Here is a 142,600-nt window from a genome sequence, read left to right on the forward strand (position 1 = left end):
CTCTGGGCTGCAGCTTCCTCTGCAGGAAGATGGGGCTGATGATGTTCACCCAGAGAGTACCTGTGGGGATTAACTGAAGTCATGTGGATGAGGGTGTTCTGAGCCCATAAGGCCCTAGACAGATGGAAGTGTTGTTATTTTAACCGTATTGTTGCTTAACACTGTAGGGCCGTTTCCCTTTGCAGGGGGTATGTCCTGTCTCCTGAGCGATCACACCTGCTCCTGATCTCCACTGGGCTCAGCGAAGGACAAGTCACAGGGAGTCACGATGTGCCGGGTGAAGAACTGAGGGTAAAACATGCCTAAATGAGGCAGAAATTTCAGACTCTTCGAGGCCTTCCTATTTCTCTAGCCCCACACCACTTAGATAACTGGCCTCATCTTGCCATGGTCCCAGTGGAGGGGACGCCCAAGCCAGAGTATTGGGTGCAGAAGGAGGCACATTGGCATAGGTCTGAGTCCACACCCTGGAATAGTTTGGCCTAAAGTGTCCTAGACTCTCCCAATTAAGAAATGCAATTTGATTATTTGAAAATCAATATTACAAAAATTTAGAAAATGCTGTTAAATGTAAGTAATTGTCTAGCACCCCATCATCCCAGAAAACCTCTGTTAACATTCTGTGCTTCCTTTCAGTCTATTTAAATGAAACCTTAGATATAATAGTCAGTCATATTTAGGCTATGTTGGACATTTATGTGTGTGTGTGTATATATATATATATATATATATGTATATATATACATATATATATATATGCATGCTTAACACTATATATGGAGAGAGTGAGGGATTTTGCTTTTTTTCACTCAAACTTTTATGCTCTTTGTTTTTCTATGACATTAACTTTTGGGGAAAGAAACATCGTTTTTAATAGTTGCACCTGTACTATCAAAGCTTCTAATCAAAAAGAGTAATTTTTGCTTAGAGCAGAGAATGTGGGGGAAAAAAGCAACACAGATATGTATAGAGGGATAAAATAACCACTATCTATAAATCACATATTCAATGATAACACAGTTGACATTTTGGGGGAGGTCCTTCCCGTACACTCTCTTTCTAAACCTGTACATATTATTTTTGATGGTTTCAGACTGTCCGTAGTCTTTGAGCCATGCTGTTCTTCTTGGAGGTATGTAGTGAATATTCCCCAGTATTGGTGCACATTCTTCCACTTGTTGTCGTTCTTTTTTTTTTTTTTTTTTTTTAAGATTTTACTTATGCATTTGAGAGAGAGAGGGCATGAGCGGGAAGAAGGGCAGAGAGAGAGGGAGAAGCAGACTCTGCTGAGCAGGGAGCCTGATGTTGGGCTCAATCCCAAGTCCCTGGAATCATGACCTGAGCCAAAGGCAGATACTTAACCCACTGAGCCACCCAGGTGGCCCTGTCATTGTTCTTAATAGTTGCAGCCCAGTATCCACCCAACGCCTGATGGTTGGAGCTATAGGTTTCTTCCACTTCTTATCATTATAAACAACACTGTGGTGAACATCTTTGCATGAAAGCCTTTATGATTATTTCCTTGTCCCTTGCTGCTTTCACTCTCCTTCAAAATATTTAAGGGAGGGGTTGTTTACAAAGGTGTGGGCACAGTTGACCAAATCAGCAAGGATGTTGATGCCCCCAATGATAGGCTGTGCTGGGAAGCCATGAGCTACCTACTCCTGGCCCAAAGTGATCAGGCGAGGAAGCAGAAGGTAGTTACCAAAGCCAAAGGGAATATCCAATTTCACTGTCCTCCTGCCTTCTGACCTTCTGTGGGTACATCCCGATGGCTAAACCCAAGTGGAAGTGGGGAAGCAAGGGACTGGGAGATGCCATCTGCAGAGGCCAGGCTCCTGGAGCATGGAGTGGCGGGGAGTTGGAGGGGCAGGGGGAAGAGTCAGCACAGCCACATCCGCTAGTACCCTAGGCTGGGGACAGGCAGAGCAAGGGACCCTCATCCTCCATTCACCTCATAAACAGCTGGTGGCCACCTGTCTGGAGATAAGGGATGCAGAAAAGGATGGGAGGCTGACCAAAGCTAACATGCTCTGGGTATTTGTCAGAGTGCCCCCTGAGGGGGATCTATACACTAGTCTAGTACTGAAAACATAGACATATTTAATCCTTACAAAAGCCTGAGGGACATTCTATTTTCCCCCATTTTACAGATGAAGAAACTGAGGCATAGGGAGTTTGAAAGACTGTTGCTCCCACAGCTAGTAGGAGGCAGAGCTGGTATCTGAACCTGGACCACCACATCCCCCGTCCCCCCACCCCGCCGCCCCATGGGGTCAGCTGGTCACTGGGCTCGCACAGGGACAGGCTCACAGCCCAGCATTCTGATTTCTGCTCTGTCCACTCTCTGCTGCCACTCTCTCCAACAGGAGGAAAAAAGCAAAACCACAGGCAACCCGAAGAGGAGCCCCACAAAGCCCCTAAACCCACTCCAATTGTATTTTCTCTCTATCCCTTGGAAAATAAAAATTGCTGAGCGCCTGCTATTTTCCCCGAAACTATGTAGCAGAAATCTTCTCCTGGGCTCTGACCCTGGGAGTCAGCTTTCCGCCCAAAGCACATTTTTACAGCCAAGTTATTTCTGATTCTTTAAAAGCAAAAGGAAAAAAAAAAAAAGTGGAAGGAGCAGGCTCTGTTGTAATGTAATGTCTCAGCAAAAATCCCTGGCCACTGGGCGCACGCTTGGCTCCTGTCCTGACCACAGGAGGCTGGGAGGCATCTTAGGCAGCATGGGGCGAGTGCAAGGCCTCAGGCAGCCCTTGGCGCTTTAATTACTGCAAGGACACGGTAGCGAGGAGTAGAGATGGTGCGGTATTGAAAGGAGAGGAACGCACAGTCAGGGAAAGGAATGGACAGTTTACAGATCTGACTTTGAACTTGGAGGACCCCACTCCTCATTCCAAGTGAGCTGCTTCCTGGGGCATCATCAAAATGCTTTGACTTTGGGGTTGTATTTAAAAAAGCATCAAGAGCCCTGTGTGTGTGTGTGTGTGTGTGCGTGCGCGTGTGCGTGCCCGCGTGTGGCGTGAAGTTGTTTGGCCTGTTTGTGATTGTGCCTTTATGGATCATCATAAGGGCAGGGCCCATGTTGGTCTCACTTACTTGTATCTCTCCAGCACCAAGCATGCTTCCCAAAACGAAGCAGGTGCTCAATAAATGTTTGTTCAGAGTCTCTTTGAGCACCTGCACGTGTGTGAATGAGTCTGCATGCAGAGGCCGGAGGGGACTTGTCTGTGCGTTTCTGTGGATGTAGCAGCAGAAGGCCATCTCCCGAGGGCAGCGATCTTGGTGGGCTCCCTTCCCTGGTGGATCCCAGGGGCCGAATGCAGTGCTGGGGTGCAGCTACATGCCCATGGTGGGGGTGGGGGCTCTCAGAGCTGGCCTGGGCGTGAGCGTGAGCTTATGCAGTGTGCGAGAGATCACGTGTGAGAACCGGAGCCTTTGAAGAGCATGGTGCCTGGGAATATCTGGGCTGGAGGTACCTGCATTTGGGAGCAAGCCTACATGCTTGCTTGTTTAAAAATGGGGAAAGATGTATGTGTAGACAGCGACAGGGTTGGTGACTAGAAGCAGAAACAACAGAGAAATTTCTAGAAATATCTTCATAAATATGTGAGGATTCTCTCCTGCAGGCTCTGGCTTCTCTGCCCATGGCCCTGGCATGTTTGGATTTGGGTCTTAATTGTAGACCCTTCAACCATGAAGGCAGCTTAGATTCAATTATGAGGAAGGGCCCGAGGGCAGGAGACTTTTTGACAAACACACTTACTACTCACCTGTAGCTCTGGAAGAACCTTCGGCTGCCTCCCATCTCCCTTTTCCAGGCAATGCCATTTTTCCTTCCACTTAGTCTCTCCAGGCTTCCCTGCCAGGGACGGAGTGTTCAGCGTGGACACAAGTCTGTAGGCACACTGTTTTCCAATTTGCATCCCCTCCAGATGGTCTGGATCTCGTCCCCCTTGCCTTGCTCCCTCAGTCTCTACCCCACCCCCCATGGCTCTGGTTCCTCTGCACCCCAGCAGCCATCCCCAGAAGTGATTCTTTCCTTCCTCAAGGTCAGCTCTGTCTCAGGACTGCTTCCCAACAGTAAGGATGATAAATGGCTGTTGTGGTCCGAGACTGGGGAAGTGACATTTCTCTAGCCTTCCAAGAATCCCCTGTGTGACTGCTGTTGTTGTCCTGATCTGGATTTTTTGATCATCCTCGTTTCCTGGGGAGCTCAGGGCCCTCTCTGCAAAGGCCACGCATCAATCCTGGGGAAGACAGGAAGGCGGGGTGGAGGGAGGTGTTAAGGAAAATCTAGGGCATCTGCTCTGCAGAGCCTTCTCCATGCAGCTGTGGAAACTGAGGCACTGTCTGGCACTCAGCTTCCTCTCCTTGCCCCATCCTTGTTCTGTTGTAAGTGCCTACTTTCCTGTCTCCCGGAGACATAATCTCACCATGCGTTCTATGTGGCACAGGGACTTATTAGATGCTAATGAAAGGCGGGGGCTCCCAGAAAAGGAGGAAAGAGTGCTTAGCCGTCTTCCACTAGAAAACAAAGCCATAGGACAGGCTTGGAAGCAGGTGTCTGGGGTGGGAGGGCAAAGTGTTGGGGGAAGCTGGATAAAGGGTGGGGCAGAAAAGACAAGAAGCGTCCTTGGGACAAGCAGAGATTGACAGGGCAATGGGCCGGGCCTTGCAGGCTTGGAGGAGACACTGGAAGAGACGGGTGCTGGGGTGCTTAAGGGTGAGAGCCAGGGAGGGGTCTGTTGGTCAGGGTCAGGGTTAGGAACACCCGGAGGAATGGAAAGGGGGCTTTCTGAGGTTGGGACAGGGAACAAAGGCAAGGGTGTAAAAGAAGGGGAAGAGAATTTGGAGCTAAACAGGCAAGTGGGAATGGGACCAGAAGGGTCCCTTTGGGGTGCCATAAAGTCCTCTCCTTTTCTGCAGAGTCAGGTAGGGACCAGAGCTTTTGCACCCTGCTTTACATATAGCAAAGATCTATTGCATCCAATAACCTCGTACCAGTCCTGGAGGTCCATAGATATTAGAGCTCTTATGTTATAGATCCAGGAGCACAGAGGGATTAACTGGCTTTTCAGGGTCCATCAGCAAGGAACTGGAGGACTGGGACAATTAGTCAGGTCTATTTGATAAGCACCTACTATGTACCAGGAGCTTTTTAGGTGCTGGGCTTAGAGTCAGAACTCTGCCCTCAAAGATCTTGTATTCTTATGGGAGGAGGCAGAGAATGGCGCACAAATGCGTCAGTAAGACACTTTTCAGTACCAATGGAGAAGATAAAATAGATTATGGAAGGTGGTGGCAGATGGTGGGGTGCCTCTCAGGGGAGATGACCCATAAAGTGAGATCTGAATGATGAGGGTGGCATGTGAAAACAGGGCAGGGGGGAAGAAGGGTCTGGGCAGAAGGGATAATGAGTGCGAAGACCCCAGGGCTGGAAGGAGCTATGGCCACGGTGTTCAGAGCTTCCTGACTGAGGGCAGAGCTGGGGGAAGATGAGGCTGGAGGGGTAGCCAGGGGCCGAATCCCACAAAGCCTTGCAGGTTTTGATCCTCAGTGCCACAGGAGCCTTGGAAGGGTTTGAAAACAGTATGGGGACCTGATCTGATTGCGAGTTAGATAGGTCCCTCTGGCTGCTCTGTGGAGGACAGATTGGAGACCAGCCAGAAAATTCTGGGGAGGAGGTAGATGAGGGGATTCATGTCGTGGTCCAGGCGAGAGGTGATGAGGAGAAGGGGTTGGATCCCAGCTAGATTCTGGAGGTAGAGCAGAGAAAATTCAGGGATGGATGGGATATTTGGTGTGAGGGGAAGCAAGGAGGAGTCAAGAGCGGCTGGATGGGTGCCTAGTAGGGCGTTTCGGAGACAGGAGCTGCTCTCAGGGAGGCAGATGTGGAATGGGAAGAGGGAACTTACTGTTCTCTGTTGGTTCAAGTTGCCCAGCGGTCATCCAAGTAGAGACAGCAAGTTAGTAGCTGGCTGTGTAATTCTGACCAAGTCCAGGGGAAAGGTCTGGGATGGAGATGGAATTTTAAGAGTCTTCACCCAGTACAGGGATACCACTGGGTGTGATCAGCTGTGAACAGAATATAGACATGGGAGCAGAGGGCTGAAGGACAGAGTGAGGGACAATGTGGCGGTAGAGGTCTGGGAGCTGGCACGGGAGGCTGAGAAGGAGCAACATGTGAGGCCCGGGGCAAACCAAGGGATTGCGAGACCAAAACTTTCAGAAAGAAGATAGGGTCAACTCAGTCAGAAGCTGTGGGGAGATTGGATAAGGACAGGGCAGAGAATTGGCATTTGACTTTGAGATATCAGCAAGTCCTCGGTGATCTTGATCAACAGCTTTGTCATGGAGAGGTGGGGAGGAAGCCACAGAGGTGGGACGAACCACTAAATCTTTTGCTGGGGGTGAAGGGGGAGATGACCCATAAAGTGGCCAAGGGAATAGAGGGGCTGGAAGATAATATGGGATCAAGGGAAAGGTTTTTTGCTTTTATGATGTGAATCACCAAGACATGTCTGTCAAAGGGAATGACCCAAAGAGAAAGGGAAAATGGAGATGCGGGAGGACAGAGGGAATCATTGCAGGAGAAAAGTCTATGAGAAGATGAGACCGGACAGAATCCTATTTGCAAGTTCAGGGCTTGGTCTTAGAAAGCAACAGGGACCTCCCCCCTCCACCTCCATTTGAACAGAAAAAAAGGCAGAAAAGGTGAGAACAGATGCAGGTAGGTGGGTGAACTAGGGGTGGGAAGAAGAGATGGGCTTCTGATTTCATCGATTTCTCTATGAAGTGTGCATCAAAGCTGTCATCTGGTGAGGGGGGACAAGGAGAGAAAATGATGATTTGAGGAATGCAGGAGATTGTTGAAGTACTTTTTGTGGAGGGTTAGAAAACAAATTTACTGGGCAAGTACAGAAATATTACCTGGCAGTGAAAGTTATGCCTCGTCGTAAATATGACAAGTGCACAGGGCAGTGTGATACTCTGTACAGGGTCCTAGATAGTGGTGGGCTGATGGGGTGCAGGTGCGAGTAAGTGGAGGGCTGAGTCTTACCAGGGTTGTGGTTTTTCCAAGTGATTGCTAAAGGAAGCAGAGTGGGCCAAGGGCATCTAGGGTGCTAGGAAGAGGATGGTTGGGGGGGAGGTGGTGTTGGTCTGTGAAATCTGGGCTGAGTAATGAAGGAAAATAAGAACAGTGTTTGGTTGGTAGTAAGCAAGGTGATCGTGGATGAGGGGTCCCAACAGATGGCAGAATTGTTAGCATAGGAGCAGGAACACTATAGGAGATGGAAGAGTCAGACAACGGGATCCTTGAAGTCGAGGATTTAGAGGACAGGTAGTTATGGGTGATGACAAGGTCTAGGGTGTGGCCATATGTGGGGAAGGTTAAGGAAAGGAAAAGATCTTTGGCGCTGCAGGGAGAGGTCAGAGGTCTGAGGGGCCACGGCATGGAACAGATCATCTGTAGGGCACTAAAGATGTTGAGAATGATGGTCAGAATAGTGGTGGCGGAGAGAGAGAAAGAGAGAGAGTGTACATATCAAGGGCTGAGGTCATCAACTGGGGACTAATCTTTAATTCTCAGAATTTCGAAGTCACCTAGTAATGTGGTTTTAAAAGGATTTGGAAGACTCTCATGTCTTGTTTGTAGGAAGCCTTTTGAGGCAGTTGGGCAAACAGCTGGAGCACAACTATGGCTGCTGTTTGGAAATAGGGTGAGGGGAAACTGAACCCCTTACTCTCACCTCCACCCTGGGTGGGGGGTTGGGGCAGGGAGGCTTTGGAAAAGCTCCGTGGAACCTTCCGTGACACACAGAAGACCACTGATTGGATCCAGCGACTCTTGTTTTACATAAGAGGAACAAGAGTGCTGTTTACACAAGGTCACCCTGGTTGTGGGGAGCTGAGCCAAGAACAGAGCCGGGCATCCTGCTTTCCACTGCACCTGGGCTCCATCACCCCCACAAACCTGTTTTCCCACTCTGTGTTGCTTTTCCCTGAGTGTTCTAACACTGCTTGTAAACACAGGACTGACCACACAGTGTTAGCAGGAAGCTCTGCTCCAGCCCATCCCCAGACTGGTCCATTTCATTCTGGCTGGCCTTTCCCGAGCTGCAGGATAATGCTGTGCCATCATCATATGGGGCTAGGCTCAGCTGGAAGCTGTGCAGCGATGGCTGAGGGATACCCAGCTACAGGGTCTGCCCTTGGGGGACAAGATCTGGGGCCATAGATGAACCGCAACCAGGGACTTGGCCATGACTGGGCTCTTAGAGCTTGAGCTGGACATGGGTGAGGTGGGATGGACCCACAGACTGGAGGCCAGGGTCCAGGGGCAAGGCCGGCACCCAGCTAAGTGGACTCCCCAAGAAAGACATCATTGCGGCCGAGAGACAGAAGCCCCCTGCAAGGCGGTGGGACAGAAATCAGATTGCAGGAGAGTAGAGGGTCAGGAGGGGGTAGGGAGACAGAGTTGGAGGGTTTCCAGAGGTGCTGTAGAGCATGGGGGCTTTTTAATAGGTCCCAATGGGCCTCACCTATGGTAAGGAAGGTGCTAGACAGGACTCTGTATGGGGGAGCATAATCCAGACCAGCAGGTCAAGCCTAGTAACAGGTGACACAGAAGCAGAGGGTAGTACTCAAAGCCAGCAGGGTATTCCTTCTTGATTCTGAGCCATCTGCCCGTGGACCGTGGAACCCCACCCAACCTGGTAAGTGGGAGACAGTATCTGTACCCCTGGGAAGAGGCTGGTAAGTGTTAAACAGATCCCCCTTTCTCAGCCAAATGATCTGGAGTATAAATCAGGACCCACTCACTATAGCAACGTACTGGCAGGGAACTGCAGTTCCAGACAGGGAAACTGAGGCAGAAGGCCAGGATGGGTCAATAGGGGCAGGGGGCTCACTTCCCATCCCTGACCCCCACCTCTATTCTGGCCCCAGTGCACAGAGGACTCCAGGATGTCCCCTGTGCCCCGAAGCCCTTCGCCGCCACCGCCTCCGTGCCCCCGTGTCAGCAAAGCTATCGCTCCTAAGTCCCCTCTGTCCCCTCCTTGGAGAGACCTTTCCTGGCTGGTCTGTCTCAAGAGCTCCTGTGCCTCATCCTTCATTCCCCTCCAAGTCCTTAACCTGCTTTCTGTTACCTCCAGCGCATGTTGTTTTACTACCTGACATCTTAGGAAGTACACACTGACTCGGTACTGTCTACCTCCCACACTAGCTCTAGACTAGAAGCTTCCCCAAGGCAAGGAGTTTGGTTTCCCTATGCTTTCAGATCTGCTGGGTGGGGCCCCCAGCAGAGGAGGGGGCCCTGGCTGCTGTGGCTGCCTGCTGCCCGGCTAACCTCCTCCCCAAGAGCTGGGCTGCTGTGGGACCCAGGGCTGGGGAGCAGAGCTGGGCCCCTGGGTAACCCCAGGCCGCTCGTATCAAGGCCAATAAGCTTCAGTAAGTGGCTCTAAAGATAATCAATTGTTTTCATTCTGAGTGAAATAACCAGCTCCGAGGAACCTCTGTTTAAAAACCACACACATAGGCCAGATCTATCTTTTGTTAAATTGTTGCACATGCTGATCTGATTTGACCTGGCAGGTTTAATGCGCTTCCTGCTTGGTGCCAGAGAGGGGACTGGGAGGGGAGCTGCAGGGTGGGGGGGCAGCTGAGCAGGAAGGAGAGGATGATCTGGAGCTGACAAGGAGGCAGGGATCTCACCTTCTAGCTAGACCCCGCCTTAGCCTTCCCAACTCAGGGGAGGGCCCCCCTGCCCTGTGGGAAATCCTGCCCTCGTCCTGACCTCTTCTTCCTCCTCCTGCTCCACTGAGCCAAGAGAATGAGTGGCCTACCTGAAAAGGACCTTAGACCACAGGGTGCAAACCCTTGATGTTCCAGGGAGGAAAACAAACTCAGAGAGGGTAAGCTGCTTACCCAAAGTCACACAGCAACATAGTGGCAAGGGGGAGCTGGGGCCTGGGACACTAGAGGGCCCCCTGGTACTCCGTAGGAGCTGCTGAGGAGGGAATCTTATCTCTTCCGCAAGGTGGAGGCCTTGACAAGGGCAAGGGCACATCTTTCTCCTTCCCTGCCTGCCGGGCACACTCTGAGATGGGCACTCAGTGAACATTGTTCAGTGAATGGAGGGAGGGGTCCAAAGGGTCCCAGGGAGGGGAAGGAGATCTGGTGGAGCAGCTTGGGCAGATCAGGCTCCAGAGAACACGGGAACAGCAAGTTTTGAAAATATTGCCCTTTCTCTGCTCCAGACCCTGCACTGGCTGCTAGTTTGCTTGGAATAAATGCCAAAGTCTTAATGATGGCCCGCAAAGCCCTGTGGGACCCCTCCCTGCCCTCACTGTTATTCCTCTCCCTACTCATCTCCCTGCAGCCACACTGGTTCCCTTGTTGTCCCTCCTGCATGCCACGCAGGCTCCTGGATTTTACAGGTGGGCCCCACAGGCTATGAAGGAATTAAGGATGTGAGGCATCCCTGGAGGCTCAGCGAGGTGGCTGCCGGGGAGGCTGGGAGGCAGGGAGGATGGCAGGAGAGGCAGGTAATAGAGGCCGGGGAAGGCAAGAGACTGCTTCACCCCAGCACAGTGGGCAGCGGAGGGAGCCTGATGCCCACCGTCTGAGCCTAGGAGCAAGTGTCCGGGGGTGGGTTCTTGCTTGCTCCTGTCCTGGCAGGTCTAGGCACCATGGGTGGCTGCTCAGGGACCGCACGGCAGCAGCCCTGGTGTGCTCCAAGAAGAGGTCAGGGAGCAGGCAAATAGTGGAGAAGCTCAGGGCTGAGGAGGACCCTAATGACAATTCCTTCATGGGACAGGTGGGAGTGCCTTGAGACTCAGTTGCAGGGAGGAGCATGTCTGCAGAAGATCTGCAGGTGACCCGGAGGGCTGGGAGCCCTGAGGCCAGGGCTGCCAGTCAGGTGGCCCTTTCTTCTCTGCCAGGGGCCGCTCTCCCTGCTGCTCTGCCCCTCCTCTCTCTCTCTACACCTGTGCTGGCCTGAGGCATGGCCATGGCCATAAATAATAGTAGTAAGAGAGAGTCTGTGCCAAGTGAGATGATTTTATGAAATTACATTTTTGAAAAGGTTAATTCTTTCATCTCCCCACTTGGACTCCAATCTGGAGAGGCAAATGTGGATTAATTGGTCCCATTTCCTCCCTGGCCTCCATGGGACATGGACAAGGTGTTTGCCTCCACCGGGGTCTGCCTTGTCCCTGCAGGCTTGCAAGAAACAGCTGGCCTGAGCCCTCCTCCCCCCTGGAGTTGGTTGACCTTCCCCTGTCTTGACCCCTTTCGGGCTCGGGGCCAGTTGGGGCCCTCCCCGTGCTGCCCATGCTGTCCCAAGCCAGACAGTGGCATAGAGTCCCATGAGTGGCTTTGCAGCTTGCCTGGGGAATCTCTGGCAGACGGTGGGACAGACGGAAGGGAAGGGAGAAAGAGGCCCCCAGAGAGATATCAGGAAGTGGCCGTGGAGGGCAGCATACAGGAGGAGCAGATGTGGGTGAGGTGGTCCAAGTGGGGGAGCCTGAAGCTGGGGGCCCCCAGACACACACACAGAGTGGGCAGGATGGGTGAGTCAGAGAGGGGAAGGGAATGGAGACAGATGGACAGACAGATGTGAGGGAGGAGCAAGGCGCCAGTGGGTAGACCTTCTTCCTGGTCTCTACTGTCCACCTTTTCATTGTTATTTTTCCCCAAATCAGGCAAAGGAAGTTGTGGGAAGAGATCCCCTGAGGGAAAGCATTTATCCCAACAGGAGGCAAGGAGACTGGGAAAGGAGTGTTTCCTTGGGGCTCAGAGGTGACCCCTGTCCTGTCTTACTTCTCCTCTCCTTCCCCAGGTGGCACTCCCCTGTGTCCTCCTTGTGTCCCCAGCCCCAGCTCTCCTCCCCTCCCCTTCCTCCCTCTCCTGGATGCCTGGCCTCCTCCACCAGGCAAAGCTGGGGTGTTGTCGGCCGCTCTACCTAGTGTCCCCAGCTGCCACCCATGCTGCGCCGCCTCAGACAGGCACTGCCCTGCTCTGGGTCTCAGTTTCCTCATCTGTAAAACAAATGAGGTTGGACGAGCTTATTTGAAGTTCCTTAGGGCGCTGAGAGGTGGAGTGTTGAGTGCTTAGAGGAAAGGGGTGCTGTGGTGTTTAGCAGCGTGAGAATTTTATTTTGGTGGGAGATCATCACTGGTTTTCAAGTACAGTAAAGTGGGCCAGCAGGGACAGAGAGAAGGCAACGAGATGGAGGCACCCTGTGCCTGGGTGTCCATCTGTCTGTCTCTGGGGCGCTGTGAGGTGTGTGTGCCTCTCTGTGTTGCGAGGTGCAGAGAGGGATGTGCTGGTGGGTGCTCCTTGTGTGGGTGGGTCCGTCCTCTTCTTGGGTTTGCTCCTAGCATTCACACTTCCCAGGGTGAGCCTGCCTCCAAGTCATGACCTAGGCCCCCACTCTGAAGCTTCAGAGGATACAGAAGTGGACCTACTCTCAAGGAGACAGAGGAGGTGAGACTCCATCCTGGGAGTGTTTCACCTTCAGACCAGACCAGGGAGCTTGTGCCATAACTGAGATTACCCCTAATCCGCAATGGTATAAGAAGGAAGCATTTGGTCCACCAGAAGAGGGCTGAAGGGATCAAGGGGGATTTCCTGGAGGAGGAGACATTAACACATAGATTGATTACATGCTGTGAGCCACAGGAGGCTGGGCAAATGGCTCAGTCAAGGAACAGAGTGGCAGACAGGTGCTCAGGGGATGGGGGGGACAGGTAGAGAGTTGGTCTATCATAGGACTATGCCTCAGCCGGATTTGAGAAGAGAGAGGCACAGAAGGGCTTCTCACAGGAAGTGAGGCTGAGAAGAGGGGTGGCTTTATTTTGGTGGAATAGAGGCAGAGGGGTGGTGTCAGGATGGAGTAGGGCAGAAGGAATGGCAGATGGGGCATGGATGGGGAGGGGAAAGGCAGGTGGCTGGTGGGCGGGGCCCCTGCTGCCTGGTGGTCCTGACGAAGGAAGGGGTGGGCTGGAGAGAAGATTCAGCCTTCCTGGCACCCTTTCCTGGTGGCTCCTGATGGGGCCAAGTCACCTATTTCCTGGCATGGGTCTCCTCCTGACAGGCGTTCTCCCTGTTTATTCCTGTTCAAAGAGCGGGGAAGACCTATTTCCCTCCTGAGAGCCTATTTATTCTGCTTTCTCATTTTCCAATCCAGTGACTTTACAGCTTTTTTTCATCTGGCTTCATCTTCCCAACAAGAGGAACTATTCTCTCTCCTTTTCAAGCCCCAGCTGAGGAAGGACTGGGGCCGCTGCTCTGGCTGGGGGGCCTGGGGCCTGCTGTGTGTCAGCCAGGTGGGCCTGGGGGCCTCACACTCCATCCTGGGCTCTACGAGGCTGGGATTTGAGCTTCTACAGGAGCCACTTACCCACTCACTACGCTGCAGCCCCAGGGCCATCAAGACGCAGAGTTTGGATGAGATGGGGGAGAGAACCTGAGGTGGAGAGGAGTGGGGAGCCAAGGAGGGGGGTGGGACCCCCAGTATGGCAATAGCTGGTGGGCCTGGGGCCCCCTCTGCTTTACTCCTATCATCTATCTTCCCCCCCTAATCTTAGGGTGACCCCCTAATCTTCGCCATGCCCTGATCCCACCAGCCTTGGATTTGCTGATGAAACCCACTGATTGCCCTCCGCCTAGTCACAGTTCCTTTGACTTCTGACCATCCCTTCTCACCCTCATCTTTCCAAAAGTAGCCAGTCCCACACTTCACACCTCTCCGCCCACCTCTCCTCTCTTCCGTTGACCTTCTCAGGACACATTCGTCTTGCAGAGGTGGAAGGAGAGACTCTGTGGGGCTGTCATTTCCAGTTATAAGGAAGACTCCAGAAGCAGAGGCTCCTGGGGGACAGTAAGGGCTTGTTTATGGCCCTGTTAGGTCTGGAGATGTCCTGAGAGTCCAACTGTGAGTCTGGAGCTCAGGGTGGGGCTGCGGCCAGGGACATGGACTTGGCATTCATCCGCATCTGACGGCATTTCCCCGAGGGAAAGGGAATAGATAAAGAAGAAAAGAGAGGGCCCAGAAGGGCCTGGAACACAAAAATATTTGCTGAAAGAACCAACAAAAGAGACAGAGCAGGGCAGGCCAGAGAGGAAGGGGCAACTAGGAGCCAGTGTCCGCTGTTTCCAGTGTCTTCCCCAGGTGGCTGGTCCCTGGTGGTCTTCAGGTCACTTCACATTTGGGGCTCCTATCCTCAGGGAACAGACCAGACAGAACACAGACTGAATCAGAATCCCAGCGTCCCCTCGAGCAACGGGCTTTGCCCCCCTGAGCCACACTTCCTCATTGCGCATGCAGAAAATTCAACCAAACCCATGAAACACCTGGCACCTAGTAGCCCCTCCATAAATGTCAGTCCTCCTTCCCCTCCTTACTCTTCCTAAAATAAACCACCGTGGTATGCATCATCTCAGAAGGAAGTCCTGTAGAGTTTGAGATATTTGTCTTTAAATACACTATCTTACACTTGCCCACACCGAATCTCATCTGTCACTTTTCTGCCCACTCACACACACCCTTGTGGGATTCTGTAGTGTGTATCCCTATTGGCTTGACATTTCACTTCCCCCAAAAAACTTAGTGCCATTTGCAGATTTCCAGCTCTCGCTGTGTACTCCGTCTTCCAGATGATTTATTAAAATTTCAATCAAGATGCTCTGTCCTAACCACGGGACACCTCTGTTGGCTGTTCTCCACCCAGAGAAGTACCTGGCATGTCTCCAACATTCTGTTCATTTTAACCCAGGAACAGTTCCGCTGAGATACCCACCACCATCCTGGAGGCCCTCCATAAGCCTGAATGAATCTTCCCAGGAGGGCTTGCTACCTGCCAAGTTCCCCAAAAAGTCTTATCTTCAGGGCTTGGGGGTCCTACCCTTTCCAGAGACTCGGCCGTTCTTCTTGTTAGGGTCAGAAACTCAAACTCATTAGGCCATGGGTCTCAAGTCTCCTCTAAGATTACTCTTGTGGGGATTGTGGTCTTACTGGATCCTGCTTATTACCCCCTTGACCCTGCCCTTCCACTTCACACCTGTTCCCACCACCTCCCCCTGCATCTTTGGCTCAAGGGCCTTCTCTGGCCACAGGCGCATGCTCTGCCCAGGCAGGGATAGAGGCCAGAAGTGCTGAGGAATTTCACTGCAAGAACAGCTCTCCAATGCTGACTTTTGGGCCCTGCAATCCTAGCACCCTCACCCCTCTGCAGGGAGAGCACTGAGGAGGTCCCAGTGGGGCTGAGCTCCAGTTGCCCACCATTGTAACATGCTTGAGAACACACCTTTATGAGCTGCCTTCTCTGCCCCACCTCACTTCCCCTACACCCTTTCTGTGTCTTCAGGACCACCTCCCCAGTAAACGATGTGGCCTTGAATCCTTGTCTCAGGGTCTTCATCTGGGAGAACTTAATCCCAGGCACTCTGGTTGGGCCACGATAACCAAGGGTCCTTGAGCTGCAGCTCGCCTGATTCACCCCCTGTTCTTTCCAGGGCTTCAAGTCCAGCCCCTGGGTACACTCCACACCAAGAGTTCTCCCCAGTTCTGGTCTGCAGACTGCCCTTGCGGGGCCTGGACCAGACTTCCCCTCTAGGTCAGGGCATTTCCAAGCATTGCTGTTGATGTTGGAAGAGTTTATCTCGTCACTGGCTGCATTGTCTGCTGATTTATCTCTATCCAAGGGAGTGGGGCCCAGCTGTAGACAGCAAACATATTGAGTAAATTCCTAATGAACTGATTACTCAGCTTAGCATTTTAACTGTGGCATTAAGCACCCTCTCACCCTCATAAACATATTGAACGACTGAAGGGATTATGGCTTCCAGGCTGGCCACTCTGTCACTGGGAAAAATTAATCTCAAGGTTTAATCAAAGCCAAGACCACAGACTGCAGTAGGGACGGGCCTTTTTCTTTCCATGATGCCCAGGAATTGGTAGGGAATTCACAGATTCCTCTGACTTGTGAGGGACCTTGAGATGTCCTCTGGTCCATCCTCCTATGTCTGTTTCATGCAGATCCTCTCGGCCTGATGGTTGAAACCTTTTCTAGACATGATCCAGCAGAGAAATACCCTTTTGTAGATAGGAGGGGAAACCCAAGAGGAAGTAAGTTGATGACCTTTCCTACCCAAGGCTGGAATGCAGTGCAGAAAGCAAATGCAGGATTCTTGCCTATTCTTGGCCTCTTCTGTTAGGGATTCACTGTGACCCTCAGATCCTCATCTGAGGGCTGTTAGAGTAGCCAGGACTACATTTGGACACTCAAGGCATCTTCCCCAAGCTTCCCCATCTCTCCGGACCTCTGTCAGCTGCTGTGTGATCAGGCTGAGGAGTGAGTGTGGATGGCAGAGCCCATCTGTGTGGCTTTCACCTGTGCACACTTGTCAGTGTGTGAGGCCAGAGGGCTGTGTGAGGACCGCGTCCCTCAAGGAAGGGACCAGATGTTGGATTGTGTGGCTGGAAGCTTGTGGTCTTAGTCCAAACGTGCTCACTGGTAGGACAGAGGAACTGGTACACAGCAACTGAGAACAATTGTCTGGTGTGTGGTTCTGGAAGGAAAGGAAGGCCTGGGGGCGGGGGTGGGGTGGCATGTATGGCTCCAGAGAGCCCTAGGCCATAAACGCTCCACATAGGGTCCTTGGGGGCAGTCGTGGGTCATCTAGGCTGTCACTCTCTGCAAGTAGTATCCAGACAACTAAGAATGCAGCGTCTGCGTCCTCCCCAAGGCCTCCTGGAGCAGGACCTTTTCTCTGGAGTCCCAGGTGGTTCGTGTACACATCTAAGCCTCAGCTGCTGGGGGTGGGGGGGCTAGCCATCTAGAGAGGCTACTCTGAATTTAGCAGGTTGGGGTGGTGCCAGCCAGGGGCCTCCCTCCTCAGTAAGGGAATCAGAGGGGCCCCACAGCCAGGGACCATGAAACATGGATAAGTGGTACCCGGGCAGAAACCTCTGGAGATGAGAGCTCTTGGCCAGCTCTGTCCCTCGACCTGTCACCACACTCTGTCCCTGTCAGGCCAGCTGTCTGCCCACCAGTAAATCCTTGCTCCTGGAATACGATCCTGTCCTTGGCTGTGGGGAGGCCCTTGGCGCAGCCTCTCTGCTTGAGAAGGAGAGGTGAGAGGAGGAGCCAGGCCGCGGGCTCCTGGAGCTGGCACCGGCAGCAGGAAGCCTCTCCCTGAAACCCCTGGTCCAGGTTGTGCCAAAGGAGACAGGGAGTTGTGCCCATGGCACACGCTGAGACAGTGTGGGGCCGAGACAGCCATCCTCCCTGAGGCAGGCACCCCGATAGACTTGGGAGGAAGGGGGTGGGAGAGATCAGTGGGTGACCTTGCTTTTGGACCAGGAATGCTTGCAGGGAGTCAGGTTCTCCCCGTGAGTGTTTGGGATATAATGGCAGAAGCTGTCTCAAAGCTAACCAAGACCCAAGAACGGAAGGGAACCTCACGCCTCTGAGCTGCCAGGCCTCCTCTCCCCCCTCCCCTTCTCTAGTCGCTTGCACATCCTAGGATCACTTCCCCTCCTTTCCTCTCACTCCTTGGTGTTCATAGCTACAAAATCAGGATGGCAATAGTAAGCATCCTATAGGGGTGACATGACAATTAAACAAGCTGATTTGTGGAAAGCTCCTCAAATAGAATATGGCGCACGGTAAGTGCTCAATAAGTGCTCTTCCCTGCTGTCACTCTTGTCCTTGTGCTCCCACTGGCTCCCCAGCAGAGGCCAAGGCTGTCCCTTCTGGAGATGGGACATTTCCCACCCCCCTTCCCCAAGAAGACCTGTGGCCCTGGGGAGTGGAGGCTGCACAGGTGCCACTGGGTCCACTGACCACCTTAGCAGCAAAGCCTGAGGAGGCAGGAACGGAGATGAAAGAGGAGAAGAGAGGGAAGCCAGGTGGGTTCACAGAGACAGAAGATGGCAGGAGTAGGGGGTGGGAACAATGGGAAACAGAGAGGAAGGAAGGAAGGCCCCTGTGGTATCTGTCATGTAGCAGGTTTTTCTACACCACTCCCCACTGCAACCCTTAAAGTAAGTCTTAGTCACCCATTTTGTGGATGGAGATGTGAGGCTCTGAGAGGGGACATGACTTACCCAGAATCAGTCTGGCCGGTTTTCACAGATTCTTTCTTCTCAACCACCCTGGAGCATCCTGGGCTTTGGGGGACGGAGAGAGAGCTCCAGAGGACAAAAGGAGCAGGGGCAGGGGGCCAGCGGGGAAGTGGGCGCAGCCCCTGGGGTAGCTCAGGCCTGTCTGGGAGCCCCTGGCAAGCCCATGCCTCCCGGGAGCTCATGATGGTCACTTACCCCCCAGAGGGCTGGGTGGCTCTGAAGTGCTTCTGCACTGGGGCCATCTCCCACTCCAGCCTCCCCACCTAGAGGAACAGGAGGAAGGGAATGGAAGGGAATGGTGGCTGGGCCCTGGCCCCTGTGAGGGCCCGCAGAAGTGGGGCGCTGAGATGGGCAGGGCAAGGGCCAGGTGGCGGCAGGGGTGGGAGGGGCGCTGCCAAGGCCACTGGAGGGAGCTGAGCACTGACTTCAGAGAAGCTGGCAGGTGTCGCTATGGCAACCACAGCCAGTGACATCTTTGAAAACGAAAAAGGACAACAAGTTTGAAGATTTTATTTGCTGTTTTTGCACTTTGCCGGGCGGAGAAGGCTGAGTAGACAGGTGGGGTGGGGTGTCAGACGTAGGCTTCCCCTGAGGGCAGGATGTGGTTTCACCCCTGAGGAAGGCAGTGGAAGTTTCTCCACATAGGCTTATGGACGCCCCAGGCCATGGCATCCTCTCCTGAGGCTGGGCCATCTACATTTGTGTCTTCCAACTCCTATGTTGGGATCAGGGAACACCATGGGGCTTGTCAGGGGTTCTATGCCGAGTAACCCACAGAGAAATGGGCTTCAGACTTAGAACTACCGGGGTTGGTGGTGGTGGGGGGGTGGATTTCAGAGGTCAAGAAGAGTTTCCATGTCCCATCCTCCCTACCCCTGCCTAAAAGTACCCTGTTTGTCTACATGGCATTTCACATGCATCCAAGAAGCACAGGGAACAAAAGTTCAGACTCCAGAGTCACACTGCCAGGCTCCACAGCCCCACTGTCTCTTCTAGCTATGTGGGGAAGCAGGTTAACAACTGTGCCTCAGTTTCTCCACAGGGGAACTGGGTCAATAATAATAATATCTACTTCCCTGGGTTGTTGGAAGGAGCAAATGAGTCAGTGCAAGTGAAACACTTCAGACAGTCTGACCTGGTGCTGCACGGCTTCCACAGTCTCAACATTGGGGCCGTGGAGCTGAGGCTTTGGATGGCTGCTCGAGTTCCCCACCACCCCTCCCTTTCTGCCCCAGGCACGGGGACCCCTTATACTGGGCACCGCCATCTTGATCTCTCTCGCCTAAAGAGCCTCCAACACACTCACTGGGTATCTGGAAGGGAGAGGAGGGTGCCCTCTGCTCGTGTCGGCTTTTCCAGGCTCCCCTGGGCCCGCACACACACCTAGGGCTGCCGAGCCTCAGGTTCTCCAAGCCGCTTTCCATCCCTGGCGTTTCAAAGATTCTGAGCAAGGAGAATAAGCAAAAAACAAAACACCGATTTCAGTCCTCCGATGAGGGCATGTCTGCAGTGATGAGAGTGTGAGCCGGAGACTGCTTTCCCTAAGTAGTTTCCTTCCTCTCAGACCCGAGCCCTCAGAAGACCTGTCTTCCTGAACTGACCCTGACACGTGTCAGGGACCCATCCGTGACTGGCAACTCATTCAAATTAGCGTGGCAGTTTCAAATAATGTGTAAGTGCTCTAGAAAGGTTCTCTGTGGATGTTTCCCCCAGAATTGCTTTAACTTTCCTTCTCTATGTACAGGTGATACTGTGTCAGGAGCCGTCTTAATTTCTGTGAATTTCAGTATAATTAGGTTTTGTAGTCGGTGCCCACTCAGCAGCATGTTACTCCTAAATCCAAATAGGAGTTTCACTTGGGGGCACCTGGGTGGCTCAGTGGGTTAAGTGACTGCCTTCGGCTCAGGTCATGATCTCAGGGTCCCAGGATAGAGTCCTGCATTGGACTCCCTGCTCAGCGGGGAGTCTGCTTCTCCCTCTTCCACTCTCCCTGCTTGTGCTCTCTGTCAAATAATTAAATAAAATCTTAAAAAAAAAAAAAAAGAACTCCACTTAGCAAGTTCTTCTATGTCCCATCAGGCCCCATCGGATTGGGGGGGTCTATGTTATCCATAATTCCTATTCACAGCTCTGCAGGATAGACTGTCTTATCCTTATTTCCAGGGGAGGAAGGTGGGGCCCAGGCGTCATGGACTCACTCAAGATCACACAGAGAGCCAACTAAGGAGTCAGGCTGCAAATCTAAGACAGGCCAGCTCTCGATGTTCTCCCTGACTCACAGGGCAGCCCACACGGTGATTAAGAGCCTGTAGTCCTGACCAGTCGAGTAGGGCCAGATTCCAGCTTGACCAGCATCAAGCTGTAGGGAACCAACTTCCAGGCCCCCATTTCTTCATCTGAAAATCAAGAATAAAACTTCTAACCTGGTGCTGTTAAAAAAACCAAATGAGGGGGCGCCTGGGTGGCTCAGTGGTTTAGGCCTCTGCCTTCGGCTCAGGTCGTGATCCCGGGGTCCTGGGATCGAGCCCCGCATCGGGCTCTCTGCTTGGCGGGGAGCCTGCTTCCTCCTCCCTCTCTCTGCCTGCCTCTCTGCCTACTTGTGATCTCTGTGTGTCAAATAAAAAAAAAAAAAAAAATCTTAAAAAAAACACAAAAAAAACCCAAATGAGGGGCCCTGGGTGGCTCAGTCGGTTAAGTGTCTGCTTTCGGCTCTGGTGGTGATACCAGGGTCGGGTGGTGATCCCAGGGTCGTGGAACTGAGCCCCGTATTGGGCTTCCTGCTCAGCAGCAAGTCTGCTTCTCCTTCTGCCCCCTCCCCTCACTTTCTCTCTCTGTCTCTGTCTGTCTCATAAATGGATAGAAACTTTAAGAAAAAATAAAAGCAAATGAGTGAGTATATGCAGAGTTCTTAGAACAAAGCCTGGTATACAGCAAATCAGCAAATCAGCTGAATCAGTGTGTGATGTCATCCTTCCTACTAGGCCATGGCTCTGGAGAAGGGGAGTAGATACATGTCTCTCCATAAACATTGATTCTCAAGAGTCCTCGAAATTTTCCTAGAAGTAGGCCTTTTAAAAAAAAAAAAGTCACAGGTTTTAAGCCAAAACTATTTTCCCAAACTTATTTCTCAGTAGCACAGATTTGGGCTGGCAAGGCCTCACATGGTAGAGAGAAGAATGCATTGTACAGTCGGATGGACCCGCAGTAGAACTTGGGCTCCACCCTTCATGCAGACATGACCCCAGCACGCCCTTCACCCTGCCAGGATCCCCAGGTCGGCTCTGGGACGAGGGCAGAGCCGGCAGCCCCCAGCCCAGGCTAGTCTTCCCATGAGCGCGCTGAGCTCTCGCTCCGGGTCTCAGCTTACCTTACTTACACACCAAAGAGCTTATCCCACATGGTGCTAGCAACCCAGGCTCAGGTTTACAACCCCACCCCATCCCAAAGCGTTCCCAACCCAGAGCGCCACTCAGAGTCCTGGGGGACAGCACCAGACGCTCCAGCCCAGAAGGAGAGGGGAGAGAGACTCCTAGCAATTCTAGGAAGTGAGAGCTAGAGGAGGTCCTAGAAGGTTACGTGGTGCACTCCCCATTTTATAGATGAGAAAGCTGAGGCCACAGTCAGGGGTGGGGGGGTCCCCATCCAACGTTAGAGCTGGGACCAGAACCCCTGTGTTCTGCCTTGTAGTCCCAGTGCCCTCGACACTGTATCAGCTCGAGAGTGTGAAGCCTGACACCCCTCCTCTGGGTTTTTACCACTTGTCAGCTTGAGCAAAGCAAATCAGCCCCAGTGTGTTTCGGCACAAAGACTGAGAGACATACGTCTTATTCACTGTAATGCTGCTGCTGCTGACAAGAGCTCTAATTATTGAGTGCTGTGTGCCAGACGTTGTTCTAAGTGCTTTATACTCATTTACTCCGGGGAGGTGGGGACCATACTCATTTCTCTTTACAATGAGAAAACTGAGGCACAGAGAAGTTAAGCAACTGGCCCAAGCGTTCCCAGCTGCTACGTGCAGGAACTTGGTCTTGAGCCAGACAAAATTCTAAAGCCTGCCCTTCAACTGTGTGTCTATACTGACTCCTTAGAGTGTAATTATTCTGCGTTTCCAGTCTGTGGAAGCCCAAGGAAGGGAATTGTGCTGGATTCAATTCAGTTTAACTCCATTAGCGTAATTGTCAAGACCTACTATATGATCAGCTGGATAGCCAAAAACAGTGACTGCCTCCAGATTAAATGTATCGGTATAAATAGGTTTCTGGATTGACCTCAGACACAAATGTGTGTGTGTGTGTGTGTGTGTGTGTGTGTGTGTGTGTGCACATGCACACACATACACAGACACAAATACATGTCAAAAGAGAGAGAGAGAGAGAGACAACGCCAAGGGCATGGCCAAACAAAGAGTGGAATGAATTCAGAGAACCAGAGCACCCAGCTCCAGTCCCGGCCCTGCTGCTGTCCAGCCAGAGGCTGCTAGGTGGGTTAATTTGCCTGCCCTGTGAGGGATAGGGCCACATCTACACCATTTGCCCCCAAATTTCCATGTGTTTTCACTCAGCAAATAATGGATTATTTCCTCACCTCTGCTTTCTAGCTGTGTGACTTTGGGCAAATTATTCAACCTCTCTCTTCCTCAGTTTCTCCCATCTATAAAGTAAAGATAATAATTTGACTTACTCCCCAGGGCTGTTGCAGGATTAAATGAATTGACATGTGTAGGGGACTTCGAGCTCCGCACAGAGTAAATATGCACCAATGTTAACCACACCAGCGGTAATGACAGTGATGATCTGATTACTGTAAAATGGGCCAGTAATAGCACTTACCTCCTAGGGTTATTCCGAGGATGAAATAAGATAACAGTGCAGAGAATGGGCTCAGCTTCCAACTCACACCAGAGGTCAGCGACAGAAGAAAGAAGGGGGTGCAGAATACCGGGACACCTTGTCACTCTATCTATGAGGAAGAGGACGGTGGCAGGGTGCGCCCTGGCCTGGAGTCTGTCGAGGCAGCAGACGAGACATTTCTTTCCCTAGCTTATCCCTGTGACTTGCCACCCCAAAGCTGCCACTTTGCACGTGTGACCCAAACTGTCTCTTTAATTATCACATGGAGGAGGAGAAGCCATAAACAGGTTTACGATATTCACGGTTTGCTGCGTTGTGTTACATCCCGCCTGCATGTAAACAACATCTTGTGGCATTGTCTGATAAATGAAACATCTCTCCTGCCTGGGCTTGGAGAGGAGCATCGGGTCCCCAAAGAGGGGCACGGGTGAGTCAGAGCCTCAGCCGTTGCAGAGTTTGCTTGGAGCTCCTAGAACTAAAAGCTTGGGAAGGGACAGGGAGTGGAAAATGCCTGCCCCAGCGAATGGCCTGGTTCCTAGGACGGGGTGACAGGATATGCCCAAAGCCCTCACTGAAGCACCTAGAGCAGGCTGGAAGTTGTTACCGAGGACGAACACTTCTACAACCTCAGGGGCTGGGAAAATGTGCTCTCTGCACCACACCACTCCCAAGACTGTTCGCCCTCTAGACCAGCCCCTGTGGCCCAGCCCACCACCAAGTCATTTGTTCAAAGAACCTGATTTCCCAGCTCAGCTCTGCCATCCAAGGGCTGGGTGACCTACTGACAGACTCTCCACCTCTCTGGGTCTTCTCTTTCTCCTGGGCCCACAGACCATGAAGACAACATTGTCAAAGGCAGGCAGCTGGATCACACTGTCCCTTGAGCTGTCCCAGCAGCTCTAAGAGCCACCAGCCTCCTCCCAGTCAGCTTCTAAGGAGATCCCTTGGACTCCAAAAATGAACCAACAAAGACATCATGAGGACAAAAGGAATGAGGAAACCCATCACCTAGATGACTTCTTTTCCATCTTAGGGAGAGTTAGAAATCACCCAAAAGTCTTTTTAAAATTACTCAAAGTACTGACCCCTGTACCGTTCCCAGCATTTCTGATGCAATTGTTCAGCAGGAAGCTCAGGCTTTGGAATTTTGTAAAAGCTTCCCATAAGCCTAATGTGCAGCCAGGGTGGGGAGCCACTGACCTAAATCATCCATTCCCCATTAATTAAGAATTAAAGGTAATTTTAATTAATTAAGAAGATGTGAAGAGATTCTGGGGAACCAGACGTCTAGGACTTTTGGCAGCCTGACCTGAGCTGTTCCTGGGACTCCAGCCCAGACAGGCTGGAAAAAGGACATGGCTCCTGACTCTTCTTCCCACTGAGTGTGGGCTGGGGCCGGGATGGGACATGTCCATGGACAACCAGCGACTCCTAGACCGGGGCCGGGAACTGGGCAGAGCAGTCAAGGGGAGAGGTGCGTTCTGCCTGGAAAGGTAAAGGAGGCCTTCTGGAGGCGGAAGGCTGGAGCTGGGGTGTTGAGGGAGGTGTACAAATTGGCCAGGTGAGAAGCAGGAGACAGCATGATCCCCAAGCAGGGAAAGGAAAACATCAAGTATTTCAGTGCAGGTGGTCTAGGAGTGTTCCTGCCAACTCGACACTCACGGGGCTCCCTGTGTGGCCAACCTCTTATCAGGCTTTGCTCCTGTGGGTGGGATGCTGGCCCACAGGGGAGCTGGGACCCCTCCCTTCAGACTTACAGTGAGACCAGAAACACAAAGTTCAAAGGGAATTTCAGGATGGTTGGTAGAAAGGGAATTCCTAGTGAGGGTTCTTAGTTGGCCTGCATTGTAAGGAAGGTTGCTTGGAGGAGGTGACTGGAGAAAAGCATATGCAGACAGGAGGCGGTGATGGCTCGGGGCCATATAAGTAGGGGAGGGAAAGCCATGCTTATCTGATGATCCAGCCCATGCCTTGGCCTGGGCTGTGTGCAGGGCAGGGCAGGCCCATTGACTGAGGTAAGGAGGGTAGGAAGGAGGTAGCTTGAGCAGAGCAGCTCCAGGCCAAGCTGGAGCAGAGCAGTAAGGGTCCCCAAAGCCACAATGGGCTAGCTGGACCCATTCTATATTTGGGGGGTTAAAGAAAGCAGTCTGGATTATATTCATCTTTTTTTTTTTTTTACCAATGCAATCATAAAATATAATTTTTAATATCTTCTTATGGAGGAGGGAGCCCACGAAGGCAAACATGCCTAGGGCCAAGGAAAATCATGTCACCTTGAGGCATCCAGTTGGCTGGGATTCCAAATCCCTGGGTGTTCCTCTGAGGTCACCTTCAATTAGCTGGGTATTTGGGGGGCAAGTCACCAAGCCTCCTGGAACCTCAGTTTCCCTTTCTACAGCCTCAGGAGCAATAAACCCATCTCAGAGGCAGCACCCTCCAGGGGGCGCTGTCCACCTGGGCTACATGGAGGACTGTGCCCATGGAATGTGCAACAGGGCTTAAGGGCCCACCAGAGTGAGGAATCAGCAAAATAAGAGCCGCAAAACCACATTTTCAAAAGCAGCTCCAAGGAGAACAGGTCTTAGCACTTTGGAAGGGATCAGGGCTCTTCCCTCAGCCTTACTGTCCATTCCCTGTACCTCCATCTAATCTTCCCACTGAAACCCAGAGAATCTCTGGGTCGCCTGTGCTGGTGAAACTCTCTGTGGGCGCAGCCTGCAGAGCTCTCCGTGCACCTCACCTGTGCACACCCCTGGCTCCTCCAAGACACCCGCCAGTCCCCGAGGTCTGGGACCCTGATTTGTCCATAGTCACCCACCAGCCCAAGCAGCACAATTCAGCTTCCTGCAGCAGTGGGCACCATCAGAGTACAGGCCATGCTTGCCTGTGGTCCTGAGCCCCATCCCCAAGCTCCTCCTTCTCCACCTGCCACCAGGGACCCCACTGGGGCTCACCTCCGGGTGTCTGTCTCCTGGGATGTTCTCAGCCTAGCTGTCTTCTCCCAGCAGAACAGCGACAGCAGCCAGTCCCCGTTGTGCTTGGGTCAGTCAAATGGCTCTTGGCACTGTTGCTGGGTCCCCAGCCCAGCTCAGGCCACATGCCGGCTTTGTACACGCTCTGCGAGCTACGCCGACCTCTGGTGATTCCTCTTGCCCTGGGCTATTCCTTCTTGAAGCTCCAGTCCCCAGCAACCGTGAGAGCTAGGGCAGTTCGGGTGCGATGGATCTCAAGATGAAATTATCCTGTATTATATTTAACGTGGGCCTTGACCCCAAGATGGGTGTCCTCTTAAGAGACAAAAAGGGAAAAGATACCAAGAAGCACAAAGACAGCTGTGTTAAGACCGAGGCAGAGACTGGAGTGACGCAGCCGCAAGTTAAGGGATCCCAAGAGTCGCGAGGAGCCACCAAAAGCCCGATGAGATGAGAGAGGATTCTTCCCTAAAGCCTTCTGCAGAAGCCCGACCTGGGTTTCAGACTTCTGGCCCCCACACTGTGTGAGGAGCCATTTCTCTTGTTTCAGGCCGCCGGGTTTGTGGCAATTTGTTACACCAGCCCCAGGAAGCGAACGCAGAAGAGGCATGATTTCCCAGAAAGTGCCCCTGCTCTTAATTTTCCAGCTTGATAGTTTTCCCCATTGTATCCATTCCATCCATCAGCCTGCCTGAAGATCCCATGTGTAAATTACCAACAATATTAAGACCATCCTGTATTTATTGAGTGCCTGCTGCATGCCAGGGACCATTTGCAGCCCCGTGGTCATGCAGGGTAAGCGTGAGAAGGGGCGTGTGATGGTGATTCAGGACTAGGTAGGTCCAGGTGGCCACTTTCTAGTTCTGTCTCCCTGGGCAGTGATTCCACTGCTTGGCGCCTCCACGTCCTCATCAGTCAAGGCGGGATGATCACGGCAACACCCACCTGCCAGCTAGTCGTGAGGATTCTGTGGATTAACATCTATGACGCCTCCAGAAGCCCACATGGTTCTCTGCAGGTGTTGGCCACTGTCATTTTCCCCCTGGCTCAGGTGAGGTTAGGAAGCCCCAGGTGGAATGTGTCACTTTCCCAGCACAGCTAACAGATGGCTGGGCTGGAGTTTCATCCCAAGTTTTTCTGACTTTAAAGCAGAAACTCGTTCTAGTCTGACACACACTGTCTCCTTTCCAGGAGCTTCCCAGAGACTTGACATTTAAGCTGAGAGGAGGCATGATGTTACCCGAGATGCTTAGACAGGGCTTCTCGCCCAGGGGTGGCAGCTGGGGGCTGCTTGTAAGTCACAGCCGCCACTCCTGGCCACCAGCTGCCAGGGAGCAGAATCTAGATGCTGGCTGGGGCCCCCGGGGTCACCTTTCTTAAGGAGAAAGAAGGCAGATGAGGAGACTCAGAGGCACGGGACTGGGAAAATGAGGTATGAGCTGTCCTGGGGGAAGCAAAGAGGGAGCTAGACACAGAGGGGTAGGGACAGCATGGTGTGTTACGTGTGTCCTCCGTCTCAGCATCTCACCCAGGGAGACCCATTTCTGTAGCAGCCTGAGAAACAGGTGTGTAAGTAGCTGCAGAAGGGCATAGCCCGGAGGGAATGACGGTGTGAACGAGACCAGAGAGAGAGTGGAAAGAGATCAGAGACTGCAGGTCAAGGAGAATCACAGTCCTGGAAAGTTGGAAGTCAGTGAAAATGAGGTTTGGGAAATGACATGGTTCTTGGCTGTCAGCCTGCCAAGGTGCCTGAAGGTGGGGGCTGCAGCCACAGGTGGGAGAGAGGCCGAGGGGAAAGCCCGATATCATTGTGTCAAACGATGCACAGAGTCATGACCCACCTGGAGCTCCCCATTGGGTCTCCCTGGCATCACAGAATGCAGTTTCCTCCGTGATTTGTAACAGCACCGCGTGGGAGGAGGGAAGTGTCTCTACGCCTGGAAGGAAGTGCGTATGTATGTGCTGGGTAGGCTCTTGTAGGATGGAGGCTGTGGGTTCACAGCAGGGAAATCTGGAAACTGTATGGGGAGAGTGGGGGTGCTTCACAGACTATTCCCAAAGGGCATTTGGCAGGCTCTCCAGGAATCCTTAGTAGGCTAAAGATGACCACATTGGCCCCACTACTCCCCAAAGTCCTCCCTCTCCCGTTGAGTCAGGGTGATGGCCAACACTGGGGATCTTCAGTGGCCATCTCAGCCAGCAGAGAAGTGAAAAGTTCAGGCAGATGATGTGTGGTTGTCACATGAGGAGAAGAAATCCCCAGATTCCTGGTGTTCACCAAGACCCGCCTGCTAGATTCCCGAGTTGGTGGAATTGACCAGTTATTTTGACCTAAAGATACCCATCCAACCCTGGGGAGGAGAGAGGGAGGATATGGAGGGAGGGCAGAGGGAAGATGGGAAGCAGACAGGGATGGGGCAGGGGACATTACAACAACCTGAATCTCTTTCTCCTTTGGGTACACACACACACAAGGAAGCTTATCTTCAAGCCCCTGCTTGTGGAGTGGGGCATCTGTTTGAGTGATTGAGTGTATGACCACAGCCAGAAGCATGTGGGATACCTGGGGGTACCATGGTCACTAAGTGTGAATACACAGGCTTCACTGTTTCTGGTCAGACAGGCACCCTCCTAAGGGGCTTGCCTTGCAGGGATGGGGTCCCCCTGTTCACCTTCTTCCTTCAGGCGAGTGTATCCTAGCTGCGGGTATGGGGCAAGTCCTCTTGCAAAGCCCTTCTCTTTTAGCATCATCAGTAATGAAACCCTCTCTGGTTAGTTGGGAGAATGGCTACCCCCAGCCTGGGTGGCCATTCTGCTTGTGCTCTGAGAAACAGCAAGTCTGAATAGTAAGGATGATAGCAAGCCCTTATCCTACTACTTGCATTATTGACTCATTCCACATCTGCAGCAGCCCTAGGAAGGGGGTACTGTTCTTTCCCCTCCCCCCATTTTACAGCAGCGGGGGGGGGGCACTTTTGTGAGCTGTTCCAGGCCCCACTGCTCATCAATAACAGACTGGGGATTTGAACCAGGGCCAGTTGGGTCTAGTCTGTGCTCTTGAGTTTACATCACAGCACCTCTCAGAGGGCAGCTCGGATGTATTAAGGAGACGTTTTCATAGTCAGAGCAACGCATCCTTTACAGATCATTCTGTGAAAGCATCCCTGAATCACGATGGTCCAGCCTTCACTTGAATACACCCAGTGATGGGTGGCTCGTTACTTTGCCAGAGGGCCCAGATCCATTTTTCAACAGTTTGAACTTTTATAGAAGCCATTTGGACTCTGAGACCCAAACTTGCCTCCCTGTGCCCCAAAACCCTAGCTCCATTTTTGGGGCCAATGAAAAAAAATCCATTCCTTCTGCCCGATACCCCTCAGATGTTTGCAACCCAGCCCTATACCCCATGACTGCAGACTTGGATCACACAAGCTTGGTGTCCCCTAAGTCCCCAGTCCTCTCTCCTTCTTTGCCCTAAGTGCCCACAGCCCTTGCCTGTCAGGCCCAGATCTGCTGGACACACTCTTGTTTGCCAACATCCTTCTCAGCCTGCTGTCCTTAGGAGGACCCTGCCACTCCTGGTCTTTGGCCTCCTCTGTAGGGTGAGGGCTCATCAGGAGGCTGGGCATTCTGGGTGGTCCTGGCCTTGGCCCATCTCTGTCCTGCCCTGTCTCTCACGCTGCACTCCCACCCTGGTGCCTGCCTTAAGGTGGGCCACAGGCCTGTCAGAGCTGAACAGAGAATGACAACACCTGATACAGGAGCCAAGACAAAAGAGGCCGTAGGGGCTGGGATGAGGGAGCTGGCAAAGGGTGGGAGAGTCACAGGCACAGAGGGGTTGGCTGCGTGACCTTCTGAATCTCTCTCTCTCTCTCTCTCTTTCTCCTTCCTTCCCTAGCTCAGGAAATTCTAAACAAGACAGGAAACAGCCTCTTAAGTTGTTATTAAATGGAAAACACTTGGCACCATTTCACTGCTGGTTTCTACTTCAGGGAAGACGGGGAAGGAGGGCATTGCATTTCCTCAGATGTAGTGGAATAAATATGCACAAACCACCACCCAAAACCAGCTTGACTATCAGCTACATCTGAGTTCAATCCCATCCCATTCCACACCTCTGACCCCCCAAACCTGAACCTGCCCTCCCCGACCTCTGTTCCACCCCCATCCAGCCCGGCCTATGCCTTTGGACCACTTCTGGGCTTCCCCTCATCTCTGGGAGTGGGAGCCTATCCCTTGAACCTCCAGATTGCTATTAATTTGATCATGTGGGGAACTTAATTGCCCTAAAGATCCTGAAACTGTCAGGTTAAATCATAGGTGGGTCAGGTTGGCCTGGATCTTTTCCGTCAGATATCTCTCTCTATTCCCTCCAACTAATTAATGTGTTATGTGGGGTATCTCCAGAAGAAAACCAAAGTGAGGACTTGAGGCAGGTACTTTATTTGGGAGTGACCTTAGGAGACACCAGTAGGGAGGCAGAGAAGTGAGACTAGGAAGTGCAGGAAGCCAATATGGGGCCGGTTAATGAGATTACTGATCTGAACAACTAGGAATCATCCCCCTGGACCTGCAGAAGGGCATGCTAGTTTCCTCCTGCTATAGTGTAATGAATGACCACAAACTTCACCGCTTGCAACAAAATACTTATGGTTTTACCATTCTGTAGGACTGAAGTCCAAAATGGGTCTCACTGGGCTGAAATCAGCCTTTCCGGAGGCTCTAGGGCAGAATCCCCATCCTTAAGGTCTCCAGTGTCTAGAAGCTGCCACACTCCTTGGCTCGTGGCCCCCTCCTTGCAGCGGGCATAGCTGTGCTGCACTCAGAGCTCCTCTTCGGTTTCCCTCTTCCACATCTGAGGACCCTCTTGATGACGTTGGGTCTATCACGATAATCCCGGATAATCTCTATCTCAAGGTCAGCTGACCAGCAACCTTAATTCCGCCTCCAAACTGAATATCCCCTTTGCCATGTCACCTAACATATTCACAGAGGCTTAGGATGTAGATAAGCTGGGATCCCTATCCACCGGCTCCCATCCAAGATTCGTTGCAGGGGGAGGTAATTTCCCAGTGTTTCTGCTCTTGTGCACTTGAGCCCTGAGAGTTCCTGTGCCCAGAGAAAGCCGGTAGGCAGAATGGCAGATGCGTAGAGGAGGAAGCCATCAGTATGCATGGGGCTGCTGACCACAGAGGGGCATGGGCGGCTCACCAACAGGGCCTGTGACAATTAATTAATCTATTTATTCATCAGAAATTGAATGTCTGGTTAGGCCGGGCCTTTACGGGTCCTGGTGAGAGAATGATGAATCAGATAATAGTCCTCACTCTGAAGGCTTTCACAGTCTAGCGGAAGGGATGGGCGCGTATGGGATAATTATAATACAGTGTTGTAAGTGCAGCCCTGGAGACTTGAGCTGGGAGTTCGCACAGTCTGGGGTGGAGATAAGGGGAGGACTCGAGAAGCAGTCCTGCAGTGTAAAAACTGAGTTAACACTGAAGGACGTTTAGGAGTTGGCCAGACAACAGGGGCAGGTCCTTGTTGCAGACGGAGGCGATGGCATGAGCAAACAAACACACCTGGGCAGGGATGCCCAGTATGATGCACGTAGGGAGCGTGAAGTAGACTGAGTAGCCTGGCTTAAGACACTGGGTAGGGAAGGGTACAGATCCCTCTGCAGGGCAAGGCAGGGGCTCAGGGACCCACAAGAAGTGGCCTCCGCTTCTGTTCTGGGGCCGGGCCAAGGTTAAGACTCATGGCTTGTGTGCCTCAGTCGTTAGGCCTCTGCCTTTGGCTCAGGTCATGATCCTAGGGTCCTGGGACCGAGCCCCTCATCAGGCTCCCTGCTCGGTGGGAAGTCTGCTTCTCCCTCTCCCTCTCCCCCTGCTTGTTTTCCCTCTCTCACTGTGTCTCTCTCTGTCTGTCAAATAAATAAATAAAATCTTAAAAAAAAAAAAAAGACCCATGACTTAGCCCCTGTTTTTCTCTTCATTGGCAAATGGAACCATTTCTTAGTTTTAGCTGAGGCGCCCTCCATTCTTTATAGTAATTATTGCCTGATCAGTAAATGGAAAGGTTTTAATTTCACAAGGGTATGTGCAAACTGCACGTTTTGCATTCACTCAGCCTTAATCAATACGGGAACAGGATTAAGAGGCCCCAGCAAGTTTTGTGATCTTACCTAAGCTAATAAAAAATGAGCCTACATAACTACAAATGAGACTTTAGCTAATGTACTTGTAGATAGCTGGTGACCACATTTTTCTGGCTTATATCAAATTTTCTCTAGTTCATTTGGGTATTGACTACAAGAATATGTTTTGTAGATGCAGGGACACTCTATCATCGCTACTACAGTTTAAGATTTCACGTCATCTTCTGTCAAGTCACCCAATTACATTAAATTTCCATCTCAAGCCTGATAATCAGCAATCTCCATCTGCTCTCCTGCTTTTATTTTTCTTCTCGGCACTTACTACTTTCTCTTATACTCTATGTTTTATTTGTGGATCTCATTTGCTCTCTACCTCTCCAAGCTAGAATGTGGGCTCCATGAAGGCAGGGATTATTTCCTTGTTGTTTGTCTTGTTGCTTCACTGCTGCATTCCCAGAGCCTCGAACAGCACTCAGCGCTTGTCAGAAGCCCAGTAAATTATTTGCTATTGGAAGGAATGCAATCACCTGGTACAGTTGTGGTACACTGTTCTAACGTCAGCTTTTGGCTCTAAAATTCTGTGTTCAAGCATATATTCTCTGCCCTCTCTCTCCAGCACACGGCCAATTTCTAAAATAGCATTTAATGGCCATCGCATAAAGATGTCACAGCATCAGCACTGGCTCAGAGCAGCTGGGAGACTGTGAAGCCCCCTTGTTTTTCTGTGTCGATCCCTCCAAGGGACCATGGGGATGGGGGGTGCTTCCTGGCCAGGCTCACCTGCTTTATTTGTAACCCAACTCCCTGGGTATACGGTATTCTGCTAAATACACCATCTCCTTTATCTTCCTCTCCTATGGTAATGCTCCTGTTACACAAGCCAGACAATTAGAGGTAATTGGGATAATTGGCATTTATTATGGCAATTTGCGTTTCTACAGCAGGCAGCACAGAACTTACCACCCGGCTTGGGAATGTGCTTTTTGGATCTGGGCTGAATTCTGCTCTCCATTCTAAAGCACATTTTAGAACCCACCGGATTTATCCCTTCTTTGTTTACAGGAGGGCCTTAGGTCTGTGGTAGGTGTGAGTCTCACCAACCAATCAGAAAGGAGCATGCAAACGAGGGTCTGGCACTGAGGGCCGCCTCCTTCTGTCACCTGGGGAAAAGTGTACCTGGAGGAGCACTGGGTCTGTAGCCAGACCCCTGGTGACTGATTTTTCGCTACATTGACCAGATGTTTGACTTAATTGACAGAATTGTTTCACTGTCTCAGCTGAGTGGCTCAAACCTCATGCCTGCTGTTGGCAGGAACCTCAGCAAAAGAGCCCCTGTGATGAAACAAGACCACACAGGAGCCCATGCCAGGGCTCCTGCACTGGCCCTTGCTCCCGTGTGCGGCCACCTTCTCTAGAGCCCACCTTGGACACTTCCCTTATGCCCAGCTTCACGGGCCCCTGCTTGTCCTGCTCATGAATGAAGACAGTGTTGTGCCGTGATTATAATTGCAGCTTCCAACATTGGAATCTCTTCTCCAGCAGTTAGCTGGGTGACCGTGAGCAGGTTACTTAACCTCTCTGTGCTGTGGTTTCCCATCATCGAAGTGGAGATGAGTCATACCTGACTCATGGTAGGGCTGATAGGAGAAGAAGGTGAGATCATGTATGTGAGTCCCCTTTCAGAGTGCTCCAGACAAATATTGGATGCTCTCATTCAAAGCTCCTCTCTCCAACCACTCCAGCAAGCCTCATTGTGCACCTTCTCCAGCCCTTCTACATGTTACAAAGCGCAGAGAAGCCCAGATAAAAGTGGTTAGGGGATTTGGAAAAAGGAGAAATTGACCTGGTCAAGGGGGATATTCAGGTTTTTTTGAGGGGAAGAGGGGGCATTTGTTCGGGGCCCTGAAAATGATCAGATGGAACCTCAGCAGAGATGAGGTGGAGGCCATTAGGAAGCAGGAAAAGGTGGGGTATGTGTGAAGAAAAGTTCATAGCAAAGGGCACAGATTTGCATCTGTACCTGAAATATCTCTATTTATGTGAAAAGGCTGTGTTTACAATGTAACTGCAGCTTACAAGCGAGTTCTACATCACACACTGCCTCCCTGAGTCTCTTACTCTATCTCATCTCACCCAGGCAGGGGGACCAGGGGAGCCTGTTGCCCCGCCCTAGAGTGGTAGCTCCTCTGGTCTAGGACTTCACTCCTGTGACAGCACCATCAGAGACTTTGTCCACTTCATTGAGAATGTGGTGGCCAAGTTGGCGAGTCACTTTCCTTAGATTGCTGGGGAAACTGAGGATCATTGGATGGTGGGGCCCCACACACTGGGAGATCTTTTGGGCTCCCCCACTCCCACCTGTCTGCCTAGGCTCCTTCCAGCCAGGTTCATAGGCAAGATTGGTTTCATTGTTGTTGGTCCCCTAAATTCTTGGAAAGCATGTGTGAAATAAATAAAATACTGGCAACAGCTTCTTTTTATCTGGTGTATTTGTTAGGCTATAGGTGAAGTTGCTGTACCAAGGAATCCCAAAAGAAAGCGGCTTAAGTAAGATAGAAGTGTATCTTACTTTCACACAGCACTAGCTGGTTCAGCCTGGTAGGGCAGCTGTGATTGGCAAAGTCACTCAGACCCGTATCCTTCTGTCTTGTGCCTCATTCTCTCCTTGGGCAGGGTACTCCCCTGCATGGCTGCAGCTGTGTGGCCAGAGCATTTGCTTTGTAATACATGAGGATTGGAAAGAGGAGCATGATTCCTTTTTCTTTAAAGCCAGGAATTAGAGGTGACACTTGTCGTTTCTGCACACTCTCCTTTAGAGAATGCAAAGTCACGTTGGCACGCCTAACCCTGTGAAGGGCTGGAGGGCGTAGTCTCTGGCTGGTGCTTTGTGCCCAGTGAAGCCTTGTGGGAAGGATGGAGTCTGTTACCATAAGGAAGCAGGGTGTCTAGCGTTTCTGTTGTGACTGTTGGGGGAATAGAAAAAGTTAGGAATTATTTCATGTTGCTCTGGACCATCACCTACCAGTGGAGCCAGGACTTAGAAGCCAAGATGTAGATTGCAATGGACATCTCTGGGCTCAGTACTAAAGAGAACATAGGTTTCTGATCCCTTTGGGCTTTTGCTGCTCTTTAATAGTACTGGATTTCATGAGAATGTCCACTGCCCACCCTTCTTGCCCCTCGTGCACTAGGGCCATCCCTGCTTGCCTGTAGAAATAGCACCAAGTAGCAAACAGAGTTTCCGTGCTGGTGCAGCCCTGCCCATTCTCTGATCTAAGCTGTCTGTCATTTCATCCGTTCCTCACCTGTACCCTGAGGAAGGCTGACAGCTTTCCCCCATGTGTTAAAGAAGAGAAGACAGGCTTGGAGTAGGTAAGGAATTTATTGGTTAGAACAAACTAGTTATATTTTAGAAATAAGTGGCCCCCATTTCAGTACCTCAACATAACAAAGGTTTAATTCTCATCCTCACAAAATGCGCAAGGGGGCCTGAGTGACTCTTCAGGTCAACCACCCTCCATGCGGTCCACAAAGATCCAGGTCTCTAATGGCTCTGTTTTCTTGTAGTTTTACCGTCTGACACACATAGCCTCCTTGGGACTCACGGCCAGGCAAGAGAGAGACTGGCTAGTCCTCTCTAACAATGATACACATTGTCTGCTCATATTCCAGAGTTCACCCCTTAGGGAGTGATATCATAATCTTGACTAGTAATACCATTGACTATTATGGCTTTGATCGTGGAAGTGGCTCATTCTGGATCATTGTTAGCATGGGATGTCAACAAGATTATGGGAACAAATCAATGGCATGGTTGACCCTGCCTTGGACCTCTGATGTTAACCAGCTGTGACTCTGGCCTTGAGAACAGCTGCCACCATAGATGTTAAGCAGGCTGACCTAGAGACACATGTAAAGTCACATGTCATAGTGGTTCTGTTCTGCCTTCTGTTCCCAGAGGACTTTTCAATGGAGATTAGACACTTTGGAAGTCCTCTCAGAGTTTCTACTAATGGGTCTAGCCTTTTTCCTGTGGCTCTGTTTTTCCTTATGTAGGAGGGAAAATAATGGTGATGTGGGGTGTCCATGATATTATTTTCACTGGGAGAGGTACCCTTGGAAGTGACAAAATGAAGGAATGATTGTTGCGGGAAAGTTGTCCACTGGCAGCCTGGGGAGTTATTCATTTTTATTTTTATTTATATATTTATTTACTTAGTTATTTTAAGATTTTTAAAATTTACTTGTCAGAGAGAGACAGTACAAGTCAAGGGAGGGACAGAGGGAGAGAGAGAAGCAGGCTTCCTGCTGAGCAGAGAGCCCTACACAAGACTTGATCCCAGGACCCTGGGATCATGACCTGAGCCAAAGGCAGATGCTTTACTGACTGAGCCAACCAGGTATCCCATTACTCATTTTTAATATGAAAAGGAGCAGTGATGTATGGCCCATTCCCAAGGGCACATCCCAACAAGGCCTTCCTCTTGTACTTTGGGATCTCCTACAATGGGACTCTTGCCTCCCCTGGTCACATAAGAACTACACATGTGACTGGGGAATAGAAAAGAGCCTGTATGTTTTGAACAAGGGGAAACTCACACAAGCATGCTACTTGGCATTCTGGCTCCTTCTCATAATTGTCAGGAAACCAGGATCGACATGGTACCACTGAATTCTGGTAAGGAAATGTCTGCTCTCCCCACCATAGGCCCCATGGCCTGTCCAGAGAGATGCTCATTAAGTGAAAAGGCTGATAATTCATTCACTGCAGGGCCAGACATCAGCAGAGGATGCTTCTTCCCTGGGGAACAGCATGCCTTGCCTTTTCCCCCCAGTTCTCTACCTCCTGTCAACCCCCACCCCAAGCTGGGGCTGGTTACTCTCCCAGATAAAGCCCATTATGCAGGTCTCAGGAATTAGAACTTGTGCAGGAAGAGCCATACCCAGAGATTTCCAACCTCCCTTCCTGAAGTAGATATGGTCAGACAAGTAATGGTCTGAGATCCAGTGTGGCCTTCATTCTCACCAGCTTCTAGGATAGGGGTTCAACTTAGGGGGAAATCACCTTCACCTTGGAGAATCTGATGAAAGCTGTGGATATTCTTTCCAGAAAAATAAGTGCATGGTCACACAAAATTCAGCGCATACTCTCAGTAAGTTCACAGGCCCCAGAAACCCTTCCTGTGCTAGATTATGTTCCATATATCTGGCTCCCTTGGAGATACTTCTCTTCTGTTTGTGGGGAGCAATGATAGTAAAGCTAAGAGTAACAAGGGTGGACATGTCTCGATGCTTTCTTTGACATGAACAGTACCTTCAACTCACATGCACCTTCAACTCTATGCCGACATAAATGTGCATCCTTCATGCCTCATGCAAAAGTCCCTAAAATTCGTTTCTGGTCCTCCTTTCCCCTCTATTATCCGAGACCCTAAAGAACACTGTACCTCCAATGATAATGGTCATTTCCTTCTTACGTTAGATGTTTATTCACTTCTATGTTCTCTAAAGACCATTCCCAGAAAGTGGGAACCAGCCATATATGTTTCATTGCTGGTTGTCCCATAGTACCCATTATGGTCTTTTATACAAATGTTCCCTGGATGAATGCATGTATGATGAATGAGTGTCCTTGCTTGGGGACTGTCCAGTCTGCCTGCAGCAGGATGCAGCTGGACATTGACAAACACCACCCACTTGGTCTTCCTTGCAGGCCTCAGCACAGTTGCATCTCCCAAACATATCTACTCAGGGACACAGACGAGTCTGTCCCCACGAGGAAATTCTCCTCCCTCCCTTGCAATATGCTCAGGGGCCTTTGACATTTAACTCCAGTGTAATTTGTTTGTTTTCTCCCGAGTTGAAAATACCAACAAATGTCACCCGCCTTCGCTCCTCTCTCTTGACATGTGACTTTGATGGGCCAGGAGCTTGCAACACTAATTAGCATCTTGGGTGTCCATGAACTAAAAGGGAGATGCAGAGCTCTGGGTAGGGAAGATGTGGGTGTGGAGATAGTTCCTACAGGAGAAGGGTGAGCCCAGAGTTAGGAATGGAGGCGAAGATGCCTGCAGAGATGGGTGGTGGAGCAAGGAGGTGGGAGAGGACAGTCCTTCTACCAGCACCATCAAAGGGAAAGATGGCTTGATGGCCTAGTGCCTCTCGCTGTCCAAAAAGACTTCTCCCCATAGCCCATTGCATCCAGGCCAGCTTGACTTCCGCCTACCACCTACATTGCTCAGGATGGAGCTGGGAGGTTATCTTATTATACTTTTTGGAAATCATATCAGTTAGAAATAGATTTCATGGTGAGTGATAAAACAAAACAGGACAGAACAAATAAAAGTGGCCTAAATGGGAATGACTTTTATTTTTCTCTTGTGTAAAAGTGCAGCGGAAGTTCTATATTTGAGTGAATAGCATTGCACCAATGTTGATTTCCTGTTTTGACTATGCACTATGGGTAAGCAAGATGGGGAAAGGGAGGTCAACAGTCTATGGGAATTCTTACCATTTTTAAAATCTTCTTATGTATCTTAAACTATTTCAAAAAAATTATAATTAAAGCAGAACAACAACAACAAAAAACTATAGGGAGTCCAGGGCTATGTGGTAGTACCATGGTACCCAGGCTTCTTCTATTTTGTTGTTTTCTATCCTCAACACATGACTACCAATTAGTGAACCAATATACATACTCAAGCTCTATCTGTGCATCTACATTCCAGCTCTTAGTAAAGAGAAAAGGACAAAGAAGAGTGTGTTTTTTTCCTTTAAGGAAATCTCCAGGGTATCCCCTTCTAGTGGCTTACTCATAGCCTATTGGCTAGAACTTGGTCAGATGATCATACCTGGGTACAAAGGAGGCTGGGAAGTGTAGTCTTTATTCTGCATGACCTTTAGGGCAAATAACACCTGGGGATTCTTACTGGGAAAGAAGAGAATGGGTATGAGAGGACAACCAGGAGTCTCTGTACTTGGAGGAAGAGCACAGCGCTGAGTGTTAAGGAAGACATGATTGATTTGATTGCTTTCCCAACTGTCCAGCCTGACTTCCCCATTACCTCTCCCAATTACACCAAGAGGTTTCTCTCATTTCTTCACTTTAGCAAGATAGACTCAGCTCCTCTTCCTTGGTCTACTGAGACAGCACCCCATCTCCTCGGCAATTCTTGGGAACTTAAGCCAGAGGCATTCATCTTCCCTGGCTCTGCTGTCTGTCGGATGGCAGGAGGCACTTAGGTAATGTGAATTAGGAGAAATGATTAGACTCTCTCAGCCTCATAGTATCTCCAAATACCACCCCCATGAGTCAGAGGATAGTGCCTAAAATTTCATTAGGGACTTAGTTCCTTGGTTGAGGCAGTACAGAATTCTTGTTTCACCTAATCAGACATTAATATTTTAACCACTGATTTATTTGATCTTTTTGAGTGTTGTGGCAAAATAAAAATTCCAAAAGGTTAGAGCTGGAAGAGAATTCAGAGATCTCATTGCCCCCAAACACCCTTTGGACATTTGAGGGAGTTGAGGGTAGTAGGAGACTGTGGACAGATGTAGTCACACCCTGTCAGGGGCAGCTCCCTTTTGCTTTCAAATTCCTTCTGTCCTCCTGATTACCATAATAATAATTTTTTCACCCTACCCTGGGCTGGAGGCTCCCTGAGGTGGGGTCTGGAGGGGAGCACTTTCTTGATGAGTTCACCAAAGCCCAGGAGTTGCTGGAGAAACACAACCCTCGCTGCCTCAACAAATACCTGAACCTCTTTCTCCCAGTGATAGCAGAAAAGTGTGAGACCCTATTCCAAATCAGCAAGCTGCCTGAATCCTGAGATCCGTGATATTGTGAATAAGAGGAGGCATTCACACTCCCTCCCACACTGGGATCCCTGGGAAGGACATTGCTCAGGGGCACCCCGCTCAACCCTCACCTGCTTGTTCTCTAATACTGGGAGCACCCTGCTCTTTGACATGTCAGGTAGGGCCTCTGGGGTGAGCTCTCTCTCTCCCTCTAAAATAAATAAGTAAATAAATAAAATCTTTTAATTTAAAATACGATAAAATAAAATGAAATGAAATAAAGTAAAATAAATAAAATATTCTCTAACCCCAGGTCCCCAGTTAGTTTAGAAGACATCACCAAATAGTGACAGTGTGTTTGTCTATGGTGTTGCAAAAGGTAGCCATGTTTGGGAGAAGAAGAGAGACTGGGCTGAGGCTTACTTCTGAGTCTCACTCCATATCCTAACATCACTGCAACTTTGTTTATTTTTTAATTTTTTTAAAGATTTATTTATTTTAGAGAGAGAGAGAGAGGGAGAGCAAGCATGTGCGCATACAGAGAGGGCCAGGAACTTTAAGCCGAGTCCCCGAATGAGCATGGAGCCCAAAGTGGGGCGGGATCTCAGGAACCTGAGGTCATGACCTGAGCTGAAACCAAGAGTCAACACTCAACCAAATGAGCCACTCAGGTGCCCCAACATCACCGCAATGATAAAGCTAATTAGTGCCCCTATTAGTTTCCTAGGGGGAACTGAGACACAAGGTGGAAATGTGCTTAGCCTGAGGTTAATGAGAAGTTCCATGGGGGTATTTACCCCTTGCAAAGAGGAAGTATAAATAGAGTGTTCCTGAAGAATTACTCTCATGGTGAAGAAAAGGAAGACTTTGTTACCAAGGAACCCTAGTCTGAGGGGGACACACAGCCCTGCAGTCAGGGATCCTCAGGGATCCCCAGTCCAGGGAGACAGAGCCCTGCCCTCAGGAACCCCAGTCTGAGGGGGAGACACAGCCCTGCCCTCAGGGAGCCCCAGTTTGAGGGGAGACAGTCCTGCCTCAAGGAGCCCCTAAACAAGCGGACACAACTCTGCTTCTTTGTGAGTTTGGTTTGAGGAGGGAGGCAGGGTGGATTTTGCTTTAGTCTTCAGACTCATGCCCCCCACCCCTCTCCCTCTTCCCTCAGTGCTGGGTCTCTCTGTCTGGCCTTTCATAGATTGCAGCCTCCTAGAGAACAGAGAGGAGCTATTTACTCAGACTCTGTATGGAGCCCAGCACAGCAGGTGCTCAATAAATATTTATAGCTGCTAAGGATTTAGCACAATAAATACACATAACCGCAGTGACAGAAGTGTAATGAGCATGGCACACAGCAGCTGTGCTGGCGGCCATTGGTGGTAAGGAGCAGGGAGAGAAGGAGTTACTAAAGAACCAGAAGTGATGAGAGAGGAGGCTTGGAGGACCCTTCTTTTTTGTGTTCCCCACGGCAGTGGGTGAGCGGAAAGCACCCCAGAACCCCGAGCAGGTCTCCATTATGATTTTCTGGGTCTTGGGCACTTTGGCCTTTGAAGGCTCCTTCACTAAAGAAAAAAAAAAAAAATCTCTGCTTTTTTCTTGGGCCTGGAGGCATCCTATCCCCAAACTACCCCCAGCCTAACCCTAGAAGGGGAGCAGCCGGACTGGAGGAAGATTCAAGTGTTGCTTCCTAACCCCAGCTTTACTTGCATTCACCTCTACCCACGTGACCTACCAGAACAGAATTTCTTCAGCTACTGACAGAGATCCCCAGGGGTGCTGAATTCTGGAATACATTTTACGTTTTCCAGATCCATTCTTTACCAAAGATTCTTTTGAGAACAGCCGGTTGTGACTTAAAGACAGTCACAGAATAAGAATTATAATGGGTGATGCTGTTTGGCGATTTCACTATGTGCTCAGCTCTGCCTAAGTGTTTTACATGGAGTGACCTAGTTAATCTTCACAACTCTATGAAATTATCCAGTTTCACAGGCAAGGAAACCCAGGCACTGAGAGGTCAAGCAGCTTGCCCATGATCACACACTAGTAACAGCCAGGATTCAAGTGCGTGTGATGGCTGGACTCCACAGTCTGTGTGCTTCCCACTAGACCCCTTCTCTCGAAGTCAGGCTTCTTAGAACAGCAATTCTCCAACTGGGACTTCTGAAAGGGTCTTCCTTTGAAAGGTTTCTATAATTACTCAGCTTTGTTAAATACTGCTTTGACTCCCACAATACCTTGAATCATTGTCTTTCTAGAATGTTCTCAGTAAGCTCACCAACCCTAGATGCTGAAACCCTACCCCCTACCATTTAAGGCCACGGTTATGCTACCCCCTTCAAGAAGTGTTCCATTGCTCTAGTTAGGAGGAATGTGTTCTGAAGACTCCTCATAGCATTTTGCCATCCCTCTCTCTACCCTCAGTTTCCCCACTTCTAAAATGGGCAAATAGTATTACACTATCAAATGGTGTAAGTGAGATAACATGCAAAAGGGGCCAGACACACTGTGGACACTACCCGCCACCCCCGCTGGATTACAGTTAGTCAGGTATGTGTAAGCTCCTCCTGAGAAGAGGGGGGATGTCCTGTCCAGTTCTCTCCATCCCCATGTCTGCATGCCCATGAACAGTGTGTGCTCAGCAGAAGCCCAACTGAGTCCCGGCTGCTGAGTTTGGCAGGTCCTGTGTCTGGGGGTGGTGGAGGCTGTGGGGGTTAGTATGGAGGGTTGTAGGAGGGAGGAATTGGCTGCAGTATTCCAGATCTCCAGACAGTCTCCAGGGCAAAGGACAAAGGAGCAAAGAAGGAGAAGACAAAGAAGATAGGCAGAGGCAGAGGGAGACAGGGAAGTGTGGAAGATCATGGGAAGAAAGGGGGACAGGAGGGAAAAGGAGACAAAGGGGAGAGATGAGTCTGTAAACTGAAAAAATAAATAAATAAAAGGAAAAGAAGAAACCCTGTGAGGTTTTCAGAGTTGAAGACAGAGACATGCCCCACACTTGAGGGGCTAGGGTGGGAGTGGACTAGGGTGCTCATGGGGCCCGAGTCTCCGTGCCCCCCCCACCAATCTCATTCAATGGGCTGGAAATAGACCTGAATAGATGACTGTCCCCTACAACCGCACACAGAACCCAGTTGCCCAGATGTGGAAACTGAGGCACAGAGAAGACAAGAGGCTTGCTGAGGACCAGGACAGGGCCAGGATGGGGACCCAGGGCCCAGAAGGCTCACACATGCTCTTCCTGCTCTGCTAGTCTGTGCCTGTGAGTCCGGACGCTCACATTCCAACATGAAGAAAGACAATATTAGAGATGCAGAGAGCAAATCCCAGGGTAATGGAGCCTGGTGTTTGCAATAAAAATTTAAATGTGCCGTCCTGGTGGTGACAGTGACTTTTATCTGATCAGCCTGTCAGCGCTTAAGAAGGCCGGCTCTGTAAATGGCAAAACTAAATTGAATTCATATTTACTGCCCTTGAGTCTGTGGGGTTTACTGCTTTCAATGGATTAATCTCTCCCTTCTCTTTCTCCTCTTCCTCCTTTTTGCTTCCCCCTCCCTCTTCCTCCTAGTTTTTCTTAGACTTCCAAGTGGCCTTATTATCTGCCAACTCCTTGGGAAAGTTGACAGCAGTGAAGGGCGCTCTCTCTGAGTGCAGACTCTTTTCCAAGTAAACTCTCCACAGCCCTGCCATGTGGCCCAGGAGGCTGACCTGTGTGGACAGTGTCATGCAGGCCCCCTTGTCCTCTGACTTCCTGGGTTTGGCTGCTGGAAGGTCCCAGCGGGAGGAGAGAGGGCAGTCTGAGAGAGAGGAGCTTACTTTCTTGGCCGGCTCCCTCCCAGAGGGCAGTTGGTCCACGGATGTGGCCTCTACTCAGGGTCACAACTCCTGTTGGGCCACTCTGCTCCTGTGGCTGTGACAGGCCCGGGTTCCTGAAACTGCCCTCTGCCTTGGCCCCTCCAGGCCTGGGAGCAAAAGGGTAAAGGCCTCTCCTCTGTTGCCAGTTCCCAGGCTCTAGAACTCCCCAACCCTACCCACATCCATGTACACTGTCCCTTCACTAAACTTCCTTCAGGCAACCCTTCCACTCTGTCACCTGTTTCCTCCGAGAACCCCGAGTGATAATGCGTCTCCATCCCTGGTCCCCAGAACTGGGAGGACACGGGAGAGCGACACAGCGAGGGAACAGACAGGAGGGCCTTGTTCCATTTGCTTTTTACAAAGTGGGAGGAAGCTTTTTTTTTTTTTTTCTTTTATGGCTTTTTCTTATGCCTTATGTCTGCTAGGGAATCTGTGAGGGTTATCAAACAGCAAACGTAGCCCTGACGGATTAATCCTCTTGCTTTTGTATGTCACCTTGTAACATGGTCTAGGTTGGTCTAGGTTGACCATTAGCTGATGATTCTGTTCCAGGACCAAGGAAAGACCAGACAGACCTTGGAGGTGCAACACGGGATTCTCTATGCCCACGTCCCACGTTGCGGTGAGCAGCCCCGGGCCCACCACCACAAACAGGCGAGATGAAACAGGCAAAAATAACTCTCATCAAGAAGCCAATTTGATTGTCTAAATTCTTTCTGTTTTAATAATCAGAGGTGTTATTAGGAGCCCGAGATTAAATATGCCATGCTTGATGTCCTAGCAAACACATAATAACAGGGCAGGATAATAACTGCAGGCCTTTGTAATGAGACCCCCTCCTTCCCAGAGCAGCCTGGGAACCTTAATGATATCCCACCCCGGGCTGCTCAGCTGAAGCCTTCTGCCTACCTGCTGGACGGGCCACTTCTGGGAGGACTGGCCCTCATGGGGACCCTAAGAGTGGGGTGAGGAGAGGGAGCAGGACACTGGTAACGCTAGCTCCCAGTTCCAGAGGGAGTACTGTGGGCAGATGCTGGCCATATAGGGATTAGACACAGCCCTGTCCACATGGAGCCCTGCTTTGAGGGGGGAGATATAGCCCTGCCCTTAGAGAGCCCCAGTCTGAGGGGAGATATAGCCCTGCCTCAGGGAGCCCCATTCTGAGGAAAGACACAGCCCTACCCTCAGGGAGACCCAGTCTGAAGGGGAGACATAGCCCTGTCCTCAGGGAGCCCCAGTTTGAGGGAGACACAGCTTTACCCTCAGGGAGCCCCAGTTTGAGGGGGGAGACACAGCCCTGCCCTCAGGGAGCCCCAGTCTGAGGAGAGAGATTTAACTCCTATCTCCAGTGATCTTCAAGTCTGATATCCTAGTGAGATATCGACCCTATATTATGTTCTCTAGCTGGAGTGAACTTTAATGCTCTCTAGTCATTGCCTACCCTGTAGCTTGGATGGCTTGAAGAAGAAAAGCCAATTTTAATTTTAGCCTGAGCCAAACATAATGAGGAGAGTAAATCATAGTGTGAACCTTCCCTAGCCAAATGGAAATGAGTTTTGGATTATCTGCCGTTTTGAATTATCCACCCCACTGCTCCTTTCATTAGCCCGGTCCCAGAGAGGACCACACACTGAGGTTGCCCCCTGAACGTGGGCCCAAGGAGAAGTCAGGGTGCTTGGGGGCAGGGTGCTTATGAGTCAGTGAACCCAGGGGTGCTCTGTGATTTCGAGCAGGGAAGGGTTAAGATGGCAAGAATTGGGTTCTTCAACATGAATCTGTTGTGGGTGTTGGGGGAGACCTAGGGCAAGGGAGAAGGGACTGGAGAGGTCCTGGTGACTGGAAATGCCTCCCTATGTATCCATACCCTCCACATTCTCCCTCTGAGGTACAAATAGAGTGGTCCACCTGGCTTCTGGAGCAGGATGTTTGCTTGAGGCTCCAGGTGATAGCATCCAAAAGGTGCTCGAAATGGGGGCAGGGGCATTTTAGAGAAGGAATCTTGAAAGTTGTGACTAAATCAAAGCAAAGATCTCTCTGTGTGAAACCAGAGCTCCCACACACTCACCTAAGGGCTGGAATAGAGGCTGACAGACAGGGACAGGGAGGAAGGTCAAGGCTTAAACTGATGCTGAGAGCCGCCAGCCCCGTGGGCTGTCTGTGTCCCCTAAGCAGGGACAGATCACAGGCAACCATGGAGATTAATGCATCTGTAGTTGACAACACGGCAGCAAAACAGCATTTGTTTCCATCAAAGCCGAACAAACAAGCTTGCTCTCTCTCCCCTCCTCACACACCATCGGCTCACGGGCAGCCTCATTCACATTCAGGCCCCCATTCGTAAAACCAGCCCCCCCCCTTCTCCCTCACAGCCCTCCATTCAGGCCAACACAACCCGTTCACTCACTCACTCACTTACTCACTCACCTCCATTCACAAAACACCCCCTCACTCACACAGGAGGCGCCTCCAGGCGCGTGATCAGTCAGACATGCCTGCTTCTTCACACACACACACCTTTCCATTCACTTTCCAACCCTGGTGTTGGCACTCCACATGCGTGTGCCCATGGGCCTCCCTCAGTCACACTCACTCACACACTGGCTCACAGCGGTCTTGAGACAAGAGCGGGAGTGCTCCACGGCCCTGGTGGTGAATACATTGGGTGGAAAACAATTGCCATTCAACTCTTGCGACCAATCCTTTGTGTGGGAACTCAGGTCTCCTTCCTTGCCAGAGCTGCTAGGTTTTGTTCTGTTTTGTTTTATTTTTGTCACTGACGAGAATGTGTGTGATTTTCATATCATTTTTTTCATTTCCACATGTGGGGCATTTCCACAGTGACCCAACCTCGGTTGGTACCTCACACAATGAAAGTTATAATGAAGAAGTGGGCCTTGAGCTGGATTCCCCAGAAGAGGACTTGAAACAAGGATCTGAGTGGAGGTGGTTTTTATTTGGCGGGTGATTGCAGGTCACGCAGGAAGAGGAGTGAGGGTGGGGAAGGGAAGAGAGCCAAGCCAATATGGGGTGTGAGGAGCAGAGGACTCCAAAGGACATTGGGCTCACTGTCACCAGAGACCTCCAGGAGACCGAAGACTGTGCCTCAGAATCATCTCACCAGTTGGGGGAGGGAGTTGAGGTACTTATCCTCCGTCCTCTCTCATGGGGAAGCACTTTTGGGCCTGCTGTCTAGGGCACTGCTTCTCCAGCATGCCTGGCCTGCCCCAGACAAGGGCGAGCGTGTTCCTGCTACAAGTCAGCATGCGCAGGGTGGCAAAGGTGCCAAGGGCTACAACTGGTCACGCGGAAGTATTCATTTTCTGTCAGTCGCTCATTCGTTTTCTCATCAGACATGTCTCCGATGCCTCCTAAGTGCCAGGTACTGAGCTTGCTACTGGGGATTCAGAGCTGAACAAAATACAGTCCCTGCCAAGAAGGGGTTCCCAGGTGAATGGGGTAGGAGAGAACAAAACACATAATTACATTGCAACACAATAAAACCTATCATGGATGCATTAACACAGAGGCCTAATGCTGTCACTGAGAACAGAGAGGAAGCAGCTCTGAGCTTAATAACTTACTTACGATAACAACTGCTTATCTTGCACAATAGAAGTTTAAATAGAGCATAAATGAGCTCATTCTGCCCTTTTGATGTTTTTGGCATTATCCACCCCCCACTTTTTTTTTTTTTTTTTACCTGTTGCCCATGCTGTCTTAGACCCCTGTTTTAAACAAGTTTATGCCAAAGTTTAGGGATTCAGGATGTGGCCTCTGCCTCCACGGTTTTGTTCTGTGTGCTAGTAGAGAATGTTCTTGTCTGCTCTGTGTGAGTGTCTTCTGTAGCCAAGAAACTCTCGGAGGAGAAGGGGCTCCCTTGGGGATTCAGCTTCCCCTCTCTCCCTCTTTCTCTCTCACCTCCCTCTCTCCTGCTACCCCCTTCAAAGGAGAAGCTGTGACTCCAACATCAACATAGGAGATGCTTGAGGTCAAGAGGCTGGGCCTCTCCCATCAGACTGGGAACACTGAGGTCTCAGGCTCTCTCTGTCTCCAGCACAGACTCATGAGGCTTGCTCCCTACCCTCTTTCTGAAGGTTCTAGAAGGATCTGCCTACAAGGCACCATCTGACAGGGAGCTGGAGAAATCAGCTGTCTTGTGTTAATTCATTTTCTTATCCCTAAAAGGAGCCCCAGTCTGTTACATCCTGAGGGGGCCTGGGTGGTGGAGGTGCTGGAGATGGGGCTGAAAGGGCCAGAAGCCTCGCCCTGGAGCCAACCACGGGGCTGGGGGCAGGGCCCCCACCTGCCAACTCCAAGACCAGAAAAGCAGCCCCCTCAGCTCTTGTCTGGAAGTTTCCTTTCCCTATCCCCTGGCTCCAGAACCGGTCCCTCCAGGGCTCGCCTTGAGTGGTCTGACTTATGGGGAGCAGCAAGGGCTCCAGGAGGGCAAGTCTGGAAAGAAGGCGCAGGCAACTGCCTCTCCTGACAGATCTGAACCCCTCCCACTTTTATTAATTCACACTTTCCTGGCTGGGAGCATGCTGGAGGGTCCATTTCTTTTTACCTGAAGCCGAGACAGGCATCTTACTTGATTTACAGGCTCTAGGGGCGGGTGGCTCCTTGGCTGGTTGCTAAGGTATCTTTTAAATGGAAATCAGGGTGGAGAGATATCACATATATCGTGCCAGCCATCTGCTGAATGTTGCCTCTTCTGTCTGGAACAGCTCGAGGTGCTTCTGACAGGGAGGCAGGGCCCAGGGGCTGGAGGGAGTGGGGATGAAAGTCTGTGGTCTCATCATGGAGGCAACGAACGGGAACTTTCCTTTTCTGCCGCCATGTCCATTAGTTTTCCGCTTTCAGTCCTTGCCTTTCTTTTTCCCCTTTGTTTTAAATATAAAATCCCATCTGGAGACTCTGATTACAAACCATCAGCCCTAGTTCCACACGCTATATTTATTGCCAGTATATTTAAGTGTGTGCGTGCATGCGTGTGTGTGCGTGCACGTGTGCTTGTGTGTGTTTGTGTGTGTGTGTGTGGATCACCACCATGAGGCCTGACAGGTGGGTCTTTCTGAGCCAGTTAGGCCCCTGCTTCTGAGAACAACATCCCTAAGCAGGAAATGCAAGTGCCCAAATTTAGTCAAACAGCTTGGCCGTTACAGGTTATGAAGAATCCCATGATGGTGGCAGCCACTTCCTCCCTGTACACCACGCACATGGAAGCCTCTGGGCTATGGGGTTGGGTGGGGGGGGTAGGGGTGTCTGCTTTCCTCCAAGGATAGCCTAGAGCCAGAGAGTCATCATTCTCTGGGTAGCTGGGAGACCTCGGGCTGGCCCAAACCTCTTTGAACCTCATTTCCTAGTGGTTGAAATGGGGATAGCAATACTCAAGGCCACAAGTATGGGAGGGTAGGTTGTTTACTGTGCGAGGCTGTCCAACAAAGGGGCCCTACAAATGCCCTGCAGAGGCACCTGTTCCTAACTGCACACGAGTACCTTATGGACCAGTGGCAGCTATCACCTCGCAGAGCATCTGGGAAATCACCTGAAGAAACCCAGGAAGGGAAGAGACACTGTTTCTGCTCAGAGACACGCAGGTTCTTGTGAGCACCGCAGATCCAGGGAAGAGTGTTTCTCCTCCTCTCCGGGGTCCTCTGTCTGCCTCTCCAGGCAGTCCCCTCCCTTCCCTTCTTCCCCTAGCCCAGGCTCATAGACATTCTGAGCAGACGAGCTCTTACTCCTCTGCAGATGGATTCCTTTGCATGAAGGCTGATGTTGACATTTGATACCAGCATCCATTTCACAGCCTCGCTTCTGATCCCCATGGACCTCTCTCAGCTTTGCCCACAAATAATCACGGAGCCCCTCCTGCCTGCTTTCATCCGCTCGTTTTTTCCTGAGACTGGACCTCTACTCCTAATCTCCACCTCTCCTTGCTCCCCTCTGCCACCTCCCCCATCAGACATATTTAGGAGAACCAAGTTGTCCCTTCCAGCTCAACTCCCTGCTCAGGAGAGGGAGCCCCCACTCCGGGCGTGCACTAATTATGCGCACCTACACGTTTCCCTTGCCTCCCTCCCAACCTGGGCTTTAAGCTGCTTTTTGTTTGGTTGTGAAAGTCATATATTAAGTGACAGTTCTCAGAATACAATTTTAATTAAGATTCAGTAGTCACTTCTCTGTCAGTAATCTTCCATGCTGATGACTTAAAATATATTTACCCAGTTCTATTATGTCCCAGCTTTGAATTCATTAGACGTCTGTTAATCCTTAACAAACTTTTAAAAAGCAATTTCCAAGGACAAAACTGTTTGAAACAATGAGCCCCGCGCAGGGTGCGCACCCTGGAGTGTCCCAGGCTTCCCTGCTTGCTGTCGCTGCTGCTCTCTAGCAGAGGACAGGTGACGGGACTGAGGACAGCCAGCCCCAGAGGATGCTGTAGGATGGGGCAGTCTGCCCAGACGGCTAGCATTCCCAGGGAGAGGGGCCAGGGGAGGATCTGGAGGGACAAACCACAGAGAGCTCGCATAGGCCATAAGCAAGTTTGGCCCTGGACTCCTAGGAACTTGATAAGCCCTCCCATTTCCTTGCACAGCATGATATGAAAATGCTGGACGTGCCTCTTGGCCTTTGGTCACTTCAGTGTTTAGGCGAGAGCTGTAAGGAGGATGGCTTTCTCTCGGGGCCCTAGGCTTTCAGCATAGTACCCCCACCCCCACACACACACCACACAAACATATGCACACACACGGCTGCCTCCCACTTAACTAGGGAGGGACATCCCTGGATCCCCAATGGGTAGAGGGAACACTGTTCACCTCTACTTAAGAAGACGCAGTAGCCGGAGGAACAGGGACTCCCTGACTGTAGGACCAGAGTGAGTCATGCTGGGAAGGGCAGCTGATGCTTGACAGAAGATGCTTCTGAAGTTTTTTGCTGTGACCACACCTCTCCATAAAGTGGTTTTCTCAGCTGACCGACTGAATGAACCCTGAACAGGATTAATACAGACCTCAGAACCTCAGTGACAATGCCAGAAACTCCCTTGGCTCAGTTCCTACTTCATTTTCATTTAATTGATATTTATTGGGTACTTGCTAGAAGTTGGGTGAGGTGCTAGGCCCTGGGGATACAGTGAGGGGTGGACAAGGTAGCTAAGTTCTCTGCCTTTTGGCATTTACAGTCTAGGAAGGCAGATAGATGTGAAAGGAAGGCATTATAATTAGAAGTTCAGTGAGCACTCCGTAGGACAAGTATAGAATAAGGGACACACAGCAGCAGAGCTGAATTTGGTCCAGGTTGTGCGGAGGCTTCCTGGAGTAGGTGATGTGGAAGCCATCAAGATGTGGAGGGGGAAGAGGAACTTGGCCAGGCAGGAGTGGAGGGAGGGAGCGAGGCCAGCAAGAGACCAGAGTGTGTTGGCAGTCTTGGAGGAAGATCGAGCATTGCATTTATAAGTGAGAGATGCTGAGCCTCGCTGGGACGTGAAAAGCAACGGAACGGAGAGTGGTAAGAGATAAATAAACCTGGGTAGTGGCCATGGCCAGCCCCTTGCAAAAATGTGTCCTTGTGCTAAAAAAATAAGAAGAGGGTCAATGCAGATGGAGAAGATTCCTGTTTGTTTTGCCAGGGTCCCAGCTCCGTAAGGACCTGAAAGACCCTTTGAGCACAGAGCGCCTTTGAGCACAGAGACAGTGGCAGGCAGAAAGCTTCCACATGTGGACACCTCTGGGTTGGATATTCCTGGTAGGACCTAGGTCAGGGTGGCCAGGACCCCTCAGGGCTGTGAGAGCAAGGATTGGCAGGGTGGGTTGTGGCTCAGAAGAACCCAGAGCAGAATGTGTAGAATTAGGCACATTGGCAAGGGCTTTTAATGATGGTGATCGTAATGAAGAAGATAAAGAGGGGAAAAAAAAATCCACCACAACAGAGGTTAGTAAACTTTTTCCAGAAAGGGCAAGACAGTAAATACTTTTGGCTTTGCCGGTCACGTGATATCTGCTGTAACTACTCCCTTTTGCCACTGTAGCGCGCACACACACAAACACACACATACACGCCATATCTGTAGATAATATGCAAATAAATGAGCACGGCCGTGTTCTAATAAAACTTTATTTCCAAAAACGGGTGGCAGGCTAGACTTGGCCCTCCGATGTAATTAGCCACCACCTGCTCCAACAGTGCTATCCAATATGATACCCGATGGCCACATATGACCAAGGAGCACTTGAAATGCGCTCTCAGTATTAAAGACACACCCAATTTTGAAGACTTAGTATGAATAAAAGAATGTTAAATATCTCATTGATAATTGTATGTATTGCTTCTATGTGAAAGAATATTTTGAATATAGTGGTTTAAATAAAATACATTAAAATTTATTTCACTTCTTTCCCTTTTTATATGCCCATGAGAAAATTTTAAGTTACATTTAATGGCTAGTAATCATCTTTCTATCGGACAGGGCTGATCAGAAACAACACTCTATCCAGATGCAATACAGATTTAGTCTCTGACCCTAAGGGGTCTTAGGTGGGGGATTTACCCTGAAAGACGTAATAATGGAATTCATATCTTCACCATAAAGTCGTATCTGATTGGAATAAGTTTTAAAATTTGCTTTATATCATTTTAAATCTGCCAGGTGGTTTTTTTTTTTTTTTTTCTGCACTTGTGCTTCTCAAACTGGGAGCTCTGGAGCCCTATTTCCTCTAGATATTAATGATGGTTGCTTCCAAAAAGGAATATCTTTAGCTTAAAAGGAGGGAAGCAAGGCAGAATTAAACACTAATCCATTTTCTTTACTGCAGCAGAATTCCTCAGCCCTTCTCTACTTGCTAATGCATACAGAGCTTTTGCAACAGCAAGAAAAAGCGGGCAGTGCGTCCCCAACTCCGTGGCCTCAGAAGGCCTTCCTCGGTAGCACGTTGTTCTGAGAGAAGCCACCCAACCGGTGTGCAGGATTCTCAAACGTCCAACCCCATTGATGTTTTTAGCACCACATAAATAGAACTAAGTTAGTACAACATGGAATAGTGAGAAAACTGTAAGATTCAGAGGCACAAAGACCTGAGCCAGAGTCCATTCCTCCCTTCCCTAGATATCCATTCATCCAAAAGCACCAACTAGGTACCAGCCAGAGCCTCATGCCCTGAGTATGTGGTGGTGAATAAAAACAAGTCCCCTCATCCTGGGGCTTTGTTGCTAGTACAGAAGACAAGCAATACACAAGATGAAACAAATAGACAGTAAGGTAGATCATGATGAGCTCCCAGAAGAGAACACAAAGCAGGAAAGAGGGACATGCACCATCGGGGTGGGGCCTCGGGGAGAAGGTGACTTTTGAGTGAACACTGGAAGGAGGCCATTCAGGGTGGACGAGTCCTCATCTATATACACAGATAAGCCCTTCCTTATGAAAGCCGTTCCCAAAGCCCAAATGAGATGATGTGCATGGAGGTCTGGGCAGAGGACCCAGCACATAACAGGGTGCTCAGAAGAAGTTCATGCCTTTGCTTCCAGCCTCACCCCCTTCTCCACTTCCCTGAACTCCCAAAGCTTTATCCACCATGTAGATTCTCCATGCGGAAACGTACCTACTTCCCCAATAACCCTGGCATCTCCGGGGCCAGCTCTCTCCTTGTCCATGTCCTTGTTCCTTGTGAATGTTGGTCCAGTTTGATTTCAGGCCGTCAAAGTGCTTCAAAATACACAGAACACACTTTTCAAGTCTGATGATTATCAGATGAACCACTGGTATGGAATCCATTCGTTCAACACATTTATGGAGCACCTACTGTGTTCTGGGCACCGTGCTAGATGTGTGGGATACAGCAATTAACAAAACAGACAAAAGAACCTTCCATTGTAGAGCTGACATTCCAGTGGGGGAGATAGGAAATATTCCATAAACATAGTTAGTAAGCAAATTACATAGTCTGTTAGAAGGTGATAAGAACTAAGGCAAAAAAAAAAAACTATATTAGCGGGATCGATTGGCAGAAGAGATTAGACCTCACAGGAGCACAGGCCCTTCTCTGCTGCTCTGAAAGGCAGGGGTTAGAGTGATAGGTGAAGCCCTGGTAGGGCATTAGGAAGTTGCCTCTTGACCCTGACCTTGTGTCCTTCCCTTCCAGGCACCGCAGCCTGAGTGACCAGACCATGGAGACCCTGCTTGGTGGCCTGCTGGCGTTTGGCATGGCGTTTGCCGTGGTCGACGCCTGCCCCAAGTACTGCGTCTGCCAGAACCTGTCTGAGTCACTGGGGACCCTCTGCCCTTCCAAGGGGCTGCTCTTCGTGCCTCCTGACATTGACCGGCGGACGGTGGAGCTGCGTCTGGGTGGCAACTTCATCATCCACATCGGCCGCCAGGACTTCGCCAACATGACGGGGCTGGTGGACCTGACCCTGTCAAGGAACACTATCAGCCACATCCAGCCCTTCTCCTTCCTGGACCTCGAGAGCCTCCGCTCCCTACACCTCGACAGCAACCGGCTGCCCAGCCTTGGGGAGGACACCCTGCGGGGCCTGGTCAACCTGCAGCACCTCATCGTGAACAACAACCAGCTGGGTGGCATTGCCGACGAGGCCTTCGAGGACTTCCTGCTCACACTGGAAGACCTGGACCTCTCCTACAACAACCTCCATGGCCTGCCCTGGGGCTCCGTGCGGCGCATGGTCAACCTCCACCAGCTGAGCCTGGACCACAACCTGCTGGACCACATCGCTGAGGGCACCTTTGCCGACCTGCAGAAGCTGGCTCGCCTCGACCTCACCTCCAACCGGCTGCAGAAGCTGCCCCCAGACCCCATCTTTGCCCGCTCCCAGGCCTCCACCTTGGCCGCCACACCCTTTGCTCCACCCTTGTCCTTCAGTTTTGGGGGAAACCCGCTGCACTGCAATTGCGAGCTGCTCTGGCTGAGGAGGCTGGAACGGGACGATGACCTGGAGACCTGCGGCTCCCCGGGGGGCCTCAAGGGCCGCTACTTCTGGCATGTGCGCGAGGAGGAGTTTGTGTGTGAGCCACCTCTCATCACCCAGCACACACACAAGCTGCTGGTTCTGGAGGGCCAAGCAGCCACGCTCAAGTGCAAGGCCATTGGGGACCCCAGCCCCCTCATCCACTGGGTTGCCCCCGATGACCGCCTGGTGGGGAACTCCTCAAGGACCGCCGTGTATGACAATGGCACCCTGGACATCTTTATCACCACGTCTCAGGACAGCGGCGCCTTCACCTGCATCGCAGCCAACGCTGCTGGGGAGGCCACAGCCATGGTAGAGGTCTCCATCGTCCAGCTGCCACACCTCAGCAACAGCACCAGCCGTACCGCTCCCCCCAAGTCCCGCCTCTCGGACATCACCGGCTCCAGCAAGACCAGCCGGGGAGGTGGAGGCAGTGGGGGTGGGGAGCCTCCCAAAAGCCCCCCGGAACGTGCTGTGCTTGTGTCCGATGTGACGACCACCTCGGCCCTGGTCAAGTGGTCAGTCAGCAAGTCAGCGCCCCGCGTGAAGATGTACCAGCTCCAGTACAATTGCTCCGACGATGAGGTACTGATCTACAGGTGAGCCGGGGTGGCAGCGGGGCAGGGAACTGTCTGGCTGGGGAAGGAGGAGGCGCTGGGGAGGGTTTTGAACTGTTCCCACCCATGCCCCTTATCTGAGAGGTGCCTTGGGGAGTCGTGGGGCGAGTTGTGCCCTCGGTGCAGGTAAGAGGACACAGAAAGCACACCGACTCAAGTGTAGGAAGAAAGGAACTCCGTGGGTAGCCCCAACAGATGTGTATATAGGAGGACCTGGCTCCCCAGGGCGTGGCTCTGGCAGGTGGGCATGTGACTATGAGCCTGCGAAGAGTGGATCTGGCCTTTACCCGGACATGCATGTAGCCATGCTTCAAGCACAAGGTCAGGAAGAGTAGAATTCGGATCACAGCCCCGCCACTTGATAGTCATTTAATTCTCCCGGCCTGCCTGTTTGTCCCCATCTGTAAAATGGGAACAATGTGTACCTTAATCTGGACACTTGATTGCAGGTAATGGAACCCAATCCAAACTGGCTGAAGAAAGAGAAAGGGAAAAGGGAGAGGTAGGGTGTTGACTCATGTAGTATTAAAGTCAGGAAGCTGCTCCAAGCTCAGCCAGATCAAAGGCCTTCCCACAGCATCCTGTGTTCTTAGACTTTCTTACCTTCCCTAAGCTCTACTTTCTTCTGGTTGGCCTCACTCCCCCACACAGTCTCTTCTGTCTGAGCAGCCCTCAAGGGAGGAGAGCGTCCTTTTGTCCCACTCACAGCTGGTCCCACAGGACACCCGGATGAGCTCTGATTGGCAAAAGCAGGTCACGGAAGCCTGGATATTACAGGTGGGGTCATCCTGTCCAACCCCCTGCAACCCCATGCTGGCATCTCTGGGCACCAGTCTGGCAACAGAGATAATGATGTTGACCTTGTAAATGTATGGTTTGGACCAAGGGGTCATTTCCTGGGCCTGGTAGAGAGGGAGGTTAAGACTAAAAACCTGCCCCAGAATCACCTCCATCGTTCGGAGGGAGGAGCTCACAGAGCGATAGCTCCAGGTCCCAGGGTCCCAGCTCCCACTGCGGATGAGTTCCCGTCTCAGCCAGCTTCAGTTTTCGGTAAACATGAAGCACATGGCCAAGAATCTCACTGCTCGAGAAACGCCTGGTTTCTTTGGAAATCCTCTGTTTTCTTTTATGCTTTTATTTTATTTATTTTATTTTATTTTATTTTTTCAGAGGGAGAGAGAGAGTACTGGAGAGTAAGTTGGGTCCAGAGAGAGGGAGAGAGAGAATCTTAGGCCAGCTCCAGGCGCTGTCTGATGCGGGGTTCGAGCTAATGATCCTGAGATCATGACCTGAGCTGAAATCCAGAGTCAGACGCTTAGTCGATTGAGCACCCAAGTACCCCTTTTTTATGCACTCAAAATGATTATTCTGAGAAGTGATCCCATAGGCTTCATAGACACACAAAGGGTCCCTGGTGCAGGAGCGGTCAAGAGCATTGAGAGTTCTTCTGGCTCTGATCTCAGCTGATGAGTCTCTGGGCGGAAATGTGTGAGGGAGAAGAACTCATAAGGAAGGCATTCATTCCACAAATGGAGTCCCTGAGACTGGGGTGCATCATGGAAACTGGTGGAAACCAGGGCAATTCCCTGGCCTGGCATACGCTTGGTTTGTCTGGAGAGCAGCTTCGCTTCTCCAGATGTACAGAAAGCAGCGTTAGAATCGAAAATAATGTTTGCACACACACACACACACACACATATAAAGAGATCTATAGATATATCATTAAGCCTAAATATACATGTATGTATTTTTCTAATTATAAAAGTAATAGTCACTGTAGAAAATTTGGAAAGTAAAGAAAATGACAAAGAGAGAGGCATCTAGGTGGCTCAGTTTGTTAAGTGTCCAGCTCTTGATATTGGCTCAGGTCATGATTTCAGGGTCATGAGATCGAGCCCTGTGTCCAGCTCTGTGCTCAGAGCGGAGTCTGCTTGGGATTCTCTCTCCTTCTCCCTCTGCCCTCGCCAACAAATAAATAAATCTTAAAAAAAAAAAAAAGAAAGAAAAGAAAATGACAAAGAGAGAAATAAGAATTATCTGTAACCCCACCAAAGTTAATTAGAGGCATTTTGCTTCTCAGTTTTATTTCAATTCAGAACAATATTTACGGTCAGTCTAGTTTGTATTTCTTAATTCTTTGCACGCCACATTATAGCTTGCTTAGTTCCCATGGTAGTAAAATGTTTTTCACTTCTTTGTACCACAATTTCTGTACCAATCTTCTACTGTTGAACATTTAGCTTCTCATTTTGAACATTGGAAGTAGCGCCTTGATCGATCATTGTACCTAAATATATCTGTGCAAGTTCAGTGATTTCCTTAGCTTATTTTTCTAAGGGTTGAATTACTGGTTTAATGAGTAAATTATAATCTTTATACATTGCATGTAAATATTTACTGACCCCCCACACCGGTGGAAGGTGACAGCGCCCATTTCGACCACACCTTCGCCAATGACTGAATATATAATCACGTTCATCTCTGCCAATTTTATAGGTGAGAAATGGAACTTGTTTTAATTTGCATTTCTCTGATAACTTGTGAGGTTGACCTTTGGGAAATAAGTATATTTCTTCACTTGTGAATTTATTATATGGTCTTGACTTTGATAAAAAGTGTAAAAGTGAAATGCTACCTGCTCTGAGGCTCACACAGGCAAAGGGCGGAGTGAAGACAGTGCAGTGGGTGATGGGGGAAGCAGGGCTGTTGGTGTTCAGACAGCAGCATGCCCAAATGATGCCCCTCCCTGGGGACCCCAGAAACCCAGCCTGGGGCATAGGAGGGGCTGGGGTTTGGCTCCTGATGTCTCTCAAGACAGAATTCGAGCGGCTTACATTCGGTGGCTCAGAACCTGGAGACACTAGGTTCATGAAAGTAAATGAAATGAGAACATCAGAAACCTTGGAATTAAAAATAATAATAATAATAATTTAAAAACAAAAACAAAAACAAACAAACCCTGCTGACTTCCTCTGAGGGCGGTCACAGGGACCGGAGGAGACAGAACTCAGAAGGCTCTCCAAATACTGTGAGTGCGCAGCTCGTGTTGGAGGTACATGCATCATTATCATTATTATTAGTAGAAGTAATAGTGATGGTGAGAGGAAGACCATTATCTTGCCTGCCGAGCTTGGGGGAGGAAACGGAAGAGGAGGGTTAAATACACAATTCAGTCTGAGTTCCAAAATCTTAGAGAAAACGTTCAGAGTGAGACTAGGCAGATGAGAGGAACGGCGATGGCGGGTCACCATCTTTGCCGGCTTACTGCTTCTGACCTATCGCTCAAGTGCAGAGTCTGAAGTAGAAATGGCCCAGAGAATCAGAAAGCTCTCCCCGGCTCCCGCGGCCAGAAAGAAGCAGGAGGGATTTGAACCCAGGCCTTCTGAAGTCCGCGCCTAGACTCGGCTCTGTAGCGGAGCCGCCCAGCGCCCCGACAGCGACTCTGGCCCTAGAGAAACAGGGCACCGAAATAGGCAACGGGACTTTTAGAAAATGAACTGGGGAGGCACTGTGGCTTCTGACATGCGCAGAGTTGAGCAGGAAAGTGTACACAAGAAGGGAAGAAAGGCCCAGAGCGGAAGAGGAGGAGGCGTGTGCGCTGTGCGGAGTGAGCCAAAGGCAGCCCAACGAGGCTTTTTAATCTGTGTTGGTAGCAAAAAGGAAAAATGACAACAGCCTGCTGGATGGGAAGGAGTTTGCAATGAGACTAGATGGGAGCCAACAGGCCAGCCTGGCCATTTCGGATGGGCCCCCGCCCTCGGGGCTAGGAGCGCCGGGACAGCAGGGAGGGCACGAATTTGCGATGAGAGCTTCCTCGAGCCGGGCACTATTATAGCAAGGGCTTTATGCGGACCAACTCATTTAGTGTTTACTATACCTGAGAGGGGAGAGCTATGATTATTCCACTTTGCATTTAAGAAACTTGTCCAGGGTGTGATACAGGGGCAAGGAGCAGAGACAGGATCCAAGCAATCCAGGAAGGGCAAGACCTATACTACTGAGAAGGAATAGAAGAATGTGGGTGGGTCCTGGTCCCCAGGCCCCCAGGGTCCAGTCCCAGAGTAAAGGAAGGGGTAGATGAGGTTCCCGAGCTGTGGGCGTGGTCCTGAGGCAGCACGGACAGAAAGAGAAGCGCCTCAGATGGGAAAAGGGCGGATATTCTGCTTTTCCAAGAATAGACTGAGTAAAGCATAGGATGCTAGGCTGGGCATGGAGTCCCTGCCAAATTCTAGAAAGGATTTCGCAACAGATGGCGGTAAGTCCTCAGAGAAGAATGCTGATTGCCAGGGCCCAGCATGGGTTCACAAGGAGAAAATCCTGCCCCCTTGCTGATCTGTCTTCAGGAGACACTGTGGACCCGCGGCTCGGACGGGCATGCCTCCCCATCATTAGCGAGGGCAGCACGTCTCTGTGGGCATCGTCCTCCTACAGCGATTCTCCACTGAATCCCAGTCCCATGCGTCCCCACGGGGAAGTGGATCCGAATCTCGGGGGATGCTAAGTACCCTTGGAAAATGTCCTAGGGGTTTCCACTGGCTGTGACTCACTACCATAAACAGAGCTTATTACAATTTTACAGGACATTTGACAAAATCTCACTTTGTGTTTGGGACAAAATGGAGAAATGCATGCTGGTGAAATGCACTTGAAATTGGTCATGTAACCAGACTGATACACTGATGTGAACGTGCAAGAAAGCCTCTGCCTTGTGCCTCCTCTGCTTCTGTCCCTGTTTCTGTTCTGCTTGATTCATTTTCCTATTGTCATGGATAATGACACAGAAAATGTGTATTCCCTTCCCTCTGGTTCAAGGACTCAACTGAACAAGCACAAGGTGGGGGAAATCTGGCTTGACTGGAGTTTTGTGTGGCCTAGGCTCTGAGTTTTCATTGATCTCAAGGCCATTACACCTACAAAGTGATGGAGATGCTGAGACTCCGATGGTTTTTGGTTGTGTTAACAGGAGGAAAATGCTCAGCTTGTGTGAGATTCTGATTCTAACCACTGAATCATTCAAGCCAGTTGGAGCGGAGCCGTGGACTGTTTGATACAGGACGGCATGGTCTTAAGAGTCATTTTACTAACTGCAGTGTGTCCAGAGATCAACTGATGAGAATGGGATTCTGGAAGCTCATAGGAGATGGAGGAAGGTTACCTTGGAGATGAGATGACTCAGAAAAGAAGACCTACCTCCCTTAACTTATTCAAAAAGCTTAGGAGCAGAAGAGCGGAAAACACATGAACACATGCACGCACATGCACATATGAAAGTGGGCATCAGCTCATTACAAGGGAAAAGTCCAATAGCAACAGCCTTACATACCTCTGTCATTACTCTCCATGTGGCCGTGAAATTTGGTTTTGTATCTTTCTTTCTCTCCAGCATGTGCTTTCCATGAGTACTCATCTTTGTACTCCCAGCTTCTAGTAAGTCCTGGCCCACAACAGCTACTGGGTCAATGCTCAATGTACTTAACAGAATGGAAATGAACATCAGGGCTTCCCAACAGCAGAATAAGTAGAGCTGCCACAAAGTAGTGAGTTGCCCATACCGGAAGGGTTCAAGCAGAACTTGGTTGACCAGGGACACTGAGGGGGCAGCCTGACTTTAGGCAGGTATGGAAACATTTGGCTTACATGATCCCAGACCTGATGGTCTCTTATTCTGTGCAAGACCTTTATAATCCCATGATTGAGGCAATACAGTTATTACTCTTGCTAAATCCACCTGCTTTTACCAGCTGGGTCTGATAATCTAACATCTTACCTCCCAGAGTTAGGGTGCCCTCTGTCATAGAGGTTTGAGCCCCAGGGCCCTAAGGTCACAGACAGGGACTTTGGAAGGGGCTCAGATTGTCTAACCAGAACAGGACATGAATCATCAAGAGGTCATCATTGATCCACATCTGGGGCCATGGGGAGCTGTGAGCAGTTTCTGAAAACATCAGGTTCTATTTCACATACCAGGAAGGGGGAAGCAGCCATAGGTAATCCCAAATCATGGATAACTCAGGATTTGAATTTGACTATGAAATAGGGTCTTGCTCTTTTATCAGATAATTAGCTCCTAATTATCTAATGGTTCTTGCTGACCTCCAAGGCATTTGTCCTCCCTGCGTACACATGGCTGAGTCCCGCAGTGGCCTGGCATGTTTCCCACGTGACCGGTGAGGGCCAACTCTCCCATCTCTCTGCCCCAGAGCCTGTCCTTTCAGGAAGTGGCCAGCATTAATGAGGACAGTGTCAGAGCAAGGAGGGGTCACAAGGGGAAGAGGGAGGGTGGCAGAAGAGGAGTCAGAAAAAGGGGGGCCTCCCTCCTGCCTGGAGAAGACAGCAACCCGTCCCGGCTCAGGCTCATCCCTGGTGTGACATGGAAAGTTAAGTGACCTGCATGTCATTATCAGCCCAAGTGACATTCACAAACACTTGTCTCCAAGAGTCATCAAGAACATCTGTCACCAGGCATGATGTTGGAACCGTCTCCAGGAGAGCTAGGGGAATAGCAAGCATGCCTCTAAAGCACAGTGTGGAATTAGCCAGGATGCAGTCTTGCCTTTCCCTTGCTTATTATGCTGTGGTCATCCATAAGTAGGGCAAGTGATGGATTATGAGGAGACACACTGAAGTTGGGGGATGATAGCAGCCATTCCATGTCCCACTCCCGCTCTGTCTGCAGGCCCCTCTTTCCATGTTGTCTTCTTCATGAATGTCAGACATCACAGCATCCCCCATCCTGGGGAGACTGGACGACCTCACTGAATTTTGCAGTGATGGGGAGGGGGCATCTTCTGCTGTTGCTCTGCCTTCCATCTAAGGAAAGGATAAGAGGGACAATTTGGTTAGGTCCCACCCCATCAGGATCTTATCAGTCAACACTTAAGTGGAGATCTATCTCTTGTCATGAAAAGACAGCCATCTCCACCATGGGATGGAGGGGAATTTACTAATGAACCTGAGACTTCATGGATATGGAGAGAAATTGGTAGGGACAATTGTTTCCTAGAGGGAGGGGGAGCCCACATACAGGACCCACTGTCCTGGGGACGCTTCCCCAGACACTCCGGCTTCTACTGAAAGTGTTGATTGAGCTCCCACAGGTAAAGGAAGAAAAAGATGTGAAGGAGGAAACTGGGGTGGATGGGTCAAGGGAAGCTTCCCCAGCAGCTTGCTGGTTAGAGCCAAAATCAAAATCAGCCTGCCTTGGATTTTATACGTTTCTAAATTTCTTTCACACTATTAAATTACTGAAACCTGACATCCACAAGGGAGGGATGGACAGGACAAATATAAGGCTCCTTTTATAGATGATGAAACTAATTATCCCACGAATTGAGTAGATTTCCCAGGATTCCCAAAAATACAGAGGTCTCCTATGTTCAGTACCAGGTACCATGCTGTGGCGCACATCTCACTAACGGCACATGGTTTTTTGGCTAAGGCTATAGACTTGGGCCAAGGAGCACCAACTGTAACTTCTCCTTCTGAGAAGGGTGGGATAAATCACTGGGAGTCTGCTGGATTGTTTCTCACAGCTTTAGTTGTTTCCTGCATTTCTAGGGCCTAGCAGTGTTGAGGGAGTGTGGAACAGGAAGGCCAGTGAGAACCTTGGATCCCACTCAGAAATAGCCTCCTGGGACCAGCTAGCCAAAAATCAAGGCAAGATGAGGATTTCTGTGTGGTACCAGGTAAGCCATTGTGAAATAACTTAGTTGTTAGAGGCATCCCAGAGGAAAACAAGTCTGGAGTAAGAAGTCCAGAGTGGCAATTAGGATGAACAGAAAACTCAGCGACTTAATCTCATTAGTGTTTATACATCTCTCATGTAAAAGAAGTACAGTGGAAGAGAGATTAGGTCTGGTTTTCTGGACAGCGTGGCCACCAGGGGCCTAGCTTCTTCTAGCTTGCTGCCCTGCCGTCCTCAACACAGTTTCTGTCCTTAAGGTCACCTCATGGTGCAAAATGGCTGCTGAAGCTCTAGCTATCACATCTCCCTTCTATACACAACAGGAAAAATGAAAAGTAGAGACCAAGAAGGCAAAAGGAAGTTCCCAGAAGCCCCGGCCAATAATATCTGCGCACATCTCACTGACCATACCTTTCTCTAAGGGAGGCTGGGAAATGTTTATTTGTTTGTTTTTTAAAGCTAGGCACAATGTACACCCATTAATATAGAAAAGATAGGGAAGAAGCTAGCACTTCCAGAACCTCAGTTTACACTCCACCTCTACCATGTGCTAGTCCTGGGACCATGAGCAAATCATTTCATTGCTCTTGGTCTCCATGCTCTCCTCTGTAAATGGGAGCAGAGATTTCTCTCTGCCTATTTCCTGGGATCGTGGTGCAGACTAAATGAGGTCATGTATTTGAAAACACGTCTTTCATAGTCAAGTGTGCAATGCTGAACACATATAAGTACTTACTGTTATTAGGAGCCTGCCTGCTTTCCCGTCTTGCCCCTCTTCTTGGCCCTCTTCTTGCCCCTCTTCTTGGCCCTCTTCTTGGCCCTCTTCTTCAAACTGCCTCTTATGGCTCCAGTCTTCAAAGCCATATTCCAAGAGAGCTATAAACTTGGAAAATGATCTAATAGGGTTTTAAGAGATCAAGGCACAAGATGCAAACCCTTTCAGAAATTTTTACAGTTCAATTGGGAAGACCCAAAAGAATGAATCTCTAATGGTGGAATTTCAAATCCCCCAACACACTTCTGCATAGGGAAGACATTTTTCAGGGGTGCCTTCCAAGAGCATTTCAAATCATATCACTACCTTTCTCATCCTTCCTTTCCTGCTCTGCACAAGAAGATGACACTGCTCAAATTCAAAAACTTCCAGGGCATCTGCTCAGAGGTGACTAATTTCTCTACTTGTCATTCCCTCTTCATTTTCAGAAAGCTCTGGCTGGAGACATCTCCAAAGATAGAAATAATTAGCAGGAGTAAAGGGATTATAGTGTATATCTGGTCTGCCTTGCTTCTGAAATGTGACTTTTCCCCCCGTTGGTAAGGAAGAACTGAGAACCAGCCCCTTGTTAATTTTATTATACCTTTGGTTAGTCCATGGGTGGAAGTGGGGATATCATTTATTTCACACCAGGAAAACACCAAAGAAGGCTCCCAGAGGGAGGGCCTCAGCTGGGAGGAATGTGTGGTGCTGGGGTCAGTGCAGGTGGGGACGGTCATCATAATGCCATCAAATCCTTATCTGACAACTTGCCCAGGTCGGTTCACAGCAGCCACCTCCTTTCAAGAAACACCAGGGGTGCAGAAGGTGTGACACCCAGGCACCCTGACCCCAAGCCCCAGGTTTCCACCTCCTCAGTGTTCCCCGATCCTGGCTGCACACTGGAATCTTTTGGGGAGTTGTATCTTCCCTCCGAGGGATTCTGAGTCAGCTTGGGGTGGAGCCCAAGCATCATTGCTTTTAAAGCTCCCCCAGCGACTCTGACGTGCATTCAGCATCATGCCACATGCCAGTGAAATCAGATGTGTGGGCGGCCCTAGTGGGCCGAGCCGCTGTGCATCCCACGGCGCGGGAGGAGCTCGGGCTGGTCTCTGAACTTCCGGTACGGTGAGAAGCCAGACCTGCTCATCTCACCTCGTGGAGACTTTGCTTCCACCTTAACATTGAAATAAAAATCCCTTAGAATGGGGTTATCTCCCAAAAGATAAAGTACGCTCAGGCAAGAAAAGCACCTTGCACACTGCAGTTGCTGGAGTCATTTGTTCTTGCCCCTTGTTTGAGTCTGAGTGATGAATAGAAGGACGGACTCAGGGACCCCAGACATGGGCTCTTGTCTTTCCTGCTCTGAGCCTCGGGCTTCCTCTCTGCAGAATGGGGATAGTAAGGGTCCTACCTACCTTACTAGGTGGCAGCGAAATGGAAGGAGATATCAGATGTGACGAAGAGCATCTTCATAGAACGCCAAGTGCTTCTAGTGGCAGAGATCGGACTATAGTGAATTCATCAAATTTAGAGGGTTGTTTTTTGTTTTGTTTTTCTGTCATGTAGCAGAATCCCAGCTGGAGGTAGTTCAAGGCTGGTATGGGAGTTCCATGGCCTTCAAGGACTGAGGCTCCTTCTGAAGGTCAATGGCAAAATCCTTACCACATGGCTCATGTCTTCTATTCTCACTGATGCTTCTGCCTGGGGACTCTCCAGCAGCACAGGTGGACGTGCAGGGGACCTACCATCCCCAGGAGCCTCACCAAGCCTCCAAAACTGGGAGTTGGAGGATTCATACCCCAGTTTCCTCTTCCTTAGATCATGGGGGAGGAGGATAACTGAGGCTTGTTCTGTGCTGCCTCCAAGAGGGTCCAAGTGGGATTGAGCCCCTATTGCCCACAGTGGAACCCTACTTAGTGGGCGCCCTGTAAGGACTTCCTTCCCCATCTCCTGACCGGACAGTCCTGGGCCCACCTCCCAGATAAACTACTGGTATTAGAATCCTTGTCTCTCGGTCTGCTTCTGGGGAAATGGAACGTCATTAGGCACCACCTCCTGGATGAGTTAGCCCCCAGAAGTCCCACCCCATGACTCTGCCAGAGGCTAACAAAGGTAGTCGTCTGTTAGGCATATCACTGCCCCAAATAAAACCAGGGCTCTGCGGGGAAGCTGGGAGGGGGCGAGGAAGACAGGGAGGCACACAGCTATTGCAGTTGTATGGGGGAAAGCTTTGGTGTCATTAACTCTTCTTGGCACCTGCCTACACAATCCCAGAAACCAGTAGCCAACATGGAGCTGAGGCCAGCCTGGGAAAGATGATCCAGGCTGTTTTTCTGTCTCTCTCTGAGTGCTCTTTTCTCATCTTTGGAGACAGGGAGACAGAGAAAAGCAAAGAGGGATGTCTTAGTTTTTCCCAATTAGGGCTATGGTCTGCCATGTGCATGTGTGATGGAAGTGGGCACCCTGTGGGGGACAGAAGGGTTCAGGACATGAAGTCAAATTAATGCCCATCATCTTCTAAGTCGCTGAGGTGGTGGGGGCAGAGAGGGAGCGGGCAGAATCACGCAAACCACAAACTGCAGTGTGCCAGCCCAGGGTGAAGGCAGGGCCACGGAGACGTGCAGTATGGATGAACAGCTCATTAACTATTTACAAAGGGGAGCTATTTCTAGCTGGGGTGGGCTCCAAAGATGGGCTCCGACTCGTTCTGTGGCTGTGGGGCTGAGGCTATGGGTGGAAGTCCTGATCCAGATGTGGGAACTGACTTGCATTGCGTTGTAAAAGAGATAAGTGTTTGGAAATTAAACGTCATGGGGAGCTATGAAACACTTAACCTTGTAACATGGTAATTAGTTAGTGATGGTACTAAGTTTAGGGGCCTTTCAGTGTGGTAATTAGCCACCTAAAAGGTCAAATTCTAAATGAATTGCTTGGTGAGCTTTATCCACTTGAGCTTTTTCCTGAGCTAACTGAAGTGAATTCACACGCCTGGGTATGGGGGGGGGCGTGTTCTAGGAGGTGGGGCTTCTGGAAATGGGTGGAGTGGAGTGTAAGGCATGTCCTGGGGAATAGGTAGGATTTGGAGGGAAGAGGGGAAGGTGTAGCTGCTTTAGGTGGAACCGGTAAAGACAGAGGCAGAGGCAAGAATGCTCAGCCCTGGTCAAGGACTAGTAAGGGCTGCTGGTGTATTAATCAGCTGCTGCCACAGTAACGCCACGTGACAAGCAACCTCAGAATCTAGGCAGCTTACGACCACTAACATTCTATTTTCTTATTTGTGGGTCTGCAGGTTTGCTGGAATTCAACTGGTCTTGGGTAGCCTGGGCTGGGCTGGACTGGGCAGGGCTGGGCAGGACAGAGCGGGCTGGGCTATGGCTTAGGTCCTCCCTACATATCTCATTCTGGAGCCCAGCTAGGGGTGATGGCTATTCAGAGTATGTTCTTCTTACAGTGAGAGCAGAAATGTGGGAGAGCAAGCCCAACAGAAGAACCAAGTGCCAAGCTTGTGGTGGCATCACATGTACTTAAATCCCATTGGCCAAAGCACGTTAGATGGCCAAGCCCAAAGTCAGAGGGCAAGGCATGCACTTCACCCACCATCAGGCCATGGCAAGCCTGTGGAGGTGTTTTCTTTTGGGAAAGTGAAGAAACAGGACCAACAACTCAATCTGGCACACAGAGCCTACCTAACAGAGGAACTGTCTTTAGGGCAGGTTCTCAAACTTAAGCATGAATCCAAGTCATCTGGCATACTTGTTAGCACATGGATGCAGGACCCTACTGAGTTTCTGACTCAGTTGGTCTGGAGCAGAGTCTGACAATCCGCTGTTCTAATACATTCTCCCAGGGATGCTGATACTATCACTTTGTGGACAACATTTCAAGACGCTCTAGTCTAGGAAAATAATAGGTTTGTTTAAAGAGGATGGGAGGGGTCAGCCTGTTGGTGTCCTTGAACGTCACATAAAAGAGCTGTATTTACTGAATCCTTACTACCTTCAGTTACCTCCAGTTAACTGTTAGAAAAGCATTCTGTGTGTTTTTTTTATTGGTATATGAACCCTGGAGGTATGACCTTGCCATTTGACAGACAAGGACTATAGAGCCATAGCAGGTGATGTGACTTATGAGGCCCCCCAGCTTGGAGGGGGTGGAGCTGGAGCTTGTAGCCAGTGCTCTGTCCTGTCCTGAAAGTCAGGCTTCCTCCTTTTGACAGTGGGGAGCCAGGTCAAGTTCTCTGGGAAGGAATGACCTGTGGTAGAGAAAGCTCTGGATTTGGAACTGGATGGTCTAGGCACAAACCATGCTTTGACTTGCAGTAACTAGATTTTGGGGTAGCTAGATCTGTTCTGGAGTAAACTGTCAAGAACCTAGGGTTAGAACAAGGTAGGCAAATTCCTTACATTCTTATGAAAGAGATGGAGAAAAAAAATTAACGTGCATTTGGAAGAAAAATAATTAGTATAAGGGGACACAGAATGAGGCATTACTGCTTTAAATGGGTAGTCAGGGATGGTCCCATTAAGGAGTGACATTGGAAGAGAAACCTGAATGGAATGAGAAAAAGAGCTCAGCCAGGGGAAATAGCATGTGCAAAGGCCCTGGGATAGGAACAAATTTGTCTTGTTGGAGAAGCAGAAAGGACTCCAGTGTATCTGGAGGAAGAGTGACAGTAAATGAGATTACAAGACTGGACAGGGCTGGATCATGTAGGGCCCCCTAGGCCATGGTAAGGCTTTGGATTTTATGTTGAAAGAGATGGGAGCCACTGGTGGGGAGGTCGGGGGGGGGGTGAATACAGAAGAGTGGCATCATGTGATTAAGAAAGAAGATTCTGGCTGCTAGGTGAAGAATAGACCTCAAGGGGGCAGGGAGGAATCAGGGAGATCAGTTACAAGATGGTCTCAGGGGTCTTAGCTATGTCTTAAGACTCCCCCTGCTCCTTAAGGTTCACATCCATAAAATGGGTGTCCTCAGTGTCCTTCGATGGGGGAAGGAGATCAGGGTGTGGGCAAGTGAGTGAGTAGAAATACTCCGGTAGGGAACAAAGCAGCCCTCTGTCATGGTTCTTCTGGCGGAATTCATGGGCTTGCCTCTGCTGGGCTGGGGAGGCTCTCGGAGGCCCAACAGCAGCCTGGAGAGGAGAGGAGTCCCCATTTGCCCCCCCGCAGAGCAGACCTCTCCAGCATCACTGTCCCAGCTCCGCAGTCAGCGTCCCCCACCCTCTCCGCCCCCAGCCCTCTCACTCTGATAGGGAGTAATTATTTATGTTCTTGTTTAATTAGCTCATTAGGCATGTGCTGCAGTATTTCTGATAATAAATCTCCTCCTCTAGTGGCTCTTCAGCACGTTTTTGCTGGAGCCAGGCCGCAGTGACGGAGGCTGCTGTTGCAGATGTGAGGCTAGCTGGTGGTTGGAGCTTGGTGACCTGGGTTCTGTCCCCTGCGGGGCATGTGGCCAGTTGGGGAGGCTGCGGAGGCCTTGGGCAAGGATACAGGATCTTGGAAGCTGAGGCGGTGGCTGCAGCCGGCACCGAATGCCAGAGAGATATTTTTACCACCCGTCAAAATGCCACCGTGTGTGAGCCGGTGCCAAGGGCTGCTTCCCAAGGCTGCTTTGCGCTCCTCCCCCAGCCTTTGATTGTCGCTCAAAAGAAGGTCTGAGTGAAACAGCGAGACTTTGAAAATTCCTGGGTCTGCTAGGCTTGTGCCCAGCAGTCCTTTCCCTCTGGCAGGGGCTGGAAGAAAGCTGCTCTACTCTAACAAAAGTGAGTGGGTGGGAGCTGCCAAGAAAGCACAGGTGCCAAGATTTAGACCCAAACCACCCTCCTGCCCCACACACATTCTTTCTAAGACGGGCCTATGAGTAGGACCCCACCCAAAAATATTTCCTTCATAGAAGATCAAAGGGCCTGAAATTCCACCATTAGAAATGCACTTCTTTGCACTTATCATAGGCAAAACCTAGGTGATGCTGCAGTGGTTTCCTCCAGGACTGGTCAACAGAGGATATGGACCAGAGGCGGGGGCACAGTGGAGGTCCCAGCGCAGGAGGTGGGAGGGGGTCAGGGAGAGGTCACAAGGTGACCTCAAAGTCCAGTTTCCCTGCATGGACATATTGCCAAGGACTTGCGAGAGCTCAGGGAGAAGGAGGGAAAGCCAAGGTCTTGGGACTCGTCCAGCTATTTATTTGGCACAACTCTCTTGGATTCTGTTCTTCTGTCTTTAAATGGGCCTAGTTCTTGTTACTTGCACAGACTGAAGAAGGTCGAGTTAGAAAGGGACAGTTTAAGGTCATCCAGGCCAGCTTTCTTTGTGAATCCTTATGATGCCAACCACTTCTCCCATCTATCATCCCACCTCACCTCCCCTCTACACCCTTAGGATGTTAACTGGCCCCATGTGGGAATAGCTTGCTTATACAAGAAACTACCCTCTCCTTTTTTTCCCCCCAAGAGCCCCAACTACAGTTGGATACTCTAGCTGAGAAGATTTTTCTTATTACAAGCCCCCAACTTCATCTGCCTCTACTTCCTGCCCTTCCATTCTGCCTTCATCCTCATCAGAAGTAAAATGTATTCTGGTTTCAAAATAGGTCCATTTAATGTTTGCAGATAATTCTCATGGCTTGCCAAATGCTAATTTTTTTTTCAGCTTCAATATCCTCCTTCCCTGCCTTCTTCCATTCTTGCCTCTCACCTTTAGTCATTAAAGCAGTCTTTATTTTATGCAGCTAATGTCAAGTCTGGGCCACTCACAGAGGAAATGGCCACTCACCAGGACACACCTGCCCTTCTGCAGCTCTCATTTCCCAGGGAGGCGGACCTAAAGGACTCGGTACTTAAGGAATACCTGACTCAGTTACTATGGCTAGAATAAGTGCCGTGCAAGCAACAGGCAGGTCCTGGAAAGATCAGAGAGGTCTTTCTGGAGGAGGTGACCCAGAAGGTCAAATAAGAGCTCGGTCAGTGAAGAGACAAAGGAGGCATTTCAGGTACAGGGTGGTGGTCTGGTTGTCTCTGGAGCAGGAAGGGAACAGCGGGTACATTCTCTGGTAGTGCCTCCGGCTGTGCCCTCCCTCTGCATGGGTGGGGTCCAGTGGGCAGTATGCTGGATGTCGTCTGGCCATCCCCAAGTGGACTGCAGCACCCCTCCTGGGCTGGGGGTACCCCTCATCTGGAGTACGATCAGCCCTTTCTGCTCCTGTGGTCCCAGCCCCACCCAGACTGGATGCCCCCAAGAAAGCTGTTCCTCTCACTTTGTTCTGAGGCCATCACATACCCCTCATGCTCTTCCCAGGATAGAATGACACAGGGCTGCCCAGCGGCTCTGTAGGCATGCCTTACTTACCTGGCACAACTAACCATCCTGGGGTCCAGGGCCTCTAGCTCAAACCTCCTTGCTGATCTCTAATCTGCCATAAAATAGTTTTTTTTTTTTTTTTAATGTACTTGTCTCCTATGTTTTCATGTGGCAAGTCATCTTATGTCTTTGGTTAGAAGTAAGTGGATTATAAATCATAAAACCAACTGATGGAAATTAGGTCAAAAGTACCAAGTAAATGCAGATTTTTTTTTCTCCAGTAATGATGATGATAATAAGAACCAACCTTTTGGAGAAATTATTAAGGGCCAGATACTATTCTAGTGGTTTCCATTTATTAGCTTATTCAGTTCTTCCAACAACTCAATGACAAAGGTCCTGTTATTATCTTGCTTTTACGAATGAGAAAACTGAGGCTCAAAGAAGTTAAGTAGCTTCTCTGGGGTGTTCTGCCAGGGCTTTGAACCCAGGCAGGTGGGCTCCAAGGTCTAGGCCTCGCTACCTTAATAATATGCAGCTAGCATCTGAAAGCATGCTCTGTGCGCCCCTATTGCACTGGGCATTCGCACAATGACCTGAGAGGTGGCTGTTACTATTAAGCCCATTTTATAGGGTAGGAATCTCCAGGATCAGAGAGGGTAGGTAAGTTGCACCAGGTCTCTCAGCTTCAATGTAGCAGAGACAGCATTTAAATTCAGGTCTGCCATGCTCCAGATAGCTCCTGAGCACTCTTTTTCCTCCCAGGCTGTGAGTTATGGTAGAGAGGAGTGAGAGGGATGTCTTGGGGTCACTGGCAGTATATTCAATCTGTGGCTGGTACAGTGAGTGGAGCATGTGATTCTTGATCTCAGTGTCGTGAGTTCAAGCCCGAGGTTGGGTGTAGAGCTTAGAGAAAGGAAAGGAAAGGAAAGGAAAGGAAAGGAAAGAAGAGAAAAAAGGAAAGGAAAGAAAAGAAGAGAAAAAAGAAAAGAAAAGAAAATAGAGACAAATGACCCCATTTCCCTTCTAGATCATCCCCTACCCAGCCACCTAATCTTTTCACAAACCCAGAACCGTCAGCCTGCTGTCACTCAGAACCACCATGAGGAGAAAGAGGAAATGTGAACACATCCCTCCCACCCCCACGAAAGGAAGGAAACAAGGGGAAACAGGTGGGTGTTATAGGGAGGGATCTCAGCCAGAGTAGAAGAACATCTGGGCAGTGCTGCTGATGTCTAACAAAAAAAACCTTTGCTTCTTTGAAAGCAGAAGGAGGACCTGGCTGCATAAAGGGCCTGGAAGGTTCCATGAGAGGCCAGCAAGCTGATGCATGCCTTTTGCCCCTTCTACACACTGAGAAAAGTGATGGCCGGGCCCTGGGGCATTCTCATTTATAACTTGCCATTTGAACCATGGCTGTTTGGCCTCCCCATCGCTGCCTCCTCCCAGGACCAAAATGAAACACGGGTCATGGGTTCAACCCTAGTGATGGGGTGTACTCGAGAGAGAGAGAAGATTTATGGCTTGGTCTCTGCCCTTAATGAGTCATCATCCCCCAGAGCCACTGTGGCCACTGCCTTGCTGGCCGGGTGAAGCCCAGAACCAGTGCTGAGGGGCAGGAGGTTGTGCAGGGCTGGAGGATGGTGCCATGAATCTCTGACAGCCACGGGGCTCCCTGGCTCGTGGACGTCCGGCACAGGGAGCCGCCGATGGATCACAGCTGGGATGTTGACCTTGAGTCTTAAGCAAAGTGAGGAAAAAAGGTCATATTTATTCCATCAGAGCCACAGGAGCTATAAAATATTGGAGTGTGGATAAAGAAAGTGGTGAATCACTCATCACTCTTGGGAACCTGGCTGATCTGTCTTCCGGCCGCATCACCCACTGGGCAAGCTGAGGATCAGTGTGCTCAGAGATGGGGGACTCCAGAGGACCCCAAACAGTGCTCTCCCTGGAACACAGAAATGCCAAGAATCGCTGAGATTCATAGGTTCCTGGAACATAAGACGTCCCTCATTGCAAATGTGACCTTCTCAAGGAAGTTTCCCTGGCCCCTCCCACTTATTGCTGAGCCTGCCTTCCCTCTACCAACACTCTTACCTCCTTTTAACCTGCTACACTTTTCCTTTTTTTCCCACAGCATGTTCCATTTTATGACATATTCACTCATTTACCAATTATGTTTATTCTTTACTTTCTGCCTGACCCCTGCCCCCAATGCTGAGAATGTCAACTCCATAAGGCAGGGGCTTGTGTCTAGTGCTCACTATCATATCCCCAGTGCCTGGGGATATGCACGGGCCTATAACAGGTGCTCTGGGAACATTTCTCAGATGAATGGACCAGCCTGGAAAGACCTCAGAAATGATCTAATCCCAACCCTTCCCTGTGCCCAAGAAGAGCAGAGATCCAGACAGGAGGCACGGGACTTGTCCGGGGTCCTAAAGCCTCATTAAGGAGTCTCCGGGCTGGGAGACGAACCCAGGCATCCAACTCTTGGGCCAGAGCTGGGGTCCTAGTGGTGTGACCGGCAACCACAGCCATCGAGGATGTGCGGATGTGCTTGGTGGTCACATTCTGCTAACCACCTATAGGATCTGGAGCTGGCAGCCCGTGGTAGGCAGGCTGGGGCTTCCTGGCTTCCTGTCTTGATTAAAAAAAACAAAAAACAAAAAACAAAAAAAGTAACGAACAGACTGATAACTAACTCCCTAAGTCAAAGGGGGTAAAATAATATGGGTTCCGGAACTGTGGGAGGTCAGGGAATTTTTACAAGGTGGGTGGGAGGGCGGTGAGCCCCTCCCCCTCTGCCGGGCCCTTCACAGGGATCACTCACCTCCTTCTGACTCCCGGCTGTGATGGAGCATAATAATAATAGCCAACATTTATTGAACTGTGTGCCAAGCCCTGTTCTCAGTGCTTTTAGGTATTCATTCATTTAATCTGCCCGACAACTCTATGAAGTGGAGAGCTTCTATTATCGTCCCATGTTACAAATGAGAAACCGGAGACAAATATGCCAGCATATAAATGCTTCCATTCTGGGTGCTTGGGATGCATCGGTGAATAAAACAACGAAGGATCCTCATCCTCATGGGGGAAGCAGGCAACAAGCACAATAAATGGGTAAATTATCTGAGTGTGGGGAGGCAGTGAGTGCAATGCAAGGGAGAGCGGAGCAGGGTAAGGGGTTCGGGGCGGTGGCGAGGTGCAGGCTTACACAGGGCGGCCGGCGTGGGCCTCCCAGAGAAGGTGAGGCCTGGTACAGTCTTGAAGGAGGCGAGCCAAGTTGAGGTCTGCAGGAAGGATATTCCTGGCAGAGGGAACAGCCAGGGCCAGGCCCTAGGACCTGAGCAGGTCTGAGGAGCAGTGAGGGGCCTGGATGACTATAGTGGAAGAGTGAGAGGCACAGTCTAGGAGATGGGGCAGGGAGGGAGAGGGGCCAGATCCTGGGAACCTTGCAGCACCCCCTCAAGGACATCTTCTTAAATGCTCTGACTCATTCAAATGCTCACATGAGCTCACAGCCTCAAACCAACAACCTCCTCTCTGCTCACACCCCTAGGATGCTTCTCTACCACCCAATAGACCCACTCGCATGCACACACTGGCCTGGGACACACACACACACCAGCCAGTGGACACACACTCAACATGCTCACACTGGCCAATGAACGTACACACTGTGGAGGAAAGCAAGCCAATTCCAGGGGCTTCAGACCCATATACCCCAATAACAGTGCTGGAGAGACGCTCAGAAAATTATAGACCCAAGTCTGTGATGTACTCACACAGAATCTACTCACATGATTACTCCCATGTAAGAAAATCACGGACCCACATGGCCATCCTCCAGGGACACCAAAGTGCATTTAGTGGCTCTCTTCGGTGCTCATTGTCCCCACAGGCTCTGCTGCCCAGGCCTGGGGAGGGCTCGGGAGGGAGAGGATGGTAATCCTGCTGCTTTAAGCTATTCTCAAGTAGAACCAGGATGGGGCACCTCCAGGCCAGGATGGCCTCACCTGAGAGCTCCCAGATAATGAATAAGTCCCATAGGAAGGTTCATCTTCTCAGCACTGAGTCCCTGACCCCCAGATGACCTAACAGTGCCCCCAGACAGCTTACCTTCTGCTCTGCAAGACATCCTCCTGGGGGATGGACGGGTGGGATGGTGTTAGTGTTCTCTCTGAAAAAGAGAATAGTGCTGATGAAGATCAGTAGCCAGACAGACACACAGAGATAGATGGAGAGATAGAGAGACAATAGACGTTATAAAGCAGGTAAGCGTTCAGCATATTCGTACATGACCTATTGAGTATATACTGTATGCCAGTATTTTTGCATATATTATTTCTAATCATCCTATGACCTTGCAATTTAGATTTTCAAACAGCTTTTACAAACAAGAAGAATGAAGTTGTGGGAAGTTAAACAAAGGGGTAAAGATGAGGCAGCCAGTAAGTTGTGAGTCAAGATTTGAACTCACAGCCCGGGTCACTTGGGTGCCAGATCCTATCCATTGTCAGGGTTGGGAATCTGGCCCTTTGCTGGCTGTTCCTACCTGCCCTCCTTCTGCCTCCCCCGGTTCCTGTCAGCCCTCTTCTGGTGATGTTCTTATAGAATTCTAGAACGTCAGAATTGGATGTTGAAGCACATAGAAGAGAAGTAACCTGCCCAAGACCACTCAGCCAGTCTCTGACAAAGCCAGAGTTAGACCCTTGTCCATCCAGCCTGAACCTGAGGGTAATTGATGGGTGGGGACAGCTCTGTTCCTCCATCCACCCTCCCACTTGGCTGAGCGCAGTAGCCTCCCCACTGTGGGGAGGTCTCCCTCCAGAGGTCATTCTCTCCTACCCCTGACTGATTGCTTCCCAGCCAACCTGCTTGTGAGAGGCAGAGATGTCCTGGGAAAGACCAGCAGGAATGCAGCCCAGAGAAGTGCTGGGCAGGCTCCTCCAGCCCACTGGGTGGAAAGGGAGTCTCTCTGCTAGGGGAGAAGCAGCAGAGTAATGCTGCCACCTGGCCAGCTGGATGTCCAGCAGGCTACTCAGTCATGGGGGCCAGCCTCCAGCCATGCAGCTTGGAGAAACCCTCAAGGACACCCTGGGCACTTTCTCCGTCTCTGGTTCATGCATGGGTGCTGAACAGTCCCTCACATTTGTGATCACTTTACCACTTAAGTGCTGCATCCCAGGAGACTCCCATCTTCCTAGGTTTGCCCAAGAGTCCTGTGGGGCAGGTAGCAGGATTAGCACTCTGTGGGACAGACGACAAAGCTGAGATTTAAATGAGTGAGAGCTCCTTGTTGGAGATTGCTCTGCTAGCCGAGGGGGGTGGGCAGGAATGGACCCTGATCTTCAGACACCGAACCCCGGCATCATCACGGCTGCTTCCGACTGCACATACGCATTCTTTTTTTTTTTTTTTTAATTTTATTTATTTATTTGACAGAGAGATCACAAGCAGGCAGAGAGGCAGGCAGAGAGAGAGGAGGAAGCAGGCTCCCCTAGAGAGCAGAGAGCCCGATGCGGGGCTCGATCCCAGGACTCTGAGATCATGACCTGAGCCGAAGGCAGCGGCTTAACCCACTGAGCCATCCAGGCGCCCCGCACATACGCATTCTAAGCACGGAATCCAGTACTCAGCAAATACCATATTTAATGTTCATGGAGATCCCAGATGATCAATATTATGAACACATTTTGCAGGCAAGAACACTGAGTAAGGCTCAGAGCTGTGATGTGAAGTGACTTACCTACATTACGGTCAATGAATTTTTTTCCTCACAGCACAAATTCCACCTTGGGATTGAGCCAATTCCTTTCTTCAAGGAGCTTCTCATCTGACAGAGAGAGGGGATTGTAACAAGGAAGGGAAAGGCAGGACCCCCAAACTCAGCCATGAAATGACTGAACACTTCATTTCATCTTGATTTCTTCCATCAAGAGTCAGCGTTGACTTCCCCATCGTCGTCAAAACACAACCTCGTGTTTCCAGTACAGGCCTCCTGCCAAGCGTTTCACATACTTTACCTCATTTCCTCCTGATGGTGTTCCTACAAAGCAGGTACTAGCATTGCTATTCAACTCAGGCAGAGAGGGTGACGTAATCCACCTGGAGTCTCACAGTTAACCAGTGCAGGGCGGGGAATTTAATCCAGGCCCTGCCGACACCACAGTGGACACCATGAATCACCATGTGGTTTTCTTCCCCAACCTCTTTGCACCTATTCGATTTACGCCACGTTCTGCTCTGGAGCTGCCCAGTTCTTCAGCCTTCAGGACAGATGGAGAAGCATAGACACAAGGCCAGGGGCCACCCTGTTTCACCCAGACCCCTCCCCATATGCTGCCCGTCCCTGATCTGACAGGGCCGACCAAGCCCGTGGACAAAGAGCCAGGAAGGCCCTGCTGGTGGGGACCGCCCCCTGAGTGTGCATCAGCCACGCGGACGTGGCAAATCTGTTTCCAACAACCTCTCTTTGTCCCACCCTCTTGGCAGAATTTGCTTAGTGATGGCATTTTGCAGGGGGTGGTTTGTGTGTGTGTGTGTGAGAGAGAGAGAGAGGGAGAGAGAGAGAGAGAATATACGGAACATGAATTTGACCATTTTAGGCATTTCTGAGTGTGCAGTTCAGGGTCACAAAGTACTTTCACACGGTTGCGCCCGCACCAGCTTTCTATCGTCCCACAATCAGACTCCTCACCCGTCACACACCAGCTTCCCTTTCCCTGCCCCCAGCCCCTGGCAGCCACCCTTCTTTCTACCTGCCATCTCTGTGAACCTGACCACTCTCAGTACTCGTGTAAGTGGAATTGTGCCGTCGTTGTCATTTAGCATCTGGCTTTTGCACTTAGCAGAATGTCCTCGAGGTTCACCCATGTTGTAGCCTGTGTCAGAATTTCATAAAAGTATGCAATGCTCCATGAATTTTCACGTCATCTGTGTGCAAGGGCCATACTCATCTCTCTATCATCCCAGTTTTCGTACATGGGCTGCTGAAGTAAGCGCTGTGATAACATTTTTAAGAGGTTGGTGCCACAGGTGACTTTGCCCCTGGGCGGCTCCCCCATGAAATGATGGATCTGCCAACTGGGGGACTTGTTGGATCAGGTACTTCATTGGGCGGCACTGAGCTGAGGTTTGACAGTTGTCTGGTTGCATTTTGAACGCGGCTAGTAGGGAATCTTGATTTCGAACACTCCTGTGTTTACAATGATGTATAATTGGTCTGACACCTTCTGTGTTTTTTTTTCCCCTGTAAGTAATGAATTGTTAGTGAGCAAGCGTTTCTCAGTTCCTCAAGGAGATAAAAGACAACTATCATCCTCATCGTCCTCTTCTTCGCTGGGGGTACCGAGTGGCCCTGGGCAAGGAGTGGAAGGGGCAGTGGTGCTTATCCCCACTGCCTTTAATTTTTTACACTCACAGAGGAGGCTGGTACTGTCCCCATCTCACACAGGAGCAAAGAGGTTCAGAGACAGAAAATGATCCAGAGTCACACGGTTGGGGGCGGAACCGGCCTTCAAAGAGAGATTTCTGTCTGATTCCAAAACCCACACTTTTTCCTCTGAGACATGTCAACCTAGTCCTTGGGGGCTGGGAGCTGAGGACAAGTAAATACAGAGAAAAGGTTCACATCTGTCGAGATTTGGATGAAGGGAGGCAGGAAGAAAGTTAAAGACACAGAGAGAGAGAGAGGCCTGCTCTGGGCTGGGGAGCTTGCCTGGGTCAGCTGCAGTGGCAAGAAAATGAGCCAGCAATGGTAGAAATGCTGCTTTAGGGGAACAGAATGGGTACAATGGGGCTTCTTAGCAAGCCTAGGCTAATCACAGAGTGTTTCCACTGACCATGTGCACAAGGGGAGCCACCTGGAAGGCTGCTGCTTCCAGAAAGTCCAATGCAGTCTTGGGCGGGAGTAGGGGAGGCTCAGGAGAAGTCTGCCATCTGATGGGGGGGTGAGGGGGGATGGATGGTGGGGTCTGACCCCACTCTCTGTGTTCAGAATGTCCCAGAGAGGAGGGCTGACCCCAGACTGCCATGTGACCGGATGTGAGCAGCCAAGAGGCAAGAGGAAGCTGGGGCCCGAGAAGATGCTGGAAGGAATGGGAATGTTAATTCTGGAAAAGTGGAAACTCAAGGTGGGATGGGAGTCACTGCATGATTTGAAAGAAGCCCCCATGTGGCCAAAAACAAGCAAATAAACAAAACACCACCTTGCTCTGCACGTTCCCATGGGGTTGCCTTGGGGTCCATGGGAGAAGCAGCAGCTATCAGGACAGAGACATGAGCTGGGATTCCCTCTGCTTGAGGTTGTGCAGAGCTGGATGGACTTCCTGACCTGTCCCTGACCAGTGGGAGTGCAGTGCTGACAGCCAGAAGAGCCTGTTTCAGAGGGACTCACACCCATCTCAAGTGGCCTTCCTGAGGTCTGTGTTTGGAGATGGCAGGGGAGGGGGGACAGTCCAGCAGACATCTGGGAGTCGCCAGACAAGCACCTCGACCGGAGGGTAGGCTGGGCCAGTGAGGGCACCAGGACAGACCACCAGGTCTCAGATGGCTGCCCCTGGGTGGCGCTAAGTGCCTGCCCCCCTAATCAGAACTGAGTCTAACCTCACACCTGCTGGGTTCATCGCTCTGCCTGCCTTGGGACCAGATGACACCCTCGATCACCAGCTAGCATATGTTGAGTGTTCACCAGGGACCCGGCACTGTTCACAAGACAGGTGCTGACTCATTTAGTCCTCCTCATGATCCTGTGAGGGAGGCCCTGTCTTCTGTCCCCCTTTCCAGGGAGGTTGAGTGGCTTACCCAAGGTCACACAGCCAGTAAGTGATGGTGCCGGTTTTGAACCCTGATGACCCAGGACCAGCACTCTCGCCCTGACCTCCTGGCTCGATCCTCTCCGTGAGGGAGCACCATGGAGCAGAGCAAAACTCCCTCACTGGCACGGCAGTACTAGCCAAACACGGGGCCTGGCGATTTCCTGCCCCCTCTCTGGGCAGCTGGATGTGCCGTGCTTCCCGAGTCAGGGAGCAAAGGAACGGTCTCCCCGGGTCAGACCCTCACCTATTCCCGGGTAAGCCCTCACTCTGGGGAGGTGAATGCTGAGGTAGCCTGCTGGGGCTTGCCTCACTTTAGCCTGATTTCCAGACATCTCTGCAATCACTCAGCCAGGGTTTAACTAAGGCAGTCACCACGTGTCTTCTGAAAAAGACTCTTAGAGTCCCGTGGAGGCTGGCAGACACATGTCCCTGCAGTGAGGGTCCCAGGCACCAGGCTGGCCCAGCCAGGACCCATGCACAGCCAGGTCTCCCACTCTCCAGCTGGTGTGAGGTTTGCCAGCCACAAATCCCAAGGCCTGCGTTTCCACCCTAAGAGATCTGTTTCTTTTGGTTCAGCATTGCCAGCTCCCTTACATAATAGCTACTCAGGAGGAGCTTATTCTGCACCAGATACTGACCTAGGTTCTTTGTGAATCACGACTCATGTAAACCTTGTAATAACCCTATAAGCCCCCATTCTACAGCAATCGGGTATATTTAGGTCACTGAGGCACAGACAGGTTAGGAGATTTCCTGTGGTATACTCTTACAGCTGGGAAACGGTGGGGCCAGCATTTGAACCCCCAGACTGACACTGGGGTCTGCTCATCACCCTGGCACTCTGCTGCCTCTGCACCTTCTCTTTCTTTCTAGTGGAAGGTATTCCTGGGAGGCGTGACGTTTATCTCTGGGATTGGATTTATCAGGGATTTTTCTTAATAGAGACTTATGCAATGGAAGTGTAACTAATAGACCAGCAGTGGAAAAGCAGGAATGAGGATTTAGAAACAGAAAACCAGAGGGCAGCCCAGAGCCTCCATTTGCCAAGGCAGACAGAGCACTCCAGGGGCATGTGAGCTTGAGCCAGACCCAGGGGAACCCCGAAAAGACCCCACTGAATCTGAGGTCCGAGGAGCCAGGAGAAGCTGGAAGGACCGAAACGAAGGGATAAAGCTGCCCAAAGTCACTGAGAGAACTTGTGGGGATAAAGAGAACTCAGAGGCCTTATGGAAACCTCTAGGAGTGGTCGAGTTGGTTGGTGTTCCCTGGCCTGGCCCCATCCATTTGGGGTGCTGGGGCTCACACAGGAAAGGGCCTACCTCCTGCTGGAGTGCTCAGGATGCCCTAGGAGAGCACCATCTGATGGAGCTCTGGGATGGGTTGGAGGATGCTCGGCGGCCACTCTATCCCGTGTGGTAGCCTCCAGCCACATGTGACTAGCGTGACTGGGGAGCTGAATGTTTAATTTGATTCCATTTTAATTAATTTGAAGTTAAATTTAAATAGCCACATGTAGCTACTGTGTTCGGTGGTGCAAATATAGAACATGCATTTCCTTCACCTGCCCAACAAATGTTTTTAAGGGCCTCCTTTACACCAAGTGTTGTTCTCAAGGCTGGGGAAATATTAGTGAACAAAACAAGCAAAAACCCCTGATCCCCAGACGGAGAGCTGAGATTGACTCTACTGCAAGGAGAGAAAGATCATTAAAGTAAGCAAAGTAAATAAGCAAATGATAGCATCTTTCAGGCAATAACCATGGAATGGGGGGAAAGTAGAGCAGAGTAAGGGACATGGGAGAGTAAGAAGTAAGGAGACAAGAGGGAGATGAGAGATGAGAGGAAGCCCACCATGTTAAATAGGAGGTCAGAGGAGGTAACATTGGAACAGAATTGAAGGAGGTGAAGTAGTGAGCGTAGGGACATCTCGATGAAGAGCACTGAGGTAAGGACAACCACCAGTGCAAAGGTCCTGAGGCAGGAGCACCCTTGGCAGGTTGAGAACTGGCAGGGAAGACAGGTGCTGGTGCAGAGTAATCTGGGTAAGGAGGAAGAGAGGAAATAAGAGAGGTGAGGTATAGATCACATGGGGCCTGTGGGCCATGCGAGGACTTTGACAAGTGAGACAGGCCTCGCTGGGGTTGTTGAGCAAAGGAGGGACCTGATCTGACTGGCTTTTAACAAGTTCCTCTAGCTACTGGGGCAGGAGAGGCAGAGGGAAGGAGAGCAAGAGGGTTTACCCAGAGGCCAGTTCAACAAGGTCTCTGATTCCCACTGGCCTGCTCTCCTGAGGGCTGTGAAAAGGAGAGTGAGGGGCTTTGCTTCAGAATCTCAATAATCTTGAATGTGGCTTCTTTACTTGCTGACGGGGTAAAGTAACTGTCAAGAAGACAGAGGACCTCTGGACACCCAGGGGAACCTGTGTTCTCAGGAGGGGCAAAGGCAGAAAGGCAGCGACAGAGCCTGGTCCCTGGCCCTGGCCAGAAGTTGATAAGAGGTTTCTGATTCTTCAAGCCCTCACTCAGTCATGCCAGCTCCATGCTAATTCCACTCAAAAGAACAGCCGTGTGCCTTTCCCTATTATCACTCAGGGCCATGTGTTTAGGGAAGGCCAGCATCTGGCACAAGACATCAGAAGAGGGAGTCTCATGGCTGGTACTAGTATTTCTAACTATTCTCTGATCCCTAGACCAGACACAACAAATACAGGACACAGGTTCTTCCAGACCCATACCACTCTGTCCCACTGAATTTGAACACAGCCTCAGAACCCTTCTCAACCCTGGTGCCCAGCAAATACTCTGAGTCGTAACCCAACTCAACATATTTACAAGCCTTCCAGAACCTGGCTCATGGCGACTACTTTGGTGACCTCATCTCCTACCATTCTTCCTTCTCATCACTCTATTTGATCATACCAGCTTCCTCACTCTTCCTGCCTCAGGGCCTTTGTATTGGCAGTTCCATCTGTGAGGAAACTGCCTACAAATATCCACGTGGCTCCCTCATCATCTTCAGACCTCACTTGAGCTTCAGGAAGCAGCCAGACAACACTGATGGCTCATTGAAATCCCATCTTTAGAACGGGATTTAACATCTAATTAGCTATGCAACCTCGGGACACTTCAGTTACTCCTCTAAAATGGGAGCCTAATTATGAAAAGTACTTTTGAGCGTTATGGTGAGCATTGATGGAGATGTTGTGAGAGTGCTGGATTCAAATCTCGTCTAGGCACAAACGTTCTATTAGACGTTGGGCAAAACACTTCTCTGAGCTTCAATTTATTTATCTGTAAAATGAGGATCATCATAGTATATCTCCCTCACAGGGTTGCCATTAGGATTAAATTAGTTTAATATGTGTAACATACTCAGAAGAGTGTTCGACATATGGTAAGTGTTCAGGAAATATCAGCTGTCGTTGTAGTAATACATGATTTTATTGATTCGTTCATTCATTCATTCATTCATTCATTTATTTATTTATTTATTTGGATTGCTGTCAGTTAGCCTGACTCTAAGACCTGCTTGCTGCTAGAATCTGACTCTGCTCAATTCCATTCCAGGTGATTCAGTAGAGGCCAGATCATGCTCAGGGGCCTGGCAGGCCTGGCTTACAGCACCAGCTCAGCCACCATCCAGTCCCCTGCCCTTCAGCAGGTTACCCATCTGCCTGAGCCTCAGTCTCTTCATCTATGGTGCGGGGATAATTATTCCCACTTACACAGGCAGTGCACAGAATCAAAGAGAGCATGCTGGTCCAGTGCCCAGCACACGGGAAGGACTCAATAAGTTGTGTGCCAGAGAGAAGCAGCTTGTGCAGGGAAGCAAACAGGCCCCTCTGGGGGCTTGTGGGAGGAGAGAGAGGCTGGGGATCCAGGGCCACTCACTATGGTTTAACGAGGCTCTTTCTTGTGCCCTGAGATCCCGCAGCCATCCAGAGAGGTTGGCAGGCTGGTGGTTCTGAGAAGAGCTGGTAATGAGGATGCAGAGCCAGGGAAGTGGAGAGGGGCAGCTTCACCTGGCTTCTCCAGATGAGTGCAGGGGCCCGGCCGGCAGCCATGGTGCACCATGGATGGGAGGCAGCAGAGGCGGGGTTAGTCAGGATGTCTTCTTTACCTAGAGACGCAGGCACCTCTGGCTTTTACCACCCCTCAGGCCTCGCTGTCACCTGCGTGGTCCAAACAGGTCGCCATACCCCGTGTCTGGCTGCAGGAGGGAGGGAGAAAGTGGGGCTGGCAATGCCTCTCTTTTAAGGCATGGCCCAGGTATGGCCCACATTCCATTTGCCAGAACGCATCACCTACCTACAAGGGAGGTGGGGGAATGTAGTCGGGAGTGAGCCCAGGGAGGGGGAAGTGGACTCTGGTAGTCAGCTCCCAGGCTTTGCCCTGAGGCCCCGAGCAGAGACTCAGGATCTCTCCCGTTCCCATTCTCCGATGCCCCGATACCTTTAGTGGTAGCTATTAGGAAGGATTGGGCCTGGCCTGCAAGTGTCTCTGGGACAGGGCACATGGGAGTCTCCTCAGAAGAAGCACGGGACACACAAGAAGGTCTGGGAGGGTTGAGGCTTGGCAGAAGTGGAGCAGAGCAGTGACTAACACTGGGGGGATCCGGCCCCTCTGCACACCATCTGTGTGAAGCACTTCCACCCCACCCCCCACACACACCTCCACGCCCACGCTCACATGCCCCAGATACATATCTACATGCACACCCATAAAGGTGGTCAGGAGGCCACGCGGTGAGCCTCAGGCATATAGAAAAATGCCTCTCCGGAAAGATCTCCTGGGGACCAGCCAGTGTCTGGGAGTCACCATTAGCAAGCCATCATATTTAAAGAAGATTCTCTCCCATTTGTAAAGGCCTTAACATTTAACAAAGCACTCTTTCATTCACTCAACCGTAAAGTAAATATTTACTCAGTGGTGACTCTGGGCCAGATACCATGATTGGCAGTGGAGCTACGGAATGAATAAGACAAGGCCACTGTCCTCAAGGGAGTCGGTGGCAGCTCATGAACCGAGAAGGGCTCTATGGCAGGCAGGCACGAGGGCGGAGGCAGCTCCCTATGGGGTCAGTGGAGTCAGACATGACCTTGGGGTTAGACCCCAAAGGACACAGTCACCTGGTGGAGAAAGAGATAGGAGGCTTCCAGGAACAGGGGCTGCTGGAGGCAAAGGGGTCGGGTGGCTTAGGTAGAAGTGGGGAGAAACTCAGAGAAGGTGGCCCAGTGCTTCCTGAAGCTGGAGTTTCATGAGGAAGGGCCAAGATGTGCTGCTGATGATGTGAAGCCAGGAGAGTCTTTTCCTGAAATGCCAGGGGGGAAATGAAAACAGGTAGAACAGTCTCGTCCTGGGAAGACTACCTCCCACGCCACTCAGGACTCAGTCAGGAAACATAAAAATCCACTCTAGATCTAAGAGGGAATTCAGTGCAGGGGTTGGGCTACACAGGGGATGGAATCGCTGGGGCTTCAACCAGGGGTGGGGAGGCATCGCAGAGATGAGCAACAGCGGGAAGCCATAGCCCCCCACCCCACCCCACCCAGAGGTGGGGCGCACAGGAGATGACAGGACCAGAGCCAAAGATCCAAAGCCATTTGGCAGGAACCAGAATCCCAGGAGCTGAGATCACAGAGGGGCGCCGGGAGCTGATAAAAAGCCACCACAAGAAGCAGATAAAGAGGAAGAAATAGCTGGCTTCTGCCCCACCTCTGGCCCTCCAGCCTTCTTCCAGGCCCCCATTGGCCAACTCTTCCTGGAAGCCCGAGGCTAAGGAGCCTGGGAACAGGCAAGGGAGACTGGGAAATGTAGTTCCTTGGCACACGGAGAGGGAACAGGTGAAAGGGAAGGCAGACAAGAGAGCAAATAGGTAACCAGTATGCTCCTGGTTCCTTCCCAAACCTCCAGCAGTAGCTGTAGACATCAGCTGTAGATTTGTCTGATAGGATTACGCTGAACGAACGAATGCCCAATGAATATTAATAGGGGAAAAAGAAAAACAACTCAGAAGCAGCCACTTACGTTTGTTTTGTTTTTCCTGGGTAAGTGCTTGGGGTTGCAGCTTTAAATTGTGCTTTAGAGCACGTGAGCTTAATTAAATTTAACATGTTGGAGCAACTGAACTTAAAATAGCAACTCATGTTTTCTGCTAGCGGAGATGTCGCCGTTGTATGTGATAGGAAGAAACCTATCAGGATTTCAGGATGTCTTTCACGAGGAGGGCTGTGACCGATGCTTGTGTCAGATATGGCCCGTTGCCTCTCCAGATCCACTCCTCTGTGCTGCTGTGTGCCCTGGAAGCCTGACCAGTGTGCCCCCAGGAATCCCAGCTTTCAGTGGGGTTCAGCCATGGGGAGCAACAGCAGAGGATTGGGAAGAGGGAAGAGAGAGAGGTCAGGGTCTGCTGACCTCCCCTGGTATGCTCAGGGCTAGACTGGGGAACAGCTTGGCTGCTACAACCCTGGGTCATGGCGTGTTCCCTCATGGTCCCCCATCCCTGAATCTACCCCTCTGTAACAAGGTCCTTTGTAAGCAAAGGCTTTAATTACCCCTCTGTCAGTACACCTTCCACCACAAATGGGCCCAGCTGTTTCCAAAGTGTTTTCCTAAAGACTGTGGGCAAAGTCAGAGGGTGCATGGGTGCAGGGGCAAGAATGCGATGGGCAACCTGGTTTGGGAGCTTGGACTGTCTCCTGTAGGTCACAGTCAGCCCTTGAGTGTTTCCGTGTGCCAGAGTTGTTTCAGATGGTGTGCTCTGGGGTTGGTTGTGCTGAACATGGACGTGAAGGGAGCATAGGAAGAGACAGGGAGGCCTGTTTGGAGGCCGCTGCACTTGTCCACACCAAAAACAGCAAGGCCTAAGCAAAATTGTGAGTATGGAGATGGAAGGCAGCAAGAAGTCCAGAAGGTAGAACGTGGGACGTGGATAGGAGTGAAGAGGGGACCTGGGCTCTCCAGATCTAGCCTGGAGGGTCAATGGTTGTTCTGGGGACCATGAATGGGTAGACAGGGCCACATGGGCCGAGCTGACTTTGGATAGAGTCCATTTCACACTACTTTCTCATGCAGTTTGTCTTTTTGGTTGCCTGGGGCAGGAAGCAGCCTTGCTTATGGCTGGAAGTGTGGGCTCTGATGATCCAGATCTGGTCTCGGCTCCCCCCTCCCGAGGGAAAGTGAAACTGCTTAGCTTCCTCCTTCCCTAAATGGGAATGATGTTAATGACTTCCTTCAGGGGGGCCAGGGGGGTTAAGTGAGATAATGTACACAAACTTCCAGGCACAAGATGAGGGCTTGGTGAACGCCGGTTGTTACTGTTTTTGCCAAAGGTGGACTTGACTGCCAAGGCTGTTTGGAGCCAGCTGGCTCTGGCTCACGTAAGTACACACATATACACACATACACACCCAGGATCCGGAGCTGCTTCCCTGCTCTTAATCCTGGGAAGCGGGCCCTTTCCTCTGGCCTTGTTTCTGACATACCGGTTACAGTGGGAAGATTTTCCCAGCCGGCTCCTCTCACCCTGGCGCCAAGGATCAGCGTGCCCTATTGCATCCCCGTCGGCAGCCCACCCACTGTGGCTTGATCCTACTCTAGCTGCCCTTACTTGGGAAGCAAGGGGGAGAGAGGCCAGGCAGTGTCCCACACAGAGTCACCCTAAGGCCTCAGGAAAACAGGACAGTGTCTGAGAGGCCCCGACTGCCCAGTTCAGATCCCAGCTCTGCCAAGTACTAGCTGGGTGCTCCTGGGCAGTCAGCTTACCCTTTCTGTGCCTCTGGTTCTTGTCTGTAAAATGAAGATGACCTTTGCTATTGGGAGTATTAATCCCCTTAAAGACCTCGGAAGGGTGCCTGGCCCACAGGAAGCCCTCACTTGACCTTCACCCCTCTTCTATATTTTTAATTACTCGTAGTGGTGGTGTGTGGTTTCCAGGAGAAGACAGCTAAACACAGATAGGAGTTCCGGGCTCATGATCCATTCCCCGTGACCTAGGATTGGTGCAAAGGTTAAGCGCAACACGAGATGTGAAAACCCCATCACATCACAGGTGTTCCATAAGCAAGCTGGCCCATCCCCTCCTCAAATGGGTGTGCTCTGACATTGCGCATGCCCCAGTGCGGTGCTGGGAGGCAGAGGTTTGGGCTCAAATCCCAGCTGTGTATGTTTGTTTCTTACCTCTGCCTCCCCGCCTGCAGAGTAAGGATCATGGTAGGGGCTGCCTCAGAGAGTCGCTGTGGGACCAAGTGAGCTGACAGCCACAGGGCCCTGAAAAGGGGGCCTGGCACACAAGTGACCCTCAGGGTTTGCTCCTCCTGTTGTCACTGTTCTGGGTGCAGATAGCTCCTGCCACTCCGACTTCTGTCATCATCTCCGAGGGGAATGAAGTGGGCTCTGCCCAGTGGATGGCCCTGCAGACCAGAGAGCCTGCTGGTGGAGGCATGTGAGCTGCAGCGGTCTCTGAGCCCTGCTCCAGGGAATGGTCAGGTGAAAGGCCACAGGCTGGGACAAGCTTTTCAGTGAGATGAGGAAACATGCCCTGTGTTTGTCACATGTAAGGAGCAAACCCAGACTATGGGCCTGGAAACCAGTGTTAAAGGCCAGTGGCCCCTCTTAGCAGTCCCAGCTGTGTGACTTCAGGCAAATCACTTAACCTCTCTGAATCTTGGCCATTCCTCTTTTGTGCCATGAGAGGACAAGTCCCTATCTTCTCAGGATTGCCACAATGCCCGGGCAAAAGAGATAGACCTAAGGGGCTGGCCCACAGGCCCTTGCAGACCCCTCCCCACCCTGTACCAGCCCCAGCCCCACCACCCCACCTCTCCACCTCTTGTAGCTATGAGCTGGGGGTGGGGCTGAGGACCAAAGTTTCCTCCACTGTGGCTTCCCCATCTGCAGAGCGGGCTGGGAATGTGAGGAGGGAGGCAACGGCCTCTCGTGCTGCCCACTGACGGGATGTCAATAGATGCCTGTCAGCTCAATCCTGAGCAAGGAGTTCCTGGGTGGAAGTTTCCAGGCTCCGGTATTTCATATTTGAGATCTCAATTAAGCTGCTTGGCTCTGGGTTTTCGGGGTTGATGGGTGGCGATAGAGCCCTTGAGTAGTAGGGGACTGGAGAATGGAGGGGCAGTGGGAAGGGCGCAGAGGGACATGGTCCCTTTAGGACATGGTGACTATCTCTGCAGTAGTGTTTATGGGGTGAAATGGGCATTGTCTCTGGAGATATCACAGGCAGAATACGTGGACAGGGCCTTAGAGATCAGGGATTGTGCCCAGGCTTCCTGAGGGTCCCAGCAAGAGAGGCCCAGGACAGTAGACAGTCTCCAGTTTGGGAGACTGAGGCCCCACCATACCTTCCCCCAAGGTGTAGGTAGGGACCAGTTGATGCCGCCCCAGGCAGAGACTCTCTTTCCCCAGGCCTCTCTAGATGAGGTTGGCCTGCTATGCCCGAGAGGGAAGAATCATCACTTCCCTCTGGGAAGCAGAATCGCCTTCCTGTCTTCAAATTGCACTGTCCCCTTCCCCTCCTTGCCTCCAGCTGTCTTCTGCTTAGACCCGGCCAACCCGGTTTGCAGCAGCAAGCGTTCTCCTGCCAGGCCTGAGAAAGCCATTTGCAGAGGAGGATGGTGTGGGCTCCGAGAGCAGGGCCTTGACTGTGACTCCCCAGGGCACAGGCCCAGAGAAGGGCTCAAGAGATATCCACAAATCTCCAGGACACAACAGGGGTAGACGGGATCTGGGGTATCTGGAGTGGGGGCCCTGGCAGGCCTGGCTCCCACCACCTCCCAGAGTCTGAGGGAGATAGTGCGGGACTCACGCTGGGGGTCCCTTTGTTCAGACTGGGCTTCTGCAGGCTTTAACCTCTCTGCCTCTCCGTGTCTCTCCCTCTGCCCCTCCTGTGGCCCCTCCCCCATCTCTGCCTGAGGCCCTCCCTTCTTCTCTGTACCTCCTTCTTCTTACCTGCTCTCCACTCCCCCCCTCCTCGTTCCCTTCGTCTTCACACTCCTGGCGTCCGTGTTTCTGCCTCTTCTGGGCCCTTGGGCACCTGGTCTGTGTGTGCAACTCTCACTGACATTTCCATCCATGAATCTCTCTCTTGCTGCCCTTTTTACCCCCACCTGTCCTTCTCTGACTTCTTACCTGGGCCCCTCTCCTCCTCCCTCTGGGACAACTTCACCTCCTCCCATGCCCTGTTCCTGTCCCCTGCCTTCCCTTCGTGCCTTTGCTTCCTCCTCCTATCTCCCCACCCCCCATCTCCTTGGCTCCTTTTCCTATCTCTTGGCTCATCCCTCTCTCTCCTGCTCCACCTCTTTCCCTCTGTGTCCCTGTGTCTGTCTCCCTACCGCCAACCCCTCCTGTCTCTGTCACTCTCTCTCTTTCTGTCTCTGCCGATCCTCCCTGTCTTTCCCCTCTGCGTCCACCCACTCCAGGATGATCCCAGCCTCCAACAAGGCCTTCCTGGTCAACAACCTGGTGTCAGGAACCGGCTACGACCTCTGTGTGCTGGCCATGTGGGACGACACAGCCACGACCCTCACGGCCACCAACATCGTGGGCTGCGCCCAGTTCTTCACCAAGGCTGACTACCCACAGTGCCAGTCGGTGCACAGCCAGATCCTGGGCGGCACAATGATCCTGGTCATCGGTGGCATCATCGTGGCTACACTACTGGTCTTCATCGTCATCCTCATGGTGCGGTACAAGGTCTGCAACCAGGAGGCCCCGGGCAAGCTGGCAGCTGCTGCTGTCAGCAATGTGCACTCACAAACCAACGGAGCCCCACCACCTGCTCTGGCTGGCGTGCCCGGCGGGGCCCCCACGCAGGGTCCACCCAAGGTGGTGGTACGCAATGAACTTGTGCAGTTCAGTGCCAGCCTGGCCCGGGGCAGCGACTCCTCTTCCTCCAGCTCCCTGGGCAGTGGGGAAGCCGCAGGGCTGGGACGGGGCCCCTGGAGACTCCCACCCCCTGCCCCCCGCCCCAAGCCTAACCTTGACCGCCTGATGGGGGCCTTTGCCTCCCTGGACCTCAAAAGTCAGAGAAAGGAGGAGCTGCTGGACTCCAGGACTCCAGGCGGGAGAGGGTCTGGGACATCGGCCAGGGGCCACCACTCGGACCGAGAGCCACTGCTGGGGCCTCCTGCAGCCCGGGCCAGGAGCCTGCTCCCCTTGCCCCTGGAGGGCAAGGCCAAGCGCAGCCATTCCTTCGACATGGGGGACTTTGCTGCTGCAGCTGCGGCAGCTGGCGGGGTCGCCCCCGGTGGCTACAGCCCGCCTCGGAGGGTCTCGAACATCTGGACAAAGCGCAGCCTCTCTGTCAATGGCATGCTCTTGCCCTTTGAGGAGAGTGACTTGGTGGGGGCCCGGGGGACTTTTGGCAGCTCCGAGTGGGTGATGGAGAGCACGGTGTAGGCCTGGGGGGGCCTCCTCCTGCTCACCCTTGCAGAGTGGATGAAGGGGAAAGAATCTGTACTGGCAAGTCTTTGTGGAGTTTCCATGGTGATGTTTACATCTAGGGACAGTTTCATCTCCCTGTCAACGCCCCCCCCCCACCAACCCACACCACCTTCTAAGCCTGTCCCCCACCACCCAGCTGGGGTGTGCTCAGGGAAAGCAGATTCGATCGCTAAAATGTCGGACTGAGCCCTGAGTGTTTGGAAAGGCAGACTCCCTCCTTTCTGATCATGAATGTAGTGTGTAAGCAAGCGGCTTTGGATTTCTTATGGTTTTTATTTCTTAATTTATTTTTCCCACTTCCCAGACTCCTCCTCTTCATTCACACAGATCATGGAGAATTTACTCTTCATGTGAGGGTGCATTCCCAGCAGACCTGGTAGTGGAGATTTTTGTCTTTTGACAAGAGAAGGGAAAGGGTCTGACTCCACATTTGTTTGGAGGGAAGACTGTGGCATCTTCTGCCCAGACTCCTTATTCCCAACTGTCCGCATGCTTGGGGGAGATGGACAACTACCCCCATATTTGATCCAGCTCCCTCCGCTCAGTTATCATGACCCACACCCATGACAGCAGGCTAAGCCAGAAGGGTAACTTCCAGAATTTCTTACGTGTGAGAAAGAGAGAAGGGTTTTATGAGCCATAAGGGTATAAAGGACATAAACTTCTGGAGTTGCTGTAAGATTTTTACCTCTTTTGGGGGGAAGCTGGGACCAAAATTCCCCATGAGCTTATGGTGGGCCAAGAGGGCTTCTCTTGAGGAAAGCAGAGTGGAGTGGCAAAAGGAGCACTGGATTTGGAGTCCAAAGCTCTCAGTTTAGGTTCCAGAGCCACCACTGAGTAACCAGCTGAACACCTTGGGCAAGACCCTTTTCTTTTTGGATCTCAGTCTCTTAACTCCCAAACTACTGGATTGTACCCAGTCTTTGATGCCCCTCAAGTTCAAAGGGCTAATGAAATCTTCCATGATTCTAGATGTAATGGCTTCCAGACCAGCAGCACGAGCCGCACAAGCTGGTAGAGCATCCCTATTTTTCCTACTTGACACAGAGGGAGAATTCTAGAGGTTTGGGAGGGGGAAATCGGAATCTGTTTAGAATGGTAGAGTTTTGAAGTTTGAAGAGGTGTTTGTAATCATCTCATCCTTAACCCTCTCTCCCTCCCCCACCCACCTCAGAGTATACAGGACTTGACCAAGGTCACACAGTGAACTAGTGACTAAGTCAGTGCAGGTGCCAAGGCCACCTCCTAGGATGCTTTTTGGAATTCATTATGCTGTCTTCACCCCGGCTCAGGCATTTCTGTGTCTAAAGTCCATCCCTTGTTTGTTCCTGAGGAAGGTGGCCCAGGGTGGGACATAGGGGACGACTTTCCTGGATGCCAGCTTTGAGGAAGATCCATCCATCCATGGAAATGACAGAGGGTGATGGGCAGGTGCACCTAGGTTCCTTTCTACCACAGGATGAACCCCCATACCCCAGACCATGTCAAGAGGGGCAGAGGACATGTAGCCAGGGAGAAACAATTCTAGAAACATCTGGAGGACTTTCCCCTGCATCTCTGTCTCTTCTGGTCTCCATCTCTTCCAGATTTCTCCTCCCTGCCAACATACTACCTCTCTCTCGGTCTCCCCAACCATTCTTTGCACTTCTGAGTCTCTGCCATTGATCTAGCTTCCCTCCTGTTCTTCTCCCTCCTTCCACTTGCCAACCACACTGCATACAATGTCTAGGTGAGTCTACTTCTGCTGAAGGGTTCTGATGGGCTCAGACCTGGCACTGAGCTGGCAGCATCCAGCCCCACTTGGAACACACAAGAAACTGGTGGGGAACTGTCTATGCAGATTGCCTTCTGGCTTGAGGCCAGAAGCCTCCAAATCCCTTGTCTTTGTCCTTCTCCCTTCTACCCCTCCTGCCTTCTCTCACCTTCCCTCCACTCTCCTGTCTTCATTCTTGTTCTTTCTGTTGACTCTCCGTCTTCCCCAGTCCCCTTCTGGTCCTGATGGTCATTAGTAGCCCAGGACAGTCTCTTCCTGAGACACGTTAATTTTCTAGGCCAGTCCTGGGGCCAAAGTGTAGGCCTTCCCAGTCACGGTGGCAACCATGGAATTGGGTGACTTGAACAGAACTCTCTCCCTCCCTCCCTCTTTCCCTGACCAAGTTTCTCTTCTCTCCTTTTCCTCCCTGAACTTTTCTTGTTCAGTATTTCTAAATGTAGCCATTGAGGAAGTGACCTGGAATACCACCTTTCTTTTTTTGCTTTTGGGTTTGGACACCCAGAAGGTAATGGTGGACACCGGAAGGGGAGGAACCAACCATATATTTCAGTCAGTGGCCCCGAGCTCTGTCATGACATGATATGTACTTGCACTTGTGTTTGTCATGTTTCTGACTCGGAGTTTTGGAAAGCAGCATCCATGTGGTCAGAATATAAATGCCAACTTTCTTTGCTAAAAAAGAAATGTACAGTAAAATGTACAGTTTAAAAAACAAAACCAACCACACTCCTTGGGAGAGAGAAAAAAAGAACATTCTCATATCTGTGAATGTCTGCTGTTCATTTCTCTGGAAACTGCGGTTTTCTGAAGGTGGCTTTGAAGTGGCATTTTCTCTTGCACCTGTGTTTGTTACTGCCCAGTGGGAGCCTGCTTCCTGCCAAGTTCATATATAAGATGGGAGCCGTCTGAAATAAGAGAGAATGGGGTTGTCTTCTGAAATAAAGAACAGTAGAGGGATCTGGAGGGAAGCTCCAGGCGAAGAAGGAATGGTCCATCCTCAGAGGCCCTGCCTGTCCCACCTGGTATCTCAGACCTGCCCTGCCTCCTTTTTCCTGTATTGTGGCCACCACCACACTTAACCACTAGGGGCGCACGGACACCTCCCACCCATCTTGGTTGAGCCTTGGATGACAGTTTTTCAAAAAGGTTGTTTCATGGGGAAACTTGGGACAACAAACCAAAGCATAAACCCAAGGTATAGAAACGAATAAATTTCTCTGAAAACAGCTTCCCAACCCTAGCTACATCTAGTGGCTAGATTAGCACTGTCCAACTGGAATAAAGTGTGACCCACATGGTCATTTCAAATTTTCCAGTGGCTGCATTAAATCAAGTATGAAGAAACAGGTGGAATTAATTTTAATAATATATTTTATCTAATCCAATATATACAAAAGAGTATTATTTTAATGTGTGATCACTATAAAATTGTTAATAAGACCTTTAAGTTTGGGGTAGGGAGGGGAGTTTTATTGCCCCCAAAGTTTTAGAAATCGAGTGTGTGCTCTCAATCCAGACTAGCCAGGTTGAAAGTGCTTGAGAGCCACATGTGGCCATTACTGGTCACTGTATGGGACAGAGCAACTCTAGACAGAGAGTGATTGACTTGCCAGCACACCCTGTGGAAGGGGAAGGAGGCTAACAGTTACTGAGCACCTACAGTTTCCAGGTCCTGCGCTGCTACTAATTAGATATTTCTCACTTCAGCCTCTCAAAGTAGATATTCTCATGCTGATTTCACAGATGAAGGGCCTGAGGCCCAAGAGAGGTTAAGTAACTTGCCCAAGGTCACGCAATAAGTCTGGCCGCAGATCCTCAGCTCTTTCCATAACATCACCCCCTATTCTTTCTTCCTCCCTTCACCCCCCTATGGATTGTATTTTAGACTGGTGGAAGTCCCCAGATTTATAGCCTAATCTGGAAGCTCTTGGTTTGGCCTCAAGGTCTGGTAAAATTCTCAAGTGTTGACTCCAAGTAAGGGCCCCTTGGTTAAGTGGTTTCCTCTGACCTCACACTGGCCTTTCTGGTGCTTCTTGGCCTGTGTAACACTTCCCCTCCCCTGACAGGAAAGACTCCCCCAGGCTTCAGAAGGTCCTGTTCAGACCACCCTTGTGATCAGCCCTTCTCCTGGCCTGGAGACTTCTAGAAGATCCCTTGCTTAATAGCCTTTCACCCCCAGCCTCATCTGGTGCCCCATGCCCTGAAAGCCTGTGACTTCATCCCTGTAAGATAGAAAGCCTCATGCCAGCTCCCTCCAATGACCAACCCCATCTTTCCACCACTTCCTGTCCCTAAACTCTCGTCCCTATCAGGAGAAGCACTCGCCCACCCAGATCTTCTTTCCTGATTGAGAGAAGCTTCCGTTCTCTGCTCTTTTGCAGAGAAGAGGTAGCTGATACACTCTGAGCCCAACCGAATTATTAAGCTTTCTGACAAATACTCCAATGCCCTTTCCCGAAATTCTTGATAATGACATTCCTCAGTTTCCCCTCAAAGGAGATGCTTTTCATTTTGCCATCATAACACTGCTGAAAGTCCAAAAGAATTTATGCACATTTTTTAAGGGATATAATTTCCAACTGGTTAAAAGGAAGGTCATTGTCTCAGGCTTCCCCCTCCTAAGACAAGTAGTACCTTTTTCTCCCCAGGTATCTAGGTACTGATTTTTCTGAAGCACAGCCTGGGTATTTGCGTGTCTTCTATTTTCTGTTCTCTGTGTGTCTGCAGTGAGGGTTTCAGGGCTTGAGCCAGCGAGGCGGGACTTCCTCTGTTCTTACAGCCACTGCCTTCTCTGCAAACTGCTGCTGCTGAAATCGACACACTTACTCAGAAGACAAGATTTGGCAGACAGCAGTCAAATCCCTACCACGTGGTTTTAAATAGCACACCTAGATTCTCAAACCCAGCTGCTCCGGTAATGCAGCTGGCAGCAGGAAACTCGTTCTGACAAGGCTACCTTTGCAGAATAGAATCAGACCCACCCAGGTTGCTCTCCCAACATCTACATGGAACACTGCTGCCTTTACAGTTTAAAGATAGCTTTTTTTTTTTTTTTTTTTGGTTGTTGTTGCTTTCAGGCTTTAAACCCAAGATCTTCGTTTCTGATCTTTCACGATCTCATTTAAAGTCTCCCACATCACAGCCAGCCAGTGTTTACTACAGGGCTCAGGATTTCCCTTCCCTACAGGCTCTAGCAGAGGGAATTCCTATGCTCTCCAACAGACAGAAGAGGGGAGCTGGCCTTTGCATCTCGAGCTATCCTGTGATGCCCATCATAGCCACATAGCATCTTCTGACGGACCCAGCCATCTTGCCCGGTGTCCTTGTTTTGGATTCTTGGCATCTTCCTTCAGCTCACTGACTCCAAGCAAATGATCCAGATTGCAGGCTCTTGCCTGGATATTTTCTTCTTGTTGGGGTCCTTGAGCTTCTAGCTCCTTTAGCCAACAGCCGAATGTGCTCCTGGTGAATGAGAGCCACTATTCTCCCCCAGCACCTTGCGCTGGTGTCTGGGGGACTGCGGCAAGGAAGATCTCATTATCTCATCCCTTTCTGAGATGTCAGTGCATCCTGCAGACACCCACTTGGTTTCTTAGTGAAACTGGAATTGCACCCATCTCCATGGGATCCCCAAACCCATCTGGTCTGCAGCCAATCAGCCCACTGACCAGCCTCCCATGGCCTCAGGTCGCTCTGTCCAGCTGCCCAACTGCTTAAGTGATGATGAGCACACCCCCTCTTCTTTCACCACCTCCTCTGTACCATGTGTTCATTGGTGCTCCCTGGCCACCCAGCAGCGACTTGACCAGGGGTGAGTTCGCTTTCCCTTGACACCTCCTATGCTGTATTTGAGGTGTCTCCTGTTCCCCAAACTGTACTTACCTCTGTTATCTGAACTTCCTGACACTGTTCCCACTTTCTCACAAAGAAAAAACCACAGAGCCTCACGCCCCCATCACCGACTCGGCACATCCTGACAAGAGGCAGGTATCTCGTTCACTGTTGGAAAAGGAATGTTATGAAGAAGAAGAGAGTAAAGAATTGAGTTATACCTACTAATTCTGAATGTTTCCCTCCTTGGTTCCCTATCACATTCCACCCATTCCTCCAGGGAACTCTCGAGGATACGATTCTGCCTGTCTACCCAGGATGGGCTAGTTGCCTTATTTACCCAGACCAATATGGGGAAAGTTTTATCCCTTCATTAGGTTGACATGAAATTAACATTTTCCAAGTGGACATTGAACTGCAAAATTAAATTGCTAATAATAGCTGACATTATTGAGAATTTTCCTATGTGCCACGTGCTGTTCTAAGAGCTTGGTGTAACCTCACTTTATTATCAAAACAACACAATGGAGTAGGTATTATTAACATTCCCGTTGGGGAAGCTAAGGTAGAGAGGGGTTAAATAACTTGCCTCACATCACACAGTGAGTGAGTGGCAGAGTTGGATAAACATTCAATAAATGGATTTGCACTGAGTTACCTGCAGAGCTGCAAAGGTGAATAGAAACACAGTTTGCTGGGTTTCATGTCAAAGGCCTGAATCCTGGTGTGTGAACCTTGAATTTGAGAAGACGCAGCCCAGTAGAAAAAGTGAGAGAGGTGGAGAAATCAGCGCTGTAGGTGTTCAACATGCATTTGCTGACCTGCTGTGTGCCCCACACTGTGCCTGGTTTTAAAAAGAAATCAAAATAAAAGTGAAGGACACTGTGCATGCCCTTGAGGGCCTTACATGTTTCCCGGAGGGCCAGGGACATGAGCTAGTTTCTGTATCTCTGATTTTGCAAAGATGGGTTCATTTTTTATTTCAAGATAATGTATAGCTCTGGGGAACCTACTATCCCGGAGGAGATGGCTGGATGGATGGACTGGTCAGGGCCACAAGCCCCAGGTGGCACCTCTGGCTGGAAGAATTCATTAGATTTTAAGTTCCAAAGGAACCTGGCATGGGGATTGATGAGGTTTGTGCCAAACAGGAACCAGGCAGGACTGGAATCCTGCACCTGGGCAAGCAGGGGTAAATGGGGCAACTAGCTGTCCCAGGAGTTTTTGAGGAGGAGTGGTGGGAAGTAGGATGGAAAAAGCCAACGAGTCCTGGAAGAGGGGCAGTTGCAGAGAACTTGGTGGGGGGGGGGGTGGTCCCGAGTAACCCAAGGCAAATACAATTGTTCTGGTGGGTGAGGGGCCCTTTAGTGGGAAGAGCTGGGTTCAGAGTCTTTTCTTGGCCCTGGTTTCCTTCCTGGTAAAGTATCAACGGTAAGTATCAACTTTGGTAAGTATGCCTGAGAAGTACCATGTAGTTCAATAGATCACACATCAGACTGGAAAAGGCAGAGTGATAACGGTCATTATTATTAATGATACGCATCGTTGAAAACATTATTATAAATTACAGGGAATTAGTGACAATATTAGGTATCTCAGACTCAGAGAATCTTAGGGCTGCCAGAGCTATCAGGGGCCATCCCCTCTAGCCTCCCTCAATGGGGATTAGAATCTTCTGTTCAATATCCATGAAAACTGTCATTAATCTTATTACAAGCAAGATTGTGCATGATGAATTTCAGAGTTCATCCCAGGCAGGAAGTGGCTCCCCATACTCCAATCAGATCAAGACCTGATGGTTATGACACCATATTCCTGGTGGGCCCATGCAGAGCCATCATTCCTGCCTTCACAAGAAATCTAGAGGCCAGACAAAAAGCCGCTCTCAAAGTGCTGTGGCCAAAATCATGATGGGAAACTAGGTACAGAGCCAGGACCTTGGCTGAGAAAATCTCCATGGGGGAGGACGCTGCTCCCTTGCCAAATCACTGTTGGTCTCCATGACACTGAGAAAAGAGAGGAGGCCAGAAAGGGGCATAAAGCACATGGTAGCCTCTGCAGTCCCTGATGCTCCTTCATGTTGCGAGATCTACAGTCCCAGTAGCAGCAAGGAGGACCTGGAAAATCCCCGAGTGCACCCTGGGCTCCCTTGCTTATCATTTCCCTGATCCCTGCTCACCCTTTATCCTCACCCTTTATCCTCAGTCTGGCATAATAACCAAAGTCTAACAACTGGGCTCTGGAATGACCTAAATGCTGCCACCAGTGAGAAAGCAAGTTGTGTTTTCCAAGTTCTTATAGAGTTTATGGAGCAGAAGATGGTCTCAAATGAAATCTTCAGACCCCAGAACATGTGTTCCCATCACTCCCAACCCCCATATGCCCCCCCACTGCCCCCAGCCACTGCAGTGATGGCTGTACTGCTACAGCAAAATACAAGTAAGGCCCAGAGGGCAACCGGAAGAAAGAAAGAAAATCTCCACATGGCGGAAGGACAATCAAGCCTGGAAGAGGTGAAAAAGGATATGGGGCCCTGGATAGCTGTAGCATAGGGCTGAAAAGGGTGACTCTGCCAGGAATTCCCCATGGGCATAAGGCTCTCTCAGCCCTTCAGTGCCAGGTCAGCTGGAACAGGGTCAGAGACCATGGTCTACTGTTGGTTAAGAAGGGGGGAGGTGAGAGGGATCAGGCAAGCATGAGTAGGGAAGAGGTAAGAGGTAGAATCAGAGGAACAATTGGGAAGAGACAGCTGTGTGAATCCAGGGTATAGGTCTAGCCCAACTGCCATCTATATCCAGAAGAGGTCAAGAGAGCAGAGGCCTGCAATGGGGCTCCATCTGGAGCATCCTTGTGGGCCCTCTACATAGTGAAGCCAGGAGACAAGCGGGTCCACCAAGAAACCAAGGTCGTTTTCAGGATTTGGGTGTTTGTACTGTATATGTCTTGAGGCTCTTCTTCTTCCCTGTGGGAAGGCAAAGACTCCCGACCCCGTATAAGAAGAGACGCTCATTGGGAAATCATGGCTGTGTCTCTACCTGGACATCAAGGTTTAGTAAAGGAAGAAAGGGCTGGCTTCTCCATGAATACTGGAGGCTCTAGGGCATGGCCCCACCATTAAATCCACTTGTCTCTTCTAGGTCTTCATGAAGGCATGACTGGACACCACATGAGTGGAGAGTGACTGAGGGTGATGAGCCCCTGACCTTCCAGATTATTCCAGGGTAAATTTATTGAGAGCTGTTGCACAGAAGAGTAGATGTCTTTCAGAAAGTTTTGTGGAATCTGGGTTGGCCATAAAGCAGCTAGGGAAGGGGAGACTTAGGACTCTCCTCTCTTGGTTGTGAGGCACCATGAATAGTAAAGCTCTTTGTTGAAGAGTCCATTATACAAAGGGCTGTCCAAGCAGGGAAGAGGAACTCATGTGATTTTTCTGTACAGTGCAGTAAGCATCTTGCATACTTCATGTGCTATTACTCATAATCCTACAAGGATTATGACACAAGGGTTAGAAGACCCATTTTACCACTGAGAAAACTGAGACACGGAAAGGATACAACTTGCTGCGGGTCATATAATTACCCAGGGAAGAGCTGGGTAATTAGTCACCTGATAATTGGAGTTGTCCCAAGTTTACCTAAGAACAGTGAAGGACTCCCCGTGAATCACCTGGAAGGAATCATGTGAGTTAAAAATGAAAATATAACATTAAAATTTGGAAGACATGGAGAGCTCTATTGAACAAATATTTAATGACTTCTCTGTGCCTGTCCTAGTAGTGCCTGTGAGAAAGAGAAGACTTCCCCAAAGGCCTTAAACATCCTGAAAAACTGAGGATTAAACAAGCCCCAAGTCCCTATTTGCTTTTTTTTGCTTTTGTTTTCTAAAATGTGGGGGTAGGAGGAATAAGCCAGTAGGCCCAACAGGTCAAGTGCACTGCAGACCCTCTCCTTCAAGGGAGCTGAATCTTTTTCCTGTTTTCAGTATCCTCATCTGTAAAATGGCCATGGTATCCCTCTACCTCCAAGGAACCCCTGGTTTGTAAATCACAGAGCTCTTCATAGCTACTCAAATAACCCATAACATTTGAGAAGTCACCAATTCATGATGATTAATGACCTGGATCAATGATAACACTGTTATAAATTACAGAACACTAATGATTATTATATGGGTATTAAGCCCAGAGTCTCAGGGCTGGAAAGATCAGAGATCTCCAAATAAACTCTCCTCTGCTCATCAATATCCCTGTCAAGTGGTATTATTCTGATTACAATTGATTCTATACTTTTAATTTATAAGTCCCCCAAGGTAGAGAACACAGTTACTCATTCCCTATGCTCCAATGAGCTCCATGCTTGAAGACTGTGGCTCTAGCTTTGTACCATTCCTGCTCCGTAGGAGACCCCAGAGTCATTACAGAAAACTCCCAGAATATTCCATGGTCCTCACTGGAGTGGAAAAATACAGAGCAAGGGCCCCCAAGGTGGGGAGTCTTAGGGAGATCTGTTCTCTTGCCAAATCAGCTCTGGTCTTCATGGCACACAGGTAAAACAAGAAAGGAAGAGGGGGGAAGGGCACTGGGCAACCTCTGAAGCCCCAGTGAGTGAATACTTTGTTTTCTGAGAGGACTTTCATTACCAACTGTGAGACCCAGGAAAGTTGCCCACCACCTGCCAGGTGCACAGCACAGGCCCACTGATGGGGTACCTGTACTCTTCGATCAACAACCTTGTCCCACCAGGAATTGCTTCCTTATTAATTCTCCCTTTATCCTTAATTAAGGACTAGGAGAACTAAGTCAAAAAAAAGTAATTAAATTCCAGGACCTCAGTATGAATCACTATTTACCCCCTTTTACATCCTTCCTAGTGACCTGACATTCCAATGGAGAAATTTGTTCCTTTGGTTCTTGCCTTATCACAAGGCAGATGCTCAAAGAAAAACCTGCCAGGTGTCTAGCAAACCAACTGGTGTCTGGTCTTTCATAGTAACAAGCATTGTTTAAAGAGGGAGGTGGAGAGAGCCAGGGATACCCTTTATTAATAGCCCTCCCTGCCTTCCCTCATTGCCCCCTTCTCTGTGGCACGAACACTGTCCACTGGTTTTGGATGGAAAGAAAAGGACTATTCAGTCTTCTGATTCAGGACACCAATCACAAGTCCCAGCAGTCAAGGACACAAAACCTTTATTAAGTTGGTCTACCCAACCAACTGAGGTCTGAGGGGCCCAGTCACCTCTGGGTGTCTGGCCAGGCCCCTTGACTCTACAGGCCTCCTTCACGGAAGGGCAGTTTTGAGGAACAAGATAATGCACAAAAGAGGGAGAATATACCCAAGTGAAGAGCCAAGTTTCCATGTTGATGGTAAATGGAAGAGTCTTTGGGTCTGAGCGGAGTTCTGGGACAAAGGGGGAAAAGATGAGGGGAAGGGACCCACCCTCTGTACTGATACCAAAGCCTACAGTGGGGCTCCTGCTCACGCCCAGCCCTCTCTACTGAGGAGTCCTGTGAGCCCTGACCTTTGAAGGAACCCTGACCCCTGAGGGCTAGGTCTTCTCCTGCTGCCTGAAATGAAGCTCAAACCTCCTCCATGAAGGGAGAGTACTGGATATCTTGAATCCAGTACTTCCAGGGGAAGGGGGAGTATGGCACAGGGAACAAAAGCCCCAGGTCCCACTAGCAGATCCTTTTCCAGAGAGCTAACACTTCAGTAAAGTCTGCAAAAGGAGGAGCCGGGCATGGTCCTGCTGTGAGGTGGCTTCCTAGTTCCTAGAAGATGACCACGTGCACGAACAGCCTCCATGCTCTTGGTTATGGCTTGACCGACGATCATGGGCAGTGGCCCGTCCTGTGAAAGTAAAAGGACATCAGGAGAAACTCGATACACGGAAAGGCCGCAGTGGGGGCAAAGCCCACACCGTTAAAACCACAAGTTAAAACCACAAGTAATCTGTAGTCCACTTGTTTTCAAAAGATATTCCCCTCACTCTCCTTCTTACCGAGACTCTGACCTCGGCGGTGTTTCCATCCTGCCATGTTTCAGGTGAGAGGGCATGCTGGCAACGGGGTGTTGTCTTCCCCACGCCACTGCCCCCCGCCCCCCAGCGTAGGAGGGAGACCCTGCCTTGCAAAGGAGATCTCCTGGCCTAAGGTCTGCACTCCCGTCCAACCCACGCCCCCTCCCCTCGCGGCGGAAAGGGAGGGGAGACGAAAAGCAGGAGGAGGAACGTCCCGCAAACCCCCCACCCCCAGCGCCTCAGGCTGGGGGCCGCGCAGGCAGCAGCCCCACCAGGCTCCTCTGGCTTCTCCAAATCCTGCGCTCTCCCCCCACCTGCAGGCGGCGACCCCTCGGGAAGGGGGGACGGCATCCTTCCACGGGAGACACAATACACAGGTAAACGGAAATGCGAGGGGGAGTCCGCGGCAAGGGGAGGGGCTCAGCACGGGCTTTGAGCGGCCCGCGGCCGGCAGTCAGGCAGCGCGGGGCCGCGTCCCCAGGACAGAGAGGTGGCCTTGGGGACAAAGGCCGCAACGTCTGTAACCAACCTGGGATAAGCGAGGGAGATCCCAGTTCCCCAAAACCTGGGCCTCGGGGAATTTCCTGCATCCTTAAAGGAGTTCTGATCTTCCTTGGGGGTGGAGGGTGCTTCTAAACCGGTCTGTCAGCTACGAAGTCAACTCACAGCCATCTTGAAGATACTAAGCAGGGCGCTGCGGAAAATTAACCGCCAATGGCTCGCGCTCCTGCCGTTGGCCACGCCCGTATCCCCGCCCCCGCGTCCCTCTTCCAATCAGAGGCCGCGCTCCTCCCCCGGCGCGCTCCCGCCGACCGTCGTGGGTCACGTTCGCGGACGCGAGAGGGCTGTGCTGGCTTCCGAGGAAAGCTGCTCTCGTGAAAGTGGTGAGCAGGTGGGAGGGGAGGGAGCCCCGGGCACGCCGGAACGGGGGTCCGCCCCGGTCTAGTCTCCGAGGGCAGTGTCCTTTGCTTTATATTTACCAGGCCGTGGAATCACAGGCTGTGTGCTCCCAGAGTCCTCGCTGCCATTTCATCCTGCCTCGGAGGAAAGCACCATCCAGAAGGCACTTGGCCTGCCGTCTCACGAGAGTTAGGGGCAGAGCTGCAATTCCCACCCTCCTAACGTCTATTTCAGGCATTTTCCAACCAACCGAAGACTTCTCATTAAAGAGAATGCTTGACAGCCTCATCCAGCTCCTGGGGCCCCAAACCCCTAAAGAAAGCTTGGCCATTGTCCCCCGCTTCCTTTCTCCCCTGCTTCAGGGCCTGGGGAACCCGGTTCTCACTCAGACCCTTAGCATCAAGTCTAGCCAAGGGGAGGGGGTGGCTGAGCTGATGAGAATGACCCTGACCGATGAGAGGAGGACAATGCCTTAGAGGCTAGTTGGAGGCGGCTCAGGTGTTAATATTTACTGGCCACTTATCTTGAAAGACTCCCTCCTGGAAAATTCAGAATGCATCATCATATCTGAGCATCCCACATGCCTTTTTCAAAAGTGCACATAACGTAAAGTTCACCCCCTTAACCACTTTAAAGTGTACAATTCGATGGCTTTTACTATATTCATGACCTTGTGCAACCATTACCACAACTGGTTTCCGGAACGTTTTGTCACCCCATCCCCTTAAAAGAAGTCCCATACATACTAAACCGTCACTATTCTTTTCTTTAGCCTTGAGCAACACACTGATCTGTTTTCCATTTTGATGGATTCGTCTATTCTGGACACTGTGTAAATGAGATCACACAACATGTGGTTTTTTGTGTCTGGCTTCTTTTACCTAACATAGTGTTTCCAGGGTTTCTCCATGCTGGAGCATGTATCAGTGCTTCATTCTTTTTAAGGCCAAATAACATTCCATTGCATACATGTACCTTATTTTGTTTATCCATTCACATTGGTGGACATTTGGGTTGTTTCTCCTTTTCTGTTATTATGAATAATTCCACTATCAACATTTGTGGGCACATTTTTGTTTCTAATTTTTTTTTTTTTTATATATACCTAGGAATGGAATTGTTGGGTCATGTAACAATTCTGTGTTTAACTTTTTGAGGAACTGCCAAAATGCTTTCCACAGTGGCTATACCATTTTACATTCCTACCAACAACATATGAAGGTTCTGGTTTCTCCTTATCAATGCTTGTTATTTTCATCTTTTAAAAAAAAGGTTATAGCCATTCTAGTAGGTGTGATGTGGTATCGCATTGTGGTTTTGATTTGCATTTTCCTTGTTGTTGTTTATTTCATTACTTTTTTCGACTGGTTTTGTATAGTTTGTATCCTTCATAATGTGTGATCATTAAAGTCTTTTCTGTTAGATTTATGGTCAGCTAGTGATTTCACAGAAATTTCCTTAGATACTTGGAACTAAAACAAAACAAAAACAAAAACAAAAACCCTCCTAGTTTTACTGGGTGGTGTGGTGTGTGTGTGTGTGCGCGCGCGCGCGTGCACGCGTTGGGACATGCATTCAATACTCAGCCAGACATTTTACAACTTTACCTTAGCCTTCACTTCCTGCTTGTGCAGAGCCCAGAGATCAGCCAGGGACAAGAGCTTAGGGCCTCCTCAAGTGTTTTCTGAGCATGTTCCCAGCCCTGTGTGTGTGTATTGCCTTCTAGATTCCCAGAGATATGTGGCAGCATTCCAAAATACTTATTCTTAAAAGAATTTCTATTTCTTTCTTTAAAGAATTTCATTTTCCAGCCTTTCCTTCCCAGGCTTTTTAGTTTAGACTATTGTTTCCCCTAGCTGTTAGTCCTTGCCTGAGGAAGCAGCAGCTAACACACTTGATTTTAAGTATTTTTGACTAATTCTCCCTGGGTAGCTGCTTCAACCCTGGGATAGTTCTGAGTTAGGTGAAATAGAACAAGCTTTTTGAGACAGTTCTTCAAGAAGCCACCAGACAGGTCAAAACAAAAACTATAGTTGTTTGGAACTGGGTCTGTTCTGTTCCTTCTGGTGCCAGGTATGTACCGGCTGCTGTTGTCAGGCCACCGCCAACCTGGGGAGTGGGAGATAGTACCAGGTAGGTTAAATGTCACATTTCATTGAGTCTCATATGTGTTTTTCTCAGTTGATCATTCCTGTGCTTGCTGTATGATATTGATTAGATTCCAGAGTCCTGTAAATGTTGATTCTCACAGGTTTTTTGTTTTTTTGTTTTTTTTTGTCAGTTTATTCATTGCTCTTGTGGAAGAACAGACTTTTGGAGTTCCATACTCCACCATTTTTGCTGATTTCACACTCTCTATTTCTCTTATAGGTAACTACTCGTTAGGAGCTAAGTTTCTGAGAAGCTTAGTTACTTGCCCATGTTGCATCCAGTAACACTAAGAATAAGGATTTGGACACAGATCATCTGACTCTAGAGCCTGTTTTATCCAGTTGTTTATTGGATATTTATTCTCTCATTCAAGTAAATTAATTCTGACATCTACTAAGTGCTAGGTATAGTTCTAGAAATGCAGGATTATCTCACTGTACAAAATAGCAGATTTCTGTTCCTGAGAGCTTGTATTTTTTTTGGAGGCAGATTCATAATAAACTTTAATAAATATTTCATATTAGAACTTAAGAAGTACTTTGAAATAAAGACATTGGGATGCTTATTTTGAATAGGGACTTCTATGGGAGTGATGTGAATATAATTTTTTAACATTTATTTTGTGTTGGTTGTAAATTTTGTAGAAAAGTTATAATAATAGTACATGATTTTCTAAGTATGCTTAAGCAGATCTATTTATGGTTAAAGTTTTGTTATATTGCTTTATCTCTGTCTTATTTGATAGTAAGTTGCATAAAATTGTGCCTGTTTACTTCTTCATAATTAGCAATTTTCGAAGAATAAGGAAATTCTCTTTTATAAGCATGGAATAGTTATCAGTTAGGAAAGTTAACATCTATACAATACTATTACCTAATCAACAGCTTATATTCTGATTCTAAATTATGCTACAGCCTCTCGATTGATTATCATATGAAATTACATTCTTTATCCCTGGCAATAGTCTTTGTTCTGAAATCTACTTAGTATCATATTGGTATAGCCACTCCAGCTTTCTTTTGATTAGTCATAGCAGTTTAGCTTTCCCCATATCTTTGTCTTAATCTATTTGTGTCTGTATATTTAAAGTGAATTTTGTGTAGGCAATGATAGTAGGGATTGCTTTTTTTTAAATCCATTTTAACAATCCCTTTTTATTGGGTGTTTAGACCATTTACATTAATGAGATTATTGATATGGTTAGATATAAGTATACCACCTTACAGATTGATTTCTATTCATCCCATATGTTCTTGGCTTTTATTTCCTCTTCATCTTGCTTTCTTTTAAATTAATTGAACATTTTTCTCCATTTTCTCTCTTTTATTGGCTTATGAACTATAATTCTTTGTTTTGCCATTTTGGTGTTTGTTTCAGGACTTATAGTATACATCACTAAATTATCACATTTTACTTTTAAGTGATTTTATACTACATCATTATATTACAGGAAGCAACCTCTCCATAGTATATTTCATTTAATTCCTAGTAGCCTTTATGCTATCTCTGCCATACATTTCATTTCCACATATATTATAAACTTTACATGGCAAAGTTTTTCTCTTAAATATAACTATTTTTAAAGAGATTTAAATAATAACAATAAAATCTTACATGTTTATCCATATAGCTATCATTTTCACTGCTCTTTATTCTTTTGTGAAATTTTTTATTTCCATCTGGTATCATTTTCCTCTGCCTGAAAGACTTCTTCAACAAACCTTGTAGTGTGGCTCTGCAGGCATGAATTCTTCTTGCTTTTGAATGTCTAAACTATTTATTTGCATTAGTTCTTGAAAGATACTTTCACTGGATATTGAATTCTAGGTTGACAGCTTATTTTTTTCATTACTTTAAAGATGTTGCTTCACTATCTTCTTGCTTGCATTGTTTATGACTAGAAATCTGCTAGTGCCCTAGTCTTTTTTTTTTTTTTTTCTTTATGTAAGGTGTCTTTTCCATTGGTTGCTTTTATGGTTTTCTCTTTATCACTTGTTTTCAGTAATTTTATTATTTGGCTTAGAGTGGTTTTCTTTGTGTTTCTTGTGCCTGGGGTTTGTTAATCTTTTTGAGTCTGTGACCTAATAGCTTTTATCATGTTTCAAGTATTTTAAGCCAATATTTCTTCAGGTTTTTAAAAAATATCTCCCTTTTATATCCTCTCTTCTGGCAACTCCAATTATAGGTATAATAGGCAGCATGAAGTTGTCCTACTGCTCACTGACGTTCTTTTCATTTTCTTTTTTATTATTTTTTTCCTGTATATTTCACTTTGGTTAGTTTCTATTGCTGTATCTTAAATTCACTAATCTTTTCCTCTCCAGTGCTAATCTGAGTTCTTAGTCCCATCCAGTGTGTCTTTCACATCAAGCATTTGTAGTTTTCCTCTCTAAGTATTCAATTTGGATCTTTTTTGCATCTTCTTTGTCAATATACTAACTTTTTGAACATATGGGTTACAGTTATAGTAACTATCTAAATGTCTCCACTACGTCTAACATTTGTGTCCAGTTCTGGTTGGTTTTAATTAATTGACTTTCCTCCTCATTATAGGTTACATTTTCTTGCTTTTTTACGTGCCAGGTAATTTTTTATTGGATGCTAGACATTATGAATTTAAATGTATACTTGTCCCTGGGCTTTGTTCTGAGATACAGTTAGGTTACTTGGAAAGAGTTCAGTCCTTTCAGGTTTTACATTAAAGATTTGTCAGATAGAGCCAAAGCAGTGTTTAGTCTAGGTCTAATTATCCCCCACCTTTGAGGCAAGATCCTTATGAGTACTCTACACAATTCTACATGAAGTATGAGCTTTTCTAGTTCAGCTGCTTGTGTTAGGGTCCGTGATCAAAGGAACGAGACCGACACAAAGTGAAAGTTAAGCAAAGCTTTATTTCGCGCCAAGCATCAAAAATCAAACTGACCAGTCGGGGCCTGTCTCTTACAAAAAGGCGACGATGACCAGTACACCGACCCCAATGATGACCAGGACACCGACCCCGACAATTTCCCTTACCTGGGGAGGCCGCTCCCCAGGGAGGCTCATGATGCTCCCAACAATCCCGACGCTCCTGATGATGCTGCTCCCACGCTCCAGACGACACTGCTCCCGATGCTATCACTACCCCCCTACAACTACTCCTACAACTCCACCCCAGCCTCACAGACTAACCTTTATACAGATGGTTGAGCCTGGCCCACACACAGGTGGCCAATGAAACTGCAACACACAGGGAAAACTGCACAGTCACGCTCGGTCAGCAATACGGGTGGCCAATTGAATTCCAATTCACCATAGCAAATATATGCATGCCCCACTGATTGGATGTCTCCCTTCGGCTGGCCCGCCCCCATATCCAGGGCCTGCAAGCAAGTTCCTCCGGGAGGGGCAGGGTTAAACCAAGCCCACAATGAAATGGCTCCCTCTGGCCAAACAGGCCCCTATACTTGGAGCAGACATTACTCTTGGCCCTGTGAGATTACCCATCAGTGTTTCTGCTGATCCTTTCAGGAGGTTCTCTCTGTGGTTTTGGGTAGTGTTATGGTCTGAATGTGTGTTTCACTCCCAAAATTCGTATTTTGAAATCCTAGCCCCCAAAGATGATGGATTAGTAGATAGGGCCTTTGGGGAGTGCTTAAGTCATGAGCATGGAACTCTCATGAGTGGAATTAGTTAGCCTTATGAAAGAGGCTTCAGAAAGCTCCCTGCTTTCCACCATGTGAGAGCTACAGTAAGAAGTCTGCCACCAGAAGAGGGCCCTCACCCAACCATGTCCGCACCTGATCCCAGACTTCCAGCCTCCAGAACTGTGAGAAATGGATTTCTGTTGTTTATAAGCTGCCAGGTAATGATATTTTATTATAGCAGCCCGAATGGATTGAGACAGGGGGTTTCCTCACACATATGTGCTGACCAGCATTCTTTTGAATACCTGAGAGGGACCCTCTGCAGCTCTCCTCTCTCTCATACTCTGTCCTGTGAACTGCAGTTCCCTTGATCCCCTCAGACTCTCAGCTTCTCAAGTCAGGCAGCAGTCCACTGGACTCCCTGCACTGGGCCTAAAACCCTTTCCAGGCACTAAACTGAGAAAATTGTAGATCTCATTTGTTCCCAAGTCTTCAGGATCACTGTCCTTCATGGTTTGGTCCTGGTATTGTTTCATATATTTTGTTCAGACTTTTTGTAATTGTTTTAGTAAGGAGAATGAAGTTGGTCCATTTTTCTCCATCTTCGGAAGGGCTTTTTCAATGTTTGCTTTTTATTTCTACTTTTACTGCTTTGTGATCAGAGAATTCAGTTTGTAATATTCCTACTATGGAACCTATTTATGTTTCCCTTGTGATATAATATATGATCAATTTTGATGAATATTTCATGTCTGCTTGAGACGAAAGCATATTCTTTATTGAAGGGTATAGCATTTAGTACATATTTATGAAATCTAATTTATCGTTAATGTTGGTTAAGTCTTCTCTATTCATACTTATTTTTTGTTCACATGCCCTTCTTGGCCTGAGAATGGTATGTAAAACTGTCTTATCATTATTATTTCTATTTTTCCTCGCATTGCTGTCATTTCCATTTCATGGAGAAGTGGTTTCTGTGTAATCTGGTACGTAGATATTAATAACTGATATATTTTATTGTAGTTTGTGGCTTTTTGCATTATATTTTTATTTGTCTCATTTCATGCTTTTTGGCCTAAATTCTGCACTAATATTAAGTTTGCTACCCTTCTTTCGAATTGTTCTATTTAGCTAGTGTGACTTTTCCTATTCTCTTTTATCTTTTAGCCTTTGAATAACTTTGTTTTAAATGTTTCTTCTAGTGCTCTCTTTGGCAGCACATATAATAAAATTGTAATGATACAGAGATTAGCATGGCCCCTGCGCAAGGATGACACACAAATTCATGAAGCATTCCATATTATTAAAAAATAAATAAATATAACAAATAAACAAACAAATAAATATTTCTTCTATATGTAGAAGAAACTGGTGTTTTGCTCCGTAAGATATTTTGAAAATCTATTTCTTTTACTGAACAAGTTAATCTCCTTCAAATTTATTGATATGACTATATTGGTATCAATTTTATGTTATATTTACTTTGTTTTTTTCTATGTCTCCTTTGCTTTTTTTTTTAATAAAAATTGCTTTGATATTTACAGAAGTGTACATATTTGCTCTAATAGTAATCTTTGTATTGATATCGTTTAAAATATCCTGATTTACCTTTTTTATCACTTAACTATGAACTATCTGAACTGTCTAGATTGCTGATTCTAAATGGTATCATTTGATTCCTATCTGTTTCTATGGAGCAATGACCTTATTCTAGTTTGGTCTTTGTCTGTCTTCCTTCCTGGCTCAAGTTTTAAGTTACATTCTTTCTACTTGGTCAGAACATAAGCCATTTACAAGTTATTTTCCACCTTTGCCCCTGATCCTTGTTTAACTTTTAGATCTACATGCTCTAAATATACTTTAAATATACCACATACTTGCCATCATTCTTGCCAGAAGTTCCCCTCACCAGTCACCTCTTGATCAGATAGAATCCATCCTCTAGCAGGTTATCTCAGAAGGGCTCATGTGTACAGATTTCTCTCACTCCTTGTATATATAATTTTTCAATAGCCTTGAATGATAGCTATGCAGCATGTAAAGTCCTTGGCTTACAACTTACTTCCTTTCTTTTGGTTATCCGAAAATAATGCTCCATTCTTGTCTTGCTTTGCGTGTTGCTCTCAAATATCCTGATGCCAATACAATTTGCATACTCTTTTAGGTATTGTGGCTAATGTGTCTGGAGGCCTTGAGTATGAGTATTTAAAGACTTTGTCTTTAAAGTCTAATAATTGGGTAGGCTTTGTCTGTGAGTTGATCATTCTCAATTTTCCCAGGTGCAACCTTGACCTTTACATAAATTTAGGTTTTCTCCTATTTCTATAAGGGTTCTTGAATTCTGCTTTTTGTTGTTGTTGTTTAAGATTTTATTTATTTATTTCACACACACAGAGAGAGAGACAGCAAGAGAGGGAATACAAGCAAGGGGAGTGAGAGAGAGGGAAGCAGGCTTCCCACTGAGCAGGGAGCCCAATGCGGGGCTTGATCCCAGGACCCTGGGATCATGACCTGAGCTGAAGGCAGATGCTTAATGATTGAGCCACCTAGGTGCCCCTGAATTCTGCTTTTAATATATTAGTTCTACTCCATTGTTCCCTCCAATTTTCAGGGACTCCAATGTTCTTGAACATGGGGAAAGAGGTGGGATATAGTAGAAAAGTGGAGGAACTAGTTTGAGGTAGGAGCACAGCTAGCTCATTACTACAATGGTCAAGAAAAGAGAGTGTGGAAATGGATGCTGACAGGTGGTCTAAGGAAGCACACTTTTAGTTGCTTTGGTTTTCTCAGTGATAAGGAAGCAAGATTAAAGCTAACTCTCTAATTCTCCCCACCCGGAAAAAGGATGGTGAAGAGTCCATTTTCCAAATTTAGATTTGTGGCCTGAATATGAATCATTTACCAAAATTTGTGAACTATGTTCCCCGAAGGAGCTCTACCTAGTAGAACACCCAGAGCTGCTTGCTCCTGGGATTTGTTAATGTCCAGAGGGACCGAAATACAGCACTGATGGGGAATATGAATGGAGGGAGAGGCTAGGCACACCTCTGCCAGGAATCTGGAGGATTGTCTGTGGGAGGTATGATGACCTGCCTTGTAGTGCTTTGGAAGCAGTAAGAGAAAGACACAAGGACATGGCTTTGAGGGAATATAAGAAAGTATAAGGGGCTGGGTAAGGCTGTTGTGTGAGGTAGTGAATCCTCACTCCCAGGGAGTATTCCTTAAGTGGCTGAACATCATGATGTCAGGGATGCTGGCTTAGGAGATCCCTGGGTCAGCAGGGTGATTGCCAAATAGTCTCCATAGCAACTCCAAGTTGATTATTCACTTTCTCTCTCCATCCAAACCCCCTGTCAACAGCTCTTGTCCACTCTACCTTCAACATATATTCAGAATGCAACCATTTCTAGCTTCCTCCATCAGACCCCCCCTGGACCAATAAATACATGGTTTTGTCTCTCCTGAATTATTTCAATAGTCTTCTAGATGGTTTTTCTGCTTTCTTCTTGGCCCCCACTCCCTTAATCCCAATCTATTCTCAAAACAGCAGTCAGACTGATCCGTTAAACTATAAGTCAGATAAGGCCACTCCTCTGTGTCAAATTCCACACTACCCATAGTCCTAACAATGGCCTTCACAGTCACATGTGATCTCTCCCATGGCCTCCAGCCCCAGCCAGCCAACAGCATGCCTCCCTGCCCTGCGCTTCCTGCTCACTTACATAGGCCCATTGTTATTCCTCAGACATACCAGCCATGCTCTGTCTGCCCTCAGAGGGTCTTGGCAACTTTTTCTTCCTGGAATACTTCTGCCTCAGATATTTAGAGAGCTTACTTTTTTTCTACTTTCTCCTTAGATTCCATTACCTGTTCAGAGAAGCTCTGCCTGTCCACCCTTTATAAAGAAGCACTCCCATTCTTTTGTGTTCCTTTATTTTGCACAATAGTATTTATCGCCTACCTATTATATATTTAATTATTTGTTTATATTCTGACTACTTTGTCTGGCAGTGGATTTGTCTGGTTTTCATTGCTAAATTCTCAGTGTCTAGAAGGGGCCTGCTATAGACAGAACCGGTGCTCAAGAAATATTTGTTAAGAGGATGAATACATGAATCGGTGTGATTGTGTTTTCAGGAGGACGCAGGACAATCTGACAATCAGCCAGGACTTGTCTCCTTCCTCTTGGAGGCAGGAGAAGGACCAAGGCTTTTATAACTCAATAAGTCTTTAAAATCTTATTATGTTCCAGTTCCAGGTAGGATGAAGTAAACACAAGGCTGTCTCTCTCCCTCCCTGGGTATAAAACCTGGACAGAGTACATGTTGCAGCTATCTGAAGTCTCTGAACAGTAAGTACCAGCAAGTGGACTGGGGCCTGGGGAGCCAGGAGTCCAAGGACCACCAAACTGGTCATGAATGGGACATATTTTGTACTTGGGTCTCTGCTGAGCAAGACTTAGCATAGCCTGACACCTCAAGTCAGTGCTTGGTGAGAGATACAGAAGAAATACAGAAGCAACCCTCTGGTTCTGGTCAGAGCAGTGAAACTGGGAACTCCTACAACGCAGAGCATAGGTGCAGGGGTGGGGAGCTCTGATTTTTTCCTTTTGCTTTTCTCCACTCTTGCGTCCCAGCCATCAGGGGGTGGGGGTGGGGGTCCATGGCAGGAGCAGAAGTGGTGGCAAACATGGCTGTCAATGTAAAAAGGCAAGGGCTAGGACTCTGAGGAAGGGAAGCCTGGATTCTGAACTCAGGGTGCTCTTTCCTCCCACTTTCAGGGCTGCATCCCACCCAGCGGCACTTCAGGACTCTTGATACTTGTCACTCTTACCTGTCACTTTTTAAACCAAATCTGTGCGGTTGGGGGTACAACATGCTCTCGAGGACATAGCAGCTGTCACGTTTGGGACCAGTCAAAAAGTCTGGCCCCAGGCCCCCTGCACCCCAAAGATACCCCATGTCCGGGACCTGCTCATCACCCCATCCAGGCCCTGGCCTCTTCAGAGGAAGAACTGGGCTGGCCAGTTGGATCAGAATGTAGAGCCACCAACCTTCTAATAACTGTCTTGGTCTCTGGGTCAGCTGTGACAGCCTGAATATAGGGAATGGGTAAAGCTGGAGCCCAGGGGAAGGGACAGAGCAGGACCTCTGAGACCTGACCTTACAGAATGTTTCAAGGGCACTGGATGGGCCAAGCCATGGCATCTGTGATGAAAGATGGGCATCTGAGAGACAACCTCACTCAGAGGCTGCATGAAGAGGAAGAGGAAGGCTCTTAGCAGTGTACAAGGGGGGCGAGGGGCAGGGAGGAGCTTGTGTTTCTTTACACAGCTCCTTCTAAGCACTTCATATGCACTATGCCAGTTAATCCTCACTAAACCTGTGACATGGGGTAGGTCACCTATTTTCCAGAGGGGTAAATTGAGGCACAGAGCAGTTAAACCTCTATGCTGAAGGTCGTGGTCCTGGCAAGTGATAGGGCTGAGTAAGCCTTCAATAAACACATTTGCCTCCATTGGAATTGGTATGAACAAAACTTAGAAAATTCTTTGATTCCTAGACTTTTGAATCCCAACCCATGGGCCATGAACTTTAGAAGGCAGAAACCAGCAGCCATGTGAGGGAGATGTAGAAATCACAACAGTTCACATTTAGTGGTTTGCTGAATACAAGACACTCTGCCCCCTGTCATGAGAAATGAAAGAACACCAGCTATGCCCATGGGACCTACACAGGTCTCCCTGAGGAATTTATCTCTGACTGACAAAGACTGCTGGGTTTTCCACACATCTCCCCTGGTTGCCTTGTCTTTGAAGAATGCGCTGCCAGGCAAGGATGGACTGGCCAAGTTCCTCGTGGGCCATGGGGGCCCTCTCAGCTGAGAGAATTCATGGCCCATTCTGAGGTTCCCTGAAGGCCTCATTTATCCCAGAAAGAGACTAAAGGAGTCCAAGTAGGAGTCAGTCAAGACAGACTGCTGTTTCTGAGGAGGAGGAAGTCTGAGGAACAAACCCCAGCTTTTGGGTTGAGGGGTGCTATGGTCCCGTGGGCTTGCAAGGGAGAGTGCCTCAGGCAGTGGGCCGGGGACAGCAGGAGTTTCTTTCGAAGGCCCAAATCAAGGGGGCTGCTTGTCCCTTCCTGAGTGAGGGGCTTTAGTTTGGGCCTCAGTTCTTTAATTGGTAAATGACAATGAAGAGAGATCTAGCTCAGGGAAATGTGTCATTACAAGCTGAGAAGTACAGAGTAATTAAATATATAACACATAGAACTGGCGAAGCAGAAGTGCTAACAGCCTCCCTTGTATTAATTATGGGTGCTACTGAGCACATTGTCATCATTTACTTCATATTCATGATAATAGTCAGTATGTTGTGTTCTAGAAACACAAGGCTGGCATGGTCAGAACCTCGGAGGCCATCCAGCTTAGTCTCCCTTATCTGATATTAGAACTCTCTAGCTACTGTTCATGCCAAGGAACACAGATTTTACCTTGAATAGTAATGAGCACTCAGGAATGAGCAGAATTCATCTGGGGAATGGAGGAGGGGTTCTCATGCCCCTCCCCCTCCAGGCAGCCAGAGCTATCGGATCCATTCTTGCCCTCTTGGATCCCTGAGTGCGGGTAGAGCCAGCATTCAGCCTGGTCTGTGGTCACCATCCAAAGAGGAAAAGCAGATCTGGATGAAGACGTGGACTGGGAAAATTTTGTGGCATTTGCTATCCTCTCAGCCCAGTGCTAAGGGAAGAAGGAAGGGCAGAGAGGCCCAAGGGGGTGAGGATGTGGGGGTGGTCCCAGGCCCAGAAGGCCCCAAAGGAAATGAGCCCAAATATTCCAGCTATCTACCAAAAGGCCCGGAAGAGCTGTTGGTATCTCCGCAGAGCTACATGTGACAAATATGGCGGGGGGCGCCAATTCCCTGTGAATCCCAGCCCCCTGCCACGATGAAGATCACACCCCTGCCATATGCATCAGTTACCTAGGAGTCATGCGTTCCCACAGTTGTAATCACTAAGCAGCCACACCAGGGAGGAATGCTGCCCCACTGGCCCCGAGACTTGACCAGTACCTGAGAATGGTCGGAGGTCCCGTTCCCTCATGTTGACAGAACCCCCTCCACAAAATGTGAGGATGCCCAGGAAGGTGATCCCACTCCTTCGAGGAGCTGTTGTTCTGCTGTGGGGGCATTGAGGCCACAGCAGGTGGTCACTGATGGAAGGGGAAATAGAGGCAGCCATGGACCAGGCTCCCTTCCCTTTGATTCTTACCTCTCCTCTCTCCCAAGCCCAGTCTGCCTGGGTGGGTGGAAGATAAACAGACTCTTGTTTCAGCTGAAGCAGGAAGGAGTAAGATAGAAAAAACTCCCTTAAAGTAAACTTGTCCACCCCAGCCTGCTGCAAGACAGGCTCTGTGGGAGCCTGGATGTCCCCTGGCCCCCCAGCCATGGGGGAAGCGGAAGTTCTGGGCTCAGCCACAAGGCAGGCCACAGGTGCGCCAGGACACTTGGCCAGGGTGCAGGAGCTCGTCCACTCCAGGAGCTTGATTTCACATGGTTGTAAGTAGAGGGGCGGAGCTGACCTGCAGGACTCAGAGGGGAAGAAGGGGAGCAGGAATGGTGGGAAGGGACCCACTTTCTTCTTGTACCAGGACCCCAGCGCACACCTCAGCCCCTCCCTTCTGAGCAGCCCTGAGGTCCTTCACTGGAGAAATGAGGAGGAGGAGGAGGAGGGCTCTTCTCTGGCTGTCTCTGCTTTCCCTTCTCGCTCAAGTGGGATGTGGAGGGGCCCAGGTCCTATGGGCAGGTCCTTTCCCAGGAAACTGGAGCTCAGCAGCACAGGGAGGGAAGGAGCCTGGGAAGGGCTGGGTGGGGGCTCTCTACAACTGGGAACAGTGGCTTTTCCACATTCATCTCTTTGTATGAGGGGGGGTGGTCTCCTGCTCTGTGTTCTGCTTGACTGCTACTGTGGGCTTTGATTCCTGTGAAAGAGAATGATGATGGGGAGACACCTGGAAGGCAGGTGGGAGAGACACGGAGGCAGTCTCCAAGTCAGGCCCAGCCTGTGTCCCTGTCCCCCAGCCAGCTGGTCACCCAGATTAAGTCTCTCCCCTGAAACACAGGGGGAGGAGGTTGGGGTGGGGAGAGGCCATCTTTAGATCATCTTAAAGGAAAGGAAATGGCAGACCAGAGAGGTCTGGGTATTTGGTTCAGGTTCCCCACAGAGCATAGAAGGGAGCCCCTGGCCTTGCAGAGGAGATCTCCTGCCCCCAGTTGGGCAGTTCTGTCCTGTTCAGCTCAAGCCCCCACTTGTCACAGTGGGAAGGGAGGTGAGGAAAGGAAGTGCAAAGGAAGCCACTGAAAAACATCCCACAACCCCCCGGGGGAGTCAGCCTCTGGCTCAGGCTGGGACTGGCATGGCAGTTCCTCCAGGTTTGCCCTGCTCCTGGAAGTCCTGCACTCTCCTGCCACCCGCAGGGTCATCCCCTCTGGAAAGGAGGATGGCATCCTTCCACGGGAGATAAAATACACAGGTAACAGGGTGACGGACATTAAGGAGGGCGTGTGATATAATGGACCTGGGTGTTATGTAAGACTGAGGAATCATTGACCTCTACCTCTGAAACTAATAATGCACTATATATTAATAAACTGACTGACAGAGGACAAGGATGTGGGGCATGTTGGCAGTTGTGACAGGAAGGATTTCAGAGACTTGCACCCAGGTCTTCCAGAATGTCTCAGGGCACGATCCTCCTGCCCTCTGCTCTGGAGAGCTTTGCTGAGCCCTTTCCATTCTGTGTGCTGCTCTGGGCCGGGGGGGAGGGTCCTTCACATGGAAGCAGGGGCTTAGGGGACCTGCCAGGCCAATGAGGACCAGTCCTGCCCCTCGCCACTAGGGCCAGATCTGAGGTAGGCTCCCACTTACGTCTCCACCTTCTGCTCCGGGAAGAGATTTTATTGAACTTCTTGGTCTTTAACCATGAAGAGGGTTGGGTATTCTGCTCTTCTGATTGTATGAATGACCACACACACACACACACACACACACACACACACACACACAAGTACTTGGAGCATCCTTGAAATTAGTCAGGCCTGAGTGCCGGAGAACAAGGGTCATATCCGTTAGAGTTTCACTGTACCTTGACCATCACAGACCACAGGTGCTTCATCATCCTGCATTTCCCACATACCTCCCGTTGGAATGGGATGCCCAAGCTCGGAGGAGGAGGCACTAGGTCAGAACAACCAGAAGCACAGGTTCTTGCAGTCCCCCTCTTCCTCCGTCTTCTTGTCTGGGCAGAGATGACATCCCCTCCTCCAGATGGGTCCTGGCCTACAAGTGATAAGGTGGGGGCCAGGGAGCTTGGGTGAAAGGGGAGCCCCATCCATCCTGTCTGATCTCAGACCTGCCTCGCCGGTGCCCCACGTCTGGCTATATTTAGCAAGCTCAACTCTGTTAACTAGAGTGACTGGGTCACCCCAGCCCTACCTCCCTTCCGGAGGACTCTGCAGGGGCCAGCTTCTCACACCTTTTAATCACGTCTTCCATTTCTCCAGGCAACCCACACAAAAGGCCTGGGCCAGGTGGTGATGATGCTCTGGCTCCTACACGGAGGCTCTATTTTCTGTTCTGCCTTCTTCCAGGCTGGGTAATTATGGATCTGTCCTCAGAGACGTTCTGTTTCTGAGAATGGGCTGTTAGAAAGCCCATCCACATTGAGCGGGTCTCGCCACTTCTGTCTGGTGTTACACTGCAGAGTACTATATCACAGACACACGGCTGCCTCTGCCCGTGTAAACGTGGTTGAGTGCACGCTCCGGCATGTGGGCAGTGTCTGTGCATGTGTGTGTGTGTGTGTATTGGTACATGAGCAGTGTGCTCATTGATCAGTCAGTATTTGCCAAGTGCCCACTACATGCCAGGCCAAGGTGCTCTGGGTGCAAGGCGCACCATCGTGAGGGGCAGGGGAAAGACAGCTGCGTCCCTGGTTTACATTTTAGTGACAGAAATAGTAAACCCCAAAGTCAGATCAATGCTAAGGAATGAAAGGTGCAGTGGGCTAGCTAGGGGTGGCTACTTTGGAGAGGGTCATCAAGCTCTGGAGAGACTTGAAGGCCTGGAGGCCAAGCATTCCAGGCAGAGGGAATAGCAAAGACAGAAGCCCTAGAAAGGGATGAGTGTGGTGTTTGCAGCTGGAGAGCCATAACGTGGTTGGGGGAGGTGGGGCAGCAGCTGGTAGGGATGAGAGCAGGGGCCAGGTCCTAAAAGGCTTCAAGGAGTCAGACCTTGGACTCTGCAGTTTCCTATGGGCCCAGTTTCCTATGGTGCCACTCATTAGCTGTGTGACCTTGAACAAGTTACTTAACCTCTCTGGGTCTCTGGTAGGGGGTGGTGGGAGAGGTATGACAGCACCTCCTTTAGAGAGTTGTGATGATCCAATGAGTTAACAGAAGTAAAGGGTTTAGTATACCACCTGTCTCAGAGTGCATAGCCATTCTTTTTAATAAGTATTTGCTATTATGAGCAGCCTTACTGTTAGTACAAAAAAGGAGCTAAGGTTTCAAGAGATGGACATTCCTCTGCTGGGACCAGTTCTGGTCTGGAAATTAGGGGAGACCTGAGCCTTACTCCTTGTCTGTCTACAAGTCCCTGGGTGTCCCTTCCTCTAAGTGGGTTCTAGTCTTATGGGACCCCAGCTAAGCAGTTGATACAGCAGTAACCCCTGAGGTTTTAATGAGAAGATAGGATTGTTACCAGAAATGGAGTTCAAATCATCAAGAGAGTGTCATAGGCAAGGTAAAGGTCAAAGGACACACCTGTCACCTGAAGCAGGGAGGGGAGACAAAGCAAAGAAATGAGAGGGGGCAGGCATGGGGCTGGAGGAGATTGGAAAGCAAGGCTGGTTTCCCATAAGGCATCTGTATTGATCTGGGCCTCACCATGCACTATGGGGATGGCTGGGATGAAGGCCCAAGGTCAGATAGGCACTGGACTTTTCATCATTCAGATGAGGGAGTTGGTTGAGATGATTAATAAACTCTTTTAAGGCACTCCTCTCAAAACATCATGGGAGGCCGAACTGCTAGCGGGGCTAGAGGAGTACAAGGAAAGCATTCTTCGAGAATAATGAGCCCCCGGTCTGTGGTAGTCTTGGGATACGGTGTTTGGTTTCCTTTTTCTAGCTGGACGTGGAGAAAGAACTAAGGTTACTAGTCCTGGCTAGGGTCTCACTCTGTGATCAGACCTCTTAGGTATGTAGCCAGCCAGTTCTGGGGAGGACTGCCACTAGAAATACTGGCCCCTCTCCCCAACCAGATGAGAAAAAAACACTGACAAGTTCTGCACATTTACAGACACACATTCATACCCTTGCCTTGGACAGGCTTATGAAAATGTTTAGGTAAATCAAATTTTTTAATCAAATTTTGTGTTCAGTGTACTTCGGCTGCTTCCTGTTTAAAGAAGCCCGGTTGCAAGTTCTTTCGTGAAGCAAATATCTCCCCTCCTATAAATATCAATGTTCATATTTAGGCTTTCAAAGTATGGAAGCCCCTGTCTGTTCAGGTGTGTGTGTGTGTGTGTGTGTGTGTGTGCATTTGCATTCATTCTGGCACATAAAAGGATCCATGAATAAAAATGTTTTCCTTCTCTCTCAGGCTTTGTTGTGATATGTTGCTGGAAAAAAAAGACACACTGTTCAAGCAAAGGGCAGACCCTGAGCGGCTCAGATCTCTATCTGAGTGAACTTCCCATCCTTCCTGCGTCTGATTGCTGCTCCCCAGGGTAGACCCCATGGGCCCACCTCAGGGCAAGGCACAGAGGGAACTTCATAACTTGGGGAAAATGCAAAATCTGTCTGCTGCCTTTAAAGGGGTGGGGCAGGGGAGGCAGATGTGGGGGGCATAGAAGGGGTAAATGGGGAATTCTCCTGGAATTCATTCACAAGATTGCATGCTATCATCAGTTATTCATCAGGAAACATCCAGGGGGCCGCCATTATGTGCTTTCTGCTTGTCTGCGGGACCAGGGTGGCAGCCCTGTTGTGTATTTCACGGCTCCTAAGAGGGCTTGATTTCCCCTGGTGAATTCATGGCACCTCCCTGGGCTTTAAGTCTTGTCTCCCCACCCCACACCTCTGCCTTCTGCCTGGGGAAGGGTCCCCCACCCTCTCCATACTTCTGCAGGCTGGCATGGGGACTGGCTTGGGAGCCTCTAGAAAGATTCTTCTCCATCATTTATTAATGGTCCCTGGCCTCTTCCCTGAAATAATTAGGGTTGGGATATTTTCATATCATGCCGTTAATTGCCATCTGCACTGCTTAACAAGTGAGGGCACTGGGTAGTAATCTGGAGGCCCACTGAGGATGGGACATGAGTCACGGTGTTGGCTACCACAGCCTCAGGGCGAAGGAAGGGAGGGCGGGAGCTGGCACTGGGATGTGGGAGGTGCTGGACTCACAGTTCACAGGGAAAGTGCTAAGAACCAGGCTTCTCCTTTGGGAGCAGGAGCGGGAGATGAGATCCTGGCAGAAAGCTGGGTTCTCACCACAACAGACACCCACAGGATGTCCCAGGAGCTGCCTCAAAAGCACGCAGATTTGGGATCAGAAGCCCTGTGTTCTAGCCCTCTGTTCCCTGAAGCAGAGTCTGAGCTGGGGATTCCTGTGTGTGTGTGTGTGTGTGTGTGTGTGTGTGTGTGTGTGTGTGTGTGTGTGTGATTTGTTGAGGGAGCAAGAGAAGACAGGAAAAGAAGAATCTAGGCCAAGATGCCACTTCAGGCAAGGTGTGGCCTGAGTCTGATCCCTTGGGGAATTCTGGAACCTGAATGGCCCCTTGGAGTTTGTCCCACCTGAAAAGAAGGGGCCAACTTTGATATTTAGACATCAGTGTTATTATTAGTCAAGGGCTATGGGAGGGGGAGTCATGTGACAGAGGGTCTCATCTCCTGGGTGTATCCCAGGAAAATGGCTTCTATCTTGCCAAGTAGGGACCACCCATTGGAGAAGGCAGAGTTGTGAGCCATCAGGAACCAACAGCCCAGCAGCTTGGGGATGGAGATCTGGTGGGGTCTCTGACACAGCCTTCTGGGCTAAGAAACAGCAGACATCTGGACTCTTTGAGCGTCCACAGAGAGGACCCACAGCCTTCCAGGGCTGTCTTGAGACACAGAGGGTGATGCGGAGGCCATCTTGCCACTGCCATGTGCCCTGGAAGTACCCACAGGTACCACCACACGAACCCCAGCTGCTCAGGGAAGGGGCGCCCAGATCCAACCCCGTAAGCAGCTGGGGCCACAGACTGGCGCTTGGCTGGATTTACAAGGCTTCCCTCACCACACTCTGGCAGGGCCTGGGCGTCCTCCATTAGACAAATGTTTCTCTGGGAAGGTATTATCCTTAGGGATACTTTACAGAGAGGGGCTGATTTTTGGTTCTCAGTCATGAATTCCAGTGTCCCGCCCAGGCCGTGTGTTAGACTAGAGTCAGGGAGAGGGATGAGGGCCAAGCAGATGGCCACTGAGGGGACTGTGGGAGGGGCCTCTTCCTGCCCTTGTCCATTCAGGTGCTCTGACTGGGAGGCTAGGAAGGGCTGAGCACTCAGGCTGGTGACAGCAGGGGGGATGGTGAGTACAAAGGAAGCCCTCCTCCCTGCCCCACTGAACCCCCTCTTTCCTTATACCTTGCCTCGGCTCAAAGGAAGAGGGGCCCCTGCCAAAAGTGGCTTTTGTGCCACAAGCCAGAAGGAGAGGTGATTCCTGGGGGAGGCAGTGCAGGAGGGGAGAAGAAAGCCCTCCCTCCTTTGTGGTTACTGGGGAGGCAGGCAACAGTGGGAGCCTAGCAGGTCTGTGGGCTAGAGTGGGGAGGGGGGCATTGTCAGAAGAGCCCTCTGCTGAGCCTGGGGCTCTGCGTGGCATGGAGGACAACAACTGTTGATAGCGCTAAGGTCAGAAAGGTAGACCTGCTATCTATCAGAAGTTTCTGGGAGAGAAAAAAGAAATGACACTCTGGCACTTTCCACCTCAAGAAATGGCTCAGAGTCCTTTAGCAAACCATCACCTCCCCTTCCCCTGTGAGGTACCTCCGTGCCCCCTCAGGATGGTGCCAGCCTGGCCTTTCCTGGAGGAGGAGGGGTTCTACTCCCAGGACACCCTGCCCCAGTCCTGACACCTGGCCTCCTGGGTACATCTTGTTCCCTGGGAGGCAGAGGTAGACAGGCTGTCCTGTTCCTCTGCTGGACTGAAAAATCCAGAAAATGGGAAACATGCACTTTAGTTGTCATTAATGGGAATGTGAAATTATTTCTTGGGGGGAAACAGCATCTGTGTGTGTGTGTGTGTGTGTGTGTGTGTGTGTGTGTGTTTCTGTTGGGGGCCAGGTCACGCTGTCCCCCATCCCAGGAATATAGACGCCTGCTTGAGGAGGGGTTCAAGTCTCAGCAAGGGCAGGCCTGACTAAGGAAAGCTCTGGCCACTGCTGTTCACACAGCATGAGGTTAGACCCTGTGTCCCTGAGGTCGGCTGGACAGGTGAGCGAGGACCTGCTTTAAGGTCCAGAGACTTGGATTTCCTTGGGGGGATCCCGATGGGGTCAGGCCCAGGGCACCGGAGAAGGGAGGTAGTGTAGAGTCCGTCAAAAGGGTCAGGGTAGGCTGCATGGGGGAGATGGAGCTGGACAGAAGTAGGGCATTTCAGTTGGGAGGGAAGTGGAGGAAAGAGGGATTGCATCGGGAGAGCCACTCTGCTAGCCAAGCGTGGAGGCAGGAAGCAGAAAGGGAAGCCCGGCTGGAAGAGAGCCTTGCAGGAATAGTTAAGTATCATTGACACTAATGATGTCAATACTAACCGAACAGCTCCCATGTGCCAGGCACCATGCTTAGAGTTTCACAGTTAACTTCTTTCATCCTCACAATAACCCCATGGGAGAGGTACTACTATTCCCATTTTAGGGAGGAAGAAACTGAGTCCCAGAGGTTAAGTAATTGGCACAAGGTCACACAGCCAGTGAGTGGTGGGATCAGGATTTGAACCCAGATGTCCCAGCTCTGGGGCCTCTATCCCTAATCAATAAACCTTTGCGGACAGGCCAGCACATACTGCGTGCTTCTTGTGTGCCAACACCATTCTGAGCCTTTGATTCATGGAGTCCTCGTGGTTAAGCCCTTTACAGAGGAGAAAACCGAGACACAGCAAGTTTCACACAAAATTCCTCAAGGTCACCCAGAGAGCAGGGGAGCCCTGCTGGCCCCCAGGCAGTCGAAGTCTAGTGACTCCCTGTGGTGTGGGGGGGGGGGAGACAGTGTGGGTGGGGCCCAGGACATGGAACTGGGAGGTGTGGACTTGCTCCCAGGCCCTGAGAGCTTTTGTGCGGGTTGATCACCAAGAGGGAGGAAGGATGTGGGCAAGATGCACACAGCTGGGGCTGTGCCAAGGGGCTGCTCATGACTGGGCAGGAGACGCAGCCAGCTGATAGGCACGTGAAGCCCTTTCTGCAAACCCCGCTCACCGAGCAGCGGGACAGTCTTCCCAGCTGGGGCAGAGAGGCTTTTTCTTCTGTCCCTTACTCCTCCTGCTCCCAGGGAGCCTTCAGAGGCTGGGGCAGCGGCCAGGGTCTGCCTCCTCTGTGGTTCCCGTGGCCTAGTTTCCAGGCGGCTGGCAGGTACTGGGCCACGGCAGATAGGTTATAAATATCCCCAAGTGACAGCAAGGCCTTCACTGATGTTGATGCGGATTAAGCCGGATATGCAGCCTCAAGGTCACTGGCATGGCTGTGGCTTCCACCACTCTTGGAGGGTCTAGGTGAGGGGGGGGTGGTGCAACGAGGCCAGAGCAGGGGAGCATGGGCCCGAGTCCTGGGGGCCAGCCCAGCTCAGACTCTTCTCCCGTACGATCCAAGTCCTTCACTCCAGCTCTTACCTGCTCAGTTCCTCTCTAACCTCCCCCTACCCCCAACCTCTTCTGCCTGCCCTGGAGCCTGCCCTGAGCAGGTTTTCTTGGCCTGTCGGGACCCCAAGGCCCTTAGGACATAAGGCCTTGGTGGGGGTATGGGTCGGTGGCCAGGTAGGAAATAGGTTGTCAGGTGGGGGAATGGGTTGCTAGGTGGGGAAGAATAAATTGTTAGGTGGCAGGGTGGGTTGTTAGGTGGGGACATGGAGTGTTGGATGTGGGGATGGGTTGTCAGGTGAGGAGAAGGATTATCGGTGGGGTGGGATAGGTTGTTAGGTTGGGGATGGGTTGTCAGGTGGGGGGATGGGTTGTTACGTGGGGGATGGGTTGTTAGGTCGGGGATGGATTGTCAGATAGGAGATGGGTTGTCAGGTGGGGGCACTTCCTGGCCTGTTCCACCTTCTGCTCCAGCCTCACCTCTTCCCCCAGCACCATATTTCCTCCACTCTTTCTGAATGGAGCTGGGCAGGAACTCTCGGCTGTGCCAGCAAAGCCGTCCCCCGCTCCCTGGGGATGTCACGTGTGCATGCGTGTGTAACCATGTCCGTCTGTTTATCAGATAAGATTTAGAAATCTCAGAGTGTCACCATGAGGTGGGACCTGAGGGACTACCTCCTCTGATGGAGGCTGAGAGGGCCCACGGGGAGGACATGGCTAGAGTCCAGGTCTTCTGAACTTTCTGACTGCCAACCCAGTGCCTCCTGATCCAGTTCAGTGCCAGGGAGCCCGAGGAAGGTCTTAGCAGGACCCTAGTTAAGGAGCTGATGCAGGTGAGGAACAGATGGGCCGGGGCTCCTCTGGCCTGGCTTCGGGGTGGATGGCTGCTGGGGCCACCCCAGCAGAGGCCGGGCTTAGGGCAGGAGATTGAGTGGTGCTCACAGGCTGGGGCCACGCTGAAACCAGGCCAGGGCTATAGGATAGCTGAAGTCCAGATGAGCACTGGGGGTACTGGACGTTTTATATTGGTGCTTGGCACTGATGTCCACCCCCTTCTGTGGTTCCCTCTGTATGACAGCAGCTAGAAGGATTAAAGTGACATTTCCCGGAATCTCATGTTGCTGGGATTCTGGCTGCAATTTAAATTTTGCCAACAAGAGGTATGCCCGTGGGATATGGAAGGTGGCAGGAGCCAGAGCTCATTCCTCCTGCAATGGTATCAGAAGGTCAGTGGACTCCAGCCAACAAGAACCTTTGCAGCACCTGGTATATCTGTGGTCTTGCCACCTGCTGCCTGGTGGGGTCAGCTGTGGCAGCTTTGGTAGTCCCAGCAGTGGCAGTCGCTGTCACCTGGTCGTAGGCTCACAGTTGTGTACAGGTACCCTTAAGCCAGAAGCCTAGCAGTTGTCCTTGACCTCCATTGTTCTGACCCATCTGACGGATCTGGAAGTTCCTATTTCCCTTATACGTTTGTTTCTTCCTCCTCCCTGCCTCCCTCCCTCCCAATTTCTCCTTCTTCCTTCCTTTCCTTCCTCCCCGCTTCCTTAATTCCTTTCTTTCCTCCCTCCCATTCCCTCTCTCTTTCCTTTCCTTTCCTTTCCTTTCCTTTCTTTTCCTTTCCTTTCCTTTCCTTTCCTTTCCTTTCCTTTCCTTTCCTTTCCTTTCCTTTCCTTTCCTTTCCTTTCCTTTCCTTTCCTTTCCTTTCCTTTCCTCCTTATCTTCTTTCTTCTTTCCCCCAGGTGTTTGTCTTCTGCATGGATTGACACAGGGGACAGAGTGGGAACAGGTGGATGCTGGGCTGAGTGGAGGACTTGGGCCTGATTCAGAGGCCGAGGTGGACGCTGAGCCTGGCATCTGTGACAGGACACAATGTGGTGGGACAGAGCTGCAAACCGAAGGTGTCTGCAGAGTCAGGATCAGAAGCTCTCTGGGCTTCCAGGCAGGAATGATGAAATGGTCTGGACACTGGAGAAGAGATGGTAGACCTCCTAGCAGACCCCTTCAGAGATAACTAGCACCCTGTTTAGGGACCGAGGGTTCATCCCTCCTCCACAGAGCCAAGGGAAATAGGAAAGCAGATCCAGGCACAGTTGCCAGGAACTCGGGATCCGAGCTGGGTTAGGTTGCTGAGACAATTCTAATTCATCCCGAGGGTCATGATGGATGAGCTGACCCTTTCAAGAAGGCTGGCTGGAAAAATGCACAGACTGTCAGGAGTGTTTTCTGGGGAACTTGGCAGGCTTCCTTAGCTCCGCAGGTCTCATCTTGACCTCCTCACTGCTTCCAGGAAGCCCAGATGCAAATCAGTCTGGAAGGAGGAGGCCCTGCAGAGGGGGGGTGAGGGGCGCACCCAGGATTGCCTACCTGCTATGCCTACCTGACTGAGACCTGTGGCGAAGGGGATGGGGAGGTGGAAGCTGCCAGAAGGGGCACATTCTCACCAGACCCACATCTGAGGGCCACACACTCCCCCTACAGAATTAAAAATAAGAGACTGTCAGAGGCCAAAATGACTGAGTAGTGAGCTGGGCATGAGCCATGCTGTTCCTGCCTCCCAGCCTCTGATGAATCAGATTGGTCCAGACGCTGTTGCCTCATATCCCTCCCTCCACACCAGACACAAGGACCCCCTCTCCCCGCACCTGGTGAGCTGCCCAGCCCTCGGGGGTTCCGCTTCCCTACCCTCTGCCTATATTCCCTATCCGTGAAGTAGGAGTAGCAGTAGTACCCATGCTTGGGGGCGTCATGAGGGCTAAACCTGGGTTAGAGGTTAAGAGAGTAAAGCAGTACCAGCACGTGAGCATCCCAGAAATGTGGGCTGTTGTCACTGCTACTGTTACTAATGGAACCCATGAATCAGACAATTGTCCTAACTCTCCAGTACCCACGACCCATAAAACTGTCCTACATAAACATTTTCTGGTTCTCTTTCTCAGGACGCCAAACCTCACACTGGAGATGGAAGGCAAACGCTCCCCGTTCCCACCCTGTCCTGAGCGGCCGGTGTGTTCAGCCAGACACAGGAGGCCCCCGCTGGGACTCGGTGGTGGGCAACGTGGCAGGGGCAGACATCGAAGATACTGTTGGCTGAGTATCGCTGCCTGTTGAGTGAAAAGCATAGCCCCGTTCCGTGCTGAGAGGAGTTATCACTCCAACATTACAGATGAAGAAGCAAGGCTCCGGGACCTTGAGGAAAGCACCCAGGGTCCCAGAGCTAGCTGGCGGAGGAGTCGGCATTGGAACCCAGTCTGTCTAGTTGAGAGTCACAGGTGCAGTACCCCATGGAGCCCCTTCTTCTGAGCCCGTGTCAATGCCACCTCTGCCCTTTCCTGGCCTCGCCCCACCCCTGCAGCCTCCTGTCAGAGCCTTCTGGCCTGGGCAGGAAGCTAAGGGTTGAATATGGAAGCGCAGGGCTTTGCTCCACTCTCCTGGCTTGCCTGGGTGGCTGCCAGGTGGTTTTTTCCTTCTTTTCTGTCTTTTAGTTTAAGCTCGTAGCTGCCATGCTACTCCAATATGGTCGACGGGGGCCCCAACTCCTTCTCTGTGCGGAAAAGACAGGACTGGCCTCAGCTGGTGGTGAGGGGACATAGCCGCTGAGCTGCAGGCCTTCCTGGCAGCATGAGGGGCACCGTCCCTGTGGGACCCGCTCCCGGGCTCCCTTTGAGAGGAGCAGCAGGGAACCGGCTCCCTTTGCCCGTGTAGGAGACTCAGAGACACTCTGGAACGATCTGAAGCTTGGTTGGGCATTCAGCCCTCAGCCTGCAGTCCTGTCATTCTCAGGGGCAGCAGACTGGGGACCCACAGCCAGATGTTTTGTTTGGCCAACACAGTGTTTCACAATTTTGAATTTGAGAGCCTGCACCCCCTGGTTCCTGGTCCCCATCCCTCCCTGTTGTCCTATTTACTACAAGTAGCATTTGCCTTCTTGCTACCTTGTAAATCCCGCCATCCCTACACTTCTGGTGAATGCTGGTGGTCCCGGGAAAGGTGCAACCTCGTTATCACTGTGAACTAGACCTTGTGGGAGCAATATGCTCTCAGCCACCCTCCAGTAACCCCAGTTGGCTAGGGCTCTGGGGCCTTGGGAACAGGCGGCATCACTGCAGAGCTTGGGACACTGCCTTGGAGTTATACAAGGCAGCAGAAGGGACAAGTGTCCTGGTCAGGGAAGGGTGGGAGGTCCTTGGCCATCTTCACCATGTTTCCGGGGTGGGCCTCCATGGAAGGGTCCTGGCCACCAATTTTTTAAGGACCCGCCACGGGCCCGGGTCGGTGCTAGATGCTTCAGAGACATCATCTGAGTCAGGTTTCTGAGGTGAGGGTATTATCCACATCACAGATGGAAGAATTGAGGCTTGGAGAGGAGGAGCCCCTTGCCCGGGTCCTCACCATGGACAAGAGGCCGCGGGGGTCCTGCCCATATCCAGAGCTCGTGCATCTGCCTGGCATCGCTGTGGCACATTCTCTTTACATGGCAGCATCTCTCTCTCTTTTTAAAACTATGTTATTTATTCATTTGAGAGAGAGCATGAGCAAGGGGAGCTGCAGAGGCAGAGGGAGAAGCAGGCTCCCTGCTGAGCACAGAGCCCCACATGGGGTTCGTTCCCAGGACCCTGGGATTATGACCTAAGCCCAACGCAGACTCTTGACTGACTGAGCCACCCACATGTCCCAGCAACATCTCTTCTATCAACGCAATGTTCATGGAAAAACAACATTCATGGAACATCTCCTTGCCAGGATTCAGGAAGGATGGCCCCTGACTACTTCCTGGGCTGATGGGGAAAGGCAGGAGGAGCAAGATAAGCTTCCATCTCATAGAGATGGTGCTGGAACATTCCCACCACTGCCACCAACGAAACAACCAGCAACATTTCCCAAGGGCTCACTGTATGCCAGGCTGGCCCCGGGCTTCGCAGGTATTAACTCTGTCAACAGCCTGAATAGCAGGTCCTGGCCCCATCTCCATTTTAGACGGGACATAACCACATCACAGAGAGGTTAAGTAATGTGCCCGAAGCCACACAGCTAATAAGTGCAGGGCCAGGGTCTCTTAACCACGGCCTAGGCCAACAGAGTCACAGAAGATGGAGCAAACACACAGACGGTCTCACCAGCTGCTTAAAACAGGCCCCCGTGGGGACTTGCGGACACACCTGGGGGAGGTATCGATCTGCCTGCCCAAGATCTTCAGCCCGTAACTAGTGTAGCTGGGTTTTCAACCCTGGTAGCTGGTCCCCGATACCTCCTTGGTGCCTTGACCCACACTGGCTGGCAGGACACATTAGCTGACGGAGAGGAGGTGACCTGAGTGCTACGGAAAGGGAGCGTCTTCAGACACCCTCAGCTCTGAGGTGGAAGGCCTCCATAATTTAGTTTATGGCGTGCAGGCCTGCTGACCTGCATCTGTCAGAAGGGGCTTTGCCAGCAGCTTCCGTCCCCTGCTTGAGATGTGCAGCCCGCCTCTGACTGACGTCGGCTCAGCCTCGCAATCCCCGAGAGTGATTCCGTCTCATGGATGAGAGCCTCCGACATCTGTACCTGTCGGGCGACAAATCCACATGCACGCTCCCTGTCTGGTTAGAGATGCACCCGGCCTGATTAGGCCTGTGAACCTGCTGGCTGCTCGCGAATCCCTTTAGCGGGAGGCCGCAAAGAGAAATGGAAATCGGGGGCAATTCTCGCCGGGAAGTTGCCTGGTGATGTGTAGGGAAGGGCGTAGCGTAGAGGCAAGGGGGAGTGGGCAGAAGGACCTTCATGTGACGTGGGGATGGAAGAAATGGCCAACCAGCAGGTGCAAGGCAAGGGGGCCCTGTCCCTCCTTAGTGTCCTCAGTAAGTGCCACGCCAGCTGTGGCTGGACAGAGTCCCCTTGGCGCCTCTCACTTAAGCCCCATCGTTGCCATCCTGGGCTCTCCCAGCTCTTCCTCTCCCTGCCTGTCTGTATGCTCCTCCTCTTCCCCCTGCCCTGCCCAACCTCCACTGTCTCCCTTCTAGCCCTCTGACTTCCCTGCCTACCCGCCTGATTCTCTGAGCCACTTCTCTGACACCTACTTTTCCTCCACTTTTGCCCCCAAACCTGTCCCAGCCCCCCTCTCTCAGGACCCCCAGCCCGCCCACCTCTCACCCCTCTCCTGCCACGGGAGTCAGAGAAGGTCCACACAGCAGCCCTAGCAGTGTCCACAGCCCCCTGGCAGACACCATCTTCAGTGCTCAGACTCTGCAGACCTCCCCTGCTCAGGGGACAGACCGATGATGTGAGATGGACAGGGGACAGGACAGGGCAAGGAAGGGAGGGCAGCCCTGGAGATGGGGAGACTCAGCTCAAGGACTTCTGAGATCTAGGAGACAGGGCTTCTCCCCTCTTAGAGCGAGCAGGGATTCCAGCACTGGGGCAGAGACAAGGGCAGAGGTGGCCCATGGGTGAACACCTCTCACTCCTGGCTTAGGATGTGTCTGCCTCCCTCTTTCCTTCCATCTCCCTGTTCTCTACTCTGTCTCTCTCTCTGGGTTTCTCTCACTTGGCCCCTTGGTCTCTTTGTATCTCCAACTCTGTGCAGTGTAAAGGGGGAATTGGAATAACTTTTCAGTATTAACCACCGCTCCTGTGCGGGGCAATGTTATCTTAATTGAGTCTCAGCTTGTTCACAGCCACTCAGTTGCCATAAATAATGGATGTCCAAATGGACCGTAAACCAGGGTTGAACAACGCAGCACGTTGTGATTGCCACCAGCTCCAGCTTTCTGCGAGGAGCCCAACCTCCCTCTTAATAATGTATGGTCCAAGCCCACCACAGTCAGACATCTAGAGGTTCCCGATGAGAAGCCCCAGTGTGGCTATGGAACAAAACAAAGCTATAGGGAAGGAACTGGGAACTTGCCCACCCTCTGATCCTTTTAGTGCGATGGCAGTGAGTGTCCCAAGGACTGCAGGTCTTCTGGGCAAACCCTCCTGTCCACGATGTCACTAAGACACTGAAACTGACCCACTTTCTTCTGTGTGCACTAGCAGATGGTCTCTTGGTCTATAGCTTTAATCTCGGGGTATGAATCCTGTGGCTGTCTGCTCACCAGGTCCCTGAAGACGGCACCATCTTCTGCACATGAAACAAGCTTTTATTTAGAGAGTCTGAAGCTATTTAACACACTCGGGCTGTTTGCAGAAACTCCCTGTTTGTAGAGCCTACCAACGATTGCAAAATGAGGGCTGTCTGCAGACGTGGATGCTCTTGGCTGCTTCCGAATTCTTCCCTGAATTCAGTCAACGCCTTTACTCATCCCCAAATCCCAGTTCCCACGTGCATTCCCCCTCCTCCTGGCTGCTCTTCTGGCCCAGGATCTTCAGCTCTGCCCCACGGACCACCCATGTCAAAGATACCCCCACCACTATCCCCCATGCTGCTGCTGTGCCCAGAAATAATCTGTGAGAATAGGGCCGAAAAATTCGTTTCAGATCTTGAGGTTTCTGGGGCGGGGGTGTTGAGAGTGCTCTGGAAGGGTGCCCCGTGCTACTCAGCTGTGCCTGGTAGGTGAGGTTCTCAATGCCTCGAGGCTTACTTTTAAAGCTCTGGGCAAACACAAGCTATTAATAAATCTCAGTGTCCGCTTTATTCTAACACATTCTTGTTGGTTTTGTTTTGGATGCCTGTGGGGTGGATGATGGGAAGCAAGCTGTGGTTGTTTAGTGGTTTTTAACTTTAATGGCTTTGATAATGTAGCTAAAGCTGGTTCAGCTTCCATTGTTACTGGTACCCAAATGCTTCAAGCACATCCTCACCAGGTTTCTGGTTATCTCTCTAACAGGTCAGGCTGGAGGGACACAGGTCACGGGGATATGGGGTCCTCAGAGGAGCTGGGGGTGGTCCCTCTGTGACCAGAGTGGAAAGCAATCTCTTTCTGTCCAATGCCGAGCCTCCCGGTGGGATGGCCTCATCGTTTCCCCTCCGTGTCCTCGGACTCATTTTGTCATAGGCGGATTTTGAAATCACTGCTACAGGGATGAATGATACTCCTAGTAACACTTCGCATTCCTATCACACTGGGCAGCTAACCCAGGGTTTCACAAACATTCCTGCATGAGTTGTTCACGAAACACATGAGGGAAATGAACTTCGGAGATGTGCGGGACTTCTCCAAAGGGTAGACCCCCACGCAGCGGACGCCGCATTCAAGTTGCCCCTTTGAACCGCGGTTCTCAACCACAGCATGAAGGTCAAAGGGAACCTCAGCTCCCTCAGGAGTTGCGGGGAATGCCCTGAAGTTTTTCACAAAATACTATGTGGCAGGTGTGTACAGCTGCTTCTGGGGCGAGGGGCTGGTGCTTTCACGAGATGTCAGGACTGTGCTGGGACCCCCGTGGCCAGCCTCATGTAGCCAAGACTTCCATGGTCTCATGCGCCCATCGGCACGTGTTCATTGATCACCGCAGGTGCAGGTGCTATGGAGGGCCCTGGGGGAGCAGATGACCAGAGTGCATGAGGGCCTTGCTCTCAAGGAGCTTTTGTTCTAGTTGAGGAGGAAACAGGCAAGTGAGTTAAAATAAAATAAATGAAAAGGGAAATGCTAGAGTGTGCAAAGAGGCAGGAGGGATATAAATAGGATGATAACCCAGGAAAACTGGGATGGTGGTGGGGAAGGTTGCCCTGTGACGAGAGCCTGAAAGAGAGTCTCCTTCTTTCCTTAGGCTGGGAACTCCTCAAGGGCAGAAACCATGTCTCCCCCGTCAGACTTGGAGACCTGGAGCAGAGGGAACCATGAACTCCCCTAGCCACAGGGGTCTAGTGTGGGACACGGCAGGTAGGCATGCTAAGCCCTTCTGTCATCTTGAAATACTGGCAAGTCTGAAATGTCCTTTAACTTGGGGATCATTCACTCTGTTTATTTGACAAAGACCTTCCCAGTCCTAGCCTCATAACCCCGGTCTTCCTCTCCCTTTGAATAAAAGATCACATCCTTTTCCATCCTTATGATTTCTTTCCCAGCAACATATTCCAAGAGTAGAGATGGGCTAAAGCCGGCCAGACCCCTCCCCTGGGCCTCCCGCTGCCCCTGCCCCTAGGCCAGGCACCCCCTCCTCCCATCCACCCGCCCCATGTTTCAGAAAGCTCCAGCAGCCTGTCCCTCTCCCCTTCACAGCTGAACATGTAACCGGAATTGGCTGTTGTAATGGCAAACTAAACGATGCCCTAATACCCAGATCAATCTTCCTGTGAAATAACTCATTATTCAGGCTCCAATTGCGGGGGATGGAATGAAGACAAGAACAGTTAAAGGAGAAACTGCTGTACAGGTAGCATTTGGAAACTCCCAGAAGAGGGGTAGGGGAGGAAGACAGAAAGGGAGGGGCCGGGCCTGCCAGGAGAGACCCGGGCTGGCCAGGCTTTGGAGGAGGGGATGTCAGGTCAAGACATCTCCCCTTAACTTGAGAGGACAGGAAGCTGGACGGTGGGCCACTTCTGTAGAAAAAAAAAAGAAGGTGGGGGCAAGGCAGAGCCAGAAACAAGCTATAGGGTTTCAATAGGTGACGCTTTGTTCCAACTGGTCCCGTGATGTCCAGAACACAGGGCTCTGGATAGACAGCGAGCCACAGAGGCAAGGGCCTGGGGGAAGAGACTTAATCTCAGAGAATGGCCTCAGACCGCTGAAGATCATGCCATGGAGAACAATGAACATGATGTCTATGCACACAGCTGCCAGTGGAGGGAGAGAAGGAGGGCCAAGAGGTCACCCCAAATTGGTGGTGACTACAGGAGCGGTGGAGCCAGGACCTCCTCTGGGGACCCCTCAGCACAAAGGGTCTGCGCCCCCCTCCCCAGCAGGTCACCAGGGGCTCCAGGAAAGAAGGATGTTGTCGGAGCAACTCTCCATCCCAATACAATTCATTCATTCATTCATTCATTCATTCACCAAACATTGCACATCTCCTGCTATGTTTCCACCAGTCAGCCTCAGGGGAAGCCATGGTCTCAGAGTTGAGAAACCTGGGTTGTAATCCTAGCTCTGGGACAGACTGGTGGTCTGATGCCAAGACAGCCTCATTGGGTTCTCTGGGCCTCGGTCTCCTCATCTGAAGGGTGAGGAGGCTGGGAGCGGGGACAGAAAAGGTCCTAGGCAGCCCTGATGTCGGAGCGTCAGTCCTCAGGGCTGAGGCTGGTTGTGCTGGGGCTGAGATGGGAGCAGAGTGCAGTGCATGCTGGGCACGGGCGGCTGGGCAAGTGTTTGAAAGAAAGACAGAGGAAGAGTGTGACAGAGAGAGAGAGAGAGAGAGAGAGAGAACGATGGCGGAGAGAACAAGAGAGAGCTGAACAGAGAGGGGGAAGGAAGGAGAGAGGGCAGAGGTGGGAAGAGGGTAAGCATCTGAAGAATGAGGAGAAAATCCTGTTTGACCCAGCTCCATTCAACACGTTCTTGTTGGTGTATCTACCACGTGCCAGGTTCAGTTCTAACTTCTGGGGAACAAAGGCCGACAAGCCAGCTGCTCACCGCCTTTGAGGAACTACATGATAATGTGGAAAAGCAGCAAGATAACACAATGTCACCATTTTTCTATGGGGACCTTAATCTCGAATCCACGGAGAACAAAAGCAATAGCTAACACTAGTTTCTTACTAACTAGCCTAATCTTTACCGTAACCTTGTGAGGTGGTTACAGAGTATCATTTCTTGGAGAGGTGGGGAATCTGAGACTTGGTAGGGGGGTGGGGAAGTGGGCAGTTTTGCTAAGGTCACCCAGTCAGGCACTGGTGGAGTTGGGATTCGAACCCAGCAGCCTGGTCTCAGAGCCTGTGCTTAACCATCACCCTGTATGGATAGACGGGGGAGCCTGGTGTAGAGAAATGGGACCTGCCCTCCCCCAGCCTCAGGAAGGATAGAAGCAACTCCTAGCAGGCAGCTTCGTTCCAAAGAGGACTGATTCCTTCCCCTGCGTCTGCTTTGCTATAAAGATAAGAAGTCTGGGGGCACCTGGGTGGCTCAGTGGGTTAAAACCTCTGCCTTCGGCTCAGGTCATGATCCCAGGGTCCTGGGATCGAGCCCTGCTTTGGGCTCTCTGCTCAGCAGGGAGACTGCTTCCTCCTCTCTCTCTTCCTGCCCCTCTGCCTACTTGTGACTTCTCTCTCTCTCTCTCTCTAAAAAAAAAAAAAAAAAAAAGATAAGAAGTCTGGGGCTTCATAAATAAATGCACCTCTTAAGAGAGGAGAGGAACTGAGCTCTGCCCAGGGGAGCTCTGACTCTGCCCACAGTCAGGACCAGCCCCTGGCCAGAATGGAAAGCACGTCAGCAGGTTTTCCCTGAGACTTTCTAAACTCTCTCTAAGTGGTAGTGGATGGGTGGTTTGAGTCTCTGACCGCAGACTAATGATTAATTCTCTCTGAAACTTAGTCTTCCCATCTGTGCAGTCAGCGGTTGAATGATACCCATGCACTCTTAATTCTGTGTCCCCCTCCACTGTATCTCTCCTGTTCTGCATTCTTTTCAGGTGTCACAGCCATAAATGTTGTATCAGAAACTGGTTCAGGTGGTAGGCTTGGCAGGTGAGCCATTTCCCACAGGCAGATGAAGAAACAGGGAAAGGAATGGCTTTGTCTTTGTACTGAGGAATCTATTTGCCTATCTGGGCTGGAAGATACAACCTAAAGTAGCTAAAACAAGACATAAGCTTATCCCTATCATAAGAGCAATTTGGAGACTAGCCAACCACACCAGTAGTCCGGATCTTCAGTGCCAGGGACCTGAGATTTTTCCGTCTATGTCATCCCTATACTCTGCATGTGGCTTCCTCCTCTTGGTCCTAAAATGCCTGCTAGAGATCCAGCCTTTGCAGTTCTGTTTCAACTAGCGACTAAGAGTGAAGGGATTTAGAAAGTTGTGCCTTCTCCTTTTTAAGGAAGGCTTCACATAAATCCCATCCGACGATTCCACTTAGATCTTGTTGGCCAGAACCCAGTCCTGTGGATACAGCGAGCTTCAAGGGACGCTTGGTAATACAGTGTTATCTGGTAGCTGCCTTTCCAGCCTGGTGCTCAGCTAGAGCTTTTGTTACTCCCAAAGAGGGGGAGAATGGATATTATATAGACACTTAGTAGTCTTTGCCTTTTTCTCTTGACTTTAAATATGCTGATATCCAGGACAAGGGAAATTACCAGTCAGGGGATCTATCACCAAAGGTAAGGAAGGCCTTGGCATAGAATTGAAGGACAGGAGTCCAACATTCTAGATTTGTCCAGACTGGGGTAGTTGAAGAAGCGTTAAAGGCATGTGACAGAAACTCCAAGCGTGCGGCATGACAGCTGTACCACTTGCTTGTTCCCCTCTAACTTCCCATGTCCTGGGCAGGAGAAGGCCCACCTGGAGTAAACCGATGGAGGGGGAGCGGGGCTAAGCTTCCTAGCTGTGGGGTTGGGAGCCAGGGGACAGGGAGCTGGGCAGCTCATGACACCAGGCATATGGCCTGGGAGAAAGGGAAGGGGGAGCAAATGGAAAACGTCAGGTGTTTGGACCAAGGACAGGAAAGTGTGGAATCCTTGTCAGCAGCTGAAGCTGACTCATGGCCCCAGGGTGGGTCCCCATGGAAGACAGAGAGGGGCCGCTCTTGGGGAATGGGAGAGGGAGAGCCCTGGAAGCTGGCTAACAGAGAACCCGCTCTGCAATGGAAATGGTGTTCTAAACAGAATAAAGCTTGGGAGGCAAAACAAAGCTATTCCACTGAATAAATGTTCTGCATTAAAGCAGCCAGAATAGCAATGAATTAAACATCAGGTCTGAATGAAGGGAAAATGCCGTGATTTATAATTGCTTCAGGCAGGAGGCAGCCTGGGAGAGAGGCTGAGGCCCCATCGGGGACCGGGTTTCCCCACAGAGTTGTGGAAGCACTGAAAAGAGATATGGGCTGCCTTCAGGATGGGGAGACTGGAATGGAGTTTTCTAGAAAAGGGGGGCAGGCTGGAGAGAGGAAATGTCCCCAGGAAGCCCAGCTGCTCGGCTTAGCTTTGTTGTGTGACCTTGGCTAAGTCACTTGGCAAGACTGTCCTCCTTTTCCCATCTGTCTGATGGGAATAACAACACCTGCCTCATCTCGCTTGGTCCTCTGGAGGATAAAGGAGATAATGGAGGGTAAAGGGTTTTGCAAATGTAACGTGCTGCTCTTGCTTCCCTGGTCTCTGCATCTCTGTGAAGGCTGCGTTCATGCTAATGCTGGGCTGTCTGCTTCTCTAAGGTGATCTGTCTTGGGGAGGGAGAAGACGTGGAGGGGGAAGAATAAAACAAGATGTATAGAAACGCCGCTCTGGAGATGCCTGTCAGAAAAGCTCCGTGTCGGCTGTCTCCCCCCTTCCTGCAGGTAGCCTGGCGTTGTGGTGATGATTCTGGGGGTCTGGCTCGGAGTCCCTGCTCACCTGCCTGTGCATGGGACAAGGGCAAGTCAGGTAACTCCTCTGCATCTCAGCATAGTAATGGTACCCTGTCTCAGAGTGTCCTCGTGAGGACTACACGAAGTGATCCGAGCAAAAATACTTGCAGTGTTGCTTGGCACATAGAAACTGCCGTGTAATTGCTAGCTCTCATTAAATTTCTCAGACCAAGCCCATCCGCTACACATCTAGAAAAGGAGCCACGGACTGGCTTTAGAGGCTCCTGAATCCTGCCAAAGACTTGCTACTCATACTTTGCTCTGCACAGGAATCCCCGTGGAGGTTTTGTTAAAATGCAGATTCTGATTCAGCACTCCTGGATGGGAGTCCGGGATCCCACGTTTCTAACCAGCTCCTGGGTGATGCCAGGGCCACACGTTGAGAAGCAGAAGTTGAAGAGATGGTCGCTATTTCAGGAGGCTGTTGGGTCAGCAGGTCTGTGCTGCTGACCCTCCGCCCCCACGTCCCACCCGAAAGGAGCTGCTACCCAAAGCTGCCTTCCTGCGGGGGGGTAGGGGGGGCAGGAATCACTGACATACAAGAGGGATGAGCCTTGATTTTCAACTGACAGGACTTTATCAGCTCACAGAAAACCACCCAAAAGGTTCAGGCAATCTGTCTTGCTGGGATATTTCTGATCTATTACAAATGACACAAAAATCCATTCCTAAAAATTCCCAGCATCTGACGATGGCGCCAATGCTGCTGGGAGAAAAGTGTTGAGTGGGCAGGCGTAGCTGTGGGCAGCTCCCCGCCGGACGCCCCGGATCCTGCCAGGCTGACAAGCCTGTCCCTGTGGACTGCGTGCCTGGGGCAGCTTCTCTTCCCTGAGCCCTGCTTCCTCGGAGATAAATAGGGATCGCAAGAGACCACTTTATAGCGCAATATGCACGGGTGTGGAAAGTTGTTCAAGAATGACTAAGGGAAGAAACAAAATTGCAGAAAAGCCTAATGCCATTTTAGAAAATGTACAATAATATATATTTGCAAACCCACGGGAGCTTCTGAAGGTATATATACCAAACTGTTAGTAGCAGTTATCTGGAAAGGATTATGAAGGACTTTTACTGTCAATATTGTGAATCTCTATATTATTTGATTTTTTAAGTGATGAAAATGCATTACTTTTGTAAATTTTGTAAAAAAGAAAAATCTGCTTAGAAATGGCTAGGGCCAGTCTTATTGGAGAGAGAACAATTGGCAAGATCGCTACCTCTACCCAGCCTAGACCATAGGCTTTGGGGCCTCAATGAGAATCTCACTTTGCTCTCGCTCACTGTGTAACCTGGGCAGCTCCTTTAATCTCTCTGAGCCCTGTGTTTCACATCAGCAAAATGGAAATGGTAGTCGTATCTGAACCAGAGATCAGCATTCAGGGAGTGCCGGTGAGGACCAAGCAGCAGCTCCTTTCCCCCGAATTTGGACACCACACACCCCCCACTCCCCCACCCCCCACCAGAAAGCAGGACAATGGGAAGGCTGGGAAACCCACTAGGCTTCTTAGAGTAGCGGAGCTGGGGTTTCCTCCAACCAGCAAGGAGAAGAACAGATCCTGTTGCCCAGACTATGACATAGCTCTCACTACCCTACCTTCCAGCCAACATTCTCAGGCCTCCGAGCCTCTGTCCCTGATGTTCCCACCCCCTGGGAGTCCTCTCCCTCCTTCACCTGGATACTTCTTGCTCACCCTTTAAGACTTAGCTCCTGCAGGAATCTTCCCTGAGCCCCTTGCCGGTCAGGAGGCCGGGGGCATGTTCGGCGTGTTCCCTCAGCAGGCTACATTTCTCAAACTCCCTGGGCTCATCCCACTTCATAGTCATCCTCTCCTTCCCTGTTTGTTTCCCGTTTAAGACAAATAGGCAGGTATAGGTCTTATTTGTCTCTGAATCCCTGGCACCTGGCAGAGAGCCAGGCACATATTTTTACCTCTCTTTCAGCTTTCGTACATCTTTTGATTTAAGCCCCTTCAATTTGTTCTGGAATGTCATCGTTGGTTCTTTTGGGCCAAGGCCAATGGGACTTGTCTACAAGGAAGAGGGAAATAGAAAGGGGCGGGATTGCTGGGGTGGTGGTGAGGGCATGGTGCCCTCTAGTGGCCAGGTGCAGGGGCGGCTGCAGCATCTCTACCAGAGAAAGAAGGGAGAGGTCAGGTGGGACTGGGGCCCTCCATAAGACCAATGAAGGTCCCCACGAGCAAGCAAATGAGTGGGGGACCGCTATGTTAGCCGTTTCCCCAGCGCGGCTGGGAGCAGTCCTCCTCCGTGGACCCACGGAGGGGCTGTGGCTTGGCTTTAAAATAATTGCACAAGAAGAGGAAGCCCAGAAACTGCCCCCTGGTGGAGAGAAGGAGGCAGCCGCGTGGAGGTGCACCAGGGCAATGCTGAGAGGGGGAGGTGAGATGGAGAGATCCTGGAAGTGTGTGATCTGGAAGAGGGATGTGTCTCCTGCTCAAAGGCTGGTGAAGGCCTGTGAACAGAAAGGTCCTTCAGCTAGGGGGACCTGACCAGTTTTCTCTCGCAGGAAAATCTTATTTGAAAGCCTTTTGCTCTGCCAGGCATCCTTCCAGTTTTGACATCCACGAGGCTCCCTTACATCTCCATGATCTTCCCTAAAGACCCCCTGTCCCAGACCCATCAACCAGAGTCAGCAAGTGCTGGCCAGGCTCCCGTCCCTTACTGTCATATGGCCCTAGGGACATTATTCGATATCTCTCCCTTTCCACACCTCTAGGACATCACGCTCCCAGTCACCCCTTGTGCCTGGCCATTTGTAGGGCCACAGAGGGGCCCACTGAGACCTTCTGAGAAGCCAGCCTACCTCCTCAACGTATCTCTCCCTCTCAACCAAGCTTCACTGCCTGGGGTGGAACGTAAGTCTTTTTGCTGCTCTATGAACCCGTGTCCCAGAGTTCTGTCCCCTCCCCCAAACTAGAGAGGTGCTCATTAGCATCCACCTGTCTCCCTCAGCCCCATTTAACTCCCACTTCCCCTAGGCTTTCCCTACAGGTTCTATTTTTTTGCCCCAACTCTTCATCATTTCTCCTATTGGCTCTGGCTCCTCCCCAGAACCTCCAAATCCTTCTTAAATGTGACAGCTAAAATAAGATCCGGGAGAAGGCCAAGTGCAGTGGGATGATCGCACCCTGTCTTGCATGTGCTGCTTCCTCCTTCCTGGGTCCTGTCCCAGAGGTGTAGGCTGGCCCGTCACTGGGGGTGTTACCAGGCTTGTGTTCCCTGTGGTCCCAGGTCCCCTTGGATTTTCTACTTGTCTCTTCCTGGATTGGCAGGGCTGGCGTTGAACTTCTAACAGCCTTGCCTTCTATTTCACCCATTCTGAATGGATTGTTTTTCTAATCCGCCAAGCTTCTCCTGCATTCTATCGTGGCTTTCTTGGACTGTCTCTGCCTTCTGGCGCCCCAGGATAAGCCAGGATCTAGTTCTAAGATGCACCTAACTGGCTTTGGTTTGTTCATTTGTTTGCTCACCCATCCATTTAGTTAAGGGCTCTTTAGTGAGTCCCTCCCTGGCACAGGCAGCTCTGCTGGCTTGGGGATAATGCCGTGTCTAAAGCAGGGTGGGCTGTCACGGAGGACTTGGTCTTAGCAAGCAGCCTTGATTTGGGGCAAGGGCTGTCTGGGGGCCTGTGGGG

General features: G+C 50.3%; 1 protein-coding gene and 2 long non-coding RNA genes across 3 annotated transcripts; 2 read left to right on the forward strand and 1 right to left on the reverse strand.

Moving 5' to 3' along the window:
• Positions 1-53,836: 53,836 nt before the first annotated feature.
• On the forward strand, positions 53,837-91,323 carry LOC111147836 (leucine rich repeat and fibronectin type III domain containing 2). The gene is made up of 2 exons (XM_022504089.1): positions 53,837-55,331; positions 90,345-91,323. Exons 1-2 carry the CDS (start codon positions 53,932-53,934, stop codon positions 91,321-91,323), a joined length of 2,379 nt encoding a protein of 792 aa, XP_022359797.1. The 5' UTR covers positions 53,837-53,931.
• A 10,818-nt stretch (positions 91,324-102,141) lies between these two features.
• LOC111147819 lies at positions 102,142-103,670 on the reverse strand. Its single transcript, XR_002640650.1, has 2 exons — positions 103,518-103,670; positions 102,142-102,819 (listed from the first exon to the last, which is right to left on the reverse strand). It is a non-coding gene; the product is annotated as an uncharacterized LOC111147819 (long non-coding RNA).
• Positions 103,671-103,814: 144 nt separating this feature from the next.
• LOC111147654 lies at positions 103,815-115,161 on the forward strand. Its single transcript, XR_002640648.1, has 3 exons — positions 103,815-103,872; positions 113,918-114,016; positions 114,446-115,161. It is a non-coding gene; the product is annotated as an uncharacterized LOC111147654 (long non-coding RNA).
• The last annotated feature ends 27,439 nt before the right edge of the window (positions 115,162-142,600 follow it).

Source organism: Enhydra lutris, unplaced genomic scaffold, assembly GCF_002288905.1.
Source record: "Enhydra lutris kenyoni isolate GAN:26980312 unplaced genomic scaffold, ASM228890v2 scaffoldscaffold17, whole genome shotgun sequence".
NCBI classification, from domain to species: domain Eukaryota; kingdom Metazoa; phylum Chordata; class Mammalia; order Carnivora; family Mustelidae; genus Enhydra; species Enhydra lutris.

Bases quoted from the DNA above. Each gene is read 5' to 3' on its own strand.
- LOC111147836 (XM_022504089.1), top strand. From the start codon at position 53,932: ATGGAGACCCTGCTTGGTGGCCTGCTGGCGTTTGGCATGGCGTTTGCC. The intron at 55,332-90,344 runs GTGAGCCGGGGT...CACCCACTCCAG, and splicing joins GATGAGGTACTGATCTACAG to GATGATCCCAGCCTCCAACA.